Source organism: Gasterosteus aculeatus, chromosome 2, assembly GCF_964276395.1.
Source record: "Gasterosteus aculeatus chromosome 2, fGasAcu3.hap1.1, whole genome shotgun sequence".
NCBI lineage: Eukaryota > Metazoa > Chordata > Actinopteri > Perciformes > Gasterosteidae > Gasterosteus > Gasterosteus aculeatus.
In genome coordinates this window covers 19,764,354-19,880,406 of record NC_135689.1, presented here as the reverse complement: position 1 = coordinate 19,880,406, position 116,053 = coordinate 19,764,354, and the positions used below count along the sequence as shown (strand labels likewise).

The following is a 116,053-nucleotide window of genomic DNA, read 5'->3' as shown; positions in this document are numbered from 1 at the left end:
GAGGGAGTTGCAGTAGTCCAGGCGGGAGATGACAAGAGCCTGAATCAGTACCTGCGCTGCCTTCTGAGTGAGAAGGGGACGTATTCTCCTGATATTGTAGAGCGTGTATCTACAGGATTGCGTTGTCGCGGCAATGTTGGGAGTCAGGGAGAGTTGGCTGTCGAGTGTGACGCCGAGGTTCTTAGCGGTCAAAGTGGGCGTTAGTACGGAGTTCCCAAAGTTGACTGTCAGGTCCTGGGTAAGCGAATCTTTTCCGGGAAAGAGAAGTAGTTCAGTCTTGTCGGGGTTGATTTTCAGATGGTGGGCGGACATCCACTGAGAGATGTCAGTTAGACAGGCAGAGATCCGAGCCGCCACCTGGGTGTCCGAGTGAGGGAAGGAGAGAATTAGTTGGGTGTCATAAATGGGTTAGTAGTTTGTAGTTTATTAAATTTAAGAAAACAGAAAAGTATGTCAACCCAACACAACAACACAATTGCATATTAAGAACTATCTTCATACGGAGTCTCCTTTTCACAGTAGTGCCCAGAGGGCCTCCTTGTCCTGCACAGAGAAGCCATGACCCCCAGAACACGCGTTTAAGGGTTCATGGCTCCTCTGTGCTTCTCCTCTCTCTATTGGACCTGGTGTTTCTCCTCTCCCTGTGCTCTCTGCATCATTGCCGGTCCTCTCACTGCCTGAAAAAATATGTTGAATTTAAGAGTTAACCAGTTAAGCAGCCTGTCAATTACACTGACAACATAAGTTAAAGGAACACTCATGTACTACCTACGTCATCATAAATAGCCTATACAGCATGTTTTTTTCACATTTGAGATCTGACTTGTTTTCTAATCTACGCGTCACCAGGCGTTTTTCTTGTCCTTTTACCGTGCACGACCAGCGAACACAGAGCGCGCGACTACTAACCCCCCCCCCCGTCGGACCTTCTCGACCGGTCCGCGAAATATTGTCTGACATGAAACCGGTCCGTGAGGTAAGAAAGGTTGGGGACCACTGGGCTGATCCACAACGTGTGTTTACACACCTCCTGGATCCTGATTGGTCGCTGCTGCAGCCGCAACGGAAGAATACAAGGCGCAGGGAACTTTGAGGTGCGTAAACGCCATTTAGAGGTGCGTAAACGCTATTTATAGGTGCGTAAACGCTATTTCCAAAATTCTAGAGGTGCGTAAACGGCGTTTATGTGCGTTTACCCTCCACTACAGCCCTGCTTGTGCCATCACATGAACACACGGGCGCATGACGCCCGCGGATCTATAGCGGTGTGGTGGCGGGCGTCGTTTTGGCTCGTCTGCAGCGGGAGAGAGGGGGGAGTGGCTCAGGGAACGGTGCCAGGTGGGAGCAATTGGCATCAGCACAGCTGATGCTATTCTAACTTGGTGTTCATGTCTTTTTAAGAGCAGTGAGAGCGGCGGGGAGGGAGAGAGAGACGAGGAGACTTTACTGCTCTGTGTGTGAAACGTTCAATAAAAACTGTTATATTGGACCCAACCCTGCCGTGTCGTGCTGACTCTGTGCCCCCGAGTACCTACGTCGTGACAGTGGCGCCCAACGTAGCGGGGGGACGGCGAGATGACTAACGAGCAGCAGCAGGGGGTGCCGACCCAGCCGATCTTGGCGCTGGGTCGGATGATCGGCGAGCTGGCGGTCATCCAGCGGGACCAGGCAGAGGCCAATCGGCAGTTCCTGGGGGCGCTCCAAGCCCAGGTGGGACGACAGGCCCAGGCTCTGGAGCAACTGACGGCGCGACCGGCCGACGCTCAGCCAACGCCCGGGCCCGCGGCGCTGGCCGGACTGGCGCTCCATCGCATGACGGCGGAGGATGATGCGCAGTCCTTTTTGGAGGCCTTTGAGGCGATGGCGGAGGCGTGCAGCTGGCCGGCGGAGGAGTGGTCGGTCCGGCTTTTGCCTCTCTTGTCCGGGGAGGCGCAGACAGCGGCCATGGGGCTGCCACCGGTGGCCCGGCGGAACTACGCATCCGTGCGTAAGGCGGTCATCGACAGGCTGGGGCTGCTGCCAGAGGACCACCGCCGGCGGTTTCGGCAGACCAGGTTGGAGCCAGAGGACCGGCCGTTCGCGTACGGGCAGCGGCTCAAAGACGCCGCGAACAGATGGCTGCTGCCTAACGGCGATGGGGGGATGGAGGCCGTGATGGAGAGGGTGGTGCTGGAACAGTTTGCGGAGGGGCTCCCGACCCGGACGGCAGCGTGGGTGAGATACCACCGCCCACCGACCCTCAAAGCGGCCATCACCCTCGTGGAGGATCACCTGGCGGTGCACCCCAGCGGTCAGCGGGATGAGGAGGGTACGCCATCCCCGGCCCGACCAGCGCGACGGCGAGGGGGGCAGCCGCAGCCGGTGGAGCGACCCGTGCCGGCCCCGCGACGGACATCGTTCCTTCCGGCCCGCTACCCGCCGACCGCAGAGAGCTCCGGTGCCCTTCCCGACCCACAGAGGGGTTCTCAAACGCCGGGGCAGGAATGTTGGAGGTGCGGGCAGCCCGGACACCTCTGGAGAGAGTGTCCGCTGATGGAGGTGGGGCAGGTGATTCGGGTTGCCGGCGTTCCAACACCCTCCCCCGGTCCGGGAGCGACGTACCGCGTTCCGGTAAGAATCCAGGGGGGTATACGCCAGGCGTTGGTTGATTCAGGCTGCATGCAGTCTATGATTCAACAGAGCCTGGTTCGGCCCGGGGCATTGGTGGAGGCGTCACGGGTGAAAGTAAGGTGTGTGCATGGGGACGAGTATCCCATAGTGTCCGTAGAAGTTAGGCATAGGGGGGAAAAGCATAGTGTGAAGGTAGCGGTTAGCTCCCGCCTGACGCACCTCGTAATTTTGGGAACAGATTGGCCAGGGTTTGATAAGCTAATGGGGCTGGCCGCGGGGGTGCGTTCACGAGCGACAGGGTTATGCGGTATGTGCGCGGTGCTCAGCGGTGACGCGAGGTCGTCCGACGCTGCAGACGGGGAGGGCGAGCCAGCGGAGCCTCTCGTAGAGACTCCGCCGGTTCCCGGGTTTCGCTCCATGGAAGATTTTCCACTCGAGCAGTCTCGTGACGATACTCTACGCTCAGCTTACGACCAAGTGATTAGGATTGATGGTCAGTTGGTGCGCCCTGACGCGGCGCAATCATATCCGCACTTTTCATTGATTGAAAAGACTGTATAGAGTGAGTCGTGACACTCTGACGGGGCAGGAAAACACCCAGTTGCTGGTGCCGAAAAGCCGTCGGGAAATGATTTTCCAGGCGGCTCATTATAACCCGATGGCGGGGCATATGGGATACGAAAAAACGCTAGACCGGATAATGACCCAATTTTATTGGCCAGCCATCCGGGGGGACTTGCGCCGCCGGTGCGCGTCCTGCCAGGAGTGTCAGTTAGTAAACGCTCCGGCCATCCCGAGGGCGCCGTTGCGTCCTCTGCCGTTGGTGGAGGTTCCGTTCGAGCGGATCGGTATGGACCTCATCGGGCCGTTTCAGCGGAGCGCACGCGGATATCGCTTTGTGTTAGTCCTCATGGATTACGCAACGCGATATCCGGAGGCAGTGCCGTTGCGCAATATCTCTGCAAAGAGTGTCGCGCAGGCTCTGTTTCAGGTCATCTCCCGAGTCGGAATCCCTAAAGAGATTCTGACTGACCAGGGCACCTTGTTCATGTTGCGCACACTGAGAGAACTTTACTAGCGTGTATCACCCGCAGACGGATGGGCTGGTGGAACGTATGAATAAGACTCTGAAGTCCATGATCCGTAAATTTATTAGCGAAGATGAACGTAATTGGGATAACTGGCTTGACCCTCTGTTGTTTGCAGTGCGGGAGGTTCCCCAGGCCTCCACGGGGTTTTCTCCCTTTGAACTTTTGTTTGGCAGGACGCCGAGGGGGGTGCTGGACCTAATTAAGGAAAGCTGGGAGGAAGGTCCGAGCCCTGGCAAGAACGAGATCCAGTACGTCCTGGACCTGCGAGCAAAGCTCCACAAACTGGGTAGAATGTCACGAGAGAATTTGCTCCAGGCCCAGGAACGGCAACAACGGCTGTACAACAGAGGAGCCAGGCTGCGGCAATTCACGCCGGGAGAAAAGGTACTTGTGTTACTTCCTTCTTCCAACTCTAAACTCCTGGCTAAGTGGCAAGGGCCCTTTGAGGTCACACGGCAGGTGGGGGATGTCGACTATGAGGTGGTACGGTCGGACTGGGGCGGAGCGATGCAAATATACCACCTAAACCTCCTGAAAGCCTGGAGGGAGGCGGAGTCTGTTGCCCTGGTGTCCGCGGTACCGGAAAGAGAAGAGCTGGCGCCGGAGGTGCCAAAAGCGGCTGATCCCACTCCGCTCCCGTACGAGGCCCGTCTCTCCGAGGACCAGAGAACGGACATCGCCCAGTTGCAGAAGCAGTTTGCTGACGTGTTCTCCCCCCTGCCAGGCCGGACCGACCTGATCACCGAATCGAGACTCCCCCGGGGGTGACTGTGAGATCACATCCCTACAGGATGCCCGAACACAAAAGAAAAGTGGTTCAGGGGGAATTGGCTAGTATGTTGGAGATGGGGGTAATAGAAGAGTCCCACAGCGCCTGGTGTAGCCCCATTGTTCTTGTGCCTAAGAAAGATGGGTCGGTGCGGTTCTGGGTGGACTATCGCAGGGTGAATAATGTGTCACGGTTTGATGCCTACCCGATGCCCCGAGTCGACAAACTCCTGGACCGGCTGGGCTCTGCACGTTTCTTTACCACACTGGATTTAACCAAGGGCTACTGGCAGATTCCTCTGTCGCCAGAGTCCAAGGAAAAAATGGCGTTCTCCACCCCGTATGGGTTATACCAATTTACCACACTTCCCTTTGGCTTGTTCGGTGCCCCGGCCACGTTCCAGCGTCTCATGGATCGGGTGCTGCGTCCCCACGCTGCATATGCTGCCGCCTACTTGGATGACGTTATTATCCACAGCACCACCTGGGCGGAGCATGTGCGGCGGGTGGGCGCGGTGCTGGAGTCCCTGAGACGGGCGGGGCTCACCGCCAACCCGGGGAAGTGTGCAGTTGGACGGAGGGAGGTCCGGTATCTGGGGTACCACTTGGGGGGAGGGCAGGTGCGTCCTCAGGTAGACAAGACGACGGCGATTGCGGCCTGCCTGCGGCCCGAGACGAAAAAAGAGGTGAGCCGGTTCTTGGGGCTGGCGGGGTATTACAGGCGGTTCATTCCCGGCTTCGCGGACCTCACCAGCCCCTTGACCGACCTGACCCGGAGAGGTGCGTCAGATCCGGTCCAGTGGTCGGAGCAGTGCCAGCAGGCGTTTGAGAAGGTGAAACAGACTCTTTGTGGGGAACCACTCCTCCATACCCCTGACTTTTCTTTTCCCTTCACTCTGCAGACTGACGCATCGGACAGAGGGCTGGGGGCCGTTTTGTCCCAGGAGGTGGAGGGGGTCGACCGCCCAGTCTTATACATCAGCCGGAAGCTGTCTGAAAGGGAGGCCAGGTACAGCACGGTGGAAAAGGAGTGCCTGGCCATCCGGCGGGCGGTGGACTCCCTGTGCTACTACCTCCTGGGACGCTCTTTCACCCTCTGTTCGGACCACGCCCCGCTCCAATGGCTCCACCGCATGAAGGATACCAACGCCCGGATCACCCGGTGGTATCTGGCGCTACAGCCTTTTAACTTCAGAGTGGTCCATAGGCCGGGGGCGCAGATGGTCATGGCAGACTTCCTCTCCCGCCCTCTTGAGGGGGGGGGGAGTAGGTTAGGCCGGTGGGCTTCCCGGCCTAAGTTGGGCGGTGGGGGTATGTGGTGGCGGGCGTGGTTTTGGCTCGTCTGCAGCGGGAGAGAGGGGGGAGTGGCTCAGGGAACGGTGCCAGGTGGGAGCAATTGGCATCAGCACAGCTGATGCTATTCTAACTTGTTCATGTCTTTTTAAGAGCAGTGAGAGCGGCGGCGAGGGAGAGAGAGACGAGGAGACTTTACTGCTCTGTGTGTGAAACGTTCAATAAAAACTGTTATATTGCACCCAACCCTGCCGTGTCGTGCTGACTCTGTGCCCCCGAGTACCTACGTCGTGACAAGCGGTGTGATCTTTTTTCGGAGTTGCGTCATGTGACCCCACTAATCAGCTATTATGGTTCAGCTGTGTGAGACAAACAGACACAGACTGCAGCGAAGAAGAAGTTGATTGAAGATTCAAAGAAATATACTTGGAATGTTTCAAAGCATTCCAACAACAAAGATTCAAAGAACAATACTTTAAATGTTAATTGCAAAGTAATAATGCGTGTTTAGATAGAGACCGAACTAATTATTTATAATAACGTTAAAGATTTTAGTTTTCAGTTTTAGTTAGGGTTGTCAGTCCGCTGCTCTTTTCACCGCAGCTGTGAGCGCCACACGGACCCATTTGCACGCATGTGGAACTGCCGTGCGTGGTAAACAAACAAATACATTAAAAAAATAATAATTCAGGGTCGGAGGGAGGTCATTTCAAAATTGTACATTTTTGTGTGTGAAATACCTTACACACACACAAGGCGCGTTGGAGGGTCACAAAGACTCTCCAACACACCTCTCCCCTTCTGACTCTACACTACATGAATAAGGAACTGCAAGACAGAATCAACACGTAATAACGATAACATTTCATATCAGATTACGTCTGTTATTCAACCCATATCCATTTTAATGAAGCAGGGTTGACCGTGCACAAGGGGGCGCTCTTGTATCTCGGATGGTCCTGGGTTTATGGTCTCTTCTCTGTGGTCCCGCAGGCTGCAACCTGAATAACCACAGACATTTGAGTGCTCTAAACACAACCGCAACTTAATTCTCAAATGAATGCTATTTTTTTTTGGCTTTACATTTTGACTCAACCAGCTATTTGGGATTAAACCGAAAAGGTGATTTTACAGTTCAGTTCAGTGATGGGATTTTGAATAGGACTATTTGTATTTCACAAGTGAAACGTTACCAGGAGGTCCCCATCTGCTGTTTGTGTGTGAGGCATAAGTTAGCGGAGCGTAGGCCCATTTCAACCTCATGGCAAATGAAAAACTACCTAGCATGAACCCGGTTCTTAAATAAGCTCGCAGCCTCAAGGGTCTGTGTGGACTGTCACTCATCTTGCTCCTCTTTCCCAACAAGACTCTTCATTATAAAAAAAGCAAATAAAGGGGTGAAACGCAACGCTGATTTACTCAGCTAGAGCATTCATTCCTAAATGAGAGAAAAGAATCAACGTTTGAATAGGGGAGATGTCAACAAAACACTTCAATCAAAAGTTCATCTGCAGTCATTGTTTGTGTTTATGGCCAAACACCTCAAGGCAAAATGTTGAATACCAGTTCATACGTTCTCTTTTTCTGGCATCACCTGCTGTTTGGATTATAGAATACAATTGGTTAAAATGAAAATGACCCCTCCCCCCCCCACACAAACCCTACAAACGAGTGGGGTTTAGTTGCAGACATTATGGGTGAGTTGATTTACTGTCATACTGGCAGACGTTGGTTTCAGCCCACTGAGCGTTTCCATTGCTGCTGACAGACACAAGCCCTCAGGCTGCAGGTGGACACAGCACTTATTTCATACCACAGCGGTCTAAGCAGTGAAGGGGGGCTTGTAAAAACGAGGCTTTTAAGAAAGCCAACCGTTCTTTCATGCAACCCTGTCCATGTATCTTTTCTCAGCCTGACTATTATACGGTGATATCTGGTGTGAAGTCACTTCAAAATAATTGCGCGATCACCCTATTTGTATTTTGAAAATAAATAGTATTTAATTGGTACAATGGAGAAAAGAGTCGCTGAGTATTGCCTTACTTTTTCCATTCCTCCTTGGTTCTCGTCGTTTGGGTTTTAAGGCCCACACTTTACACACTCTACGTGCTCAGCAGCAATTTCAGACTGGCAGACATTTAATGGAGGATTTAGCAGGTAGAGAAACCGCCTCAGGAAGTGGTGGAGACCAAAAACAGAGCTAAACTAGGGTGACTTTCAACCATGTAAAACAAGTAGTTTAGTTATTTCATTAGGCTCAGAGCACCTCGGAGCAGAAGGATGAAATAAAGCGAAAGAAGTCCTTGTAGAAGGTGAAACCCAGGACACCTAAAGTTAAGTCTTTGCTGTTCAGAGGAACACGCTTATATCTTTAGTGGGACACTTTGTGTTTGTTTTGGACTTTTAATTTAATTTAATTAAGAAGAATAAACCTGAGCCCAGTTAGACTTCTCATGATGTTAAAGGCTATACAATATTAATTCAAAAAGATATAAACAGAAACACCACATCCTCTGATCTATATTTCACATCACCCCAAACTTGTATGCATAGTATAGCCATAGCTGTGATGAAGAACAGAGAACTGGACCCAAGTCCATATGAACCAATATGTCATGCACGCTTGCCCCATCAAAATAGGTCCCTCAGTGTTTGCAAAAAAGAAATCATGATGAAATATGAACTGTGTTGAACGTTGGCTTTTACCTTTTAGTGTTGTAGATTGTATTCAACAGTTTATAATTGTAGTCATATAGGCTTGGGGAATTGCATTAAATATTTTTACATTCCTCCATCCTGTTAGATATACGTTTAGAATAAGTATCTATTCCCCTCAAACTTACAGTAAATTCCATATGCCAGTGCTCAGACATTCTCAGATAAACCTGAAATATTATGGTGCGGTTGTGGTGTCTGGGGTGAATGCCGTGAAATGAAACATTCTGTGGTGCAAACCGATATAAAGCAGATGGAACGACCGCCCGTACTTCAAATGTGTGTCATGATGAACGGTCATATCAGGAGATGGCACCTGTTCAAACAATTGTAGAATCATGTGAGTCTTTTAAATTTAAACTTTAAAGTGAATCGTTGAGCCTTTTTTTATGACCTCCTACGAGTTATTGTGCGTTTGATGGCTCGGTCCCACTCTCAATGAATCTGTCAGGCCTGGTACTTAAAGTCCATATTTGTCCTGCTGAGGAGAATAGTGCCTCTCCATTCTTTCTGGAAGCCACTGAATCACTCTAAACCTCTGTTGTTTCTGTCCCACAAGCCCAGTCTCCTCCTCAGGGCATAAAAAGCCACTCCGCTTGCATCTGGTACGCTGTTGCAGAGTTGAGTGTTACTCAAGTGCTTTCCACATGTAATGTTGTTAAACAGCACAGAGAACTGTCAGACAGCAATTGTTTTAGCTGGAACAGCAGCATGAAGCCTAGTTTATGCTTCTGCGTTTTCAGAGAGACGCAATGACACACAGGGGAAGAGCCCCTTCCGTGCCTTTTTACCCCTCCTTGCATGAGTCGACCCATTTTTCTAGACTAGCGTCAAAAGCTAGGCAAGCCTCTCGCAGCCCGCAAGGTTGTGATTGGTCTGCAATGGTGGTCTGTGTTTGGATTCAAATGAACAAATGTCCAGTGCAGTGTGTATCTTTAGATCTGGTGGCCCATTAACTGATTCTTATAATGGTGTGCTCACTGGCAATGTTGAAAACTTTAGCTTTCCTTTATTCACTTTCTTAATTGTCCTGCCTGTCGGGAGAGTTTGTGGCTTTATGTCACTGGCATCAATTGAAAATGACTGTGGTATTCACTGCATCAGAAGTCTCAGCTGGGCTCGAGCATGGTCCCAAAGCGGCAGGTCTAAGAAACAGTTAGCCAATCACTGATAAATTAATAAGTAACATTATAATTTCAGCGTGCCCTTCGCCGCCATACGCTGCGCTCTCGTCGGGGCGAGTCTCGCAAAGCTGGACAGGTGGACACTGTACACGCTGGTTCTCTGACATGGGACAAGACGAACTGGCACAAGCCCAGACCATATATACACACACACAGGGTAAGGGCACAGGTGGAAACAATCAGGGGCAGGGCGGACAATTAGACCGGCACACAGGGGGAAGAAACAAGTTGCCTGAAACGAGAGGAAGGTTAGTTTTCAAAAATAAAACAGGAAATCACAAGACAACCTGGGATCCGTTTCAAGAAGCGGGTTTAGTGGAAACCCAGAGTTTGTTAACCCTGAGATGAGGGAAACTCTGGCTTGTCTGTTTCAGAAAGGGAGGTAACTAAAGCTCAGGGTCAGTCACTATGGTAACTGAGCCTGTGAACCTAACCTGGTCGGGAGCAGGTTTTCTTAAACCTTTAGTTTCCTTCTGTCTCCTCCCTCTGACAGCAGCCCAGCCAATGACACAGCGCGCTTACATTTCCTCATTCATTCAATTACTCTGTATCAGGCATGTTTTAACGCAGTTTCGAACAAAATAAGATCTGTTACGTCAACAACTAAAGTGTTTTCTTGAACATGGCACGTCCTTTTCTGGACGATCCTGTTGATGAAGACGCTACGGTGGCCCTGAAGTGCAAAACACAACGGCAAATAGGAAAACACAACAAAATTAACTTCTTACGGAAAGGGTAGGGCCTTATAGCAGGAAGCAGAGGACGGACCCTTCTGATTGGACAGACAGACTGTGTCTTTTAACCCTCTTAATCTGCCGGCGACGGAAAAGTGACATGGAGGATTCAAATTACCGTGACTCCTTAACTATTTGCACCATCGGATTCTGAAAGCTGAGAAATGCCGCTTTCTAGATATTATGGCAATCAATAAATCAGTGGCGGGAGAGCCTGTGATGGGGGGGGAAGTGACGCAGCAGGAGAGCTGCAGCAGAAAGTCACAGAGAGATGGCGATGTTTTACGAGACACGGCTTGGGGACCGGAGTCCAATTTCTTGGCGTGAGGAATTGGATGTGTGGCGGGAGTGCGTGACTGTCTCGCTCAATGCGTGACACTTATAGGTATGTATCATTTCCTGTTAAATGACAGACAGTCCGTCTGTCCAATCAGAAGGGTCCGTCTTCTGCTATAAGGCCCTACCCTTTCCGTAAGAAGTTTATTTCATTGTGGTTTCCTATTTGCCGTTGTGTTTTGCAAATGAAAATCGAGAAAAGGCAGAAACTGGAATGAATTTGGAAATACAGAAATAACAAACGGTGAATTAAAAAAAATGTCTGTAGTAATATTAGTTGAGAGAAATAGGGAGGGAGACAGTGAGTAAAGCCTAGTTCATGCTTCTGCGTTTTCAGAGCGGCGCAGACGCAAGACCCCTTTGCTTGTCCCTTGCGTGCTTTTTCCCACCTCCTTGCGTGCGTCGACCCATTTGACGCACGCAACGCAAGCCTCCCGCAGCGCACAAGGCTGCGATTGGTCTGCTAACTACATCCTTTACGGAGTCTCACATTTCCGCTTTCATAGCCCGATACCGCCATTATTAAAACAAAGAATGTTTATGAGAGAACGGATCAGATTGAAGAACTTTTGTCGGAAGAAATGCGTAAATATGACCGCTTGTACAAGCCATCATTGGTGGGTTGTAGAAGCGGGTTGGATTCATGGAGGGAGATTGCCGCAAACGTCGGTTTGCCGGTCGAGAGGTGCACAAAGTTGTGGAGGAAAATACGGGACAAATGTGTCCGCGATGAGAAGCAGCAGTGTCGATGCACGGGGCAATAAAGTCTATGATACATAAATAAACAAACCAACGACTTCCACACACAAAGACGTCACTCTCTAGGTTGTCTTCAACAAAACACGTTATTCCACCTGTTGTTCTGGAGGTGAATTGCTCTGCAACACACGCAAGAACCATGAATTGAAACGAGTACGTCGACGCACAAGCATGCGCCAGCCTTAAGGAGGGGCAAGCGAGGAGCTGTTGGTCTGTTGACAAAAAGCATAGCTGCGTCATGTGACCCCACTAATCAGCTATTATGGTTCAGCTGTGTGAGACAAACAGACACAGACTGCAGCGAAGAAGAAGTTGATTGAAGATTCAAATAACAATTCTTGGAATGTTTCAAAGCATTCCAACAATAAAGATTCAAAGAACAATACTTTAAATGTTAAATATTTAATTGCAAAGTAATAATGCGTGTTTAATACCCTTTTTTTTAAATCATTGAAACATGCTGGGATGTTCACTGAAACTGATTGGCTGGCCCTACCAAAAGAAAATTCACCAGACGAGTGAAATAGTTTGAGCAGAAGAGACTCAGCCACCTCTCCCCTGTCTCTCTATCTGATTTACTCCCCCATGACACAGCTAGGTGGGGGAGAGATAGAGCGACAATGTCTCTGGTTATAAACCTATAAGTGCTCTCCACCCGGGCCCAAGAACCTAAGACAAAGAACATGGGCAAAAGACCAGGGCAAGAAGGGGCAGTAAGTGTTCCTAAATTTAAACAGAAATATGTTGTGACCAAATCCCGAGGTCCACACAGACCTCAGGGCATGTGCAGTCATCTCTTATCCATCTGTAACATGCATAAAACCAAGGTGTTTTCCTTCTGTATGTAATATGTGTTTTCCACTGCTTAGCACGAGTAGCTGTTGCACTCTTTCCCTTGCAAGAAGTCTCAAATCAAAGTTGTCTCAGTCTTGTCTTCATTTCTGATTTTCTGAGCAAATCTTCCACCACAATATAAAGGATCTTCCTCTGCTAACAAAGTGAGTCGTGACTCGTTTTACCCATGTACTCCTTTTATATATCTCAGTATTTCAAATGATATCTGGCCACTTCAATATAACCAAAGCAGCCATAATCACTGACTTCATTCACTTAATTATATTCAGTTTGTTCTGAATCACGAGAATATCTGTTCATCCTTGAAAAGTCTTTGTTTGTCCCCTGAGCTGCAATCATCTCGCTCCCACCATGCCTTTGTTGTGGGATTGCGGCCTTATCGGGCACTTTAGATGTCCCCAGAGAGAGCGGCTGATGGCAAGGACGATGACTCAACAGCTCAAAATCTGTCCTCCACTGACAACAACAGCGATTGTGCGCTGGAGTTAATTAGCAAAGGTGGCCTCGTTCGTGAGATGTGACAAACTCATTAGCAGCTTGTACTGAGTCGTGTTGTAATGAAACCTCAAGTTATACGTCGGAGGGGGTAAGGACCTGTCTGCGTCTATCTTCATCCCTGTCAAGTCCAACGTGCCACAAACATGTCAGGACGACCACTTCTCCTTGTTCAATGAATCTGCAGAACACACTAGTAGTGCAAATTGCTTCTGGTTTCACAAGTTCACTGAGTAATGGAACTGCGTTTTTCATGGTGACAATTCATTACATGCAGAGAAACTGACTGTTAGTGTCACCTGCTGACAACTATCAACAAACCTCCTTCTTCACCTCAAAGCTGTTAAATGTTAAAAACAAATAAGACACTAATTATAGTGTCTTTTATTTGTATTTAATCAAATATAAATGATCCAACACTGTGTAAATAATTAAATTAATTAATTTCAATCAACTTGTTATTATTATAGTATGTTTCATTATATTCATTAGTCTTACTAAAAGGAATTTGTATTGACAAAAATATAGGCATTTTTAAATTACTTATAATATTGCCCTAATCTAATATGTCATTATATATATCATTAAAGGGAAAAACGATGGGGCGCCGTTTGTAAAATGTCGCATGTTCTAAAATCCTGCGCAGTTTTGCTACATTTAGCATTATCATATGAACAAAAAAGCACGACAATATTCACATGTCACTTTTTCAAACATTTAAGAGAGAAATTCATGCACATTCATGCAAGGATAATGTTTGGCAGTAACAAAGTTGTTAAATAATATAAATGTTAAATGTAAATGTTAAATGTTAAATCTTAATGTTATATCTAAATGTTAAATGTAAATGTTAAATGTCCATTTATATTCCATACCTTTGTATTCAGTTCTGTGATGACAAATTTTACTGCGATGGCGTATTAGGGCCATTGCAGATAAAAAAAGAGGTAGAGGTAGAGGTCTATTCAATGAAGACTCTTTCAACTGACCAGCGGGGGGCGACGACTCCGATTGCAAGAAGAAGTCCGATTATAGAATGAGAATGACAAGAATCAAGTTTGAGTAGTGTTGAGTAGAACAGCAACCTTTTCTTCTTCGGGATGTCACATGTTCAACGGACCGGGTCAAAGTGGTGCAGCTGCTTCCAGGCAATATGATGACCTTCCATGAGGAAGGTTAATGTTGACACCGCTGATGTCATTGTTTGTTGAGTGTACAAGTGAGCTATGAGTCACAGTGTGAATGTCACACTGAACAAAGCTTTGACGTATCCCCGCAAGTCACAGTTCACTGCTACGAAATACGTGAAACAAATAGCTATGTTGAAGACACATGCAGTTAATACAAGCAGTACAATGTCACACATTTGTAAGACTTGATTTAAGGCTGAAGTAGACCCAGCAGTGGGAGACCTGCAGAGATTAGCCACATCCTAAATCAAACAGGCTCACTATCTCTCCAGACGAACCTAAAGCATCATATTTATTTGCTCTGGTGATGAATGCCAATACACACAGGATTCGAGCAGGAAGACACGACTCGGTCCAATTTATACAGGCCTATAAAATGTGCTTTCCAATTCTACCTCCTGATTTGCGCTGTATAAATATTCCTGCTTGGTTTATGTCTGCTGCTCCTGAAGCACCACCTCTCCAAAATGTGATGTTATTTTATAAATGTCCCCATAACTGTTGAATTATCATGAACCAACCAATAAGCAAAGAATGAAATGATGACCTTTTGGCTAAATTTATAGTTGCGTTATTTCTTTGTTATTTCTTAACGCAACCTCAAAGATGGTTTACATATGCATATAAATAATGAATAACTTAAAGCATTAGCTGTTTTGAGTTGTATGCACTTCATATGCAAGCCAGCCAGGGGAGGTAAAGACGGTACTTCATGTATATTAAATGAAATGTATATTATGATAATAAGCATTTAGCATCTTTAAACACCAACGTCCTCAAGAATGGCTGGGTACCAAAAACAGAGATAAAATAGAGTTGCATTCATCGGAATGTTTTGGTTTTACAACTTCTGGTGAAATCAATTCAATTTAATTACTTTTATTCTGTATATCACAAAATCACACATTTTCCTCAGTGGGCTTTACAGTCTGTACATATGCAACATCCCCTGTTCCGAAACCCTCAAATCAGCAAAGGAAAAATTCCCCCAAAAATGAAAAACCCTTCAATGGGGGCTCAAAACCGGGCTGGTATTTTGTCAGTGGCAATTTTTATTTTTCTGGAATAACAGACTCAGGGACAATAAACAGTATTAATGGCTACATTGTGGAGTGCAGGGTCAGGAGCTGTTGCCCCTGAATTCAATTCAATTCATTTTATTTTGTATAGTCCAAAATCGCAAATAACAATTTGCCTCAGAGGGCTTTACAGTCTGTACACATGTGACATCCTCTATCCTGAAACCCACACATCGCAATGGGAAAAACTCCCCAAAAAATGAAAAACCCTTCCATGGGGAAAAAAGGGAAGAAACCTTAGGGAGAACGTCAAAGGAGGGATCCCACTCCTGGGAATGAACAATGTAATGATGTATAATACATTCAATTCCTGTAACAGAAATGATTCAAATAATTGTGAGTAGCAAGCCAAGGCGACAGGGACAATCAGGGACAATAAACAGCCTCAGAGAGAACGGCATGCTATACCACTTGGGGGCAGTCTATAATCGTGATGATGATATTGATGGTTCAACAACAATGTCTGACAAAAGCTCATTCATACCCACAGTGAGTGACAAAAAGTAGAGGACTAATTGGGTTAGTACAGTACCAGCTGGGATATAAAAGGGGTAAAGGATTCACACACTAAGCAGTAAAGAAATATTTTTATTTACTGTATGAGGGAAAAGAGAGGCTGCAATAGTATTTAATAAAAACATAATTATCAAGAATCTGAAGAACCTTTTTGTATACATGTTAAGTGTCTAAATAGTATGGAGTACTATATGTGGCAATCGGGAGATTTCGATGGAGGATATCTGGCCTACGCTTTACTTGAAGTGTATCAAGTGATCAGGTACTAGCAACGCCACCATAGGAATTTCACCTGAGGATAAAATTTTGCCCACACGGTAACAAGTCGTAAGACACTCAGATCTGTTCGTACAGAGTAGCAGGAGACGTGGTTCCACTACAAAAACACTTCATTTATACAACAGAGAGCAAAGATTATATTGAATACACGATACTAAAACAACAAAAAAACTTAAATAACTGTATTTCTGTATGCTTTAATTAAACAAAGTGCGGCACTCTTGCTTACCAGTGGCAAGGAGGCCCAGTTCAGGTGAGGATCCCAAAAAAGGAGGCACCTTGATCACACGTGTATTGCGCGCACACACACACACACACACACTCACAGGTGAGGGTTCCAAACCCAGGGTACCCCAAACGTCACAGCACACAGAAGGGGACACAAACCCCCGAAGGCACCAACCCCACCACCTGGATCTTAGCAGCACCTCCAAACACAATTAACAAAAAAAGGCCTCTGACTCTCAGAGAGGAAAAGTTACCCTAGGAAAAATAGAAATAAACAGAACCAAAATAACTCAGGTTAACTGAGTACAGATGCGGCTCAACCACCTCACATAAGTCCAAAAAAAAAGTGGGTCCTGACCCGTCCGAAGGCACAATGAATTAGCTCAATCTAAAATGAACTGTCTATTTAAAAACCCTAACGCTCGGACATCAAACTCCAACACCGGAGTGGCGGTGAGTGTGCCGTCTGACTGACAAGTAGCTGGTCGTAGCCACCGTGTAGCAACGTTGCTTTTTAATCACACTAAAAGTCCTCTGCGGTAGAGGATAAAATCAAATTAATAGAATAAACACCTAAAGGATAGGGACTAGCGAAAGGAAAGCACCCACTGATCAGACAATATCCGTCTGCTCCAGAAGGCGGTAGGAGGCCAGGTAATGCTGCTACCGGCGGCTAAATAACACATTGCGATTACTAATGTGTTATCGTAGAACCATAAAGCCAGGAGTCACGCAAAAACAAATTATTAACTGCATCATATCGATAATAGTAATATTATATTTCTTAAAGGTGCAGTGCGTAGAATTGGGGGCATCTAGCAGTGAGGTTTCAGATTGCCATTTAACCGCCATGTGGAAAGCAGGAAAACGGTGTCGGCTCCATATTGTTACAAAGTGGTGGTGACAAAACCAACAGATCTTTCCAGGTGCTTTTTAGATTCTGAAAGTGAGTCTCTTAAACTTGCATTCTCTCTACTGACCATCAGGGGGCGACTCTTCTGATTGATGATGAGTTCAGAAGAAAATCACTACTCTTTCGATTTATTCCCTCAGTCGATGTTCTAAACATGAGTTAATGGTCTCAATCTATATATATCTGTAATCCAGAATTTAGTTTATTTAGTGCATTGAGGTACGTTTAGAGTTGTGTACAGACTGTAAAGCCCTCTGAGGCAAATTTGTAATTTGCGATTTTGGGCTATACAAACCGACGATAACGACGATAAAGCACTTGGCCATAAACCACATGGCTTGGGTCCCTTGTACCTTGTGGATGGGTTACCACGGTGTTGTCTGGTCTTGGAGTTTTCTGTGTTTTTTTGTCTCACAGTCTTCACAGTGTGATTTCATTTTCGTCTTCTAAAATATTTACTTCTTGTTGCAAAAATAAAAAAACAAGACGGCAAGAGTCTTGTTTTTAAGGATTTAAGGCTGCAGATCTGTAATCCACGCGCAGCACTGGGTTCAATCCCCAGTTCTAAATGTTTAAAAATCATTTGATGATCAGCTGTATTCTTTGTTTATGTCAGTTAAGTAAGCAGACATCATTTTTCAGCAGAGAGTTAGATTATCAATCCCACAATAACACTTATTTTTTTGTTATTATTGTTATTTGGCCTGCATAATAACACATGGGAAGTAAATAATATGATGTTTAAGAGGAGGCAGTACAGACAAAAACAAAAATATTTTTCAAATTTAAAAAAACAAATTTAGGTGTTCATTTTACTACTGTCAGTTGGCTTGTATAAAATTCTTTTAAATTCACCAACAGTTACAATTAGAACTCAAGCCTAGTTTATGCTTCTGCGTTTTCAGAGCGACGCAAGGACACGTAGACGCAAGAGCCCCTTGCGTGTCCCTTGCGTGCTTTTTTATCCCTCCTTGCGTGCTTGCGTGTGTCGACCCATTTTTCTAGGCTTGCGTCGAAAGCGATTTTTAAAACAAAGCACATTTACGAGAGAACGGATCAGATTGAACAGCTTTTGGTCGGTAGAAATGCGTAAATATGACCACTTATACAACCCGTCATTGGCGGACTATAAGGACATGGAGGGATGGCCTCCGATTCATGGAGGGAGATCTCGATGCACGGGGCAATAAAGTCCATAATAAATAAACAAAACAAACCAACGACTTCCACACACAAAGACGTGACTCTCTAGGTCGTCTTTGAAAAAAACGTTACCCCACCTATTGTTCTGGCGGTGAATTGCTCTGCAACACATGCAAGCCTTTTTGAACCATGATTTGAAACGAGTGTGTCGACGCAGCTATGCATAAAGACGCAAACGCAGAAGCATGCGCCAGCCTTTCTTGCACATCTAAACATTGTCTTAATGTTTGTAATCCACCTTGGAGCTTTATTAGTGACACAATTTTTCATCACATTCACTGACACAGGGTGTTAATCATCTCTTATGGTCATAATGTCAGGACACATATACTGGGTCTTCCTGTAGGGACAGATAGAGGGCAGCACTGCTCTCCAAATGGTGCAATCGATGATTTGAGCTCACATTCACACCAGTTCTTAGGCAGAGGACACAGGGCTGTAAATGTGCTGGGACATTGTGTACTCAACTCTGTGTGCAGCTGCTCAAAACACACAGACAGTCAAAAGACTCAACCACTGTCACCAGAAAGCCGTGGGTGCCAATACAGCAGCTTATATGGACGAGACTATGGATGGAAATATTATATATATTATTTCATATTTCATTCAGGTGTTTTCCCCTTTTGATGTTTTTGTTGTTTTGTGTGTTGTGTGTAAACATATATATTGTCAGGGATGCATGGAAAGGCAGGACTCAAATGCAGAGCTTAAAGCAAAAAGACTTTAATAGTTAAAACGCAAAAGGACAACGGGCAAAAACACACACCGGAACAGGGGGCAAAAAGGCAGGCAGGAACGAGGACCATCCAGGACGATAGACAATGACCCGACAAGTGACACAAGAGACACACGGCTTAAATATACTAGGGAGGTGCAGGTGATCGGACACAGGTGGATACGATCAGACAATCACAGGGGATGACAGGACACGGCAGGAAGAGAAGTTACCCGGGGACACGAGTGGCAGAAAACTACAAAATAAGACAGGACGTGAACCGCACCGTGACATATATGTGTGTATGTGTATATATATATATATATATATATATATATACTAGTGAAGTCCAAGTCGTAATGAGGCATGACACATCATTGGTTACTGTCACGGTGTGGTTCACTTCCTGTCTTATTTTGTAGTTTTCTTCCTGCCTTGTCCTATCATCGTCTGTGATTGTCTGATTGTTTCGACCTGTATCCAATCACCTGCACCTCCTTAGTGTATTTAAGCAGTGTGTCTCTTGTGTCACCCCCCCGGTACCTGTGTGTGTTTTTGCCCGTTGGCCTTTGCTTTGCTTCCTTTTTTGACTATTAAAGTCTGCATTTTGAGTCTTGCCTTCCACCCTCCTTGACAGAATGACGCAACCAGTAAAGGACAGTAAAGGGGAACCCGTCTGGCTATGGGCGGGCCACGCAACCTCCAGCTGGCTACCCGTAATAGGGGAAAGGTCCTCCCGGGGGTTTCAGCCGGATACCTGTTTTATTTGGTCTCTCCTTCCGGAGCCCTCAGTAGGCGTCTGGGTGTCCGCTCTCACCATCCGCCGCCCACCACGCGGTCTCCAGAGTAGGAGGCCATTTCGTGGTCGTCCGGCGGCGATACTCACTGGGAGCGGGTGATGGACCTTGCGGTCAGGCTCCAGGCCACCTACTCCCTCCACGCTGGGCCGCAGCGCACCACTTTCCACGCTGGGGCGCTGCGATCTTCCGTTCCCGCTCCCGACTAGCTCCTCCGACCCCAGTACCGGCCCCGAGACTCCAGGCCCCGACTCGGCCAGTATCAGCCCCGACCCCGAATCGGCCAGTACCGGCCCCGAGACTCTCAGCCCCGACCCCGACTCGCCCAGTACCGGCTCCGAGACTCATGATCCCGACACCGCCGGTGCCGGTGCCGGCCCCGAGACTCCAGACCCCGACCCCTCTGGTCCCGGCCCCGAGACTCATGACTCTGACGCCTCTGGTGCCCGCTCCCCGACTCAGGTTCCCTCCCTCCCATCCTGTGGTCCTCTCCCACCCTCCCGTTGGTGAGTTGAGGGCTGTCTGGGATCCGGCCCGTGAGGGGGGGGTCCTGGCAGGGGTTGCGACAGCGACTCCGGGGGCTTCCCGCTCCCTCTAGCTGGCGACTCCGGCTTCCTGCGTCCCCGAGCCGCCGACTACTGCGGAGGTGTTCCGTGCCCCCGAGCCGCCGACTGCCCCGGAAGTTTCCCGTGTCCCCGAGCCGCCGACGGCCCCGGAGGTTTCCCGTGTCCCTGAGCCAGCTATTGCAGAGTCCGTGCCCCGCAGTCGCCGCGCCGGAGCCGGCCAAATGACCGTCCGCCGGGCCGACCCCCTGAGGCTTCCCGGCCGTTTGCCTGTCCGCCGGGCCGACCCCCTGAGGCTCCCCGGTCGCCCGCCAGAGTTTCCCGGGCGGTCCGACCAGCGTCTCTGTTTTCCCTCCCCCCCGCCCCTTGTCTGTTCTGTGCTAGTTTAGGGCTGTCTGGGATTCGGCCCTGTCTTATTTTGTAGTTTTCTGCCACTCGTGTCCCCGGGTAACTTCACTTCCTGTCATCGTCTGTGATTGTCTGATTGTTTCCACCTGTGTCCAATCACCTGCACTTCCCTAGTGTATTTAAGCAGTGTGTCTCTTGTGTCACTAGTCGCGTTTGTCACGGATGTCCCTGTCTATCGTCCTGGATGTTCGTTCCTGCCTGCCTTTTTTTCTCCCCGGTACCTGTGTTTTTGCCCGTTGGCCTTTGCTTTGTTTCCTTTTTTGACTATTAAAGTTGTTTTTGCTTTAAAGTCTGCATTTTGAGTCCTGCCTTCCAACCTCCTTGACAGTTACATGGTATTCATTGCTGTGTTGAGGCCAACATAATCTGTCAGAAATATACGTGAAATTACCACAACCACTTACCTGCGGCTACTGTAGAAATAATCTAGTACCACTTTTAGTAAAGAAAAAAAAAATTACGTCTAAGAAAAAACATCATGGTTGGGCTTAAAATAACCTCAGCAACATGTTAGGACGCAAACAGTCGTTTTCTTACATTTCCATCACTTTTTTTCAACTAGGAAAGTTGTTGTCTGATGTTGTAAAAAGAATGCAGATCTTCTGGCTTCACTTGGCAGAACTGATAGACTATGTACAGAAAAATCACAAAGTCACACTCACCACTCAACCCTAATAAACCATTTAATTCATATCTGATCCAGTGCCTACTTTGGTGAACTGATCCTAATGCAAGGCGTATTCATAGCACAACATTTTCTCAGACATTCCTCTTTCTGAGTGTCATTTCACTGCAGGTGGTTACAGTTAATGCTTCCTAAATGTTTGTGTCTTTCAAGCGCAGCCTGGTAAGACTTCAATCTAAATGCAGTGGGAGATCTTGAGGCCAAAATGGGAGGAAAGTGCATTTGTTTGGCAGGTTTATAACACACGCAAGGGGGTAGGAAGGAAGCAGAATGACCTTCAAATGCTCTGAAAAGTAACATAAAGTAGAAAGGAAAAGAAAGTATGGCATATTGAAACACAACGAGAAGTGCAGCATTTTAATAAGTGAGTTGGGGTTGTATAGTCCAGTGCATCCACTGCTTGTTAACAGCAGATTAAAGGCCAGTGGATTAAGATCAGTCAAATCCACATATACCTGTGCACAGTTAGTATTGGTAGGAAGGAAACAAAGCACTGAACCAGGTCAGAGGAAAAGTCAGCTCACACATCCGGCTGGTCTGGAGGGAATTTAATGTAAAATCTCTGAGACTTCAACATGTAGAGATGACGAAGCAGTATTCATGTCATGTCATAGCTATTTGATTGGCCTTGTAGCTCAACTACTTTCTCATGACACTGTAGGATATTAGAAATACACTGAGGACCCGGTTCATAAAATTAATAAAATGCATTTAGTGTACACCAGAATACAGCCATGATTCTGAAACTGCGTATTCAATAAAGTAATGACAATATTGTAAAACCACTGTAATTCTGCAACTGTAATTTCTCCCAAATGCATTAGCTGATAGTTTTTCTATGGACATGGAATGGTGTCAGAAATTTCAGCTAATCGCTGTGAAGGCGATAAACACTGACCTTATGTTGCATATCTGACAGTGTACCATCATATAGCCAATTATTATCTATTATTATCAGCAGTGGAAGTGAGAGCTCACTGTCTTCCCCTTAAAAAGCTGATCATTGTCTATTGAAGGTCATGTAACATATATCATAAAATAACAGCCAATTGTAATTTTTCAACATACAATTGCACACTGGGGAATAACCGGTAAAATACTATTTTTTAATTAACATAATTACTATTATGTGATATTGAGAAACTAATTTGAAAGAATTGAATGAAAGAAATCGTGGATTCATATTTTTTATTTTTGGATACTTTTTTCTTCTTTATTTTTTCTCCATTCGTCACACGCAACCAGCTTGGTATGCTCAGTACGGACATCACGGCAGAGGCAAATGGACTGAAAAGGATGTCGGTAGAGGAGGCACACAAGAGGAAAAAGAGAGAGTGACAGAAATAGGCCAGACAAGAGTAAATACCCGACTGGCTTCTATTCGCTGGTTAGAGATTCCTGAAAGAAAGGGGAGGTCAAGGGGCAGCAGCATTTAAATGCTACATAATGTCCCTATATTTCCTATTTTTAAGAGGAAAACTTAATACTCTCTCTGAAAAAAAACATAAATATAAAGAAAATAATCTTCTCTATTTTATCTTCATATCACTTTTTTTGATCATAAAAAGACAGAAAGTCTAAACATGATGTTGAAGAACATAAAAACATATCCATTATTTCTGCAAACGGCGCCCATGCTTCATGATTCAGCAGATTCCGTGTGTGTGCATGTGTGTCAGATGCGTGCCTCCCTGCAACAAGGCACAACCACTGAAGAAGTAGGTCAGCCATGTGTGAGAGAGACAACAGCTCTGCAGATGGTTGGTCAGCTTTGACCCTCGTGTTAAGCTCTTGTACCAAAACTGACATGCTTAAATCCTCTGTCCGTGTGTATCTTTAAATGTGACTGTTTTCCTGCAGAAATAAATTAAGCAAAATACAAATAGATATTGTAGATGATGTTTCTAAATTTAACTGTTAACTGTGGAACTGTAAACAAAATATAAAATCTTTTATTTTACGATTCGGCCTCTCTCCACATTCACAAATGAGGAGATTGATGTTGACCGTAGGTGTGTCTTCAAACAAGCCTCCATCAATATGCAGATTTGTGGTTGCTGTAATCTTTCCTTGTTCATATCAGATAGTAAATTTAACTTAATCTGTGTGGGACAACATTATCCTTGGTCCATAAAAAATACAGTAGAGCTGAGGCCAGACAAACCAATATGCAAGTCTGTGACTAGTTTACACATTTTTACAGTCAACGGCATTGTTGCTGTTGCAAGATTGATAAAAATGTTTCTAATAAGCTAAACTCAAAGTATTCTGAAGAGATTGTCTGCTAATGGAGGCCAGTGAAGAACTGCGTGATTGCTAACTAGCAGACAGCTTGCTTCCTTGATATCTTTGCAGTTGTCCCATAGGCCTACTTTCATTTGCAGTTTTGTATCCAGTGATACCAATGTTCTTTTCTACAGTGTGTAGAGTGTAAAAGAGCGTTTTTTTTCATGTTCCAGCTCTTGAGCCGAGCTAGCTCTGGAGATGGGCAAACAAGCTAGCTAGCTAGCCAGCCGTCATCTCCGTAGCTTCTGCCAGCCATGAAGGGGTTAGTTAATACTTTAACTTAGTTAGGTTAGTTACTACTTTAACTAACCTCAGCAGTCCATATTCAGAGAAAGTCATAAAAAAGACAAAAAGGTAGCAGTTACTAACTTGTTGAGATAATTCTTCTGCCTCCACTCTCTTCTGCCCACATTATGCCATTGAGTTTACTCACAAAAAGGGTTCTGTACTGTCCTTTATAGAGTGCTCCACAATGTTCTGCAAATATTCTCTTTACAGGATTAAAAAGTACAGAATAACGAATGGTAACAGGTAACTGGGTTTCTTCTTTCTTGGAGCTAAGAAACTACTGTGAAAAGTTTCCCTTTCCACTGAACTGATAATCAAATCAAACAAAAACGACATCAGTCACTTCCCAGTCTCTTTTCAAAAGATGACTCATGAAGACGTACTTGAAACACCCTGATGCTTTCATTAGCGTGCCTGACACCCTGTTTGATCGATACTTCTTCTATGAGGCGATGAAGCCAACACAGAAAGGCAGTAGCCATTAAGCCCATTATTTGTCATGTTAACAGTATCCAATAGCACATTTAATGCATTATTTCTCATTCTCCAGATGTCCAGGCCGAGTAGAAAATCTGTTACAAAGTCTCTCACCACATTAGGGAGCATACAGTTGAAAGGACAGAACCTAATGGAGTACTTTATGAAATCGTTTGGTGTGGCTATTCCTAGCGATGTTTTCTTCTGAACAACTTCACAGCCCCTAAGATGTTTTTTGTAACTGATATATTCATTCAGTCAGATGTATTTTTTCGTAGAGGATTCAAAGGCTTACAACCCATGGTAAGGTGATGAACTAATAAACATGCTTCAAACAATTATACAAATCAAGTAAAGTTCTTAAAAAGCTAATTTCAATGCCCTGTTTTGCTGACCTGACAAAGAGACTGTCGACATGATAAATGGTGTCAGCCCCAAAATTTTCCATAATAGAGCGGGAATGGCCATCGACTTCATATTCATCTTTTGGCTCCCAGCTTTGTACACAACTAGAAGAAACGTGATACACAAATGTGCCCTTCACAGATGAAGTAAGACATATATATATTCATTGTGAGATGGGTGGTTTTACGAGAACAACAGTTTAATGTTTCAAAGATATCTTTGTACAATAGTTTTTTCTTTGCACGTGAATAAATACATCTCTCTCAAAACTATAATGCTGTTAATTACCCCGTTAAATAATACATAAAGACCACCCTCCATGCACATGAATAATAGACTGTTGATTCTTCTCAAGTCTGATTTCTTGTTCCTCTGGAGCTCCGATTGGCTGCTAGCCGTTCAATGTCACAGCCGGCTCTATCTTCCCTGATTCAGCAGCGTCTTGTAACATCCCCCCACCTCCAGCATATTAGCTCCATTTCCATTTTCTAGACAGTATACCCAGCTGAACATAAAGTCCATGGAACCCTGGCATATTGTTGTTTGCTGCATATTTTTGTGAGGCACAGGGGGTTTCCCTGGTCCCTGCTTACCAATATTCTTCACATTCCAAATTAATGGAGATGCCTAAAAAATCACAGTGGTCGATTGGAGCAGGGCGTTTCTGACTGAGGCTTATTCTTTCTTATTAGCCCAGTTGTTACACCTGTACCTGTTGCCTGTACACTGTACACTGTCTACTGTCACGCACCAACTGCCAAGTCAAATTCCTTGTATGTATGACATATTTTGGCAATAAATGTTTCCTGATTCCTGTAGGAATCACTGCTGCTCCTCCTGAAGCTTACAGAAAAGACATTAACAGACATACACAGGTTTTAAAGGTCAATCCATTGGTGTTGAACTTCCATGAAGTAGGTTGGCAACACAAGATAAATTTAAAAATACATAGTAAGTAAAAATATAGTAATGGTCCAACTATAGGAATTGTGCAACTTTCAACAACTGGCTCACTTAGCTTAGCATAGTGTGGATATAGTGCAAGCCATAGACTGAATAATAGTGGATGTCGTCATTGTGACATCATTGTTTGTGTACTATTGTCTTGAACTAAATAAAACTATTTCTTCAATAAATTTAAATTGTATTGTATTGAACAACATGTGAAACTAAAGATTGAGAGCATAAACTCATGTCTACAATGTTTACCGAGGGAATAAAAAAAGAGAGAAGCAGAGTAATTTTCTTATAGACTTCTACTGGACCAGACTGTTTACAACCAGGGGAGTTGCTCCCTGACGACCATTAAAGCACTTTACACTGAACTGAATACAGAACTGAATTTTGCTGCTTGAGACACAGCTAATCTTGCTCTGTCCAAAGAAAAGATCCAAAGATCTGAATGATATCACGGAAAGGCACAAGGACCAGACAAATTGTTAGCAATCAACATCATTTCAAAGGTATCATAAAAGACAACCATTACAAACCAATAATTCCACTCCTTTAAAATCAGGTATGGTTTTAGAAGTGGTCTTATACATTTTGAAAAAAATAAAACATGTATCCACCAAAAAAGTGTATTACTAATGTGCCGTTAAGAATGTAGAAAGCATAACGTACTGTATGGTCAAGTGAAGAAACAACATATAAACTATTGTCATATAGGTTCATAACTCACAGCTCAATGCAGATTTAACTAATGATAAATCTGATTCATAGATTGTGTTTTTGCTAGAATCTTTGAAAGCAAAATGGGTTTCTACCAACAAAAAGGACAAACAAAACACCAACACCCCAATCGCTGTATAGGTTTGTAGTTTTGGTGATCAAAGAGTGGAGCTTGTCTGGTATTTCTGGGCTGATAAAACAAAACCAATGGAATAATCCCATGGGGATCCTACGGATTGATCAAAACTGTGGGAAAGCAACTTCCAAGCGGGGCCTGCGCCTACATAAACAGTGACGAGGCATTGACGTTGTAAAACAAATGAATGTCCACTTTGCAATGCGACACGCCAGCCACATTATTCAGAGTCAGTTTGTCCCCAGCACCCCTGCAAACTGTTGTCATTGCTTACTACCAAATGTCAGTCAAAAGGCAAATTTGGATTTGTGTCCACTGTATGGCTGCATTAGAAACAGGAGACTTGGAGGAAATAGTGGAATGGACGCAATATGAGATGTAATTTGAAGTATTGCTAAACCCTTTCTATTTAACTTTGATCATCAGGAGGCAGCCACCGAAATGAGTTATCAAAATGAAATACTTTAAATTAGATAATGTTAGTTGTTTGCTCTGACCGCTAATATTAATATTCATAAACAAGAACTAAGAAAGGGGATCATATCACTCCTGTATTAACTTCTCTGCACTGGGTCCCTGTTAAATCAAGAATAGAATTTAAGGTACTTCTGCTCACCTACAAGGCACTTGCTGGTGAGGCACCGTTGTATCTTAAAGAGCTTGTAACACCTTATTGCCCTACAAGGCAGCTGCGCTCCATAGATGCTGGGTTACTTGTTGTTCCTATGGTTTTAAAAAGTAGGCTGGGGGCCAGACCCTTCAGTTATCAAGCTCCTCTTTTGTGGAACCAGGTTCCACTTTCAGTCCGGGCGGCAGATTCGGTCAGCTCTTTTAAGATTAAATCTTTCCTCTTTGATTTTTATAGTTAGCCCGGATCAGCCCTTAGTTAAGCTGCCATAGGCTTAGACTGCCGGGGGACTTCTTAGGACACACAGAGGTCCTCTCTCACTCTCTCTTTCTACAATAATCCACGTTTTATTAATGCATATGACTAATTCAGATTCTTTCCAGGAGTTTTTTGTGCTTTCTCCCCTAGCAGGTCTCTGTAGATTGTAGTTCCTTCTGGACCCTGGTCCTGACACCTGCCGTGGCCCTGCTGACGCCTGCTGCTGCCATCATCATCATCATTATTATTTTAAATATTAATTGTATTACTGTACTCATAAACCAACATTACACTCTCCTAAAGTCTCTGTGCTCTCCCTCCCAACAGGCTTCTGTGGATGGTGGTTCTATCTGATAGTGGTTGCCCCTGCAGTGGTCCTGCTGTGCGCCTGGCTTACTACTCATAATTACTTGAATCATTTCTGTCATAGGAATTGAATGTATTACACATCTTTTACATTATTCATTCTGTACACTGGACATCCATTGTAGTTTGTTCATCCTGGGAGTGGGATCCCTCCTCTGACGTTCTCCCTAAGGTTTCTTCCCTTTTTTCCCCATGGGAGGGTTTTTCATTTTGTGTGGGTTTCGGGACAGAGGATGTCGTATGTGTACAGACTGTAAAGCCCTGAGGCAAATTTGTAATTTGTGATTTTGGGCTATACAAAATAAAATGAATTGAAAAATGAACTGAATTAAGGTTTAATGGACTACAGGATGTTTTATAATATGTTTTCTATTGATTGATTGCTGTCTGTAAAGACAATTTCAACAAAAATATGAATGACTTTGATTCAAAATAAAAGTCAAAAGTAAAAAGCACACTTGACATTTGTGATAATGTAAAGTACTGAAATAGAATCACCACCTCTTGGTTGTATCCCTCTGCCAACCGCTCGAGTTGGAGTTCAGATTTTAATTAAGACTTCAGTTCTTTGATCTCATTAAGACATTTGTGTGAATTAACACATTCATTCTTGTATTTAGGTTAAATATACAAAAATATGTTCTGAGAGTTCACACGAAAGGCAATTAGGTCCGTGAAAATTGGTTCCAAGTTTGAAGAAGTTCTAGGGGTTGCTGATATTTTGCATTTAAGAAATTGCACCGTACATAACCTGAATATCCACTGTTGCCGGGGTCAACCTAAACTACCTATCGTGAATTTAACATTAAAATCAATCTATTTCAAGAAACAATGAAGAAACTCTTATTATGAATCTTAAAGGTTATCCTTATTGAAAGTGAATAAATACCCATAACCCACCCACCCACACAATCCACACAGCCATAGTTTTTAAGAATTTTATTCCAAGAAAAGTTGTCAAACATATTTACAGCAAAAGATACTTCTCAAACATAAAATGGCTCCTGTCAGCTTCATTAACAAAAGCGGTTCTTAATTACCACAACATACCTTTCAGTACACGATGGAAATATGTGAACTAAAAGAAAAAAAAGGTTACAGGTGTTACACATAATTGCTTGAAAATGTGTGGCTGTCTGTACGGAGTTCACAGTGAGGCAGTGAAATGTTTTGCATAGTGTTTAGTGTCTTCCAGAAAGATCTTAAGTTAGTTCATATAGAGTGTCTATGTCAGGTCTAATAGGACTTGTACGGAAAGCAGATCGGGCCTAAACCTCTCTGAGAGGCAACAGCAGTTCCTCTATGAGCTGCACTTGCTGTCAGGGAAACCTTCACATTGCGTTTTCACATAAGCAACAGGTGTGTTTGCATTAAACAACTGTAACATCCATGATTGTGAAATGTATAAACACAGTGATGAACACATTTTTATAGAAATGCAATCTCAGCCAATTCTGTAAGGTGAAGGAGTCCTACACCTACAGGATCCCATCCAGTTTTGAGATCAAAATAAACATTCTGGATAAAGCCCTTACAGCTTTTTCTTTGCTTCCATGTTTGCGCTGTGTGTTTAGTCCAAAAAGAAGCATTACGGTCTTAGTATGGATCGACTGAAGTGACCTTGAAGAGTCTTCGAGTGCGGCCATTATAAGCTACTAGGACTCCCTCAGCCACACTAACCAGTCGGGGAGTTGTAGATATTGAATGCAGACATCACTGCAGAGCATCTCCGTAATGCAGAGAAGCTGCTGCATCTGCGTCTTTACGCACAGTTGTGTCGACGCACTCGTTTCAATTCATGGTTCTAAAAGTCCTGCGTGTGTTGGAGAGCAATTCACCGCCAGAACAGGTGGAAAACAAGACGACCTAGAGAGTCACATCTTTGTGTGTGGAAGTCGTTGGTTTGTTTATTTATTCATCATAGACTTTTTCGCTGACTTTTCACCACGGACGCATTTGTCCCGTATTTTCCAACTTTATACGTTGTTTGCGGAGATCTCCCTCCATGAATTGGAGGCCATCCGCACGCTCTTATAGTCCGCCAATGACGCACTGGCGTATTCAGGGAGTGGCCTAGGGTGGCACGGGCCACCCCTGAAATCTGATTGGCCACCCCAAGTGCCACCCCAATATCTTAAAATATGATTGGCTATATGCCCAGTCAGAGGCGGTCAACTGCACTCTTGTTTAGAGTTGCAGTTCCTTCTCAAACCTGAGAGGCAGAGATGCGCTAAAGTAGTATGTAGCCTGCAAAAAAAGGCGCGAAGAAGATGTTTGAGCGGCAAACCTACAGGTGAAACAAACTCAGTCTATGGAAGCAAAAGCTCTTCAATCTGATTCATTCTCTCGTAAATATTCTTCGTTTTAATAATGGCGGTTTTCTGCTATGAAAACGGAAATGTGAGACTTTGGAAAGCATGTAGTTAGCAGACCAATCACAGCCTTGCGGGCTGCGAGAGGCTTGCGTAGCTTTTGACGCAAGCCTAGAAAAATGGGTCGACGCACGCAAGGTGGTGTGAAAAGGCACGCAAGAGACACGCAAGGGGCTCTTGCGTCTGTGTGTCCTTGCGTCTCTCTGAAAACGCAAAAGCATAAACTAGGCTTAAGCGTAACTTGGCGCTAAGCAAAACGCCACAATGAGGAGTTTGCCAAAGATGGATTCACAATAGGAAAGGGAGCGATATTCGTCAGGAGGTTAAAAAAATGAAAAAAAGAAAAAGAATCCCACTCAAACAAACTTCACCCTGGATCAGAAATAAAGGTAGATAAAATGTTTCAAAGTGCTGAGAATGAGGTAGGACCAAACGCCTTTAAAATGGACACTCCACTAAAAAATCCAAAATACATATATACCCTCCTATCACCTCTGTGTGATTTGTTGAGATGGTTTGTTGTGGGAGTTGCCCAGTTGGAGAGATTGTCTGTAGAGAAGTCTGCCTTCTCCTGAATATTGTGAATATTGTGGAACTAGATAGCCTGTGGTGGTGGATGGAACCGCTCACAAGTCCGTGGATCATCTTGACTAACCAAGTCCTGATTTGATTAACATGAGCCACTGAAGGAAAAATGTACAAATAACTTTATTTTGGGGTGAACTGTCCTACTACTACCATTGCGGAGTCTCTGAACTGAAGGCAGAGGAAGGTGTTGGTCTTTCCTGTAGTCTGGCTTTCAGAGTGAAGGCCAGTGGAGCGTTCCTCCTGTGTGCAGTGTGCTTGCTTTTTCCCCTCTGGGTTGAAATTATTCTGTATATTTGGAGCTTGCATTTTATTCTTTCGTGAAAATTGCGGTTGCGTCAACGATCATCTCGGCTGTGGATCACAAACTAACCAAACATGGTCCCTGCTACACTACTGCCCTGCAGAAGCACCTCAGTAAAGAAGGGAAGGAGGGAGAGGGGAAAGTCACGATGCAGCTACTTTTTGGGGATTGCTTGATGAGAAATACACAAATGTCCTAGAGCGTCTCGATATCAGACAGTAAAGAAAGATTCAGCCGAAGGCGTCTTAATACTGCAAGAACGATCTGTTAAACACTATTCACATCACACCAATCAGAAGGGGAGAGATCAATGTCTCACTATCTCTTTATGATGATTGCAGGTTACCGTTATCTTGCACTGTATTCCACTTCTAAAACACCACACTCAACCTCAAGGGTAAAAAATAAACAAAAAAAACAATTAGTACAAAGTCAGCCAACCAAATTATCATGATTGTTTCCTAGTCACAATTTAATTGAATTCTTAACAGACATACGCAATTTTGTCCAACAGGTGTTCTTTGGATTCATCAGGAACATTATCGCTAGTCCGAATTCCCTGCTGGACCTTGTTTGGTTAAAGCAGGTCAGGATTGTGTGGTCAATACAGGCCTGCTATTTCTAAAAAGGTGCAATTCCTATGGAACACGTTCGATGCAACATCGTTCACATTCATGAGATATCCTTTCTTAAGATGACCGTGGATGTGACACGGATAGAACAAGCCTCGTGGCCATTTCTTGATTTTGGCTACAGTCTCAGCCTGACCATCTCAATTCAACTGAGCATTTTGAAGAAAGGACGGCCACTGACTGACTGCATTCGCACACAACAAATAGCAAATAGCAAAGTGTGACATCATTAAAGGCTGAATGACTGCTCAATTGCAATTTTTCTGTGGACAGAAATCTGTGTGTGAAAAATAAGACTATTTTCTGTGTGAGTTTTAACCCACGGGGGGCGGTGGGTTTTAAGTTGTGATCCAATCGCACTTTGTGTGAGTCGGCGCTAAGGCACAGGGTTGTACAGCGCTGTGGAGCAAACTGGTAGTGTTGTCTGTTGTTCATAGTGATTCACATACAGTCATCAGCAGAGCGAGGCTTATACCTCAAGGTACTGGTACAGTCCAGTACTTCACCTTTACATTACAAATGTGAAAGGAAGAGCAGACCTTTACTCGGACTGTTGGGGGATAAACCTCCGCAAATATAAAACAAAGCATGTCATAAACCTGGTCGTCACATCCATCGTCCACCAGTTAAACGCCCTCAGCTCCACGATGGCAGCCACTTTGAACCGCATGGTGCCAGGGGCGCACTGCTGTGTTCGGTTTGTTGCATACAGGTCCCATCCCAGAGTTTTGGAATCATTGGCCGGTCCATCGCTTCCCGCTCAAATCATGATTGTGGAGTCTTCACAGTTCAGTTTGTCAGTTTCTTTTCTTTCCATCGGAGTCCACATCCACATAGTAAACAAAGCTGCAGGGATGCAAATAATGAACAGGTCAGTATGAACCACAGGGCAAAAACTCTGCTCCTATTATTAGGTTTAATAACATTTTTGGCTACCATTGTGCAGTCATAAAATATACACTCAATTCCATTTTTGGTAAACAATCCTCAGTAATGCATCTGCGTGAGCAACGCAGCCTTTAAAGTGGGAAAAGAGCAGACTCATGCCATATAACGAAATCCAAACAATCTGACATCTTGTCTTGTGTCACAATATCGATAATTTATATTTTGTCCTACAAGGATTCTATACATGTCATTTGGTAACCCAACACGCCTAATGTGTTCATTAAAAAATGTACAACTGCGCGATCAAACGAGATGTATTAATCTCACATTTAATGCCTGAAGACGACAGACCGGCCAACCACAGACTCACTGCTTCCCCTGCCGTTGGATGGGTGTCCGGATGCAGCCTGGCGCTGTGCTCTAATAATAGCCCAGCAGACTGGCGTGCCACAGCTTGCGCTAGCAGCGGTTTGTTGCTCTACTCATTGGTTGCATAAGCCTCACAGCACATGGCATGAACACAAGTGGGTCAGCTTAGCAGGCAGCGCATGTTGGGAAGGTGAATCTGGGATGATGTGCCAAATTGAGACATGGAAAGTGCTTAAACCTAGTTTATGCGTTTTCAGAGCGACGCAGACGCAAGACCCCCTTGCGTGCCTTTTCACACTTCCTTGCCTGCGTCAACCCACGAAAGCGACGCAAGCCTCCCGCAGCGCACAAGGCTGCGATGGGTCTGCTAACTACATCCTTTATGGAGTCTCACGTTTCCGTTTTCATAGCCCGATACCGCCATTATTAAAACGAAGAATGTTTACGGGAGAAAGGATCAGATTGAAGAACTTTTGTCGGAACAAATGCGTAAATATGACCTACAAGCCGTCCTTATTTGCGGACTATAAGGACGCGCAGATGGCCTCTGATTCATGGAGGAAGATCTCCGCAAACGTCGGTTTGCCGGTCGAGGGGAACAAAGTTGTGGAGGAAAATACAGGACAAATGTGTCCGCGATGAAAAGCAGCAGTGTCGATGCACGGGGCATTAAAGTCTATGATAAATGAACAATTTGAATGGTTCATGTTTACACCATAGTACAGTATAGACTTCACAATATGTTGCTACTGAGCAAAATAGCCATTGAGTCCAAAGGTTTCTGACAGAGGCCTCTCATCACTTATTTATTCCTTTTGATCTCTGATATTTGGACATTTTGTGAGTTTTAAAATTGGTTCTTTAAAAATCTGTTGCTCTGCCGTTCAGTTGGGGGTGCCTCGAGGTGTGTAATTCTTCAGCACTCAACAGTTGGGTTTTGATTTTATGAGAGCAGCTGTGAGTGAACGTTGTACCTGTGTAAACTTTTTAAACCCATTTTTAAGGGGCATGCCTTGCATACTTGACCATGCGCCTCACCATGGATGGGACGTTTGTCTCGGACAGTCTCTACTCAAGACTGTGGGAAAGCATATATTAGTCAACACCATTACACATGGGATATTTACAGTAACTGTTCTTCAGTAAATGTTTGCTGCTGAGGTGACTACGCCCTGTTGTAACCGTACCTTCTTTCCTCCCCATTAGTGGCTATTTTTGGGGGGTGAGTTGACGGCATGTCGTGGTAAGACATGAAAAAGTCTTCAGGTTGAACCCTTTCTGAAGTCAGCCTACCATTTTTCCCTGTGGGAGCGATTACTGCCACACAAATAAGCAGGCGAAGAAAACACAGTGAACATTCTGTGTTCCCTGGCTCGTCAGCCAGCCTGCCAACCATTGTGTGTTACATATCGAAAGCGGACTACATCGTTAAAAATCCAGCAGAAACCGGTATCTTTGGGGAAGTGGTGGGGGTTGGTTTCTTATGAGAGCATGACTTCTCAATACGCTCTGTGATAACCAGTTGGAGAGAGAGGATGCCTGTTTAGTCCTTTTACGAGCCCTGTGTGGTTTTATGGGCCGTGCGGCGAAGCAACACATTCCACTCGGCTGCCGTTCCCGTTAAAAAAAAGGTTTAGGTGCGCGCCTCCCAGTTTCCCTGTAACCAAAAACTAACAGAGCATGCTCAGCAAATACAGAGGTTCTGCAATTGACGATGACCTTCAATAAGTAGAAGGGCACTCTGGCAGAGCAGACCTCCACCAAAATAAATTGCGCTTATGTTAAAAAAGGTTCTATATACGCCATTCAAATAATTAAAATAGCAGCAGATAGTTATTTGGCTATGTAAATATGTAGCTAATGACAGCTTGTCTGCACTGCACCCATATGGAGTCAGCTGTGATAACGCACTCCCAACTAAAACTAAAACTACTGGTTTCCCAGTAACAGTTGGATCCGTCAGCACTGCTACGATCCTTTGCACTTTTGGCCGTGATCATTCCAGTTTACCCAGCCACATGTTCTCTAGTGAAGTAATTCAAGGCTATTGAAAGAGCTCTCTTTGTCATAATCACTAACTGAATAAATTCAAACGAGGATAAATATTGGGTTAAAGTTTGTTTGTTCCAGCATCTGTGTTCTGCCAGTAATCCTTCCATCTTGAAGTTCTTAAGTCTTGGGACTGAGCACACAGTTTATAGCAGCGGGGCCGAGTGAATCCATGAAACCCTATAGTAATATCAGAGCAAGGAGGGACAATCTCTGCAACAAATTGAAAGAGACTCAGCCCATGGTTCTTTACATACATTATTTAAAGGGCAAAATGAAAAAAGAAATATGACCACGTAGGGCGCCAGCTGTGGGTCGGGATGTTCAGGCTGCAGAGGATGGTGCACTCACTGTGGAGATTAACACAGTGAAAATAGCTTAAAGCCCATTATGTCCAACACAGCCAGCATGAATGGGGACAGCGGAGTGGAAAACATGAGGATCCATGTTATTCCAAAGCACCGTGGGATGACAGTGTTTCCTGGACAGTATAGTTTGATGGAAGGCTCTAGTGTTTATGCACCAACAAGAACAAAAAATTGTGGATTCACACTTTTGCTTTTGGAAAAAAAAAAAAAAAATACAAAAGCCATGCTTCACCAGAACAGCGGGTAGGAACTTGTTTCAGCAGTTCTCTCTTTGGGCCCAAAAGAAAATATTGACGACAACCTCCTCAGCCACTGAATGCTCACTTTTACAACCAGGTTGAATAAAAAAAAAGGTTTAGGTGCGCGCCTCCCAGTTTCCCTGTAACCAAAGTGTGCTCAGTGTGCTCATAACACGCACTCCCCAAATCTTATACACGTTGGCCTCCCTCCTGACTGAGCCACGAAGAACACAGCGTACCCAGGCTTCAATCTGCTGCCCCAGGTACTTCCTTTCCTTTAGGGGAGCCACATCAGCATCTTCTGCTGCAGTCTTCGGATTAAAACGTGTCCTGCTTAGCATTAGGGTAAGTACTTTCAAAAGATGGCAGACGCGTGCAAGTGGAGAAATTCGTTAACCCTGCTTGAAGGCATCAGTGTGTTTATTACAGTGCGTGCAAAGCAGGGACAACACCCTGAAAATGCCCAGACTTGTAAAAAGCCTCTCCCTGCCACCGGCAGAATGAGAAAGAATTCCACAGAGAGAGGACTGTACACGTGAGGGATGAGGAGCTTATAGTGCCCTGGCCTGGTTTAGACGGAGGCTGAACTTAGCTGGCAGACAGCAAGAGGACAAAATGTTCCAAAGCAGGCCTCCATAAGTCCTGAACCAGGAGCAGCGCTCTCGATGTCCAGCAATGAGGGAGGTGGGGAAGGGGGGTAGATGAGCACACAATGTGATGCTAACTCACCATTTTATAAGCATTTCAAATTCATAATACATATTAAATATTTTGTGTTTGCACTTTGTTGATATATATCCTGATTCATAATAATTCAATCTAATATCTATATTATGAAAACATCTCAGACTGGAAACTGGATTTCATAAGAAACCAAAGAAATATTTACCATACATTTGGCCTGTTTACTTGTGAACACTTAATAATTTTTAATTGAGTATATACTGTATATATATTGTCTGATGTTTTCATAATGTAAAATAGATATTAGATAACAAATACGTTATGAGCTGTTTAACTGTATCACTCCAGCTCCAAGCATATGATCATGAATCAATCAAAATACTAATAACATCCTAATTTCCATATCATTCGAATTGTGTGTTTTTATAAAGAACAGAACATTGTACATTACTTTAATTAAAAAGATCACATTTTGAATTTTTCCCAATGGTCTGACCAGTGGCAAAAAAGAAAAATCTGGATTCTTCTAGATGCTATACTGAAACAAAGGGATCTGTATTGGTTAGGATTAATCATCAATGATCGGCGGTTGCTCCCTCTTCTGTGCGGATTCGATCAGTGTGTAGGAATGTTGCACCACTAATATATACATATTTAAATAAAAACTGACATTTAAAAAAATAAAAATGTATATTCAGTTGTAAAAAAAGGATGCGGGTCACACATCACTTGAGACAAATTGAATAACAGTGGTAATAATGACAGGTAAACGAACCGAGCACCAGTTCAGACTGGAGACGTGAACGCAATGGAGATGGGCGGGTACTGGCATTCAAGAAGAGAATCCGATGCACGGTTTTGGATACAAGTGGCACGCATGCACACTGCTTTAAAGTTAGGAGAAAACATTTCTACTCCCACTGAAACAATATGAGCCCCATGTGTCGCTCCAACTCCAACTACAGAAAGTGTATGTCAGAGTGTTTACTTCTTGAGTGATAAGGGTGTGGTTAGCAGTACCTTCTCTAAACTAGGGTCCGACACACTGCAGCCCTCCCCTCATCGCTATGTAATCTCCCTCCTGTTGTGTAACATGCGACAACCCATCATGTCGCAAGAGAACAAAGCCAAGCAGTGGATTAGCACACAACACAGCGGCCATAGGACGAGTGGGCGGGGCTTACAGTAAGAGGTTAAGAGAATGAGCGCAGGATTGGAGAGCTAATTGTCAAACAAACGGCGGGTTCAAGTTCAAACAAGTGGACGCACTCAGGTCACTGGACATCCACACAGTGGCTAATTGATGTGCAGAGTTTACGAAGAAACAAGGAGTTTCTGCTCTAGATAGCAAATTGAGACAATTAACATCCTACGGGGACACTTTTCCTACACGAACACTACAACAGACTAAATAAGTTAGTTCCCGTCGCCTGTGCAGAGGGGAGGGAGATCTGTTCCAAGTGGGTGAGGTCAGGATTAAGTAAAAGTTACTCTTGTTTTTCCTCAACAGTGTGTCAGTAAAACATTTCCAATAATGTACTGAAAATATTCTGTGTCAGGTAAGGGTGAAAGACAGTGCCAGACAAAGCAGCCACTGTATGTATACCTCATTTTAGCTGTATTGATAATACTAAATGGTTGTTCGCTAACGGATGTGGATAATTATATGGATCATTTTAGACGTAAAAAACATTACTATGACTTTCTAGTGAAGAAAGGGAATCGGATATTTGAAGATATCCGCGGTACTAGCAGTGTATTTTCAATGGTTGTATTTCAAATGGTTTTATGGGAAAATGTCTGTTCCAAAAGGTGTTGAGACGACGCCAGACTGTCGGGTTTAGTCACGTTGAGGCTCTATTCAGTTGTGTGATTCACACTGACTGCACTGGGTTTTGTTGTCCATTTGTGCGCTCTGCTCACGTCACTCATCCAGTCAACCTTATCAATAGGTAGGTTTTGTGCGTCAATGCTTTCTTTACAATATAAAAACTTCATGGCACAAAGCTTAAAAATCATCCAGAATCAACTCCAAGCAAAACAATCTAGATGGAAGAATTACACTACGTGTAGTAGGAAAATTACTTAAATATCTCTGAGGGGAGCGGTCCTTTGTCAGCGCCTTTTATTTGTATGTTATTACATTGTTTATCATGGGTTTTGGAGCATGAGGTTATGTCTAATAGAAATCTCAAACCCTGCACAGGAATCTATGCATGCGTGCAGTAGAACTCATCTCAGATATAGTGTGTATGTGTGTCATGTTGATTATAACAGACATGCGTCACCTACAGTGTTTTCCCTACCATTATAATCAGGGGAAACACGGACCTACTTTTATTCCTGAAATCTTACTTACTCTGTACAAATGTCCGTCCTACAGTGACAGGACGTTTCTGAAACAGTCTAAAATGTGGGAAACCACAACAGTGACTTCACACCACAGGTAGCTATTTACAGCCGCTGATAAAGACAAGACAAGCGAATGGCGTCTGCTAAGAGGAGGATTAGCAGACTTCCGCCCTGGGTTACGAATGACCAGTGTTCCCCTTTATTTCTCACTAATCACTTCAACAGCTCATTTCGCTGACGTATGTATTGTTTGGGCTAAAACAAACGTGCAAAAAAAGCCACTATTCGAATGTGAAAAAAAAACAACAGCGGCAGAGGCGCGACTGTCTGCTTTGCAGGTGGGCGCGCGCCTGTACGGACTATATTGCATGAATAAAATAGACTAAATCGGCCACAACAGCTTCATGCACTGGTTTGATAATTTGCCGTTTCATGCCAAGGAAAAGTTCCGTGTTTACAGCACAGCTCGCTCGGAGCAAGAATCGCAACCTTAAATTGCTAGCACAAAACTCTTGATCAGCACTTTGTTTATTGTTGTCGGTCATTTATGCTTTGCGCAGAGAGCGCGACGATGCGGGAGAGAGATAGTGTGCGTGCGAGCGAGAGAGATCTGCGGTTTTGGCCGTTAGTTAATTTACTTATAATGCTTGAAAGCATTACATGACAGATAATCTGTAAATGTGTTGTTCCTCGTCCTCCTTTCAGAGCTCCTTCAAAGCCCCTGAAGGAAAAGAACCAATCAGAGCCACGCAGCCTAACGAAGCTGCCAATTACTGCTCACGAACACGGACGAAATGGTCAACCGTGGCAGTAAATATTCAGTCTTAAACATATCGTAGTAACGATTTATTGTAACCTAGGTGTTTGAGTCCCTGCCGCCATGTTATAAACAGTCAAACCAAAACCAAGCAGTGGCAAATTTGTAATTTCAAAGCTAAACAGTGACTAAAATATGCTTCTGAAAATACTTGAGGGAACATCGGAGGCAACGCAAATGATTAATTCTCAATCATAGCTGTAGTTTGACAATTTGATCGCACAAGCAGGGATTGACAACTACATCTCCTCTGGCCAGGTGGAGTAGGAAAACATTTTACACAAATGATCGGTCTTGTGTTTTGTAGTGGAAAAAGTGACAGTTTGACAGAATATGACAAGAAAAATATTTTTTACGGTTATCAACTGCAGCTTTGAAGAGCGCAATCCGATGAGTGATCAAGGAAGTCAAGCTCACCTGGGAAGGAAATGGGTCCCTTTTTAGACTGGTTAGGGTAAAAAAAAGAAAAAAAAGAAGGTCTTGGGAAGGTGGTAGCAGTCATGCAGCACACGTGACTTGGTCCATCCGCACCTCCAGCTGGAAGGCGTCAGGCCGGTCCTGAGGGTTGACTGCGAGCATGTCCTGGAGGAGTTTCTTTACCCCCTCAGACATGGAGCTCCTGGCCTTCTGAGGAATGTGGAGAACCATTTTGGGGTTCTCCAGCAGAGCCTCCCCGACGGGTACAATCTCCGTGCCCTGCCGTATGTAGGTGCCCAGCAGCTCGCGTTTGGACTCTGCGTCGATGAACGTGATCCGCTCGACCATCGCCCAGATGATGATGCCCAGGGCAAAGATGTCTGCCTTGGCTGTGTAGTGGCCCTCCCACACCTCAGGGGCCATGTAGAAGTCCGAGCCGCATGCTGACGACAACCAAAACTTGTTGATGTTGATGATGTTGTGGTTGTTTGTCTGGCTGCGGTCTCGGCCGCCCGCCGCCATTGCGGGGCGTTCCTCACTGTTCTTAGAGTTCAGGCCCGCGCAAACTTTACTGAGGCCGAAGTCGGCCACTTTAAGAATGGGCGAGCCGGATTTCTGCGAGATGAGAATGTTGTCTGGCTTCAGGTCCCGGTGAACAATGTTGTTCTTGTGCAGGAAAGCCACAGCGCTTGTCAGCTGGCGCATGAAGCTCCGGTTGGTCAGGGGGTCGGGGCGGCGGGACAAGACGTACTGGTTGAGGTCCCCGCCCTCGCAGAACTCCATGACAAACCAGAGGTAGCACGGCTCCTCTGGGTGGCCCAGGATGCGCTCTCCTGCAGAGGACAGATAGGACCGGATTTGTAAAAGGTTCAAACATTTAGTATATTTGTTTGAAACTCAAAATGGCATTCCATGCGAGCAGCATGACCAGTGTGAAAAACACGCACGCTTCAAGTGTGAAACAATACACAAGTCAGAAACACACGGGAACAATTTTTTCAGATCTGAGCTACAGCATTTGTCAAGCTAATTATCTTCCAACGGAGCTTTGAGATGTTAAGGCGGCTCTGATAATTTAAAATGCAAGCTAGAATAAGTCGTAAACTGGTTTGATGAGAAACGTACTTTGGCACTGGAGTTCTCACTCTGTATGGAAGTTGACTACTTGGCTTTACACTTTGGAAACTAGGTCAGACAGACTGAAATAGTTAGCCAAATACAAATAAATCCTTTTTTAAATCTATATATATATAAAATAAAAATGTTAAAGTTATATTCACCAACTATCCATTTCTATTCGGTGTGCGGAGCAATAACAAAGGAAGTGGGAAGGAATTAGCTCAAATTTGATTGACAGCCATGACAAAAGCTAAAATGTAGGTTTTCAGGTTTGTGTGGGTGGTGGGGGGCAGCTTTTACCAAATAAATCCTCTGCATTTCATGCTACCATCCCACACTGTAACGTCCCTGTTGAGCGCGTGCAACGTGCAGTGGGGGGGGGGGGGGGGTTGCTAGCACGGTGCCAACTAGTGCAAGTACACAGTGTCCTTTTGGGAGAAACACGGGGGTCTATCTGGGGCTCCTATAGGTTTATTTATATATATAGTATAGACAGGGGCCGAAAGGACGGATCGTTACGTGTAACTAACAAAGTCACCCCCAGGACATGTACAGCAGTACGGTTTATGATACCCATGTGTGATTTAATAGACACGCTTTATTTCACTGTATTGCTGTTATTGTACTGAGGAATAAGGAGTTGACCGTAGCATGCATACCCTTGAGCGACGTCTCCACCAGGCGCAGGTATTGTTTCGACCTCTTGTTCCCGTGGCTCATCTTCTGCGCCAGGCCTTTCTTCTGCAAGACGCACTCCTCCAGCTGAACCACATTCTGGTGCCGGTTCTCCAGACTCGTCAGAGCCCAGAACTCGGCCAGCGCCAGCTCTACGTTTTCTGGGGCGTCGCACTGGAGCCTCTTCACCGCAACCCTGGCTCCCGTTTTGCGGGCCAGGGCCTCGTACACCACCCCGTAGCTTCCTCGGCCGACCTCCCGCAGCAGGCTGTAGCGCGGCGGCACAGCCGCGGCGGGATCGAGTCGGTCATTCCGTAGGAAGCCAATGGAGAAGCAGTCCTCCTCCTCCTCTTCCTCCTCCTCTTCTTCCATGGCCTCAGTACAGTTGTTGTCCTCCACCGTCAGGGAGCGGAGGACTTTGCCCACCTCCCGTTTCATCTTCACGGCCACCCTCCGCCTGCAGCCCCTCGCGCCGCCGCTTACCTGTCTCCTCTTCTTCCCGTCGCAAATATCCATAACTTCTTCTTTGTTGAAAGTAAGCATGAAGGGAGTACGTGTTTATCTCTCATTACTTAAGCTCAATAATAAAGTTTGACGTCCGTACGTTCGGAGAGGTTAAACGCCGACCCGTCAGCAGCGTGGCGTTTTGTCGCTGTTGGTGACGAAACGAAGGGACTAGTTTTCCTTTAAAGACAAAATGTCCCAGCTGCCAAAGTATCGTTACGCACGCAGAACAGAGGGCGTGGTGTTCTCTCCAGCCGCGCGGTGATTGGCGCGCGGGAGAAGTTGCAGCACGAGGCGATCCCGTTTCGTGGACAAGAGGAGAAGAAAACAGCGAGCACTTCGTTGGTTTTTATTTTGAAACAGTACTATGAGCAAAGCACAGAGGGGCGGGTACACGTGTACACCTGGTGACAAGACCCCTCCTCCTTACGTTCACCAAGCTTCAGTTCAAGTCAGCCATGGTTTAATGTAATGTAGTTAATCTATGCGTACATGTTTTTGAAAGGAACCAATTTAACACCTTGGAACGGTTTTTATGGTATATATTTTACATAGTTTTACACCAAAATTGGTGTGAAGGAATGGATTGTAGATGATTGGAAATAAACTGACAACCCGGTTCATAAATTAATAATTAATAAAATGCATATAGTTTACACCAGGATACAGCCATGATTCTGAAACTGTGTAATCAATAAAGAAATGAGAATATGGTAACACCACTGTCATTTTGAAACTGTAATCAATAGAATAATACCAATGTACAGCTATGATTGTATTCAATGTAATGTAATCAACCGAAATGCATGCATATAATACTTGATAGCACCACAACTGATATTGACTGAGAGACTTTCAAAATCCGAGTTACACTGAACTCACCAGGAGACCACTCCCATGGGCGTGGACACTGACTTTCACGCCTTTACTGATCTGTATAAATACCTGTAGGCAACCATTGTTCTAGGAGTTCGTTGGTAGAAGCAAGAGACAGTCACTATGGGATAGTCAATGGGCTGCCCTGTGGCCTGTTGATTGCAGAGACCAGCGTCTTCTCAGCTGATATGTTCTTCTTAGCACAACACTGTTTCTTTTATTAAATACTTTTGATTTTAACTTTTCAATCCAAGATGCCTTCTCTCCGTCTGGAGTTTCTTCATTTTTCAAACACAACAATAGCCAACCGCATGGTACTGACACACACATGTGTACCATAAGCATTTTGACAAAATCAAATCTTGAATGGTAAATAATGTTTGCATTTGTAAAATAGGTACTTCCCTTATTTACGGTCCCGCTCTTCGAAGCACTTTAAAACTTCATGTCATCATTCATACACGGATGACAGGAGATACAATGCACTGTGCCCCTTTCCCATCAGTAAGGACACATCGACAAGTTGGTTAGCAGGGCCAGGGATTGAACTGCAGATTCTCTGATTGGAGGACGACTGTGCTCTCCGCTGAATATTTCTCTTTTCTTGCTGAACTTCATTGGATAGACTTCTCACCTGTTAATGGGTTTCAATGTTTAAGTGGACGCACAGGCCACCTTGGACCTAGTGAAAGACCCTCTTGACCACCAACTGGTCTTTACTCTTTACTGCTGCTCTTGTTTGTTTACCATGTATCTGTGTTTGTTTATCATGTATCTGTGTGCACTGTCCACTTTGCTGCGGTGATCCTGTGAATCTCCACATTGTGGGACTAATAAAGGAATATCTTATCTTATGTTACTTTCATATTTTGACATTTGGGCAGAAGCCCTTGAAGCCATTGTGAAGCATCTTAATGCAGAAGGTTAGCATGTGGTGAATGTTGTGTAGCGATCGCGATTTCAAGTGAATGTTTAGGCAACAGAATTACTTGGCTATGGTTAGGAAAAACAGTAGGTATTTTTGTGGCTCCAATCAAAAGGGGAATTCACTGAGGTTTTAGGCAGCTGCACTTCTTTCAGCAGGAATCTGACGGAGGGCCTAGTTTCATAGACTCTTTACTTTGCAGGCCAATGTATAGCCAACTCATTTGTCACATCCGACTTCTCCAAAACATGTGAGCTTCAATCCTTTATTTCACACAAAAATAACAGTATGCAAACATGTGTTAGTTTCAAACCGTACTCATTACTCACTTTGAGGGGGGTTACAGCGACTATGACTGCGTGGACAGCACGATTGTCCTCCAGAAGATCAGTGGTTTGCCCATGGGCAAGACACTTAATCCCAATAAATAGCTACAGGGACTGAGATGTATGATTGGTATGAATGTTATTTCTTGATGGATGGATGATATGTGGTTGACTAGAAAAGCACTGAAGTCCATTTAGCATTTTACAAGTGAATAGGGCAAACTTCAAACTAATTAATATGGCCTTAATATCGCTCAATTATTGTTTTTATTAGAAATCTATATCTAAAAATATACATTGTCTTGTAACTCATAACATGTGAGTTACTTCACATACTTCACAATTCTTCTTCTATGAAGTCAGATGGAGTTTGTTATTTTTCAGACTTTGCTGTAGGTCTTGCTTTTCACACACTCATCCACTTTACTTTGAAATCAACACATAAATCAACGTTTGCTAGATTATGGCTTTGCTGATGGATAAATCCTCTGTTGTATTGACACATAGAGTTAGAGTTTTGTGATAAATACAGTCAATGAACACCCATGGAAACTGATTGAATCACTGCCATCATTATTCTTGCTAATCACTCCTGTGCTATATGCAGGTCTAAGAATGAAATCTAATAAAAATAGAGATGCACTGGGCCTGTTTAGTTGTAGTGACCCATTTTTTGACCCATACGCATAATGTGAGGCATCCCACTGTAAAGAGCTTACAATAGTGGTGACTGTGAGGACTCGAAAAGCATGCAACCCTGACCTCTTGTGGCTGAGCGAGAAAAATATCATGTGAATTGCAATTTTTACATTTATTTTTTGTCTACTGGAAAGTAAGTGTATACGAGAAACCATCTGAAGGAGAACGAGCGTAATTTAGATGACCTGCTCACAATGTCTGTGCTCTACCATGGCCTGTGATAGAGCACTAGAGAACAAGAGAACATACTGAAGCACTGGCATAAAGATGATCACATTTCAAAATGTTTGATTAGCAGTATAATGCAAATGTATTTTAATCCAGAATAAGTTGTATACCTCATTTATTTTGTATACATGTAAACATCATTTATTTTGAAAATCCTCTGATCTGTATCTAAATGAATTGAAGCACCATGAAAATATTTGTGTGTTCAAAGAGAGACATCGTCATCAAGTAAAGGTGAGGTGGATATTCATGCTCTGTGTGTGTGTGTGTGTGTGTGTGTGTGGGGGGGGGGGGGGGCACTGACCCTGCCTGCAGAGGTTTTGTGTTTCCAGTCCTGGCTGTCGTCTTGGCCTGTTCCGCTCCCGGATAAATATCTTTCACAAGTTTCAGGGACATTTACTTCAGCATCTGACTCACAACACTCACAACCACATTTCTCTATGCCATCTATGCCGTTGTTACCATGGTAACAGGAAGGCAGATACAGCATGGAGGAGATATGGTGATGCTATTGGTGTCTTTTGTCTTGAGGTCTGTAGTGAGTTCATTATCTGGAGGTGATACAGGTTGCTGAATGCAGCACAGCCAACAACTGAAGGTTGTTCTGAGAAAAGCTAATTTCCATGCTACTACAGTTTTCTGATGGATGGATTTGTTTTTTATGTTTGTATTTTTTATTCTCAATGTATATGAAGGAAGAGTTTTCAACTCCATATTGATTTAATTCAAACCCCTAGACACAATATGACAGAAACACAAAAACACACACACAAATATTACACAAAGAGTACAGAATAGTACAAGAATTGTTTGGACTGTTCCCGCATGTCCTCCTGTTTAATGTTATTTAGGGACACACAACATATAAAACACATTGATGGAACATTATGAGCCTTAGTTCTGTTAAAATGTGTTTGTAGTGGAAAAGACATTCTCAGTGTTAATAGATTATCTCTCTTATTGTTTTTAACTTATTCTTAGTTTCTGCTAAAAGGCTAACCCTCATGTCAAAGGTGATGAAGTCAATAGAAAATATCTATGAAGTTCCAAGCTGATTCATCAATTGGAGCACTGGAGGTGTCCCAAAGGATAAGAACTGGCAGTGAGACAGTGGATACTGGGATCAAGGTTTAGGGGACTAGACACAGGGAGATCCGATCAGGGGAAAAGGCAGAAAACAAAGTTATCTAAAACAAGAGAAATCCACCCCGACTGGCTACAGATTTAATTTAATTGACAGATGATTGAGTGACAGTTTTAGTCAGAAATGTCAGACTCAGTATGATTGATTGGCTTAATATGACGGGCTTTTAGTATACTAAGAACTATCTTATTAAACTTGTTATCTTAAATGACAAATGCTAAAAAAAATAATAATTCTGCTGCTCTTCGTCCTAAATGAGCCTTCGTGCTTGTTGCAGTAAATCTGGTCACTTCCAAATCGGAGGTGTAGAGTCATGTGGCACCCGATAACACAGGACTTCACAGGTTCACTCCAACCAAGCATTCCAACAGCTCTGGGTGAGAAACACATCTTCGCTCGGACAGGAAGCTGCTGTGCTGTTGGAACTCAACAACTGCGGCCTCACGCTGTCTGTGAGGAAGAACTCAAACAAACAGTAGAGACCACCAACTGTCTTTAAATAAGGAAGACGATAGATTTATAGCTGGACAGTATAAGTAGTTTCTGTTGCAGTCTCGTAATAATTTGTTCTTATTTGATGAACGATTAGATAATTAATTAAACACAGCTTTAATTTGATACGTTCAACAATAGAATCATATTTGGTCCAACACTTTGCTGTTCCGAATCATGGATTTAAAGAGTTATCATCCCACAGTGCATCCGGAAAGTATTTCCGCTTCACTTTTTCCACATTGTGTTATGTTACAGCCTTATTCCAAAATAGATTAAATTCATTATTTTCCTCTTCTACTTTGCAGAACCTCTCAAGTTCTGCAAAGTACAATGGGAGAAACGGCCCAGAAATAGGTGTGCCACGCTTGTGGAATCATACCCAAGAAGACTTGAGGCTGTAATTGCTGCCAAAGGTGCTTCAACAAAGTATTAAGCAAAGGCTGTGAATATTTACGTACATGTGATGTTTTCGTTTTTTATTTTTAACAGATTTGCAAAAAACAGTTTTCACTTTGTCATTATGGGTTGTTGTGTGTAGAATGCTGAGGAAAATAATGAATTTAATCCATTTTGGAATAAGGCTGTAACATAACAAAATGTGGAAAAAGTGAAGCGCTGTGAATACTTTCCACTGTACATTTGTGCTTTGTGCTTTATGTGCGTCAATGTCACACTGCTGTGTAGCAGTAAAGCTGCACGAGGTAACATTAGCTACATGTGTATAATATGTTCAGTGCCACTGACAGAATATTCCACAACGTGTTTGGGGTTTTGAGGGCCCTGTTCAGGTACCACCGGACCTGTGTCAACACTCCCCAAACACCAATTGCTGATTAAATTTAAAAATGTTTGGCATACAATTTAGCCAATCATTGTCCTTAAATAGACTCAGCCTGGGGCAACATTGGTTTTCACTCTAGCTTGCACGTTCTCTTGTTAGGGACATTCCTGACTCCAATAAGAAGGTCACTGAGATGTCACTCAGAGGGACTGAAGAGAAAAATGACTTCAAATAATCATAGACTTATATAGATACATCTATATGTGGCGTCCACACTACGCCATCGTTTTTAAGGTTGGAAACGCTCCCGACGACAAATTGGTTGGAACACGCAGGTGTTTCGTCTGCCTCTCACCTATGGTCTCCAAGACTCAAAGCGCTTCATAGACCCGCCTTCTTTGGGCAACCTTGAGATTTAGATTTTAGCCTTAGCAGAGCTAAAATGTGCATGAAGACAGGACTACAAGCAGGGACGTGCAGGAAATGCTTATATTTTGTGGATAAATCATATTTTACAAATATTACATTACAAATAATACATTCCATATTTCAAAAACATATATATTTTTTCCCTTTTTGAGGGGCTCAAGTCGGGCGGCTCAAGGCGGGCGGTTCCAGGCAGGGGCGACGCCCCATTTCCCTCTATTGGCCAGCTGCCACTGCTTATTTCCATTATTCTTGCTAAACTGACAAAGTCCCAACTCCTGCTCTGTTTTTTACTTACATCTATGAGACTGAATGTTTCTAAATTAAAATGTATATTCATTACAGATTGTGTCATACACTACAGTCTACTGTTGAGCATGTTGAGGGAAACCCTCACTGTGAGGGGACATCCACTTTGTAGGATGATAGTCTAAAAACAACTACAATTTATTTTACTTCAACAGCGTAGAATGTGTTTGGCAGTGACCTTTCATGGGGTCACACAATAAGATAGCCAGCTTATCATCATGCAGCAGAAGCAAAGACCTGCTGCTCAGCAAGTTTAATGTTTGTGTATTTGTGTCAGGCAGGTGCCTGTCGCATAATTTATGCATAATTAGTGAGTCTTACAATTATGGAAACTCACCACTGTCTTCCTCAAACATGCGGCAAAGTAAACAGGAGGCGCGGATGTTAATTGTAAGGTGAATTGTCCTCATGGCGTTTCGTGGGATCAGTTCCATTTTTGCCCTCTTAGATGATCAGGCACCTTTTAATATACAAAGCCTGCTGTGGTCATATTACAGATCAAATCGCGATGTAATTTCTGTGGACTGAAAAAACACATCTGACATATTAAACAGTCGAAACAATGTTTTTTTTTAAGTTATCAAGTTTTTTAAGTTCTGTTTTCTAATTAGCAAGACTATTGTTGAATAATTTACAGACTGTTCTGTCCTCAGAATTTAATTCCGTATTTATTCTTAGTTCTTTTAGTCTTGCGTTTTAATCAATTCATTCTTCAGGGTAGTATCACTCGATGAGAGGACAATTTTGAGGACAACATATTTTTCTTAAACTTGGATTTGTAATGCAGCATATCAGTAATATCGCACAAAAAATAAAAAAATGTCATCCATCTCACGTGATTTGAATCTGGGTCAAGGCTGCCTTTTCATTGAGTGGTAGAGATTTTTGTGTTATATTTGATACCATCCTTTCTTTCAATCAGCACACAGGCCGACCTCAGTTCCAATGTATTATTTAGGCCTGGTTGTCTTGCCAACAAGGATAACATCAACTTTATGAAAGCTAATGCTTCTGAATTAGTCACTGTGACTTTGCTGTTTTTAACTGCACTGTTGCTGCTCTAAAAACAACATTTAGCCTCATTATATTTAGAATGATATATTCTAATCTGCCTCTGAAATTGAAGAGAACCAGGTTGACATGGGACATGTATTGCTTAATACATGTAATAATATGTGTCTTTTCTGTGTTCACAGGAAACATACAGTTTCTGTTCGTTACATGCAATACATAATGTCTTTTATTAATATTTTTTGGCTCAAAAACAACCTATTTTGTAGAATAACAGATTAATTGGTAAGGCAGCAAAATTACTTGGTTTGGGTTAGGGAGCACACAATTTGAGTGACATATTGGCGTAAGAAAAGTGCCTTTCTTACCTGTAGTTATGTTTGTTACGTAATTTGCATATTCAGAGTCAATTTAGTTCCACTTAACAAAAGTAAGGTAAAATAAGTGGTTTCAGGTGGGACATGTACAGCCGTCTCCTAAGGGAACGTTTGTGTGTATGACATAGCCATCCACCCTATATTGTCCCAAGGTGAGCAATCCGGCCCCTTGTACATCCGTCCCTCTGAGCTTCTAATACAGATGAGGATGGCTTTAAGTCATCTGAAAGCCTAGTGGATCTCAGAAAGACGCTACATTGTGCCTCACTATCAGACACTAAGTGGGCCACTGACAGAACTGGATGCACCTGCTATTCAGCTACGCACTGAACCAACAATTATTACCAAAATATGTTAGACCATGAATTTGACTTGGCAGTTAATGCATAACACATGCATGACAGTAAGACAACAAGACGATAAGACAACATAGTGCAAGAAAATGACATGTTATGATTACAAATTTACCATTATGCGATTTTATCCCTTTGAGCTGCTGTTTGGCAGGAGACCACGGGGGGTGCTCGACCTGCTTAAGGAACACTGGGAGGAGGGTCCGAGCCCCGGTAAGAACGAGATTCAGTACGACCTGGACCTGCGAGCCAACTGGGTGAGTTGTCACGTGAGTATTTTCTCCAGACCCAGGAGCGTCAACAACGGCTGTACAACAGAGGGGCCAAGCTTAGACAATTCACACAGGGAGAAAAAGTACTTGTATTACTTCCTTCTTCTAGCTCAAAACTACTCGCCAAGTGGCAAGGGCCCTTTGTGGTCACACGGCGGGTAGGGGACGTCGACTACGAGGTGGTGCGATCTGACAGAGGGGGAGCTACACAGATCTTCCACCTCAACCTCCTTAAGCATGGAGGGAGGTGGAGTCCGTGTCCCTGGTGTCTGCAGTAGCGGAGAGAGATGAGCTCGGGCCAGAGGTCCCAAAGTCCACCGATCCGACCCGGCTCCCGTCCGACGCCCATCTCTCTGCAGCCCAGCAAGTGGACATAGCCTGGTTTCAAGACCAATTCAATGATGTGTTCTCCCCTCTGCCAGGTTGCACGGATCTCATAGTACATCACATTGAGACATCCCCGGGCGTGACAGTGAGGACACGGCCCTACAGGTTACCTGAACACAAAAGGCAAATGGTTCAGCGAGAATTGGCCGCCATGCTGGAGATGGGGGTAATAGGAGTCCAACAGCGCCTGGTGCAACCCCATCGTTCTTGTCGCCAAGAAGGACCGCTCGATAAGGTTCTGTGTGGATTATAGCAGGGTGAATGCGGTGTCGCGGTTTGACGCATACCCGATGCCCCGTGTCGACTAACTCCTGGACCGATTGGGCACCGCACAGTTTTTTACCACACTGGATTTGACCAAGGGCTACTGGCAGATTCCCTTGTCACCAGAGTCCAAGAGGCTTTCTCCACTCCGTTTGGATTATACCAATTCACCACGCTACCCTTTAGGTTGTTCGGTGCCTCGGCCACCTTCCAGCGCCTCATGGACCGGGTGCTGCGGCCGCACGCTGCGTATGCTGCTGCCTAACTGGATGACATCATCATCCACAGCACCACGTGGGCGGAGCATGTGCGGCGGGTGGGCGCGGTGCTGGAGTCCCAACCCGGGGAAGTGTGCAGTTGGACGGAGGGAGGCACGGTATTTGGGGTACCACTTGGGCGGCGGGAGGGTGCGCCCGCAGGTGGACAAGACCGCAGCCATCGCAGCCTGCCCGCGGCCCAAGACGAAAAAAGAGGTGAGGCGGTTTTTGGGGCTGGCGGGCTACTACCGAAGGTTCATCCCGGGCTTTGCGGAGCTGACCAACCCCTTGACTGACCTGACCCGGAAAGGTGCCTCAGATCCGGTCCAGTGGACGGAGTGGTGCCAGTTGGCGGTTGAGGTGGTAAAACGAGCCCTCTGTGGGGAACCACTGCTCCATACACCTGACTTCTCTCTCCCTTTTGTCCTGCAGACTGATGCGTCGAACAGAGGGCTGGGGTCTGTTTTGTCCCAGCAGGTGCAGGGGGTGGACCGCCCGGTCCTCTACATCAGCCGGAAGCTGTCAGAGAGGGAGACCAGGTACAGTATGGTCGAGAAAGAATGCCTGGCCATCCGGTGGGCGGTCGACTCCCTGCGGTACCTTCTGGGACGCCAGTTCACCCTCTGTTCGGACCACGCCCCGCTGCAGTGGCTCCACCGCATAAAGGATGCCAACAGCCGGATCACCCGGTGGTATCTGGCTCTACAGCCTTTTAACTTTGTGGTGGTCCATAGGCCGGGGGCGCAGATGGTCGTGGCGGACTTCCTTTCCCGCCCTCAGGAGGGAGGGGGGGCGGAGTTGGTTCGGCCGGATGGCTCCCCGGCCTAAGTCGGTCGGTAGGGGTATGTGGTGGCGGGGTGTGGTTAGCTCAGCTGCAGGGAGGGGAGAGCGGGGGAGTGGTTCAGGGTATGGTGCCGGCAGATGAGTGAGGAGCACAGGTCGATGTGATTTGGACTGATTGTCTCCCTGTTAAAAACGGTGAGCAGGATCTGGAGGGGAGATGACAAGAGCTGAGCTGAGCAGAGCAGAGCAGAGCGGAGCCAAACTAAGCGGAGCCGAGCGAACAACGCAACGAGTGGTCTCAATCTTGCTCTCTCCCCCAAACAAAATTTGCTGATAATGTGTGTCTGTGCGTCCTTGAAAGAACCCGACGTTGGTAGCTCCAGAACGGCCATAGGGACTTTTGCAGGAATTTCTCTGTAGTTGCAACCTCTTACACACCTATGTAGCCCAGGTGTTCCATATGTTTGGAACAATGAATATTGTCATACCTTTAATGCTGCTAAGTCTCTCCTCTGCATGCTCCAGTGTTGCCTGCTGCCAACTTCTCACTTCCTTTTGAAGAAGTTGCTTTTGCAAAACACCACGGAAATGTGACATCTTGTGTGTTACTTCTCTTTGATGTTCAAGTGCCACCAACTATTCCACCATTGAGTAGAAGACGCTGCTGCTTCTTGCCCTGCAGCATTTTTATTTGTATGTTCGTTCTAATTCATCTCTGTGTTCACCGATGACAATCCTCTTGTTTTGAAATAAAGCACGAGAAGGGTTCAGAAATGTGGCTACTGGCTTTATCCTGTGGGTAAGATTTTTTTTATGTGTTTTGGGTGTAGATAATTGTTTTATGTCAGGCTGGGGAAAGGCACTTTTCGACATGCTCTCTTTGGATTTCTCTCTCTCTTGTCTAAGTGTCTCTCTCTCTTTGCAGGTGATTAGGTCCACCTGACCCGGGGCTCGAAAATAAAGGGAGGAAGACTGAGGCGAACGGGGCTCATTCTAAAAAACCTTCTAACACTAATTTGTTCGTTGATGCCTCCAATGAATTTTGTGTTACCAAGTTGGAGGAGTAGGCCTTTTGTTTATTCTGTTTAGTTGGGTAGACACGTTTTCTTACATTTCTTTCTTTGGTTCGGCTCAATCATAGGGCCCAACCTCCCCTACCCAGAGTACCAGATTCTGTTATAAATTATTAAGATTGGAGTAAGAATCTGACGGTAATAATAATAAATTGTGTAATTGACTTAATCTCAACCTCACTGTGTCCGACCCCCACGCCTCCCACAGACAAACAAAAACACACCAGTTTGAATCACTGCCGGAGAAGTGTCCCTGAGCTAGACACTTAACCCCTAACTATGCCTTTACCGCAGCACACTGCTCCCACTGTTTGGGATGCGTTAAATGCATAGAATAATTTTCCCACAGGGATAAATAAAGGATACTTTCTTTCTTCTATCGATGGTCGTTCTGGTCAAACTGTGGTTCGGTCTTATGGGAGTGGGTTACAGGTGTGTATCCTGTTCTCTCTCCTGCCAGGTGACCGTCTCTCTCCAGGTGACTCATGATCCTGCCTGCAGCTACCAGCTGAAAGAGTGAGCGTGGCTGAAATCAATCCGCTGATTGGTCCCGCGATGGATACGAGGCAGATAGACGGCGGCTTTGGATTATCTTGATGTATCCTTTTGTGTGTGTAGGTGTTTTCTGCGCTAATATGTTGGTAGGTAAGCAGTTGGTATGTTTTTGGTTTACTGTCATGGGCTCATTATCTGTGTCACTTTTCTAGTGGTATTGAGTTTGTGCCTGATCGATGTTTTGATTTATTGTTCTCTTTGTCTATAAAATAATTGCCTGTGATCCTTATCTCTATAGTTTATTTTTATTGTTACTCCCCGCCTTCCCCAGACATTGGTTGGGAACGTAACAGTCGGTCTACTCAATCAGGCGGAAACGAATAAATTCATCCTCCACCCATCAAGGAGGTTTATTTATGGTGGTGATGGCAGCTTTTCTCAACGGCTGCTATGGTTACCTTCACACCAGATACAGTGAAGAGCTCAGGTTGGCGGTGTTGTTGTTACTTGTACGCTCACCTCACTTTTGTCTCATAACACATCTTTCTCATTGGTGGAGGTGTAAGGCGTCACTAAGCAGTAGGTGGGGGATGACGGGGAGCTGCGGTAATGTGTGTCTGATGGTGATGATGATGATGCATGGAAAAGCCTGAGGAGAGTTTACCTATCACGCACACTGTCAGCCTCTGTCATGGCTGTGTGGTGTGTTTCTAGACATAAAGGAGCATGTTGCTGAACGAGAGCAGGAAGATGGAAAAACGGACGGTCATGATTTCATGGCCATTGAGCACAAGACAAACAATACAAGGTTATTATCTGGGGTTGTGTGTAATTGTGCTGTAAATCATGACACATAAGATAACACCAGGCTCTACAGTGTGTGCGTGTGTGTTTCTAACTACATGTGGGAGTATTATGCTTGGGTTCTGTCTAAGATGCAGGTCTCCAGGTTACTGGGGAATGTAAATGCAAGCAAGGTTGCTCAAACAGGAAGGGGGAGTGTTTATGAAGCCCAAGGGGACGCACATCGTTGTGTGTTTGTGTGTGTGAATGAGAGAGGGGGAAAAGGAGAGACCGATATTTAATTGGCCAATATGGCCACTTGTACATATAAGCCATCACTGTGATGGTTTAGAACTGTTTTGGGACACCTGGGTGTTTCCATACTTTTCACACTGTTTGGTCCGGTTTCAAACAAGCTGTGTGTTTGCCTGTTCGCTTCGTTTGGGATTGGGTGCAGGCTGTGGGTCCCAGCCGGATTTGACTTGCTGTTCACATGACTCTGTTGTCACTCGCTACTCACTTGAGCCGTTAGTCATTCAAACAAATGTCTACCTCTCAGTGGTTTCTTACCGAAACCATAACGTCCTGTGAAGACAGTAGTTTATGTTAACAAGAAAGTAAGCATGTAAAAATTTGGACATTTGGTCTCAACACATTGAAAACAAATTTTATATATATATATATATATATATATATATATATATGTATATATATATATGTATATATATATATATGTATATATATGTATATATATATATATGTATATATATATATATGTATATATATATATATGTATATATATATATATATATATATGTATATATATGTATATATATATATATATATATATATGTATATATATATGTATATATATATATATATATATATATATATGTATATATATATATATATATATATATATATATATATATATATGTATATGTATATATATATATATATATATATATATATATGTATATGTATATATATATATATATATATATATATGTATATGTATATATATATATATATATATATGTATATGTATATATATATATATATATATATATATATATATATATATATATGTTGTGATCATGAATCTCCCATGCAATAGGCCCATCTTTTTTTCATTATTCAAACCGCAAAACAGTCAATCTACATCCAACTTATATAGCAGGAAACCAAAAGATTTGAAAACAGAGGGCTATCATGGACTTAACTTAACTCTACAACATTTCAGATCTTTCATAGTTAGTTGTTAAACTGTGTCTAGTCAGAAGGAGATAGGGGGCAGTGTACTCTGTGTATTCTGTGGAATGCAATATATGTAGTTGTATGAGTGGCCTTATTAATCAATAATATTAGCCTTAGTGTGAAGATAGTATGTATTGCCTATCTGCCTCGTCTGGTATCCATGAAATCAAGTTTATTGCTAAATGAGTCTATGCAGGACTTGGTTGGGGGATTGAAGGGATTGGTCCAGCACTTTTTTAGTTGTAACTTATTCTGTGTTCTTTTTCATTTTATTTGGCAAGACATAAAGACGTTTTATGGATCAATTTAAATATTCATTATACTGCGAGAGCAGTGCTTACTTACACTGGTACGTATCTGCCACAGTCAAAGCTTAGTTCCACCAATAACGATAGTTCGTAACAACGTCCAGCGTAGTTAAACAGGCTGTCTTTTGTTAAGAGTCGTTAGGACCCAAGAGTAGACGGACCCAAAGTGAAAACACTCAGCGTGGTTACAAGGATTCGAATAACTGGCTTAGTCGGACTGAAATCGAATTATCCGTTTCATGTAAACACCTTTGTCCGACTATGTGCGGTCTGACTACGATCCGACTAACACCCCTGGATAACTCGATCCGATCCAGTTGATAGTTTGACAATTGCGGCATGTAACGGTGAATTGAATAAGGAACTGGACTGGCCGACGGCGTCTTCTCTCAGTTATCAAATCAGCCAATAGTGCCATTCGCATTCGCTGTACTCCTATTAACATCATGGACAAATAGTGGAGGGATGTAGCTTCACCTTGCTCTCCGTTCGCCATCTTTCTCGTAATGTTGATGTTGTTGTTGTTGGTAGTGGTGAAGAGGTCAAGTGAAAAGGGCTGTATCACGACTAGTTGTAATGAAAACCGCGTCACCTATCGTATCGGATATAACATGCTTTCGGCCAATGATTCGATTTATTCACTGCCATGTCTATTGGGATAATAGCACTTGCCCCGAAAGATAGCATAGTCCGACTAAGCAAAGATTCGAATTATACCATCATGTAAACACACTCACTGCCTCTAGCAATTGTTGGCCCAACACTGCTGCCGCTGTTCTGGGAACGAACCTTTGAATATGTGCATTATTAATGTTCAGAACCAACAACACAAGTGAAGCACCAGTACTTCAGGTTCCCCTCTTCCTCATTGTACAGCACACCCTTCAATCGGTATTATCGTTACAGTTCTGGCCACTGTCATGGCCAGAACTGTCACTGCCATGTCTTGACCAGCACCCGAGTTGCTGATAATAAGTAACATGGCAACTTTTCTTCAACAAAGTTTGTCCATAAAAGTAAAAGTGGCGACCAAAACGTCATAGATTATTGCAGCACACACAAGTGAAATGAATCAATACGTCTTCAGTTAGATGGGGAGCTTTGTTCCGTGTAGTTCCTTGGCTATGTCTGTCCGTCATCTCTTTAAGAAGTCCTCCAAGCATGACAAAATTGTCCTAAGAACCTGTCTTTGTAACCTGGTACAAATCACAGATTTGTACGGAAAAGTTATCTTGGTCATATGCAATGTTTTAATGTAGAATTGGTTCACTGTATACAACAACTTTGTTGTCAACGAAAAAATATTGGCACACTGGAAACGGTCCAACGTGTGTGTGTCTGTGTATGTGTGTGCGTGCGAGAGAGAGTGCATGAGGAGAGGATTAATCATTCATTGAAAATACTGCGGAAACAAACAGTAGAAACACAGCACAAACATTAGTGTCTAGTTGGGCTTTCTGGACTGGAAGCGGGGTCAGGCTATGCTAACAAGGGAGCTGCTCATCAACACTCAAAATAACACATTCTAGACAAAACCACAGGAATATTATTGTTTATAACAACCAAACTGTGAGTGGTGATCACTGGGGGGGGGGGGCGCGGTGGGCCGACAGAGGGGTCCCGGCTTCATCACCAACCCTAAGACAGCCACAACGGTGTAAAATAAATAAATAATGAAAGCGAAACCGACAAGAGGACTTGACCAGCATTGGGTTTGAACCCCACCCCACCTCTGTTACAAGATGACGAGCGCAGCAAAGAGGGAGAGAAAGAGATACAGGACAATAGCGAGGCAGTTCTTCATCTTCCTCATTACCAAAGTACCGTCCGAGGTTAAAGAACTGGGAAAGTGTTAGGGCAGCGGTCTCAAACTCCGGCCCGCCAGCGCTTCCAGCTGGTTACAGTACACATATGGACAGAGAAATCACAGAAAACTGCTCCTTAAAGTAAGCATAGGTTAATAACCTCCAACCATACTAATCAGATCAATACCATTTGAAATGAACAAAAGCTATTATACGAATCTCTAAACAACAAATAAAAACATTCATTCATGCACGTGTAAGGGAAGGTATGTGTGTGGGCCATGCTTGGCTACAAGCTGACAGAGGTGTTGCTAGAAGTCTGTGGTTGTACACCACGTGTTTTCCACGCATAGTTAAACATCTGTCTGTAGGTAAATCTGTATGTGGGTAGGGAAAAGTGTATTGGTTAGTAAATGGTAAATCAAAAGAAAGAAGAGAGGCTCAAAGCAAAGCAGATCTTATGCGAAACGGACACGTTAGCAGTTGACTTCATCACCCAGCCACGCATTTCATAAACATGCATCATTGCTTGTTAATGCTAATCTGACTTTTGCCCAGACATAGCCTTAGTGTGCGTTGATAGGGTTTGCTGTGTTTCCTCGAGTCTCGTTAAACTCTGTGTCCGCTCGGTCCTGTGTTGCGGGGAACAATTGGGAATTATGAGAACTGTTTCTTGATGACGCAAAAGCTGTCTGTGCTCTCTAACGCGCAAGCTGTATCCAAAGGGGGTAGAGGAAGCTTTCTTTCTTGTTGAGCTGTTTGTACCGTGACGGAGGACCTCTCTGGAGCAGCTAGAAGAAAGCGTTTCAGCGACACGGCCATGACCATACACGTCATGGACGAGACGACCATAGTCGGAAGCGTTGGGTTGGAGAGGCCTAACGGCTGAAAGCTGGGGAGCCTGAATCCTTAATCCTGTAATCAACGCAAGCCGATTTGGGAGGATGGATTTGAAGAGATACTGTCTTTAACCTTGCACCGATGCTGGTCAGTACGGAAAGGTGTTTTAGGATATCTACACTCTTAACCTCACACCGACCTGAGGGCCGGCTCGGTAGGTGTGGATTTGAAGAAGCTTTGTTGTCTTCGATAAGCTTGATATGAAGAGATCCTACAGTCTTAACTTTTAACCAGCCAGAGCCAGTTCGGAAAGACCGCTTTAGAGGGGAACTCACAGTCGAAAGCAGAGGGACCCATGTGGTGTGTGTGGCTTCGCCAATCTGATCTCAGGGCTGTTTCACCAAGAGAGAGAATTCAAACCTAGGTGCGAGGACAAATTCTTTGCGTGGGTTTTTTAATGTCCTGCAGCAGAAATGCATTCAAAAGTCAGCCTTGGTTTTATGCTTTGTTCGGAGCCCAACACCTGCAAGAGAATGATGAGGAAGGTTGAATGACATATTTAAAGAGGCCAATGATGATCTAGACTCCTTTTTATTCATTTGGTACCCTTGCAAGCAATATTATGTTGAAGATGATAATGTTCCATCCAAATCAGCTACTCCAGGTGGTTTTCTGTGAGTATGTTAGCTTGTTTCTACTAGTCTGGTAGAGGTCCTGCAGCAAGCCCGTTTCACGCACCAAAGGATCCCAAAAAGGTGCTCGTCCACCCTCCCCACTTTGCTGGATGATAACAAGACAAGGGGGGCTGGAGTAAAAAAAGATGTCTGCTTTTTTTCTCAATGTTAATGCGGACGGTGGTTAATTCTAATTGTGGTTATATGTGATGTCAGTTACATCTGATGGTGATCACATCTTATGGTGACCAAATCTACTAGAGATTACATCTGATGGTGGTCAAATCTGATGGTGTTCACATCTGATGGTGGTTATATCTGATAGAAGTTGGATCTGATGGTGGCTATATCGGATGGGGGTTGCATGTGATGAGTATTACATCTGATGGCTATTACACCATCTGATGGTAGGTACATCTGATGGAGGTTATATCCCATGATGACTATATCTGATGGTGTTTATGCCTTATGGTAATTATTCCCAGAGGTGGAAAGAGTACTGAAAATTTGTACTCAAGTACAAATACTGTTACATTGCTTAAATTGTACTCAATTACAAGTAAAAGTACAAGTGTTAAAAAAATACATAAGTACAAATTAATTTTAACCGATGGATGTTTTATTACATCGTCAATAGCAGACATTCGATTTACCAGTATAAAATTCAAATTCAAAGCACATTTCTCAGACGAACAATATAGAAAAATTACAGGCAATTTTACGGTGGCCGACACGTGCAAATGCGTTGCAAACAGAAAAACAAATCCCACAGTAAAACCCTGCAAGACAAAAATGCGGCAATCACAAAAATGACCGGAGCACACGCGACCGAAACTTCAAAACACATGAAAGAGAGAAATGCTGCAAGTTCACTTAAAACACAACGGAGGTTCGCAGGCCACTAGGGGGTCTGGACCTGTGGGATAGTGGATGGACTATGGGAAATCAATCATAGTAACGACGGAGAAGAAAGTTAATGTCCTTTATGTCTTGTTTAAACATACCTGCTTATTATACCTTGTATAGACAAGGTATAATTGTAAAAGCTTTTACTGCGATGTGTTTTTTTAGATTAAGTCTTGTAAGCAGATATCACCGTGTTGGTCAAACAACAGCATTTGATCTGGACGCTGTCTCCTTTTCTCCGTTTGTAAATGAAAAATAATAAGGATTTGCATTGAAAAAAAAAAACGGTTTGAACATTATTATAAATTGTGGGCATACTCAATAGCGACTTTTGATTTTAAAAGTAGTAGTAGTAGATTACATGATGTAAATTGTACTCAAAGTATGATTAAAATTACACACCTGAAGAAAATACTCATAAAAGTACAAGTACCCAAAAGATCTACTTAATTACAGTAACGTGAGTATTTGTAATTCATTACTTCCACCCATGATTATATCGGATGGTGGTTACGTATACAGATGGTGGTTATATCTTATGGTTGTTATAGTTACAGAGGTCCTGACTTACACCTTTTTTAAATTATTTTTTTAATATTTATTGAACGTATTGTACATCTTTAATGTTGTTCATTTTGTACATCATTGCATTCTTTCCATCCGGGAGAGAGATTGCTCCTCGGCCGTTCTCCCTAAGGTTTCTTCCTTTTTTTCTTCCCATTTAAGTTTTTTTTCATATTTTGGGGAGTTCTTTTGGTCCTGATGTGATGGTTTAGGGACAGAGGATGTTGCATGTGTAAAGACTGTAAAGCTCTCTGAAGCTAAAAAAAACTCACAATGGGCGCCGTGGGCGTCTTACTAACAGTGTTGTTGAAGACGACATTGGTTTGAAGAATGCATTGACAGTTAAAGGTCATTGCATTTTGGTATCCTCACAGCAACAGTCGCTTTCTTCTATAATCTGTAAGGAGCCTACAAAAAGCAGGCTGGGTTAACACTGAGAAGTGTGAGATGACTGATTCACACAATTTGTATGGTGAGAATGCCCCCAATACTGCAGATTTATTTAACTTCAATACCTCTTCTCAACTGCAGATTTGGCTTTATCTGAAAAACGCTTTTACTGCTCCGTTTTATATTTCACATCATTATATTATTCAGTAGTATGCATTTTCAGAAAAATAATGGCATCAGTACAACAACAGACAGACTCTGAATCTCTTTTCTGCAATAGAAAAATGATTTTCATTCATTTTAACAGTTTTAGAAACCATCAGTGAGAATGACTGAATTTTTGCACTCTGCTTTTCATTTAATATTTATCTGATAAATGGGACGCTTTATTTCATATTTCCCTCAATCCTGACTAGTTTTCCAGTTCCTCCCACTAAAAAACATCCCCACAGCATGATGCTGCCACCACCATGCTTCACTGTAGGGATGGTATTGGCCAGGTGATGAGCAGTGCCTGGTTTCCTCTTGACATGACGCTTGGCATTCAGGCTAAAGAGTTCAATCTTTGTTTCATCAGACCAGAGAATTTTGTTTCTCATGGTCTGAGAGTCCTTCAGGTGCGTTTTACTGAGGAGTGGCTTCCGTCTGGCCACTCTACCAAACAGGCCTGATTTGCGGAAGGCTGCAGAGATGGTTGTCCTTCTGGAAGGTTCTCCTCTCTTCATAGAACAACGCTGGAGCTCTGTCAGAGTGACCATCTGTCAGGGTGACCATCAGGTTTCTGGTCACCTCCCTGATCTCATCCCTTCTCCCCGATCGTTCAGTCTGGCTGGGCGGCCAACTCTAGGAAGAGTCCTGGTGGTTCCAAACTTCTTCCATTTCTGGATGATGGAGGCCACTGTGCTAATTGGGACTCTCAATGCTGCAGAAATCTTTCTGTGCCCTTCGCCAGATCTGTGCCTCGATGCCTGCATTCTGTCTCGGCGGTCTACAGATAATTCCTTGGACTTCATGGCTTGATTTATGCTCTGATATGCACTGTCAACTGTGATACCTTTCTCAATCATGTCCAATCAACTGAATTTCAGCACAGGTGGACTCCAATCAAAGTTGTAGAAACATCTCAAGGATGATCAGTGGAAACAGAATGCACCTGAGCAAAATTTTGAGTGTCATGGCAAAGGCTGTGAATACTTATGTACATGTTGCAAAAAAACCTTTTCACTTTGTCATTATGGGTTGTTGTGTGTAGAATGTTGAGGAAAGTAATGAATTTAATCCATTTTGGAACAAGGCTGTAACATAACAAACTGTGGAAAAAATGAAGCGCTGTGAATACTTTCCGGATGCACTGTAGGTTTGATTCCATACCTTTTTTTTAGCGAAGGCTGGTTCTGAAACATGTCAGTACACCTGCAAGAGACTTCTATTCATGTGTCTTTACTTTTGTTGGGCAATAATCATTGTGCAAATCTTTCCAATAAATGCGTCTCATTGTGGTCATGTCGCTTTTTTTCAATCAATGTTACTTCCTGGTTATATGGTGTCCTTTAATTGTTATCTTTGTAATGGTTGGCATTGCTTTTGGTCAGCTCAAGTGTCTTTTTGACCTTATTTTATTGTTGTTTAGCATCTAAACATAATTTCAACATTTTTTCAATGTCTCTCGGTAGTCTCTCTTTTTTTTGGATGTTTTTAATTTCTTTTTGTTTTTTAAATCTATTTTCAGATAAGCTCTGTTTGAGCTAACTATTATCATTTTCTCACTGGTAGGTCTATTCAGTAATCCAGTGCCACGACTAGTTTGGTGTATTTGAGCACATACTGTCACGGTGTGGTTTTATTTCCTGTCTTATTTTTTAGTTTTCTGCTTGTCTCCCTGGGTAACTTCACTTCCTGCCTTGTCCTGTCATCGTCTGTGATTGTCTGATTGTTTCCACCTGTGTCGAATCACCTGCACCTCCCTAATGTATTTAAGCGGTGTATGTCTCCTGTCACTTGTCATTGTTTGTTGTCCTGGATGTTCCTTGTCCCTGTCTACCGTCTGGATGTTCCTCGTTCCTGCCTGCTTTTTTTTTTCCCCTGGTACTTGTGTGTGTTTTTGCCCGTTGGCCTGTTACTTTGTTGGAGTTTTTGACTATTAAAGTCCTTTTTGTTTCCTGCAAGCTCTGCGTTTGAGTCCTGCATTCCCACGCATCCCTGACACATAGTCAAACATTTTATATTGTGGTTGTGGTCAAGAACAAGTATGATCATGACTTCCAAACTGATTGCAGCAACGATGTAACGTGACATTGAGGGTATTAAATATATCTAATCACTGTCTCATCTATCAATTTACCTCTGGACTTCTCTCACTGTATCAATAGATGATAAAGGACAGAAGTGTTTAAATAAGTCAAAAACAGGAAGAGCCAATAAATCCTGCCTGTTCTGCAGTGCTTCAGCCAAAGATACGCTGAGTGTCAGATCGAGACAATGATGAAAGAAAAGAGGAAGGACCACAAAGAGGCAGCCCACTCCAGGTTGCTTAGGAACTCTTTGGCCAATGTGACGGAGGCTCATTAAGTAAGAGATAAGGTGACGCTGAAACACGATCGAGCTCTAGGAGAGAGTCATATACAAGTGAAACAAACACACAAAAGACTTCTTTTATCATATTTCAATATGAATAAAGAAAACACAAAGAAAATTCCTGTCATTGTCTATTCAACATGGTCTTGTTCATTCATCTCCTTAATCAGCCTTGCTGCTACCAGTTGACTACTTGAAATCCAAATGCATTCATGAAGGTTCACAGTGTGGACATCATAACTATAACTGTAATTATGTATAACGGTTGCTCTGTTGCTACATTCATGTCAATAACATTCCTGCTGTTACTGCCTTCATCACAATACCCCAGAAAATTGTTGACCATTGAATAGATGGATAGATTTCTCAATTCTGTTGAATTATTCTGCATCAAAGGACAATTTAAAATATTAAATTCTAATGGAAAATACTACGGCAAGAATATGCATTGCGTATGGATTTCTTTAAACACACCTTTAGACCAACCTAAACTTAGAGGAAAGACTTACATATAGGCATGGTATACATCTCACTACACCTGTACTTAGTAAAAGGAAAAGTATTATTAAAATTATTGTCCACACATAAAAACGTCATCAATGATTAAGTAAAGCTGAAAAAGTATACCATGGTATCTATAGTAACTAAAATATTCCAACCGCTATTATTCCACCAATGAGCAATACTTTGTCGACCGATTTTTTTTATTACTGTAAAGCACTGTACAGTGGGACTGTATTGAGCGTTTTCAGGGTCAGTTCTTCTCCATGCTTGAAGAAAGCACATTGACAGCTGGGGAAGAAAGAAAGGGTTGGTAAATACACTACTCAGACCGGGTCATGTGGTCACGAGTAGTCAAGCAGCAGAGTTTTGGATGTACTGGAATTTATTTAGGATCTTGGATGATGTGCCATAAAGAAAAGGGGTGATCAGAGTTTATGCAGCCGATGTGGAGAGTGATGGGCGAAGACGGGCTATGCTTTTGTGATAGCCAGGTGGTCGGAGATATTGCGATTGAGGCTGGAGAGCTGAGGTATTGGGATACCAGTGGAGCAGACCAGATCCAGGATGTGACCTCAGCTGTGAGTGGGGAAGTTGGTAAGTTTATATATTTTTATTTACAAACATGGTTTTTGTTTGCGATGCAAGAAATTTGCTCTCAAAACAGTTTTTTTTGTTGCATTAATAAAGACACAAATCTACCTTTTTTATATTGTCTTTAAAGTTAAAATGAAAATGGATAGAATAAAAAGTACAAATTCAATCAAATATCACATTTAGATCATGCTGATGTCAGTGTAACATCAGCAAATCAAGAAATATTTTTTTATCTGGGAAAAGGATATATTAAAATCTAAGTAACCAACGTGCTTCCAATGCCGAGTGAAAAGCACTTGTGAACTGCACCGGCTTAGCTCCAGTCAGTCACACCCCCAAGGTTTCTCTTCATTCGTCCACTAAGACAAAGATGAGGAGGCCCTATGGCGTATCCTTGGATGATTAATGTCATGGGTGGATCATTTCACTGGGGCCCTCCCACAGCGCAACGCGGAGTGCTAGCTGACCTCGCTTGCCGCTTACCTCTTAAAGAAAGTGGCCTGAAGACATTCACCGACCACACAACGCCGCACAAATGCAACGATGATCCACGTTAGGTGAAGATTTTACGAGGGGCAAGGGAGGCATGAGCATATTACACTCGTAGTGTATCATTTTCGCTCTTGGCTGAAAACCTTGCACTTGCATTGGGAGCAAACTCTCCTGGTTGCATCATCCGCACACACAATGGGGCGCTTTGGGAGATAGTCAAAGGTACAAGGCCAAGTTTAGCAAAATAGCCTATATCGTGAGTTGAAAACCAATTCCATTGAGGCCTGAGCTTAATAGTAAGTTAGTCCAAATGTGAGTTCAAATGATTCTTTTCATGCTCTGGAAGCAGGGGGAAATGTGGCGCGATCATTTTCAGGCGTGCAAAGAAATGAAAGTATGCGGGGGTTCAAATTCTCTCCAGTGGTGTGGTGTTCAAAGAATTACTTTTAATGTTCGCTAGAACTTACTTTTAATGCAAAGAGCAAAATAATGAATAACTTTGAGGAGAGAATGTCTGAGAGTGAGCAGCGCTTCACACGTTGTTTCAATTTATGGAATAAACACTCCATCTTTTGAATACGGCCATTTAGATACTGACGGTCAAATAGACCATAAAGCATGCTTTGCCCCAGGTCTACGATTTGATTGACAGGTTGCTACCTCACCATTGTCCAATTAGAGTTGTTTGTGTATTCCTCTGTGCTTAACCCTTTTACAGTGTGTTTCCACTTGTGAATGTTAACTAAAACATTTTGGTCCCCTGAAAATATCTAATTCCTGTCACTTAAAAAAAAAGATAGGGATGGTCCATGCTGACATCGAGGCTTCAAAACAAGTCCATGCACAAAAAAGCAACGTCATGACACGACCAGGGGCGGCACGGTGGCATGGTGGTTAGCACTGTTGCCTCACAGCAAGAAGGTCCTGGGTTCGATTCCGCCCAGTGGCCTTTCTGTGTGGAGTCTGCATGTTCTCCCCGTGTCTGTGTGGGTTCTCTCCGGGTTCTCCGGCTTCCTCCCACAGTCCAAAGACATGCTCTGGGGATCAGGTTAATTGGGGACTCTAAATTGCCCGTAGATGTGTGAATGTGAGTGTGAATGGTTGTATGTCTCTGTGTTGCCCTGCGATTGGCTGGCGACCAATCCAGGATGTACCCTGTCTATCGCCCGAAGTTGGCTGGGATGGACTCCAGCCCCCCCGCGACCCTGTGTGCAGGATAAGCGGTTTGACAATGGATGGATGGATGGATGGATGACACGACCACTTCTTATGTGTGATAAAGCCACTTTATTACCTGCTCAACAGAAAATAGCAGAATCAAAATGTTAGATCTTCAGAATTAAAGACCAAAACATTAAGCTAAAAGAGAGAATATTGGACTTTCATCAGGACACACACAATTTCAGATGAATGATCAAACTACTATGTGTCAAAACAAACACAGTTTGGTAACAGAACTACAAAGTTAACACCTATTATATGTTGAAAATGTTGGTGTTATGTTCAAAGCCTGTAAGTGGTCAAAGAAAAGTTTTAAAGTGAAGCCAAGCAATATCCAAACCAGACTTAAAAAAAACAAATCTGTTTAAAATGACAGCAATGAATTAATTATATCATCCATTGTGTGGTTACTCTATTTCAGTCTTACCGGAAAAGAGAACACACTTTGTTGATTGATGTCAGAAGGATTTTTTTACAGCCGAGGTTTTTGATTGAGGCCCCCGAGAGATGGAATGATGGTGATGCTAGTGATGCGCCGATTGGATGAACTGCGCTGCCGCTACCTTCTTCGTGTGGGCGTTGTTTAAAAAAAGAGAAAACTCCTGGAGCGGGGAGGTGGTGGGTTTATTTACGTAGCACTTTACCCTCCCATTGGTCCCTTTTGAGAAGCTGTTATGATGCGCTGCGGTGACACTACCAGGTTTCCGGCCATAAAAAGCCAAGGCAACGAGCCGCGCAGGAGAAACACGAAGAGTTGGAGAAAGACTTCTAAAGATAGATGCGCCTCTGAGTCTTGTCTCGGCTGGAAGTATCTGTCCAACTCCCGAGGTACTGGACACACACTTACATGTTTTTATTTACTCTCTGTCTGGTCTAAGTAAAGAAGCAATTATGTTTCCCTTATTGAGTAAAGTGCCGACAGAAAGACTGAGCTCCAGTGTGCCATTACGCGCCGCGTACGGGTCCAAAAAATCTATATGTTTTAACAAGATATTTCGAATATGTGTTTTCAATAAGCAATTTATTTAGTTTTCTTGGGTAGCTAAAACAAGCTGGTCTAATTCTGTTTTTCTTCCTGCGTGTGTTTTTTTGTCTGCGTGTGCCAGGGATCTGGTGAAGAATGGAGTGGTATGTCTTGGTGCTGATGCTGAGCTTTCCGTCCTCCCTCCGCGCAGATTGCTCCCTGCAGTGCCAGAAATGTGTGCAGCGGATTCTCGGCCCCAATTCTGCATTCAGCAGCCTGGTAACTTAACGTGGAGCTTTGAAACTTCCAATTGTCTCCAATAGAACTTCCATTTACTTTATTTTTAATTGTTTTTAAATGTTTTTAATTTCCCAAATCCGACCGATGCCTAATGTCCGTGTGAATGCACGCATAACCAAAACTTCTAACTAAATCCTTTTATTTAAAGCATATAGTGTGGCGTTAGCAACTAAATGCACTTTTGGGTTCAGATAGTGGTCCAAGTTGCTTAAACTGCAAAAATAAAGAAAAGGTGTAAAAAACGCCTGTTAGCGCCGCGTGCGTCTCATGCTCTGTTCTCCGTGTCCCGCAGTCGTGCAGCGCGCAGTGTGACGGGCAGCTGGAGAGCTGCCAGCGGGCTCCGGCGCTGGCGGACTTCAGCCAGGACGAAGCGGCAGAGGAGGAGGAACACCAGCAGGCTGACCTGGTCAAGCGCTACGGCGGGTTCATCAAAAGGATCGACAAGAACAAAATCTTCGCCTCCCCGTGGCGCGACAACTACGTCCTGGAGGCCGGTGCGCTGCCCGAGAAGTACGAGGACCTGCTAAAGAGGTTGGAAGAGAGGGACGCGGGGGAGCCCGCGGGGGACCGGGCGCTGCGCGGGTACGTGAAGCGCTACGGCGGCTTTTTACGCAAATTCGGGCCCAAGTCAAAGAGGAGTAGCTCCGCGGAGACGGATAGCCAAGAGCCCGAGGAGCTGCAAAAGCGCTACGGGGGCTTCATGAGGCGGATCCGACCGAAGTCGAACAACCTGAAGTGGGACAAGCGTTACGGAGGCTTTCTGCGCCGCCACTTCAAGATCTCCGTGCGCTCGGCGGAGGAGCCGTATTACTCATACGATGACTTGAGCCTATAGATGAACTCTCCAGGGGCTCTTGAATCTGAGGATTTGCGTGAGGAGAAACCAGAGGAAGTCTGAACGAACGTGAGAAAAAAATAAAGAAAAAACAAGAACTTGTGCAGGTTCACTTGAATTACTACTATCTCTCCAGAAAGCATCGTACTCCTGCCTCTATTGCTTACAGCCAGCTCGGTTGCCTTCTGTGTAAAATGAATCCTCATCTGTGTTATTGGCATCATCGTGTGTCACTCAATAAATGATGCTTGTTTAATAAAGACACTTTCCTGTTTGCTCAACGACCCAGAAGGATTCGACTGATTTCAGCCCCTCAGCATGTTCTGCTCATCGACAGCAGATGGACGTGATACCTTTTAAAACGTCTTAAATATAATTACAAGATGAAAGGAAAGTCGGACATGCAGTATGTCATGTGCGCACCAATTTTCGCTTTTTAATTTAATCAATAATGTGGTTTATATTTGTAGTGTATCCTTCATTAAAGGTAGGCCTTTGTCTCGAATGTAACCAGAAAATGTAATAAATAAAATAACCGACTAATCAATTAAGCGAAAATAGAAACAAAACTAAGAAATAACATATTTGGTATAAGAACGCTATCGACTGAGCAAAATAAGTTTAAATACGACAAACACTGCACATACCCCCAAAAACAACATGAAAATGGTTTAATTATTTACATTTGCAAAAAAGGTGATCTCAATCGATGTACGAAGACAGTAAGTGTACGTGGCCCTTATTATTATTATTATAAAGGAAATCAATTAATGTGAGCATATGATCCAAGAGGCACAACTAATGTGAAGAAACATGAACAAACCGTAAGGTTGTGGCGCCACCTAGCGACAAAGAGCGTTACTAAACTAGGAGCTGGTTCACTATTCAAGGACGTGGTTCGTTGGTTTCGATCCATGAAAACAGTACAATATAAGCTGCACGATAGGTCTCACATTTCTGCTGCATTATTACCTATTTACATCAATGTCACAAAATTACATGGCAGCTGACCTACAATAAGAGGATATTAAACAGAACTAGTTGGATATATATATCTCACAAGGCTAATGCTTGTTTGTGTAGGTTATATATTTGTCTACATAAATATATTGTCGGGATATATCTATAAATATATGTCCAATGGTCAATGTCACTTAATATAAAATACCATGTTACGGTATGAGACATTGGTCCCATATTCAACACATTTAGAATCTAGTAATAGTGGTCATGTGACCACAGCTGCTAATGCTTCCATGACAACTGAGCGGTTTTGATAAAGACATCTGAAAAAAGACAGTAAGTTGACCTTGAATTGTGATTTTCTTTGTGGGGAAAAAAGCTTTAAAATGTACGACCTTGTTGGCCACTAAAGGACATTCAACATGTAGTGACATACCATTTGTTCTTGAAAACACAGTTTATTATCAAACTAAACAACACTGGGTTGTTTCCAGCCTATATGGAATCCATCCCTACAGAAACAGCTGTATCAAATATATTAGTTACCAATAAATATTTACAGTCACATCACACCATTGCCACCATATCAATTTAGGCATTGTGAAAATTCTACAAGGAAGGCTTGTGTGTTCAATGACAAAAGAAGAGCGCGCTTGAGCCGATCTGTTAAAAGTCAAAATGTGCACAATATATCGGACATTCAGTCCCGCGTCCAAAATATTGAAATGGAAGGCAATAACTAGGTGGGAGAGGAACCGTCTCCTCACTGCTCCCCGTCCTCCTGCTCTGGCTGACTCTCCTCCTCCCCGTCTGCCTCTCCTTCCTCTTGCGACTCATTTGCAGCGGTTGCCGTGGCATCCAGCACACTGAGGCTGCCAACCTGCTGCTGCGTGGCGGCCAGGCTCTGCAGTGCGGCCTGCAGCGTCACCAGCTGGAACTGGGGGCCGACCACCTTGACAAAGCCGCCACCCTCCTGACCCGCCGTGGCTGACAGCACGGTCACGTTGGAGCCGTCGGACCCCAGCTCAGCCCCGGAGAGTGAGGAGGTCAGGAAGGTGTACCCGGCCAGGTTGGCACCGGCCTGGGCCCCTGCCACGGTCAGGACCTTGCTGAGCGGCAGGCCCGTCAACTGGCCGAGCGGCAGGGTGATCTGGGTGGGGCTGGCGCCCACCGAAGCCGGTCCGGAGACGGCGCGGGTCAGTCGTGGGCGCTTCAACGCCGGGGGCGCGGGCACCGGGGCGAGGGTCATCAGGACGTTGTTGAGGTGCTGGGATTTGCTCTTCAGCTCCTTGGCCCGCTTCCTGTGCTCGTCGCACTGCTGCTCCAGAGCTGCATGTGGAAACAACACATCATCTTTATGCAGCCCTGTGCCATGCTGAAAAGTGAGAATCTGCTAAGAGGTCTTGTACTGACCGGCCAGGCTGCGAGTGTACTGCTCTCTGTAGCGGTCCATCTGGCTCTTGTGACTGGCTAACACCTTCTTCACTAGGTCCAACATCCCGAAGTTCTGTACTATGTTGTTCAGCAAAACAGCATCTGAAAGAACCCAGCAGGTTAAACATGAAAGCAGCAGAGTAAAGAAAAGTGTTGTAAAGACAAATGGCGGAGTGATTTGACCTAAGTAGGCGTCTGTTGGATCTCAAGACTAAACGTTTGTAAAGGAAACTAAATCTTGAGGTTTGAAGACCCTTGTACTGCATCTCTGCTTCAAGCTACTCAAGCCACTTGTAGCAGAACAGCCCCGATCTCTGGACTGGCGGTGGCTAAGATACAGTGTGGGTAATTGCAATTGCTTTGACCTTCACTGCTGTGGACCCTTCACATTAAAAGCTTTCCACCGGTCAAATGCTTATATTGTGGACGTTGTAGTTGTAGTTATAGGAAATGCAATGTTCGTTGCCAAGTTTGCAAGCTTCATTTGCGGCACTTCTCTACAATGAAAATAGACCTAAACACCAAGATGAGAGCATTGGCTTTCATACTGCAGGGAAAACAGGATTGCACCTGAATAAAATACATTATAGGTCCAATACCATTGTACCAGTTTTTACCAGCGATATTATTCTTGTGATTAAATAGGACTGGCTGGGTGTGTTTTTCAAGCCTGTGTGCAGTGCATTCTAACAAACATGTAATTTTCCCACTGGGAATTAGTAAAACGTATGGATTATGATGTGTGTATATTAAATATTAACTAACAAGACTATGTTGGAACACACAGCAATTTTCTCCCACGCCGTCTTATGCTGCAGTAGCGGTGTTCTTTTTTTTCTAATTACAGGTTCATACTCGCCGTACGCCTGCATTAATATTCCCAGCTCAATAGGGGTGAAGTACGCTGACCGATTGTTTGTGGTTGTTGCCATGGTAAATCGTAGTATCATGGCTCCATTCATGCTGCCTTCATTCTGTGGCCTTGCATGCCCTCAACTCTGAGTCAACCTACTCTGAGTTGATTGAACCAACTCCAAACAGCTGTTCTGAAATCCAAAACTTAGAGTTTCCTTGAGATGGGAAACTCTTAAGTTTAGGGTTTGACTCAGAGATTGTGTGCCGGGGTCCTACTTGAAACGGACCCCGGCAAACCAACTAGAGGCGAGGCACACAGCCTTCAATTGAATGTTTCAGACGCCTACCTCGGTCGGTGTGTGTGTGTGTGCATATTGTGTCTGTGTGGTTGCAACCTTTGACCTGAAGTGGTGGGTCACACACTCTCTCCTGTAACCCCTTCAGCACCTCCTGCAGCTCCTTCTGGAAGTCTTCCACCACCTCCTCCAGTAGTCCAGCTTCCTTCACCGCTCGCCAGAACGCCACAGAGTCCTCTGGACACACACACATTAAGTATACAGCGGTCCTCTCCATCAGCCCATTCCACATGATGGTGAGTGCGCGCGCGTGTGTGTGTGTGTGCAGGTTGTCGTTCACCTCCGATGGCTGTGACCCACTCTGAGGTTTCCTCCGCCATGTCCGGGAACGAGACCACTGCTCCATTCACTAGAACACAGGCAGTAAACTACTTCAGCTTACTGAGACCAAAGCTGTCACTGTGTTCATTACGATGACATTGCCCCAGTGTTGCCACCTTTGAATCCCTGGCCCTGCGTTGAGGATTTCTCTAAACGGTGTAAATGGGCTCATCCACTGAGTCACGAAAGGTTGTTATGTTCTATGAAGTACGGCAAACTCTTTTCTTAAGAGGCAGGCTGTGTTCTGCCACATGTCATGGATGTAACTGGAGGAGGGATATCCACCATATGTTCTGCCACTGGACGTCATCCAGGAATTCCAAGAACCAGATTTACCTTTTATGTTGTCTTGAAGGCCAGCGTGCTCTTCATTTGACATACTTAAGATCGGATGAGTGCTGGTGATTATTAAAACCAAGAGAATGAATCCGTAAATATGACCACTTCTGCAACCCGTCATTGGCGGACTACAAGGACGCGTGGATGGCCTCCGATTTATGGAGAGAGATCTCCGCAAACGTCGGTCGAGGGGTGTATAAAGTTGTGGAGGAAAATACGGGACAAATGTGTCCGCGATGAAAAGCAGCAGTAGCGATGCATGGGGCAATAAAGTCTATGATAAATAAATAAACAGACCAACGACTTTCACACACAAAGACGTGACTCACTAGGTAGTCTTCGACAAAAAACGTTTTCCACCTATTGTTCTGGTGGTGAATTGCTCTGCAACACACGCAAGACTTTTTGAACCACGAATTGCAACGACACGATGCAGACTCATGTGCCAGCCTTAAGAGGGAGGCGCGTTGACCTCATCCCATCGTTAGATTGGGTCAGATATTTTCACACCTTAGTTACAGCCACGTGTGCGGCTTGCCCGGGGAAATGTGGATTAGCTCCTCCGATGGAAGAACAACCCTGCTCTCCACTGAGCCACAGTGGTTTTCAATCATCAATTATCATAACCATAATCATCACAGGAGCAACATGTCTTTAGTTAGATTCCAGTATTTGTATTCTCTTTGTTTTCAATACATGACACTTTCTCATTGTTTAGGAGCATGTGAACACAGGTGGGGGGGTGGGGGGGTAAACTTACAGTCGGCCGGTGAGGGGGTGGCAGGAAGCAGCTCGGTGGGCTGATCCCCGCCAACGGACACTTTGGTCCCCACCAGGTCGATCTTGGTGCTGCGGCACGTGTTGGAGCACACCTTGGTGTGCTGATAGAAGTCTAGCTCACCAGAGTCCATGATCTTTCTGCCAATAGAAAGACCATGAAAAGGGTTTTTATCATCAGACAGAGTACCTGTGTTTACTGACCAAACAGTACCATCATGAAAAGGAAGGAAGAGATGGAATAAATTGGTTTATGGAAATATTGATATGCTGAAATAAAAAGGAAGTAATCTGTAAAAGAGTGTGCAATTTTGTTTAGCTAAAAGTTTTAATGCCTGCATTTTATTATTGTCATTTCCCCATGTTCCAAGCTAACACAAAGCATGTAAAAATTGGTAATGGTACGTCAGCGTTCCGACGTTGCAGTAGCTTTCTTTTAAAGTCAATGTTGAATGAGCATTAAATGTATTAATTAACCAGTGGTGAGGATCAATCAGACATTAACAAATACAAATAACAAAATGGAGAAAAAAATACATTTAATAATATCCGTAATATTTCTGCTGAATGATCTCGTCTGTAGAACTTAACACCATAATGGCTCAAAAGCGTCTACAAGTCAATGGAAAGGTCCAGGACACCAACATTTGGATCAGGTAAAACATCATAAACATGAAACATGCAGTTAAATAAATGTCGTATTTGTTGAGTAAAACAGGAGCCTCTGAGCTTTGTATCCCATATTACCAAATCAAGTACAACTCCCTGTTTGTGTATTTGATGAGTCCACACCTTAGCATGGTGCTGTTGAGTCGGATGGCTCTCTTCCAGTCCTTCAGAGTGGATTTCCCCGCTAAGCATACAAATTCCTTTGGGCTGATGAGTTGCTCATTGAACTGATGACAGGAAAAATAAGAGAAAAAAATAAAGAAAGACTACTGCCACCAGCTGCTGATGATCTCAAAATCTGCATTTCTTTAAACAGCTTTGTGGATGAGCTTCTTTTTTTTAATTTTTTTTTTTTTTAAACAGACTGTCGGTCCGGCGTGTACCTGTACGCATTTCACATTGATCCCAGGGCAGACAAACTTATTCCACACCAGAGTGGCTTTAACGTCCCCGCAGGTAATCGGGTAGAAGACATCGGTCTCCACGTCCACGTCTACCTCCTCGCTCAGCTTCACTGCAGAGACGGAGACGAGAAACACTATCATACAGCCAATTCTGCCAGAGTCAATTCTGTCATCTGATCAAGCGTGGATAGATTTACAACATCGCAGAGACTACTCTGTGCTTTGGATCGAGGGGAAAGACTGCATATTTCCACAAAAACATGCAGGGCCATTTTACCAATGATGGCCTCTTCAAGCGACGGTGAATCTGTTTCACCAGCCTCCGCTTCCGACTCTCCGGGTTCAACAGAGACTACGTCCTCCCTGGAAAACCCACACGGCACTTAGAAGCTTCAATGAAGCAAAGTGAACAACTCAAACTCATATTCCTCTGTGCACTACTGATAAGTACAGATTGGTTACCCTGGCTGAGGGGTCAGGTCCTCAGTCACCAGCACCACCTTGTCCTCCTCCACCACGGAGGGGAGGTCCTCGCCTACCGTCTCCGGTATGGTGACGATCACCACCTCGCTCACGTCCTGCATGGTGACCTCAGACGACGCCATAGGGAACGGGTGGAGCTTCATGACAGGCAGAGAGAAAACCTGATATATAATATCCATTTTCAGACAACATTGCAAAAAGTTCATCATTACAAAAAGAAAAAAGGGTTTTTATTTTGTAATACTAAATCCCAAACTTGCTTCAACTTAAATACACACTGAAAACACAAGTTAAAAACAGCAAGGAAATATGGATGGGACCAAAGAAAATTGTGATCATCTGCTCACAGATGATCATAATTCATATAAATAAAATCCTTAAAACAGTAGTCTGGTTCACTATCATGAATAATAATTTATAAACGACGTGACAGAGAAAGCTCTGTCTCTCTCTGCTGGTTACTTTCATGACAGAAACGAGGCTGCTTATGAAGTCCTACTTTAGACACACCACACATAGTGACATTTTGTCTCGAACTAATAATAACGTATGGTAATGCAATAAGTTATAAACGTCCACCATACCTCATTCTAACTTAACTAACATCCCGTGCACTGGTTCTAAAATCACTTTAGAGCTAATACCGCGGTACTCCGGGCTAAATGCCTTTTCACTCCAGCCTTGCACATCAGGTCTGTGTGACAGCATCACGAAGTTTGAACTCATCAAAAGAAACTTAACTGCTATTTGTCGCACCCGAATATCCAGCTAAGACCGAACACCACCGCATATGCATTTCATTGTAGACATTAAACAGTTACCTCGTGGTCTTGGTTAAAACCAACCGTTCGCTAGTTGATGAACGTCGCCTCGTCTCGCGGGGGATCGATTCGGGGATGTGACCGTTAGCCCCCACCGGCCGGTTGCTAGCTAACGTTAGCTCCGTGTTAGCCGAAGGAAGAGTGCAGTGAATAGATTCATAGCGGATGTTTCCTTCATAGTCCTAACAATACACCAACGCGCAGTTCTTTGAGATGTTTGTGGACCAATCTTGTAATTCATTAGATTTTATCCTCTCAAGACTACTCCATATTATTCCTTCTTCTTTGGGTTTGTTTGAAGCAGCTCATAACAGCCTTTCTCTTCTTCTTCTTCTTTGCATTTTAGCAGCAGCGAGTGTCAGCAGTCTTTTGCTAGCGCCATCGTGTGGAGTCATATGTGTGTCCGCTGCCTTGTTTTACAGTAATAAACACACGTTAGAGAGTATCAAAAAAATGCACCTGCAAAATGAATCATCAAGGCATTACCTAAATATTCACAACCCTAATAATGATCATGAATTTGACCCATGTCTGCATTATTTGTGAAACCTGCATTTAATAAAATTTCTGCAATATTTCTGCAAAATGATCTTGTGTGTAGTAACTTCTGTAAATGTTGCTAAACGCTGCAATGGCTCAAAAGCGTCCACAAGTGGAAAATCCTAGACACCAGCATTGGAATGAGGTAATACATTAGATGTTCTCCAAATAGTTTCTACAAAACATGCAATTCAATGAACGCAGGATTTATTGAGTAAATATTTGCGGTTTGTTCTGTCCTTGATGATGCTGTGGGCTGTCCTGGTGACCCTGGTGGAGTAAATGTCCTGTAGTGAGGGGGAGGCAGCTCCTAAGATGAGCTATGCTGTTTTTATGACACGCTGGATGGCCTTCCTGTCCCAAGCGGTGCAGTGTGATTGATGTGGTAAGGATGCTTTCGACCGTACTCCTGTAAAATCATTCAATAACCGCAGTATCATCTGCAAACTTGATGATACTGGTGTTTTTCTATGTGAAGAGGGTGTACAGCAGGGGACTCAGTATACAGCCCCAGGGGTCCCAGTGCTCACATATAATGAAATAAAAAATAAAGACAATAACAATATTGGTTAAAAGGATAAAAATAATAATACAAACCTAATAAAAGTGATAGAGTTCACGTTGGCACAGTTTTCCATGCAATTATCCCACAGGATGCACCTGAAGGGAACTATTTTGTTCCACACTGAAGTCATCACTGCTCTGCTCTCTCCCTTCTCTCGTCCTACCTCGACGGCTGCATATACCGGGTAACCTGGCGAGGATCTGTGTCGGAACCTTGTCCTCTTAAGGCCGGCGCATGCTTCTGCGTCTGCGTCTTAAGCACCGCTGTGTCGACGCACTCGTTTCAATTCATGGTTCAAAAAGGCTTGCGTGTGTTGCAGAGCAATTCACCACCAGAACAACAGGCGGAGCAACGTTTTTTGTCGAAGACAACCTAGAGAGTCACGTCTTTGTTTGTGAAAGTTGTTGGTTTGTTTATTTATTTATCATAGACTTTATTGCCCCGTGCATCGTCACTGCTGCTTTTCATCGCGGACACATTTGTCCCGTATTTTCCTCCACAACTTTGTACATCGCTCGACCGGCAAACTGACATTTGCAGAGATCTCCCTCCATAAATCGGAGGCCATCCGCGTGTCCTTATAGTCCACCAATGACGGGTTGTATAAGTGGTCATATTTACAGATTTTTTCCATTTTTTCCTTTAACCCTATCTCCACCGTAATAACCTCCTTGACCCCCACCAGTCAGGCTTCAAGGCCATTCCACAGAGACTGCTCTCCTTGCTGTCTCAGAGCAAGGACTCCACACTGCTAGAACCGCCTCTCTCTCCTCTGTCCTCATCTTTCTGGACCTCTCTGCTGCATTTGACACAGTCAACCACCAGATCCTTATTTCCTCCCTTCAGGAACTTGGTGTCTCAGGCTCTGCTCTCTCCCTTCTCTCGTCCTACCTCGACGGCCGTACCTACTAATTTGGCTATATTGCAGTTAAACAAAACTCTTTTTCAGGTTTGTGAAAAAAAGTATCGTTGTTTCATATTTAATTACGTCCCCATCTCACTCAGAAGGCAGCGCAGGTACTGATTCAGGCTCTTGTCATCTCCCACCTGGACTACTGCAACTCCCTCCTGGCAGGTCTCCCTGCTACCGCCATTAGACCTCTGCAGCTCATCCAGAATGCAGCAGCTTGACTGGTCTTTAACCTTCCAAAATTCTCCCACACTACTCCACTCCTCCGCCCTCTTCACTGGCTACCGGTGGCTGCCCGCATCCAGTTCTAAACATTCGTACTCACGTACCATGCTGTGAATTGATCGGGTCCCGTCTACATCCAGGACGTGATCAAATCCTACATCCCGACCTGCACTCTCCGCTCTGCATCTGCAGAACTGCCCGTCCCTCCCTCACTGAGAGCAAAACACTCGACTAGATCACGACTCTTTGCTGTTCTTGCTCCGAAATGGTGGAACAAGCTCTCTGAAGACACCAGGACCACAGAGAGCCTTCACATCTTCCGCCGCAAACTAAAGACACACCTCTTCAGACTCTACCTCGACTAAAAGACTAACAAATTGTAGCACTTAAATTGTACTTGTAACGCCACTTATCTATAGCAAATTGTAAATTGGCTTATTTGAGGAAAATGCACTTTCTTGTTCTTCTGAGTTTGTATCCCTATGATTGAATGCACTTATTGTAAGTCGCTATGGATAAAAGCGTCAGCTAAATTACATGTAGTGTAATTTAATCGAATGGTGCTTTAAAAAGTGGACTAATGGTGTTTAAATGGCATTTATCTATTAGGAAAACCCCCCACGTGATTGTTGGCAGTGATCACATACAATTTACTGTCGATAAGCGTTTATTATTGGACTCATTAACCTCTGTTTCCTGCCTAAAATACATTATTGTTTTTATCAATAACTGAAATAATAACATATATGTAATATGTATAATTTTGTATTGGACGTTTAACATATTATAGCTAAAATACAGTGTATAGATGGTATTTATAGATGGTAATTACATTTTAGGCTGGATGGACTGATGAACACCTGTAGATGGGGCGCAGCCTCGAGCAGCCAGTTACGTCAGTGAGACGCGAAGAAGAAGCAGACATGCGCAGAGCACTCTAGAAACAACATGGCGTTCAAAACAATAGCTTGATTAGCATGCGTGCGTGGCTATCCGCCGTCTGGTCCACCTACTTTACACAAGTTTACTCTACTGTTGCACGATAGGTGGTCTGTAAAATGTCTAACTCTACCTGGTCCCAACAAATACTCCAGCTCCTCCGCCGAATGAATAACTTTTATTTACCAGGTGAGTGACACGGAGTTAAAACGGTCAGTGGACGGTTGCTTATTAAAGTATAACACTGTCCACTTGTTCCGGCAGGCTCCCGTCGTTCTGAATGCTTGAGGTTTGAGGTTAACGGAGCACAGGTGGGCTGGGTTCCTCCACACGTTGCTTCGGTGTTGACACGGTACCCGAAAGTGTTCTGTCCTCCGCGCCGGGGCGCGCTTTCGCTGTGCCCGAGCTGGGACTCAAACGAGACGAGGTCCGCGGCCGTGGACTCAGTCCTGCGAACCGAGAGACAGGGGGGCTCCCTGACGTGTCTGAAAGGGTGGAGGGACGAGGTGGGGCTCTGACGTCACACGGAAGATGTACCGCGAGATCTTCACGTAACGTGATCAACGTGACCTATTGGTGGTCAACAGTAGCGTTATGTAAAGAAAATATTAATAGTATCGAACAATTACACATGAGGAGCATACAAGATGATTAAAAGACAAGTTCGTACAAAATATTGGAATAATATGAACAAAAACAGGAAAATATAAACATACATATATACACTTGGGTAAATCTAGTGGCTTTATAAAAAGTGAAAGATGGGCTCCATCCAAAATATGAGGGATAATTCACATTAAGAAATGAACTATCTGATTGTGATCGATGGTGTGAAAGGCCTTGTAAAAGACCAAAAACACAATATTAGCCATCATTTTACTGCAGCACTAACAGTAAACATAGTGGCAGATAGGAGATGTGTTTTTCCTTACACGTGCAGTCTTTTCTTTATGTCATTTGATTATGATTAGAACTTTTAAAAACCTCAACACCAACCTCACATTAGGTTGTTAAAACTCCATGTCATTTTAGTTGACTGAATTTCCATGAGATCTGTCCCAAGCAAGGTGGAAATGCTAGTTTGTCCTTTACTGACAACATTAATGAGGCTTTCTATAATGTCATGCACTGGAATTAAAATCCCATCCTACCCCAAATTTCCCTCAGTAATCTTGAAGCATTCATTATCTTTCAGAAGTACAGTGTGATGCCAAAATTCTTCGACCCTCCTTTGATGTGGATGGAAAGAGCAGCTACAAGTAAGTAGTCCTGGCAAATGCTTTGGCAGCTCACTCTGCTTCTAACGGTATTGGTGTGTAAGCTCACTGTGATGCTAAACCTCAGGTCTCTTTGGAGTCAAGCGGTACGGAGTGCACGTCAACGGCTACACGATTGGGAACAGCGGCGAAGTTAGCATGTGGCTGGCCCGACGCTCCCTCACTAAGCAGACATACCCCGGACTTCTGGACAATGTGGTGAGCAAACACTGTGATCGACTGATGCCAGCAATCTGTGATGATATATGTTTTTAGACTCTTGCAAGAATTATGAAGGTCTGAGAGTATGCTCATTCGGTCTAAATGTATTTCATGGACCTGGACAAGGCATATGACTGGGTTCCCCGAGAGACTGCGGGAGGAGTTGCGGGAGTGATAGAGTCCGTTCTTGGGGCCATCCAATCCCTGTACGCCCATAGTGGTCTCGGCAGTAAGTTGGAGGGCGTTTTACTGTTGACCTTTGCCAGGGCTGCGCCCTGTCACCAATCCCGTTTGTGGTATTCATAGTCAGGATATCGAGGCGGGGGGTTTACAGTCCAAAATGGCCCGAGGAATGGAAGTTTGGGGTCTCTGCTGGAACTGTTGAACACGCGACACAAACCCGGATAAGAGGTTGAAGATGAGATGAAGTCAGAAACATGTCCAATTTGACATGTCAGATTTCCAAATGATTAATCTCAGAGTGACGTCTTGTGTCTTTTGAAGGCAGCAGGCGGTATCGCAGCTGGTGTTAGTATCAAAAACACTCTGGTCAAAGAATGTCAGGAGGAAGCGTGTATCCCAGCAACCCTTGCAGAAAAGGCTTGCCCTGTAGCCAATGTAAGGTGAGTCTCTTGGAGTTAAAGGGTAAGTTAGCTGATTTGTGCTGATAAAATCTAGTTAACAGACTCGATTTGGCCAGGAATGTATCTACAAAAACTCTGTGTGCATAAGTCTTCTTATTCCTCCACAACTTTGCACATCCCTCGACCGGCAAACCTGACGGTAGATTTATGTTTTAGAGGTAGAAGGGCCTCTAAAAATCTCTTAGACCTGAGAGACAAAAAAAGCATAATTCATGTTGGAGGATGAAGGGAGGGAGGGAGGAAGGGACGAGGTGGGGTTTGCAACATGTCGACATAAAAGGACTTAATATGTTCAAGTCATGTGTCATATATATCATATCAATGACCTCATATCAATAACCCAGAGTGAGTGCTTGCATGTTTCTGGTTGTTATGGTGATGAACGACAGCTGCAACAGTTGTTGTTCTTGACAAGCTAATTAATGGCCGGAAAGTATGAACATGGATTTTTGTCCAAACAATGAGACAGATGAGACCCTATACAGTAAACTGATTATTGAGCCTCTTATTTTGAAATTATGGGATTGGGTGTGTGGGGGGGGGAGAGTTGTCGGGATCAGATATATACAGAATCTGAAAGATCTGACAGTTGAAGTTTAGGAGAATTTAAGAAATTCATAGAGAATCAACGTGAAGAAAATGATGAATATTTGAAAACGCATACGAGGTAGAAAGACGAGAGAGTCCTCAATAAGCACAATATTTTGATGACGTTGTCTGTGTTTGAAAGTATGCTGAAACACAAGCATTTAATTTAGAATTCACTCTATGTGGGTTGTGTATGTGTGTTTGTGTGTAAAGCCTAGTTTATGCTTCTGCGTTTACAGAGAAACGCAAGGACACGCAGACGCAAGAGCCCCTTGCGTGTCCCTTGCATGCCTTTTCCTCCCTCCTAGAGTGCGTCGACCCATTTTTCTAGACTAGCGCCAAAAGCTACGCAAGCCTCCTCCAGCACGCACGGCTGTGATTGGTCTGCTAACTGCATCCTTTCCAAAGTCTCACATTTCCAGTTTCATAGCACAATACCGCCATTATTAAAACAAAGCTTTTTTACGAGAAAATGGATCAGATTGAAGAGCTTTTGTCGGAAGAAATCCGTAAATATGACCACTTATTCATCATTCACCGTCATTTGCGAACTATAAGGACGTGCGGATGGCCTCCGATTCATGGAGGGAGATCTCTGAAAACGTCAGTTTGCCGTTCGAGGGGTGCACAAAGCTGTGGAGGAAATTACGGGACAAATATGTCCACGAAAAAAAGGCGACGAAAAGCAACAGTGGTGATGCACGGGGCAAAAAAGTCTATGATAAATGAATAAACAAACCAACAACTTCCACACACAAAGACGTCACTCTCTCGGTCGTCTTCAACAAAAAACGTTACTCCACATATTGTTCTGGCGGTGAATTGCTTTGCAACACGCGCAACCCTTTTTGAACCATGAATTGAAACAAGTGCGTCGACACAACTGCGCGTAAAGACGCAGAAGCATGCGCCAGCCTTAAGGAGTGGGCCTTGAGGATGGAGGGGGCAGGGAGGGAGGGGCACAGGGGGCTTGCAAATTGCTTTTGGAGAAGAAGGCCCTCTAAAATCTCTAAGACCTGAGTGACGAAAAAGTGTGTGTGTGGTTGTCATTGTTATGTCTCTACGACAGGGTTTCACGTTATGCCCGTATTTTGATAACATGCTTGTATTTTGATAGGACCGATGATGTGTTTCCGGTCGGTGTTGAAGTAAACCACAGAAACGTTGCGGCTCTCCTGATTCTTGTAGTGTTTTCACATGTGATGGCACCCATCACCAACGTCGACAGCTGCACTAGCAGGCTTTGTGGGAACATCTCTTAATTTCAAATCTCTACCCCTCTTTTTTTTGTGCGGAAATGGGCTTCCATAGTTCTGGGAATGCACAACTCTCAACAGAGATGAAATCCAGCCAAAGACGAGGTTTGTAACCAACTAGATGTAGAGATACCATGGTGACTGGGTCCGCCCCCTTACTATCAAAAAGAAAAATAACTCACAAGCGAGCAGAAAACTATGGAAGCCCATTTCTGCCACAAAAAAAGAAGGGTTAGAAAGTTGAAATTATGACTTGGTTGGTGACTACGGTCACACAGAGGTGTCGTTTGTGTTCAACGTCTCGCTGAATAGCTGTGAATATCTTGCCAACTTTACCGAACTGTAAACGTTCTACGGACACTTGCACCCACCCACTCCACTCTCATAACAAACAGGGAGGACAGGGACGTCTGACCTTTAGTGGAGTCTAAATTATCTTCGGTATTTCCGAGTCCGAAATCAATCAAACTTCTAGGGAGATAAAATACGTTCCGGGTGGTATTTATTCCGTAGTTATCGTGATTAGTAACAATTGAAGTCCTGATGAGAGTTCTCTCTTTGTTGAACCAGTGTTGCTAATTTCTTGATAAGGAAATACGCGGCAGAATCAGCGGCGTCTTTGTGCATGCACGCGTTGATTTCAGTCTGGACGTGACGTATGGCTCCTCTGTTCTCTGACTGCAGCTGGACTGCTGCAAGCCGCCAGGTTTCTGTGAGACTCGCTAAGGACAGTAACTGCAATACAATACAATACGTCACGTCAGACACCACAAAAGTCTCCAATAAAACCAGATAAGGCCGCTGGTCACTTTTGACAAGAAGTCGCAAAGAGGGTTTGGAAAGTCAATGTACCAATCAACGAAGAAGCCTGCGCATTAAGTCATTTTGACTTTCTAACCCTTCTTTTTTTTGTGGCGGAAATGGGCTTCCATAGAAAACAGCCAAGCGAGGAGAACTTTTGCAAGCAATTTGCTTGACTTTCGCTCGCGTGAGAGGGACTTTGGCTCGCAAATGTTTGATTTTCGCACATATGGACCTGATTTGCGCTCTCAGATTTTGATATTAATTTGCCTTCACATTCTTGTCAATGCAGCAGCACACTGAACTACTTGAACCTATGTTCCAGTTACACCTACATGGACGAGGAGGGGGTGTTCGCAGAAAGTCAGTTTGTCTTCGATTTGGAACTTCCTCTGGACTTCAAGCCTCGAGCAGGTGATGGAGAGGTCCAAGACTTCTACCTACTGCCCCTAGATAAGGTCGGGGTTAAGGATACATTCTGCAGAGTGATATTTATATCTTTAGATTTCAGACATGCGTATAGGATTTGATCTTCTATCTTGGTTTCAGGTGAAGGAACTGCTGGCCACTGATGACTTCAAACCCAACTGTGCCATGGTGGTCTTGGACTTCCTCATCAGACACTCGTTTATTGACCCAGATACAGGTTTGTGGCTATCTTACAGAATCACCACTGGATGAAATGGAAATTTTTTTTTGACAACTTGAAAGTTTTTAATGTTTTGTGTTGGCTGTATGCTTTTCATTTCAGAGCCATGCTATCAGGAATTTGTGGCAGGACTCCATCAGACGTTATAGACTGCAACTGAGGACTAATTCTACTCTAATTTATTGACGAGGCATTCATTTTTAATTTCTCCATGCTGAGAGGGCTCAATCTCAGGGTTTCCAAAAAATATGGATTGGGGACAGTGGAAAAAAATTGGGATGAAATTTGAGGGAGAAATACCCTGCTAGAGTTTTAATTAAACCTTTTTGACAACATAAACATTACAGGTGCCGTGGTGTTTCACTGCCACGATTGGAAGCCGAGGGCACTGCGGCTCCTCCCAAGTAACGCTCTTGTGGGCATACACTGGTTTTTACAACGTCCAAATCCAAAGTCCAAATCCATGATTAGTTATGATGGAATTATTCACATTGTACCATACTATTTGTATTTATCTATGTGCCCACAGGAGTTAACTTTGAATGGATTGGGTACAGAATATCTTCTACGTATGTGGTGATTTTGTCATTTGAGCATTGAGTAAGACCTAGTTTTGTGCATGAAAATGCTGTATCATATTATTTTGGACAGGTTTGTGGTGAGCCTTTGTCCCATGATCCAAGTGCAGCAACCCAACGGTTGTTGTCAAAAATGTCAAAAGATGCAGGGAATTTTGCTCTTATAACCTGGACGTCTTGCCATTGGTGGAGCTTGTCTTTCCAAAATTTCGGTAAATGGGAATTGGTGTCCTCCATATCCTCAACTATTTGTTCTCCTAATATTTGATTGTATCTTTTTTTATGCATTAAGAGAGAGTCGCACATTTTGCTCTGATTGGTTCCAGGTGATGTTTTCACAAACCAACAAGGTGTCTCTTACGGATCTATTATTTGTGAGAATGACAATAAGGTCCCCCATATGCAAACTGAACCTGCAAACGGGAGGCCTATGATATCTTTTGCTTGCCTTACGTCACATGTAATGGGCTCAATTGCAGGGATGAACTTGTAAGGGGAAAGTCGACAACCCCGTTGAACACTCAGTTTGACTTTGAAAGGTGCTCTATTTTTTTCTCTATTTACCAAAGCTGCGCTAGTAATGTCAGTATACAGCAAATATAGCCATGTTGGAAATATTTTGCCAAAACTGAGCTTGAACAAAATAACTTAACTTATCAGTACTAGTGACCAAAGGCCTTCTCCAAGAGGCAAAGAGGAAGGTTGCCATCTTGGGAAAACAGGATCTCTGATCTCTGACTTGGGGTAGGCTGTTAGACATGGACCAGCCTTGAACCCCACATGTTTTGTCTATATCGACCATCTGATTAAATACTGGTTGCTTAATGTCAACTCTTAGCAAAGCAAAATTATTGCAGTTTTTCAGGTCCACTCCTTCTTCTATTATGAAAAGAAGGTTGATAACCTCGAAATACTTTCCTTGAACACTTGCAACAAAGGGTCTTTAAGCTGGTTACAAAAGAATTATACATCTTTGAGTGAACTGTGAGAAGCTGGAAATCTATGACTATGCTCTTCATCGCTTCGGTTCCCTCACTGATTGTCAAGTCTCATTGGAGAAAATATTAGTTTTGTGAATAAGTGAGACAAAAAGAAACTTGCTGTCAATGATAACTCCTTGAGAAATGCTAATCTCTTTTCCCCCCCAGACACGTGAAGGGAAATAGTAGCGTTGCAACTTTGCCTCTTTTTTGCTGCTTTTGGTTTTTACCTTCAGCCTGAAAAAAACATTGTTTTATCTTTAATATGCTCCCACCACAAAGGCTGCAAGGTGAACCATTGATTACATTGTCCTCACATCTCGGTGGTCTAATAGGCTTGTTAAGTTTCCAGGGGCCTGTTTATTACCCTACATTTGGTTTTATTCCCATCTAAATCCAACAATAGCTGTCAACCAACACCCGTGAGAGCCAGTCAAATGCATGAACTGAAATAAAGACAAATCATGTGAGAATATGGTTACAATTTATTTCCTTTAGAATACATTAAAAAAGACGACTGGCGGAAAGTGAGGATTAACTTGTATACAAAACAATATTCCTCTAACAAATAACCAATCCTTTAGCAGTTACTTGCATTTTGTATTTCAGAATTTGACTTGCTTTTTTTAAAGCTCTGTGCAAATAATACATTAGCCAGTAGAATATCACATGGTTAAAATAACATACAACAGAAAAGAAGCAGAAAAAAAGAATGGTTGCAGACATCCAGGTGAACAGCCAGAGTGGAAACCAAACCCCTTCAAATAACACACTGGCAGGTGCCAGCTACACCAAAACATTCAAAATAAAAGCTGCTATTTAAATAATATGTCCAATGACGGCAGTTAAACCATTGAGGCTGGAGTTTTCTGTACTATCTTCACTTATTGCCGTTAAGTTACTGCCTCTAAAACTATACTTCCTGTAGATGTTTTTAAATGAAAACTACAGGACAACCTGGATGATTTCCAATGTAGAATCTGTTCATAAAGTGTTGTGTTTCCACAATAGTAGTAAAACAACAAGGGGAGAATCATCAACTGAAAACTGCGTTTGTGTTAAAAAACAAAACAAAACTCGACATATAGTCAATGTGTAGTGAATGGTAAATTAATATAGATAATGGGGACACAGAAGGTGTTGGGTTTGCATTAATGAAAATTAAACATGAGCAGATCTGAAATCAGGGATCTATCGGACAAAAATATGATATATACCTATGGAAAAGGTTAATCCGAAATAAAGTCTCTTTAGACAAGCCAGATTTATATTATGGTCTACTCCTCTCAAGTCAAATTGGAGCTGTTAAATTTGATACCCAACTTTATACAGTATCTGACTGTCCACAACAACTCAATCACGTTATTGTCTCACTGACAGCTTAACATGTTCATGAACAAGCTTGTTACAAACTTGTTACAAGCTACAAAACATTCAAGCAAGTTGGTCTCATCAAAATCTGCTCTAAATGAACAACAGCTGTGTCAAAGAATAGAGGTTCATAAAATGAAAAGAAGCCCTTCCAATGTTCGGGGATGTTTTCACATGGGAATGAAAGAGTGGAAGAAAGACAAAAACACGAGTCCCACTGGAGGCCCTCGGACTGCCCACAGGTTTGGAACTGAAATTTTCCATTTTCCCCCACACATTGAAAAGGTACGAGTGACAGCAATGTTTCCTTCTCATAATTATGACATGTCTAAAGAATCCTTAACGCAAGATTACAATACTTTCATTTGAAAGCTAGAAGCTATAACCATGTACATGTAAATGTATATACTCCCTTTTCTCTCCTCATAACCGCCGCATTCATAGTGCCCGCCTTGGTAACCAAGCAGACACGGAGGAGGGATCTTTTTTATTTCTTGATTTTTTTTGGCCTGGTTTATTTCTCTCCCCCCCTCCAGATCCTGCATGACCAGACACTCTATAGCAGGGTGCAGCCACCCTTCTTGCCTCGCCTCTTGGCCTGCAGCGCCGCCCTGGTGGCCATCTCGAACACCTCCCGCACACCGTCCTTCGTCTTGGCCGAGCACTCAAGGTACCCGAAGGCATTAATCCGGTTAGCCATGTCTCTCGCCTCGTCTGACCTCACTGGCTCCTGTTTGGATCAACAGATCAACCAAAATCATGAAAGGAGATCTTGAGCTGGTAGTAAACAGGACATAATTTAAAAATGAATGTAGATTGTTCTTGTGTCTTACTACATGGGAAGGAGATTTTCATAGAGATGGATGTATTTGTTAAGTAGTGAGCCTTCGATTGGATGAATTGCATCCAGATTACACTGCACAAAATTATGTTTTTGCTTAGTGTGAACAAACCATTCCTCAGCGTTTTTTTTACCAAGCATTGGCGATGTATGATTTTAGTGCATGTTTGTGCGTGTGAGGCAGCCGCACAGTCTTCATTCTGAACTGGGCTCATATGAAGTCAGCACGTTTGTCTATAGAACTCTTAGCGCTGTTAGTTTCAAGCCATCGGCCCAGTCAATACATTACATTTCTAAAATACCTTGCTCCCTCCCATGCTAGTATTCTTGTCTGTTTTTGCACACTCCGTATGGAGAAGCCCTTTATACAACCAGGCTACAAAACATGCACACCATCCCTTTAGCTCTATGCTAGCTTCCACAGAGTTTAATGCTGCTCTCGTTGGTGAGTAGCCAGCATGCATAGGTCAAACGATGCGGACTGGTACTTAACGTAACCTTTTTTTATGCACTAGGGCTCTTGTGAGTTTGGTGGTGAAGCCCACAGCAGCTTGAGGGGGAAGTGCCGTCTCACGAACCTGTTTCATCTTTGCCAGCTCCCGACGCGTGTGCTCGTCATTCCGCAGGTCTTTCTTGTTCCCAACAAGAATAATGGGCACGTTGGGGCAGAAGTGCTTGACCTCGGGAGTCCACTTTTCCGGAATATTCTCTGCAACAGGCATAAGGTGTACATGTTGAATACAGATCAGATCCCGACAGAATGTTTAAGAAAAAGCAGCACCACAAAAGAAGAAGCCTCACCCAAACTGTCAGGGCTGTCAATGGAGAAACACATGAGGATGACATCTGTGTCTGGGTAGGAGAGAGGTCTCAGGCGGTCGTAGTCCTCCTGACCCGCTGTGTCCCAGAGAGCCAGCTCCACCTAGAGCAGGACGGGATAGTCAGACCTCTTCCACCATATTTTCACGACAAACCTGGCTGCCTCTATGCCATGCAAACATGTACGGGAAGATTCAAAATCCTTTTGAAAAAAATACAATTGAATGAAGTAAATCAGAAAAGACAAAAATAAGATGTTATGATGTTTAATTTAAAAAAGGACAAAAAGTAAATGTCTTCACATGACCAATCAGTTTTTGTGAAATGAATGTTTTGTTAATCGAATAGTTCAAATTTTTGGAAAATACAGGTATTTTAGTCAATGTATTTAAAAACTCCAATGATATTCCAATATAAAAGGTCACAATAACATCAAGTTTATGTTTGTAGTCGCCTTTCTGCCTTTATTCAAGTTTCCACTTTTATGGGATTTTCAGCTCTGCCTATTTTTTTTAATGATCTGCAGTTGTCCCTGTGACATTAGTTTAAATGTATGTATTTTATTGAAATTGTCCAATATTGTTTATTCGGAATAATGAACAGCTTACCTGTTTACCGTCCACCTCGATATCGGCCACATAGTTTTCAAACACCGTAGGCACATAAACCTCGGGGAACTGATCTTTGCTGAACACTATGAGGAGACAGGTCTTTCCACAGGCACCGTCACCGACTATCACAAGCTTCTTCCTGATTGCTGCCATCTGAGAGAATAACAACAGGATAAAGGCATTGACCTGTATTCAAGATCAGGGATGTCACCGAAAGAGTTTGGGAAGTCAGACTGAAAATATGAAATCCTAGTTAACGTTTAGACAACTTATCACGGGCAGTGGTATGAACCGTTTCGTCATGGGAAACAGAGCTGTTGAGCCATGGAATGTGAAGAGGCTAAACAGGAAGTGCTGGGGTGTGTAAAGTGTGAAAATATTTTTGCACCGGTTTGCAATGAATGAAACATGTTCTTTGCTCAACTAACCACTCAAGTTGATCAGAATCAAATCAAATTCGCCACGCCAGTGCACACTTAATGAAATCCCTCCTTCAAACCATGAACATCTGCTCATTGCTCCTCAAATCTTGTCAGGTTCCGCTGCAATATATCATCACAATGTATTTTTAGAAAAGTTAAGCAACCATGCAATGTGAACTGCTGCGTTTCCAGCTCGGCGCTTTGACAGTGGCACTGCAGTTTCCGGTCTTCTCATGTGCGAGGCCCTTTTTACTCTTCAATCTAACCGGAGATTTAAAAAAAATAAGTGCCCTGCATTAACACAACGTTGAACTGCGGATCCATGACTTTGATTGGTTTATTATTATTAAGACTCTGGAAAGATTGGTCTCTTGTGTCCACTTGCCCGAACAAAGGTTCATTTACTCACATTCACTCCATCGATTTACGAACGCCGACTACTTGACATCAACCGTTTCCTCTGTCCAATGTTTATGTGCTAATGTATGTGATGTGCTCAGTGTGATGGGAAATACAATAGAAGCAGGTCCCTTTACATTCTGTGACACGACTGACGCGTGTTACACTTTAGACAACAGATAATAAATGTGACCTTGTGTTGTATTCGTCAAAAATCTCTAGAGCAAGAATTTGACTGAAAAACTTTGTTCTTAAATCAACAAAACCTGTGACAATAAATCACTTCATAACATAAAAGCAATCTCCTCCCGTTTAAAGATTACCTAAATCGACACATCATGGTGACTAGATGTCACGGTGTTAACCTCTAACCTGCCACGGCTGTTGTCCTAAACACGCGTATTTGGAATATGTGCGTCACTAAACCATCGTGCCTGTATACAACTCAGTGGAAGCATCTAGAGCTCGTTGGTGGATGGATCTCCTCATTCACATGGCATTTAGCCCACAGCCACAGTGACACCAGCTGATGTTGATATATGAACATTTTACCCGCGTTAGAGAGTCAAATATGTAGACGTGGAACTGTAGAAAATGGCTAATATCCGAGTAAGTGCTCAAAGGTCTGACGTAACGTTTTCTGTATAATTATAACTTAAATTCACTTCCTCACTGCCGTTTACCTCTTCGTGCAAAGGGCTATAGCGTATGTCAACTCAATCTCTAGGGAATTGCTTCTCCTTATATATACCTTGCTATCCTAATGTCGCCTTAAAGTACATTGACTTCCTCATTTAGCCTCTATTTCTTAACGAAAGAGTACTTCTAGCTAGCAGCGGTTGCCATTCCATCTAAGGAGGCTAACTATTAGCTTGCTAACTTTGCTGAGTTTTCCGGGGGACCTGGCCTCTGGTCAAACTAGATATCTAACATTTTAAGAGCTCTATACATCGCTTGGTTCTAACACCTAACCTGATATTCAAACCAAGTTAGCAAATACCCAATGCGAGGAGTTACTTTTACAGCATTTTTACCGTATTATTGGATATCCTCGCCTTTCTTTAGTTTTTCCTGTCGGACCTATCAGTCACGCCCCCAGTGCCACGGAGATAACGCCCGCCCATAATATGTACTTTAGGCCAATTGGACACGGCGGAATAATGAGTGACTAGTGACTCAGCCAACCAACTAATGCACGTACAAATTGCCCAGTTTTATCTGATGGTTTTACCCTGAATTATTTATATATATGGCCGGTTTGCCTCGTTGATATTTTGCCCTCACTTTGCATTCAAACTGTGCCGTCAGAGTTTGACACGTGTAGTTTGGACTTGGGCAGACAAGAAGCTGTGAAAGCGGATGGACTAGAACCCAATATTATTGTCTGAAGATGGACATGAATGATGATAAACATAGTCTGTAATGTCAGTACAAAAACTAGTCCGCTACAGATCACCAACATCTAGCAAGAACACGTGACAACGGATTTGCGTTTTGAGTTGAAAGTTACTTAAAAACATTAGAAAAAATATTTAAGTAGACGTACAAGAAGTAAATGAACGCTTTACAGCTGAATTCAAGACAAGATAAAATACAGTAATATTTTGTTAAAATCTGTCAGTTAAATAACATTACACAAATTATTTCCGGGGAAGACTAAGTTATTTCTTTAGCTATTTCCATCAGTTTCCTTTTGCACTTATGGAGATATGAAATGATATATTACATTTGGTAATGTCAGAATATGTATTAAGGCCTTTGTAGGTCTATACTCTGCTTGTGACCTTGCTTGCATTTTTCTTTTTTAATCTTTATATATATATGTTTACTGTTTTGTACTATTTGGACCTTGAGTCTGAAATAAAAGTTGATACTGATGTACTTATCAAAACATGTACTACTTAGCATTGGATTAAAATTAAAATTTTAAAATTCACTGCAAAGGCAAAGTGTGGAGGTAATGAAAGTAACAAAATACACTAAGCATGTAACCAGAAGTGCAAAAAGTAGTGAAATGCAGTTATGAACAGAATGTATGCCGAATGAAATATAGAACGGGAATGTGAGCAAAGGGGCATACATATATACATTGACTTAGTTTCAATTCATTTCTGGATGCCTAAGGGATCATGATTATGTTGTTTGATCCCCTCCCTTGACCCAAGATAATATTGAAATACCTTCAAAATAATTAAGCTATATCATGAACTCATGATGATCACTCATCACGCGAGACGTTGTTAAAACACAAACGATACCTCTCTGTGACCATAGTGATGTCAACAACCAGCTGCAAGGAATCTGCGCATGCGCATATCTCAGGTCATAATTTTGACTTTGTAACCTTTCTTTTTTTGTGGAGGAAATGGGCAAATACACAAAAAAGTAATTTGGGTCACAAACTTAAAATGTCGGCAAGCGGCCCGTTTTTCGATTAGTTTTTTCTTTCTTGGTTTCTCAATTGAATAACGGAAAAACTAATCGTTTTTGGTTTTCGGGTTCATCAATTGAAAAATCAATCAAGAACCAATGATACACGGACTTACACCAATTTTTATGTATTTTCGCTTTATGGTTTTTACGGTAAAAGAAACTATCAAAAAGGTACACGGACCTATGAGTTTCTATATGTTTTATTGCCAGAAAGTAACTGCTGTCGCTGGCAGGTCGCCTCGAGAGACCCTGATATGCAGTGAGCTTCTACGCCAAGCTGTTAAAATGCCACGTTATTAAGTTTCAATATGCTTTAAGGAGAGAAAGTAAATGTTGGGATAGCCAAATATGTGCTAACAATCTGCTGGAACATCAGTTGTTATAAAGTATTCAGGCCAGTAAGCATTATATATTGATGTACAGTATATTTAGCATACATTATTTCATTTTAGAAGGTGTATCTCCTTCACACCTCTCCTGGTATTGTGAATCACTATTATGCAATGAGTCTATGTGTTTTTTTATGTGCATTGGCTGTGGATAGACTTTTAAATGATCATATTTTTCTCCCCTCAAAAAATTGAACAAGATAACCAGCCATCCATCCATCTTCAAACCACTCATCCGTCATACCGGGTTGCACGGGGTCTGAGCCAATCCCAGCTAACTTTGGGCGAGAGACAGGGCGCATCCTGGATTGGTCCCACGCAGACACAAGGAGAACATGCAAACTCCACACAGAAAGGCTACTGGGCGCCCATGCAGCCATAAAAATATGGAAGCACTAAAGAGTGATTTGTTTTGAATGGAGCTGCAAAGTCAGCAGAAAAATAAACAAAGGAGGAGCTCAACGACGTCAGAGTGGGCTGTGGGCCCTCTGGTTCACCTTCAAAAGGCTCACCTTATGCATTTGGACCCCTCATTGCTGTGCGAATGCATGTGGGTGTGCTGTAAGGGTATGATCGGTGTGTGTGTGCCAGAGTCTCATTGTACCTCCAAGTCCACAGTGAGCTACTTAATTCATCCGGTAATCAGCTGCCTGGTTAACCAGAATTAATACCTAGCAAACAGTTATCTGTGGTTTGGGCTGAGAGGCGCTGGGTCTGCTGTTGTGAACCGGCACGGTATCTTCATTAATCAAAGTCAGAAGTTGCTGTCTAGTTAGCATTCATCATAGTCCGTCTTATGATATTCCGATCATTCAGTGTGTGGGGGAAGCATATGCTGAGCTGGCCCCGGACAGAGAGTGTGTATGTAAGTGTGGGGGGGGGGGGGGACAACAAGCCGGAGAAATCAATGCATGCAGGGAAAGGCTGTCCTCAGCAGTACGGAGGCTCGGGGCTCAGTAAGCAAGTCTTCCTCTGCAGAATTAATGAGAGGGCTTTTCTGGATGTCCAGGCTGGGCAGGTCTGTATTCCTCAGCCCAACACGTGCCTCACAAACGGAGGGCAGGTTGATGTGGGGGACCGGGGGACAAAAAATATGTGTACACTAGAGGTGCAACCGATCGTCAAACACAGTTTTTGGACCGGATAACTGATCAGATCTGCGCAAAAAAACCTACAAGTTTTTTGCTACAGATAATGAAACAGTCGACAAGAATTCAGACGTTTTCCTTTCCATCATCCCAAAATTAATTTCATCTGATCAAGCATTTTAATTGATTCCACAATTAAAATAATTATAAGATCATGTATGGGCTAAGATTGAATTATGGGTTAAATAAAACCTTGGCATAGGGACTTTTAATGATCTAATAGTCTGCTTATAATTCCTTTCTAGTATTTCCCTCAAACTATTGAAGTTTTTCACTACATTTCACCAGATTACATGTTAACACATCATGTAACTTATAACTTATCATTTACATTCGTTCAATACTAATTTTCACAGAACAAGCCTGAACACGTCTTAATCTAACAGATTTTAACATATTTGACTGAATATTGGCGGATAACAATCTATAGTAAAACGATAAGTAATGCTAAACTGTGAATAATTTACTCTTCCAAACCAGGAGGAAGATCAATACAGATCAAGGAGCAAACACGATCTGTTACACAAAAGTGACGCACACACATACACAGAATGAGTGGAGGGCTGGAGAATACCAAGCCTGGAGTTGATTGGGGAATGAATTCCAGCTATTGCCGATCAATCAGTGGAAGGAGCACAGCCCAGACTAGGACTAGGACAACTAGATGCCTGTTTTGAACAGCCCCTAACCCAGACTGCCCTCCACACCTGAACCCCCCTGCATCCATGTACCACTTTTAATGAACATCAATGTATTAATACCCATTCATAACAAATACAGAACAAGCAGCTCACATTACCGGGAGCCGCTCTGCAGTTAACGGCAGCTCGCCTGTAGTTATTAGTAAAAAGTCCCTTTTAATAACAGTTTACAGGCTGAGTAACATCTTACTGAGGTTGTAACGGTTTTATACTATATGTTTATACTTTATATTATGAACAGAAATGGATCAAAGTGAGTTCAGACAAGTTCTGAAAGATCACTTTCTAAGTCAGTAATGTTACAAACGTTGAGAATAAATACATAGAGACACTGAACTTGCTTTGCTCCTTTTGTTTTGTTGTGTGATTATATACTAACTTTACTTTAAGTTGTGTTTTATGCAGCCCGGAGGAAGCAGCATCAAGCTGAAGGAGAACGATTTGTGTCGCGACCGTCGTGGACTAAGTTGTCAAGGCACAAGGAAACAGGTTTGTACTGCAAAAGGGTTGGTTTATTCTGGCAATTCAGAACATTTCCCCCAAAATCAGTTAATGGAGTTAAAGGACCCCAATTAAAGAAGTTAGCAAAACATAACTGTCCCCGAATAAGGTTTACACATCCACTTCATTCATCGTCCAACACTTGGTGAAAACCAGGGCAGGACAACCAAAGATATGACCTAGAACGTAACACTAACCTGGCCTAAGTCAGCTACTGTAGCTTGGACATATTCTGTAATATCTTAAGTTACAGTTAACATAGCTTGTATCCTTTGCTACAAAACAATAAAATGTCCTTGCATAAAAGTTAATAAATGTGTTTGCTGTTGTGGGTTTTATTGACAGTATTGATGGAATCTCAGCTGCCTTTAAATTGCATTATTTCTTTTAGCTGAAAGTATATGGTTTAACTGATTTAATCTGAATTTAAAATAACCAGAAAATGTTCTTATATGTGCCTGAAGTATATGATGCCCCGGAGGAGAAGCATATCTCCCTAAACTAAATGAAATAAGAAGATCTTCTTTGTACTTTAAGTTTTTCAGGTTTTAAAGCTTTTACTGTCAGAAAGAGCAGCAGGTTGCAAGGCAACGGGAGCAGTGGAGTTAAAGCTGATGCAAGTCAGACCGCTCGGTTCAGCCTATGTGGTTGGCAGAGGACCCAGTCCAGGTCTAATGCGAAGACTACAAGGTCCTACAAGGATGCAGACAAGACATACCTACAGCCTTTCAGTGCATGCTGGCTACATGCACAGTGCCTTTTCAAAATAAACGTGTGCTTTTGCAGGAAGTTAGGTCAGCAAAATAAAGTTTATGAAGAGTTGGTATTAACTTGATTAAAAAAATCATAATAGTTAAACATGAAGGCCTCCTCTTTAGAATTAATCCGGTTGTAAACAATGAAAACACACGGAAGAGGAAGTCTTGGCTTATATCTGCTTTTTGAACCCATGGACTAACTCCTTGTTATCAGCTACATATCCAAATATCTCCCTCAGGAGTTGGTGGACACCATGAACCGAGCTACAAAGAGAGTAAACATCACATAGGCTTCATCGGAGGCCACAATCAAACTTTAAAATGAATGGAAATTTCTCTATCCTTGAGTGGCCAAGAGGCTACCAGGTGGACAAATATTTTTTTGCTGGTTCATCAGAAATAACGGCTATGTGATGCAACAAATGAAGAAATATTTTGAATGCAGATCTTGATATATATTTAGTAAAGGATTCAAATACTTAACTCGCACGTCTCCGCTAATCAGTCGTAACAGTGTTGCTTCACATACAAACACATCTTTTTACCGCGACAGTGATATTGTAACGGTTGGAAGCTCACTTAGATTATTGTTCCAAAAGAAGAAATGAGGAGGGAGGGGAGGAAACTTTACAATATTTTTTCATGAGAAGCATGCACTCCTGTGCATTAGACAATCTGGTGATATGCCACGTAAAAAAAGAAGAAGGATGGCTTCAAGTGATGTAATGCTCCACAAAAAATACTGATTAGTCGCGGTAAATATCTGGGCATCCATCTGCTTTATAGATTGATGCTCTCTCTCGATGCTGACTGTGTTTGAAGTTTTAGCAGCCTCCGCTTTGATGTTCTGGGTTCGTTCCCAGGTTGAGCACTAGAGGGCCCCCGCTGCTGGACATATTAGTTGTCCGCTTGAAAATTGCCAGTGATTTCCTCCTGTACTTTGTAATCAAATGGCTTTTCCTCAGATGAGACAGCAGGACGCAGTATATGTTTGTGGTTGTTTGAAGCACTGCCGTGCACACTTCTGACTGGGTGTGAGCAGTATTACTTTTACATTGATCTTGGTGACAGATAAGCGCTTTCTGTAATATAATTGCAGATGGAGGAAGGAACTGGAGAAAATGAGCTCAGCTTCTTGTGGCTTTAGGAAACAAGCTGTACTGTAGGATAAAATCACTCTCGTATTCTTGTTTCTTGGAGACATATTGGAGCAATGTCATTGGAAGAAAAACTTATTTCAGAAAAGTTAAATCCACTCTCATTAACCCTTCTCCTTCATTCCTCCTTCAACTCCTCTCACCTTTCCGCTTTTCCGTTTGGTCCAGCTTAAATCCGTGGGACTGTCCCTGACCCGCCCCAACCTCAGCAGGAGCCCAACACCGGACATTCGGTCACAAACACACGCTGCGTTCGGTTCGTGGTCACCTCAGCTTCGGCCGCAGTCCAGTGTAAGGATCACATTGGAGTTGGATCTTCCTCCCCTTGGATCTTCGCCTCATTCAGTGCGTCCTCCCTGAATGGGGCACAATTATTACAAGCGTGTATAGAGAGTGGGAAGCTATCCTGAAATGTAAAATGTTAATGCAATTCGACAGTCGCGTATCGGACAGATAGATCAGAGGTTTGACAAGCTTTATTGTCAGAGACTGTGAAATCTGGCAGCAGACTCCTAATGAAGACGTCCTGGTATGATTCCACAGAGACGGAGCCCAAAAACATTGATCAGATCCACTAAACTGAAGAGACACTTCGCAAGGACTGGGGAAAAGGTAAGGAGGAAATGGAAGAATTAAATTCCCTGATTAAAGCCAATGGCTTCATTTAGTTTACGCAACATCTATGTGTGTGATCTGCCCCGCCTGCGTGTGTGTGTGAAGCAGGAAGGTTAGGTTATCCCTAAACGTATTAGAGCATGTGCAGTGCATTGAAAATCTATTCAGTGTTGCTGTCACAGCGATTCTCTTCCATTGAATTAAGAGGGGTCAATCACACAAATCAAGAGATTACGCTCTGGGAGAGGACTATCTGCTCGGTAGCATAAAATACACCGTCTCTTAAATGTAGGTCTACATGTGTGTTTGTAGACCTATTTTTTAGTGTTTTAATTACACCTATGTAGTATATGTATACATTTCTAAATGACCAAAAAATTAATAAAAAGGCCAAAGGCATTCACACTTCATTGGGCTCACAGTCTGCCCCTCTGTCCCACGCATTAATACACACGAACACAGCGAAACCCAAGTTGCGTGACCACGCAGCGGTCTCGCTGTGGCTGGTTGTGATTGTGCTGAGTGGAATGATCTTGAGTTTGGGGACCTTGGCATTCATCACACACTTGCACACTTCTACACTGCAGCAGCTCGGTTCGCTTTAATTATTACACCGCCAGTTAATCAATAGCAAAGAAGCTAATCCTATTTTATCCCTTGATATTAATTCTCACAGATGTCAGATTTGAAATACCAGCTCCGTAATTTCCATCAGCATGCATACACCTGCCTGTGTGTGTGTGTGTGTGTGTGTGTGTGTGTGTGTGTGTGTTTCTGCATATGTACACCTTCTGCTGCTGGTGTGCAAATAGCACACTGTGCGCTGAAGAAGAAAATAATGGTTAACTCTTAATGTTTCACATTAATAAGCAGTATAGTACCACAAATAGCAATAAAACATTACAAGGACATCTACAAAATGTATGTCATTTTCAACAACAACTTCCTGGGAATGGATATAAACGTAATAATTAATTATTTAAATAAAATGTATTCATTTTTGACATATTACATATGTTAAGTCTTCTTTATATGAGAGTTGAATCCTATCCCATATCCTTGACGGTGCTGCTGGATACCAGAGCAATTCCATCCATAGAAACTGTATCACGTGACAGCTGACTTCAAGATTCCTGACTAAACTTCCGTTTAGCATCAGACATTAGCATCCAAGACATTATTCAAGTCTAACAAGCTGTTCGGTCTCTTCTGGCTTGATAGATACAGTTGAGCATTGTCTACATAAAAATGGATGTTTATGCAGTGTTTTCTGATAACGTCGCCCAAAGGAAGGATATACAAGGTAAATGGGGGGATCGTGGCGCATGGATTAAAAAAATGTCTTGGCAATGTTTATTGTTTTAAATAACCTTTTACTTGATATTACCTGAAACAACTATTTATATTTCTTCATTGAGAAATGTAACTATTGGCCATATGTTTTAGAACTCTTTTTTGGACACATTAGACACTTTCTAATATTCTGTGGTATATTTGGATGTTGGTGTAATTTTTGAAGTAGCTTTGTTGCCTAAACTGTTGGATGTGGTCTTCAATCAGTTTCTGTGAGATCATGTTGCGACATTACATTATTACATTACATTACATTACAGGTCATTTAGCAGACGCTTTTATCCAAAGCGACTTACATTACTATTTAAACCCATGGCTTTTTCACATTTTTGCCCGGGGAGCAATTAGGGGTTAGGTGTCTTGCTCATCTATCCATCCATTAATGCTTGTCCTGCTCAGGGTCACTGGGGAGTTGGAGCCAATCTCAAAAAAACAGCCATTCACACTCATATTCACGCCTACGAGTCATTAATGAACCAATGCTGCATCAGGAATCAGGAATCAGGAAACATTTATTGCCAAAATATGTCAAACATACAAGGGATTTGTCTTGGCGGTTGGTGCGTGACAACAGTACGCTACAGCCTGCCCTTGTCCTTGGCTGTGGCTGCAGCGTACCAGACGGTGATGGAGGAGCAGAGGATGGACTCGATGATGGCCGAGTAGAAGTGAACCATCATCGTCTTTGGCAGGTTGAATTTCTTCAGCTGCTTCAGGAAGAACCACCTCTTTTCCGCATTTCTTAGGCTGTGGGAAGGAAGCTGCGGAACATGGAGAAAACCCAGTACCGCCATGGGGTGAGGGTCCACACAGAAGGAGCCACATAGCTTGGGGATGGAACTCTGGTCCCTCTTGGTTTGAAGCCAACCACCAAACAGTAGGTACACAACCCTGCAGCTCTATATGTATATATATTACCCAAAACGGCAAACGAGCTACAAGCTGAAAATGTCTATTGTTGTGTTTCATTATCATTGATAAAGCAAAGTTGGTCCAGCCTTTATTTAATTATTGAATATTGACCTATAGTTAATCCACTACATGACATGTCATTTAGCTGACGCGTTAATCCAAAGCGATTTACAATAAGTGCATTTTAACCATAAGGATACAAACTCAAAAGAACAAGAAACAAGAAGGTGCAATTTCATTAAATAAGCCGATTTACAACTTGCTATAGATAAAAGCCATTATAAGTATGTTTTAAGTGCTACAATTAGATAGTCTTTTTTGACATTTCTGAAAGCAATGAATGTTAATGTAATGTTGTCCAATACAACAGAAATGGTCACAAAGATGACCACACAGCATCAACAATGTAAGAAGAAGTAGATTACTTCCTTTTGGTCTGTGTAGCAGTTGCTTTGAAAGATAAACTGATGCCACTTAGCTTAATGAAAAGGTTACAGGGGAAGTTATGACACACTATTTCTCAAAGCGGAAGCAGAGAGAGAGAGCCAGAGATGGAGCAGCGATCTGGAGTGCAGCCAAATGATCTGACTCTTTAAGTCTTTCCAAGATTAGAAACCAGCTACTCACTGCTTCCCTCAGACTTCTCATCTCCTCTGGTTCATTTCCCTGTCATCACACAGACATTCACACTCTGATGTGTGTGTTTAGGCCCTTCCTCCCTGAACTACCGTATCATTGATTTTTTAGAGAGAAGTTAGTAATCTATTTAAATCATTTCCCTGTGATATATTTCACTGCAATTTTTAAATAACGTAAAGTATTGAAAAAAAGAACCATCTGGTCTGTCCTCGTTCCTCGTGAGTTCAACTAAGTCAATAAAATGTTCTATTAGCCAGCTTAAATTAACCCAATGATTAAAGTCAGGATATCTCTGTTTCTCAAAGGCCGATCTCGGGATATGTCTTTTAACATTACAACGGCAAATTATTACATTAAATTACATGTCATTTAGCTGACGCTGTTATCCAAAGCGACTTACAATAAGTGCATTTAAACATAGGGACACAAACTCAGAAGAGCAAGAAACAAGAAAGTGCAATTTCATCAAATAAGCCAATTTACAATTTGCTATAGATAAGTGGCATTATAAGTACAATTTAAGTGCTACAATTTGTCAGTCTTTTAGTCGAGGTAGAGTCTGAAGGGGTGTGTCTTTAGTTTGCGGAGGAAGATGTGAAGGCTCTCTGTGGTCCTGGTGTCTTCAGAGAGCTCGTTCCACCATTTTGGAGCAAGGACAGAGTGTTTTGCTTTCAGTGAGGGAGGAACAAGCAGGTTTGGAGATGCAGAGCGGAGAGATGCAGAGCGGAGAGTGCGGGTCAAATATATTCAGTCATTTTTTTTCTTCGCTGATGAGCAGGAAATGATCATGAAAGTATATGAGGAGTTCCAAGACCATAAAAATCTGATTATCTTCTTTAAATGGGCCTGCTGGCAGTAGGCTTAATGGAATGCATCATCCAACAAGATCTTGCTAGAGAAATTAAGTATCTCAACTCTTTCAGAATAAGTAGATAAAAACAAGTCCATAGAACAAAGGTGTCCGACTCATGGCCCGCGGGCCAAGTCCGTCCCATATGGGTTCCACTGTGGCCTACCAAACGTTGCTATTGTGAGAATTATAGAAATACATGTATTGCATTTAGCTGCTATTTCCAATCAGTCTACTGGGGGTTTGCACTCTTTGAGTAAGCGCACGTGTTAGACCAGGGGGACCAGGTCGATGGCAAAGGCAGTGCTGGTAGATCGCCTGCCATTGAAATATAATAATTAGCGATCCTTGCACACTACGGGACACATTAAATTTCATTCAAAAGCAACCCTGGCTGACTCCGTGCTAGTCATCAGAGTAATGTTATTACCAAGAATATATAAATATATAATGGCACTTATCTATAGCAAATTGTAAATTGGCTTATTTGATGAAATTGCACTTTCTTGTTTCTTGCTCTTCTGAGTTTGTATCCCTATGGTTGAATGCACCTTTTGTAAGTCGCTTTGGATAAAAGCGTCAACTAAATGACATCTAATGTAATGTAATATATAGAATAACTTTTTTTTTATATCAATTTGTTTTGCTCTTACGGTATTCAGTATTATTGTTCTGTTTGGTTAACGCTACAACACGTTATTATTATTATTATTTGGGCAAACGGCTTGGGCAGGTGGAGACGTGGGCACGGACTGGAACCAGCCGACGGGGGAGGGGAGTAGCTCGCCATTTGTGGGCTCCCTTCATTAGACCTATTCGATCACGGCGTCATTCCGAGCAGCAGCGCTCTCTTCAAGATGACACCCCACTCCCCTCCTTGGATAGACCGTCCGCACCCCCCGTCGGCCGGACTATCCATGCGCCACCCCCCCTGGGACCTGACCATCGCCTATGATTTTACTGGTCTGGCCCATTGTGTGGCCCCCTACCTAAAATTACATAGAGTATCTACTTGATACGAATTAATAGATACTCATGAGGAAATATATGTACCGCATGCGCTTATGTATCAAGTACTATATATGTGTATATACATGTATGTGTTGATTAACATCTAGAACTAGGAGATTGAATATGTGTGTGCAAATCTGTGTATGGGCATGTATTAGTATGTAAGTGTGTGTGTATGTATTATTCATAATCAGAAATTCAATCAATTGCAGCAGTAAAAATAAATACTGCTTGATTTGGTCGGTTAATCATTTTCTACAACAATGATATGTCATGGTGTACTAATAATACATTGGCAACTCTGCATAATTATAAGCTCTAATGAGGTGATAGGAACCCCTTAAATTGTGAAATATTAAATAATATGGCACAGTTCAACGCTCGGCTGCAGCGTGTGGTGTCCACAATGTGCACCTCGAGAAGGTCTTAATAAATAACACTTGTACAGGTCAGTCATCGTGATGTGATAACGGATCTTGGTTATCTTGAAGAAATCACTCCCTATAAAACGCTATATCACTCCTTCATCAATGGGATCTCTCCATATTGATATGGTATTCATTTGTTATTTCAACCATAACCATGATCTTGTTAGACCAAGTATTTACTTTTCCTAAATTTCTACCAATTGTTTCAAAACACTAACCGTGTGATTAGGCGTTACTGCAAGCCTCATATGCGACTGATAAAGAACATATTCTTTATTTCAAACCACCATAATCCCACGTGTGCAGTAGACAATGAACAATGTCGCCATTTGTTTTCTGGACTAAAAATGTGTGTTGAGAGCCCATATATGGCCTCTTGACTTGGTGTATGTGACCTGCAGTCAAGCTGTGGCGTGTGAACCAGATAACATCCCAACCGGCGGCTGAAGAATTAAAGATAGTGTTCCACCCCGAGGACCTTTAAATAGACCACACTCATCACTGACCATATCTCCATGCGCGATCCCCCGGTCTGTGAACGTCAACCCCACACCTCTTTGTCCACAAGGGGATAGGTGGAGACTGTAGGTTGCAACTATACCATTAGATACCACCTATTTCTTAGCAGAGGATATTCAACTTTTCAGCCTGTGACCCAAATAAGAAAATTATTGTCTGGCCCCAGGTCTCAGGCTCATTAAAATATATTGGTTTTCGATGACATCGAGGGACCCCCTACCATCTATAGGCCCATGACCTGTTTTGGTTCCTGTAAAGTGTCAGATATTAATTTAACGATACTTGAAAGGACTACAGCATACAGTATGATACCATCCTGTAAGTTTGTTTTTGTTTTAATGGATATTCAACACATTTTATCGAGATACAGAAAGAAACATACTTTTTTTATGTAAGGCCAACATATAAAAGAGTAGAGGTATGAAGTAGCACTGAAATATTGTACTTTACTGTACTTTGATACACATGTTACAACAGCCTCGCTGTGACTATTTTGGGATGTCATTTGGGGTTTTGAGGGTTGAACTTGGTGTCAGAATCAAGTTTGAACAAAGCAATCTTATTTGGTTTATTGCATTCTGCAAACAGGTGGTGACAAACAAATCTGACCCCCATAAGCTGCAGGTGGGTTTGGACATGTGAACGACCATTCTTCAGAAGAACCACAGAAACACATAGCGAGTGTATGTTGGATCCCATTTTAAAGTCTCAATTCTTATCTATCTCTTAAATCCCTCAAATATTATAACTTCCCGTGAACAGGAAGTTCATACAGTTGTTCTGCAGGGACTGTGACTATAATGGGCTGGCATCATTGCAGGGGGAGGGGGCACCAAGCTTTTGATCGCTGCATAATTTATTTTGATTCCACGAGGGTGATAATTTCAGATTGGAATAGATGCGGTCCTGAATGGTTCTGCTCCGTTGCTCGGTGTGAAATGAGTAATGAGCCTTTGGAGCCAGGGGACGGGACGTGGTTCGACAGACGGGTCAGAGACATAAAGTGAAGAACAGACACTGAAGCATCGACTGTATGCTCGAACATAATAAATATACAGAAAAATGCAGATGTTTTCAAGGAAATTTTGAATTGCAAATTTCCTTTTACAGAGGCCAACCCTCAAAAGATTCAATAAAAAAGGATTACACACTGCATATTTACATCGAAAAGGCTTTCAATGTGTTAGACCAGAAGCAAAAAAGAAAGTGAAGTTTGCTCCTCAGCCTTGATGTGTGCTCTGAGAACAACAGTGCTGCAGCCCCGTCACTGGTTCCCACCAGTGAAGAGGAAGGAAAACAAGGAAAGTAATGGCCACAGATTGTTCAATCTAACTTCCGATCGATCCTGTTTGTCTCCTCCCCGCTGGTGTCCCTGTGCTGCAACGGACCTGACAGACGGAGAGGAACTGTGGCATTGGGGAAGAAGGAGTTAGTTAGAGGTGGGAAGTCTGTGTCAGCCCTCCTGTCTGCCCTCAAACTTCTTCGACCTGGTAACTACCACACTGCAGGGGTAGCTAACCCCCCCCCCCCCTCAAAAAAAAAGTGAAATCGAATGCCACACAATGCATGTTTGGACTCTCAGATTCGTCTGCACAGCACAATACTGTCTTGTTTTTTCATTTAAGGGTCAAACAAGCAGCCCCACAAAATAGTAAGACATGGAACTTGGTGGATGAACTTTATCCACATTTCTTATTTTGAAGGAATCGTTCTTTTAAATGCTCTCTGAATGCATTCATGCCTGGTCCCATCAGCACCACCGTGATATATACAGTACATCTCTGTAAAAGCCTGCTGTGACTTGCTGTCTTCTGAACTTAAAGGTTCGGGGTTAACTAAACAAAAATACAGAGGAATTATAATGGGCACAACAGAGGCCTCTGACTAAAATGAAGCAGGAGTAATGTAGTCGCCATAGAAACCGCATTCCCACAGAGCAGCTTGATGAAAGACCAACAGAAGGAAGCATTGAATATGACCGTAACATATGTTTTAAAAGCAGGCGCCAATAATGTTGATTTACTAACTGATGGGCCATTTAGAGTCAAATAGACCATGAAGATGAGTATCCTGAGTGACGGGACTACCTTGTGATTGACAGGTCACTGACATTACAAAAGCCGTAAACGGCATCTTTATGTCACTCCTCAGCATTACAAATATGGCAACTTCTGTTCATTGGTTGCAAAATACATCATGTTGACTGCAATAATCCAAGATAGCAATAGCAATATTGCAGAACTCAAGGCTTCCGAGCGGCAGTCAACAAATCAATGTTGACTAGTCAACTTCTCATATGCAGTAGGCCTATGTAGGGATGGAACACAGCGTGAGCGAGGCCTAACTTAATGAGATGCAAGCGGGCGTCACAGATTAAATGATTTTATTGTTAAACATTTGTCCAATGACTTCCTTCTGTATTTTATGCTGTCGCTCCCTGTGAATGTACGGTATCCTCTCATTTCGCTCCAACAGCATAAATAAGGTAGCCGCTTGGAGAGAGATCAACTTCATGGCACGTCATTTACCTTTAATTTCACAATATAAGAATAAGCTAAAATGCCTAATAAAAAAGGAGATTTTAATGAACTATATTACTGCCTAGCCTTACCTCATGGTCAACACTGTTACTTAACTTCCTGTGTGAGCAAATCCACTGATCGAGTTGGCATGACGCTAATACTGCTCAGCTGCACGCCAGCGCTCTGCCAACCGTGAAACACCTTGGGATCCATTTGCTCCACCTTCTGCCTCGCTTTCTCCCTTTTTCCCCTGCAAATTCAGCCTGCTGTATCCTGAGATGTCCAGTAGGTTAAGGTTTGACTTCCAGCTTTTGGTTACCATAACACAATCACATACAATATTTGCCCCCCCTCCTCGTCTTCATAGATAATCATTAATGGATTGCATGTGCAAATGAAGTAAATTTAAGGCGCAAACCTAGCGACACAATGCAGTTGGAATGTCATGATAGTCTTTAGAGTGCACGGTTAACTTGTCGCTCCTGATCAGACCTCTCAAAAAAAAAAGAGCAAAACAATGTTTGATTGTAAGTATGTATTTTATCTACAAAAACATGATTCTGGTGAGTGCAGTTCCACTCCTTTTTAAGATGAAGCGGTAGCATGATTACCACCCCTTCCTCACTAATCTCTCACTAATTTCCCACCCACCCTTGTTGAGGCTCTGCCTACCAATCAGTTCTGTTAATTGCGGTGCAGCAGTTAAGGACCCTTGATGGTTCACATTATCTTTATTTACCGGCCTAATTGTCACAAGGATGGCAGCCATGACTGGGGCTCTGCAACGCAGAAGAATGATCACTGACTCAAATGAAACACCAGAGACACGCTAATGCATGGATGGATGTGCGAGGGCAGGAAAAGTGCAAAGGAAAGAGAAAGTGGAGCGAGTAAACTTACAAGTTCAACGAAGTGATGAAAAAGTAGAATAAGAGTTAAAGCAACAAGTGAGAAAACTGGGAATTTCTTTGATAATGATCCTGTCAAAAATGGAGAAGAGTGTCTGGTCAACAGAGTACTGCAGTAGTAAAAAAAGAAGATACGAGGAGTTGGGCACCAATCATGGAGATGTGTTGGGATGCCATTAATGATTAACAGACAGGAGAAGAAGAACGAGAAAAGAAAGCCGGGAACAGCAGACAGTGATGCAAAGGTAACTGGCAGCCACCACTAAAGGCTAGGATTAATCTCCTCCTGTAGGAGTAGGTAGACTGCTGAGCGCGCACGCGAACACACACACACACACACACACACACACACACACACACACACACACACACACACACACACACACACACACACACACACACACACACACACACACCTGTCTCTGTTCTTAACAATTTTCAAAGAACTACTCCACAGATCTATACCCATTTGGAAAGAAGGACTGTCAAATCTATATGCAAGGATTAATTTTTACTTATTGTATCTGTCACACAGTCATATTCTATTCCGCTTAACCTTAGAGGGTCACTGGAGGGAGATCTGACTAATTGGTGACAGTCCAGAGCAGGTTGTTGGACTGTGGGAGGGAGAACCCACGCAGGGAGAACATGCAAACTTCTCACGGAAAAAGCCACTGGGTGGTTTGGAACCCTGGACCTTCTTTTAGAATTGCTGTGAATCATGTGTGAATAGAGCAGAACCTTAGGGGGTAGTTCCACCCCAATACTGTTTAATTCTAGCTTAAATAAAAAAGACAGCTCAGCAAATTCCCACTCTGAAGTCTCCCCCACGTGTTGCATGCTGCGGGTAAATCTTAAATCTCACTATGGCAGATAAAAACACGGACAAAGGAAGTATACATACAAATGACTTAACTCACTCCAAAAGATTCAAACACTGCAGCCTACAAGTAATGCATTTGAAATAAAACAGATCTATTTTTCACTGGTATTTTTTGCATATCTGGTATTGATTACAAAAAGTGTAATATTAGGTAGCATTATTCTTTTATATTTTGAATGGGTTACTCACAAAATGTTTGTCATCAGTAATCAAACTGTGTCGGGCTTGGATCATGATTAAGACTCACCATGACCTCCCATTGGTTTAAGGACTGCAGTTTTGAGGTCTCAATGTCGACCGACACTATCTTTTCTTTGCAACCAGGAGCAATACCAGAGGGTGGAGATAGTTACAATCTAATGCTGAATAAGAGATATTTAACAGACCAAAATGTGAAAATAATCTTTTGAAATCAAAACACAATTGACGAAGGTAGAAGCTTGATATTTCAAGATGGCGCCGACGATGACTGCCACGGTGCTTCAGTGTGCTTCGATTTTTGTTGTTTTTGTTGTTAATTATGTTTCCTGTTGCGATTCCCAGAGCTCTTTCACCAGAGATGAGCTCTTGAACATCTCAGGAACAACTTCAGCGGAGTTATTTCCAACTTTCTTCTTTCATTTGTGGAATTACAGGACATTCTAGTCAAAGGTGCGCTCACCTTTCATCACGCGGTGAGACGCCGTAGGAGAGGAAAACGGGCGACTCCGCAAACGTGTTTCTCGCACACCACTGCCAGGCATCTTTCTCTCCAACGTGCGCTCACTGGGCAACAAACTGGACGAACTTCAGCTGCTGGTGAGGAGAGACAGAGACTTTTCTACATCCTCCGTTTTGTTCTTCACAGAGACGTGGCTTTGTGGATCGATACCGGACAAGTGACGACAAAGTGATGAATTACAGTTAAAGTGACATGTGCAGTGTGAAGGGGAGTGACCGGTGGAATGTTATAGTCAGTCAGTGGGGGACCGGGCTCTGTTGATGAGCCCGACTGCCGACGGGAAGAAACTGTTCGTGTGGCGGGAGGTCTTAGTCCTGATGGACCTCAGCCTCCTGCCAGATCGAAGGGGCACAAACAGTTTTTGTCCGGGGTGAGAGGGGTCGGCCGCGATCTTTTTAGCTCGCCTTAGAGACCTGGAAGCGAACAAGTCCTGCAGGGACGGCAGATTGCAGCCGATCACCCTCTCTGCAGAGCGGATGACCCGCAATTAAACAAGTATTTTTTAAACACAAAACTACATTCATTTGATCATCTTGGAGGCAGAATTCCACCGGCACTATCAGTCCTAAAGTGGTCTGTTTGCCACATCCCCCTTCTGTTAGACACATGGAGGAATTCCTCTGCACAGTGCTCTGCTGTATGTCACGCCTCAGTTTGTTTTACTTCCAATGCAAAAAGCTCTCTCCATCTTCAACTACCATCTCTCTCTCTCCGAGCTAACTAACTGTCAACATACACCGAAAGTAAACAAAGTTAACTGTGTTAAAATTTTTAGCGCATTCATCTTGACCACAATAATGTCATAGATTAACGTTTTCACTTTAACAGCCCTACTGATTATGTATAATCTCAATCAAGATTTGAATGTTGCTTCAAAGCAGGGTCAACCTCTGCGGTTGGCGTATAAAAAAGTGTTTTTTTTCTCCTGCACTGCACACAGATTCACTAAGTCATGTCACTGGTTCCCTCCACCTACTTGTCCGCTTGGCCCCCAACAACCTGCCTGAACGCCCATTATTCTGCTAACTGCCTCCTCAGAAGCTCCAGCGCAGCAGACACTCGCTGCTTGAGTTTACCGCTTTTCCATCCAGTGTATGTCTGTTTGTCTAATCACAACCAACTCAGAGGCGACACCGCCAACTGTCCCCCATCCCTTCGCTAACTGCCTTTTACCAGCAGCAGAAATATCCTCTTTGCACTTTCTCTTTACCCCTCACATGCCCACTCTCTGTCCTAGCTAAATGCACCTATGAGCATTACACCATGCCTGTGGCTTTCCTGTAGGTGGATGTTTTCTTTTGGTGGAGTGTCAGAAACAGGGACAACTACTCGGGGGGGGGGGGGGTTGCACTTACCAAAAGACACACACACGCACAGAGTGTGTGACGGAGCTGTCTGCTCCTTCCAGTCGCCTCATTTGTTTCGGCATCAGGCCGCTCTCAGAGGAGGCCTTGCATCTGCCATTGTCAGCAAACATCACCTCGCTCTTTTCTACTCCCCTCGCTCCCCCTCCTCCTCGCCATATCTCCTTTCCTCCTCACACCCACTCCCTTCGGCCTGTGATCTCTCAGTTCTATAACCGTAAATCTCTTATCAATTTCTCTGCTCTTGTTATCTCCCCCATTCTGTTCTCTGTCTCTGCTTTTGTTCAAAGCCATGGGCGAAGATGATTTTTTGTGTCTAAGAACTTTGTTTTTGAATGAGGGTGAATGAAGTGTGAAGGAGGGTCAAGCTGGAGCAGAGCGCCTAGTGAGGTACGATTGTGCTATTGTGTATGTATATGTGTGCGTGTGTGTGTGTTGAGGCAGGGCTGATTATTGGGGTAAACATAGATGTGAGAAGAAGTAGTGATATTTACCGGTTGATCAAGTCGTCCTTTTCTACAGCCTACAATAACAAACACACACATACACACCTGCCCTAACTATCCATGTGTGCTTTATTTTATGGATGTTGATAACTGCTCCTAAACGTTTACAGCCCTCCCTGCTCTGCCACACACAAGATTGAAAGTTCTCCCTAAGGTTTCTTCCCTTTTTTCCCAAGGGAAGGGTTTTTCATTTTTGTGGGAGTTTTTCCTGTGCCAATGTAAGTGTTTCGGGACAGAGGATGTCACATGTGTGGTGGTTTGAGTCCCGGCTGCCCCATGTCCCAAGCCGAAGTGTCCCTGAGCAGGACACCTAACCCCTAATTGCTCCCCTGGGCAAATGTCGCTTTGGATAAAAGCGTCAGCTAAATGACCTGTAATGTAAAAATGTAATGCTCCTCCGCATGTTCACTGCTCTCTCGTCAAGTCTCCGATGCGCCGTTTAACAACATAACACAAGTGACCACCAACAGTGTCCTTCCAAGAAGACCCGACCCAAACTCTGTATGAGAGAAGAACTTTGCCGGAGAAACTAGAGGTAAAACAGATCAGCCAGACCTCACAATTAGAAAACGGATCAGCGTGAAAGGGAGACCCGCACATATGACACTTCTGTTGAGACTTCCGCAACGGGATGTTGGTTAGCTACATGCTAACACTGTTACGCGCACCACGCGTATGACGTAGCCGTGTTGAAAGTAATAAAATTGCTACCCAGCAGCAACGCACATAGGACGTGGATGAAAACCGGCACATTTTATGCAAAATCATTCATTGTGTGAAGTTTTGTGGGGCCTTTGAGTTGGTCTTACCTCAACACTCTGATCGGGTGTTTTCCCAACAAACTAGTTTCATAGGTGCATGTCATTATATACATATTCCAATAGATTTTATATAAAATTATTTATATTGTAATATCCTTTAATATAATATTTATTATGATATTTATATTGGATATTTTGAATAGTTACTATATAGTAGTTATATATATATATATAATTTCAGAATGTGATATATCTCAATCAGGAGAACTTTTAACAATGATTTATTAAACAAGCATAAGTATTAAAAGTGCAAAGTTTGTTGGGGCTCGGACTCCATCCAACCGTAGGATAGGCCAGGGGCCGGGATGCCGAGATGAGATGAGGCATATCCCCCCCTTTGGGAGTCCAGACACTGGTGCCGGTGGTAGAGAATAAGTTTTTCTGCTGATTGGAGGTGTCAAGGGTGGTGGAGGGTTGCTTCTGGTCCTTGCTGAATTTACAGCTGACAGCAACAGAGAGGAGAACAGGTTTTAACGTTAAACAGCATTGACATCATTAGTTTACGGAAACGGTGCCACCGCCCCCAATTAACTTATGGCCTACCCACCTCTGGGGCAGTCATTAATTTCTCCAGTCTTCCTGACTGAATTTACGCCTAAGCTTCATATTTATACTGTCGGATTGACCCATACCTTATGTGGGGCTGTTGTTAATCCATTATGTGCTCTTCCTATTGAACTTGTATTAGAAGTAACCAAATTCTTTCGCCGGTAGAAGAGTTCAAGCTCCCCTTTCTATGTGTTTCGGGGCCTCTGAACCCAATATTTTTGTTTGGGATTGCATATGAGGAGAGGTTCAACTTAGTTTATCAGTGTGGGCTTCACAAACTCTTTTTCAGGAAAAAAAAATCTTTAAGAGGCAAGGGACCTCAAAGTTAGTTCTACGGCAAGTTGAATGTTAGAGATTTAAGCAAGAAGTGCACACCTATTAAATTATAATACGTGTAATGATGTTTAGTGTTAGAATTGCAGTTTGTGTGTTTTTAGATATTAGTAAGTACAAAAGCATGTTAGATGAAGTGAATGTAATATGGATCAAACTCAATTTATAGTCATGTAAATCATAACATGTAAACAACATTAACATTCTGTCACAATATGATGTTAAAACCTGTGGACGGATGCCAATGCGAATTGCCGTCCTTTATGGATTTCTCCCAATTTTATCCCCAAAGAGGCTTTTTTGGGAGTTTTTTCTCCTGTCAGGTATAGTAGATGTGCAACTGAATGTAAGACAGCCGATTGAGGCAAATGTTTTGAGTATTGCACCACATGAAGTGTATTAGATCTTATGATGTAGTGTGATGAACGGTGACCATTAATGATGTGTTGTAATTAAGGTGTACTAGTTAGAAGATGAAGACAAACTATGCATGTTTTGTTATATTCACTCATTGGGGCATAAAGCCAACTGTATCTACATTGAATGTGTTGGAATATGAGGGACAGATAGGACAGAGACGTTTCAGTTACAGCTGCAGCTTCACACCTCGATGTGAAGGGGACAATCCAGGAAGAGACACGTTTGAAGGAGAAGCCAATCAGCGTGGTTACAGCGTAGCTGTACTCCTATTAACATCATGCAAAAATAGTAGAGAGATGTAGCTTCACCTTGCTCTCCGTTCGCCATCTTTTTCGTAATGTTGATGTTGTTGTTGGTTGTTGTTGGTAGTGGTGAAGCGGTCAAGCGGAAATGGCTGTATCACTAGTTGTAATGAAAACAGCGCCACCTATCGTGACATGCTTTCGGCCAATGATTCGATTTATTCACTGCCATGTATATTGGGATAATAGCACTTGCCCCGAAAGATAGCATAGTCCGACTAAGCAAAGATTCAAATTATACCATCATGTAAACACACTGAGTGACATTCAAATGCACCCAAGAAGACACACCTCAATAGATTTCGAATGACCAACGCGGGGAAAGGACTGTTAGAATTTTCCTGCAGCCGCTTTGATAAGTCACTTGCTCAGAGAATTCTCTATTTTGCAAAATATTTTACTGTTCGTATTGTATTTCACTTTGTAATTGTATTCCCCTTAACGTTGTTTAGTTATTAAATACATTTTTAATTTTTTAAGTTAAGCAAGCTGACTCTTTTGATTCTTCGTTTCCGGCCGGGACGAGAACAAAGGAGTGAGGCCTCCTTCGAGGGCTTCCCGAACCCTTAACATTGACAATACCAAGTTTCAATAACAAGGGTTGCTAAATCATAGGGTCAGAAAAACAAACTAACCTGGCAGCTGTGCACAGACTGTCAGGTCCGCCCCATGTAGATCCTTGTGGAACATATTACTACTTTCCTTACCCCAAACAATGCCAATCTAATGCTTGCGAATTCCTGTTCAGGGTGGCTCGTACCTCCATGAAGTTCAAGGTTGAATATCGAGCCATGATATGGGCGCAGAAGGGAAGCACTGTTTAGCAGAACACCTGGAGGGTTGTTCATCGCTGTTGCTGAATTTGAGCACATTGTGCTTTTTGCACCTATTACCCACAATTAAATGGAAGTTGCGCCTGTGACTGTATACGATGACTTTGATCAAAGACTTAACCTACTTTTGGTAGGCGGACAACAGTTGACTGGGTGGTAGGTGTCAGCCACAGACCGGAAGCTTCTTTTCATCATTAAAAAAAAAATCCATAAAATAGTTTATTACACTGTATAAAGCACCCTGCATAAACACAATTTCAACAGGCTAAAAACGAAACCAAAAAAGGACCCATGGCGGTATGAAGTTAAAAATACCCAAATTGATAGAATAATAGAACATTTAAATGTGTTGACAAGTTTGACTGAGTGTCCACCTCCTGTGTTTTCATTTGCTTCACCGTAGCAGTAATTGACGTGATATCGGCGTGCTAACCTCAGTGTATGTTGTTAACAGTATACGGCTAAGGTTTGCCAACTTCTGAAAACAGTTTGTAGACATAAAAACATAAATGTGTCCAGATTAATGGATTTTACCATATATGTCTTCAGTATGAGCTCCTTCACCTTCAGAGCATCAATTTGGAGCCTGGAAAGAGTTGAACCATGTATTTTTGTTATTATTGCATTGCATTATATAAAACCAAAATATTTCTAATGCAATGTTCAGTGCAACACCGTGTGTGTGACCTCATACTGACAACCATGTTGATGTATTATTTTCATTTCCAGTTAGGTATCACATATTTCTCTTGACTTTCATCCTCCCACATGATAGGATGAGTTGTTGCTTGGGCGTGACATTTTCCTCTGAGATGTCTATTTCAACAAATGACACTAGAAATGTATCTTAATAAAACCTTTTTCTTATACCTGGGTCTCGAAGTTGTGGGCAGTCAGGCTATTGATCCTAATAACTTTTCCCTCCTCACCTTTATTCCTTCCAAAGCTTTCCAAGCACACTGTACCAATTCAAAACATTTGGTATGTGTTGTATATTTGTTGGTTGCTTATTTGGTTTATTATTTGGTTATTTTTGTGTGATTACAAGGTTAATTGTTTTGTTAGCAATGGGGCAATCTAGTGGGTGGCGTTAGAGCTAGTTTAAGGCTGTATTACGCCCCATGGCCTCAGAGGCAAGGCTGCTGTGCAGAGAGAAAGAACTATAACATTGTATGGCTGATTGGTAAAGTGTGCAGGGTCTTCAGAGACATAGCCTCTATATGTGGGAAAAGAAAAATAAACAAGAGACTTTCTTAGAAAACATACATCTTCCCTAACTCCGCTATCGGTCATCTTGCCACACAAATGAAATTAAAAGTGATGTGACATTCAGCCCAGCTCGCCAGGCTTTCTGGCAATATTCTATCTTAAGCGACGCTTAATTGTATTTACATCGCCTTTTATAATGCTTCTGTTATGCAAATTGCCTTTTGTGGACAGGACCTTCTGCTACAGCTCAACTGTCAACTGGGTAGGACTCCCCTCACTGGACCTGGATCCCCTCAGAGAATGTGACTTTTTTCACCATCACCATTCATCTTTATACAACCACAGCTATGATTAAATTGTTTACTCAAGCACAAAGTTCTTTACAGGAGTTCTTCTTGCATCTCAAGAAGATTTGATCTATCGAATCACCTTC

General features: G+C 43.2%; 5 protein-coding genes across 17 annotated transcripts; 2 read left to right on the top strand and 3 right to left on the bottom strand.

Annotated features, from left to right (window-relative positions):
• Positions 1-28,855: 28,855 nt before the first annotated feature.
• Positions 28,856-43,300, bottom strand: stk35 (serine/threonine kinase 35). The gene is made up of 3 exons (XM_040193392.2): positions 41,786-43,300; positions 40,008-40,840; positions 28,856-32,670 (listed from the first exon to the last, which is right to left on the bottom strand). The coding sequence occupies exons 1-2, from the start codon at positions 42,342-42,344 to the stop codon at positions 40,089-40,091; spliced, it is 1,311 nt and encodes a 436-aa protein (XP_040049326.1). The 5' UTR covers positions 42,345-43,300; the 3' UTR covers positions 28,856-32,670; positions 40,008-40,088.
• Positions 43,301-67,389: 24,089 nt separating this feature from the next.
• Positions 67,390-69,057, top strand: pdyn (prodynorphin). Its single transcript, XM_040192417.2, has 3 exons — positions 67,390-67,526; positions 67,805-67,941; positions 68,255-69,057. The coding sequence occupies exons 2-3, from the start codon at positions 67,819-67,821 to the stop codon at positions 68,795-68,797; spliced, it is 666 nt and encodes a 221-aa protein (XP_040048351.2). The 5' UTR covers positions 67,390-67,526; positions 67,805-67,818; the 3' UTR covers positions 68,798-69,057.
• Positions 69,058-70,198: 1,141 nt separating this feature from the next.
• On the bottom strand, positions 70,199-79,893 carry gmeb2 (glucocorticoid modulatory element binding protein 2). 3 transcript variants are annotated; one of them, XM_040192414.2, is made up of 10 exons: positions 79,585-79,893; positions 75,378-75,535; positions 75,193-75,278; positions 74,895-75,025; positions 74,635-74,738; positions 73,826-73,983; positions 72,686-72,754; positions 72,445-72,582; positions 71,174-71,296; positions 70,199-71,089 (listed from the first exon to the last, which is right to left on the bottom strand). In XM_040192414.2, exons 2-10 carry the CDS (start codon positions 75,518-75,520, stop codon positions 70,524-70,526), a joined length of 1,518 nt encoding a protein of 505 aa, XP_040048348.1. In that variant the 5' UTR covers positions 75,521-75,535; positions 79,585-79,893; the 3' UTR covers positions 70,199-70,523. The 3 variants fall into 3 exon arrangements, with proteins under 3 accessions (XP_040048348.1, XP_040048347.1, XP_040048346.1); XM_040192413.2 differs by lacking the exon at positions 79,585-79,893 and adding an exon at positions 76,220-76,707; XM_040192412.2 differs by lacking the exon at positions 79,585-79,893 and adding an exon at positions 76,220-76,553 and having other exon boundaries at positions 75,378-75,559.
• tpk2 (thiamin pyrophosphokinase 2) lies at positions 78,992-86,845 on the top strand. Of its 11 annotated transcripts, XR_013453502.1 has the most exons (11): positions 78,992-79,587; positions 79,663-79,904; positions 80,594-80,657; positions 80,743-80,873; positions 81,003-81,105; positions 81,183-81,287; positions 81,381-81,499; positions 83,420-83,469; positions 84,491-84,623; positions 84,715-84,811; positions 84,917-86,845. XR_013453502.1 is itself a non-coding variant. In XM_078094023.1 (9 exons), exons 1-9 carry the CDS (start codon positions 79,518-79,520, stop codon positions 84,961-84,963), a joined length of 897 nt encoding a protein of 298 aa, XP_077950149.1. In that variant the 5' UTR covers positions 78,992-79,517; the 3' UTR covers positions 84,964-86,845. The 11 variants fall into 11 exon arrangements, 4 of the variants coding, with proteins under 4 accessions (XP_077950149.1, XP_040048349.2, XP_040048350.2 ...); XR_013453510.1 differs by lacking the exon at positions 83,420-83,469 and having other exon boundaries at positions 80,755-80,873; XR_013453508.1 differs by lacking the exon at positions 83,420-83,469 and having other exon boundaries at positions 84,491-84,579.
• On the bottom strand, positions 86,840-92,055 carry LOC120828808 (rho-related GTP-binding protein RhoA-C). The gene is made up of 5 exons (XM_040192418.2): positions 91,870-92,055; positions 90,012-90,167; positions 89,386-89,506; positions 89,163-89,293; positions 86,840-88,473 (listed from the first exon to the last, which is right to left on the bottom strand). Exons 2-5 carry the CDS (start codon positions 90,165-90,167, stop codon positions 88,300-88,302), a joined length of 582 nt encoding a protein of 193 aa, XP_040048352.1. The 5' UTR covers positions 91,870-92,055; the 3' UTR covers positions 86,840-88,299.
• Between the last annotated feature and the right edge of the window lie 23,998 nt (positions 92,056-116,053).

Excerpts from the sequence above, each read along its gene's own strand:
- stk35 (XM_040193392.2), bottom strand. The coding sequence starts at position 42,344 with ATGCTTACTTTCAACAAAGAAGAAGTTATGGATATTTGCGACGGGAAG. Across the intron at positions 40,841-41,785 it reads GGTGGAGACGTCGCTCAAGG|GAGAGCGCATCCTGGGCCAC; the intron begins GTATGCATGCTA and ends TGTCCTCTGCAG.
- pdyn (XM_040192417.2), top strand. The coding sequence starts at position 67,819 with ATGGAGTGGTATGTCTTGGTGCTGATGCTGAGCTTTCCGTCCTCCCTC. Across the intron at positions 67,942-68,254 it reads ATTCTGCATTCAGCAGCCTG|TCGTGCAGCGCGCAGTGTGA; the intron begins GTAACTTAACGT and ends CGTGTCCCGCAG.
- gmeb2 (XM_040192412.2), bottom strand. The coding sequence starts at position 75,541 with ATGAAGCTCCACCCGTTCCCTATGGCGTCGTCTGAGGTCACCATGCAG. Across the intron at positions 74,739-74,894 it reads TCAATGTGAAATGCGTACAG|TTCAATGAGCAACTCATCAG; the intron begins GTACACGCCGGA and ends TCCTGTCATCAG. Across the intron at positions 73,984-74,634 it reads CTCAACAGCACCATGCTAAG|AAAGATCATGGACTCTGGTG; the intron begins GTGTGGACTCAT and ends TTCTATTGGCAG.
- tpk2 (XM_040192415.2), top strand. The coding sequence starts at position 79,518 with ATGTCTAACTCTACCTGGTCCCAACAAATACTCCAGCTCCTCCGCCGA. Across the intron at positions 80,874-81,380 it reads CCGGACTTCTGGACAATGTG|GCAGCAGGCGGTATCGCAGC; the intron begins GTGAGCAAACAC and ends TGTCTTTTGAAG. Across the intron at positions 84,580-84,714 it reads GGACTTCAAGCCTCGAGCAG|GTGAAGGAACTGCTGGCCAC; the intron begins GTGATGGAGAGG and ends TCTTGGTTTCAG.
- LOC120828808 (XM_040192418.2), bottom strand. The coding sequence starts at position 90,167 with ATGGCAGCAATCAGGAAGAAGCTTGTGATAGTCGGTGACGGTGCCTGT. Across the intron at positions 89,507-90,011 it reads TCGAGGTGGACGGTAAACAG|GTGGAGCTGGCTCTCTGGGA; the intron begins GTAAGCTGTTCA and ends GTCCTGCTCTAG. Across the intron at positions 89,294-89,385 it reads TGACAGCCCTGACAGTTTGG|AGAATATTCCGGAAAAGTGG; the intron begins GTGAGGCTTCTT and ends TGCCTGTTGCAG.